This window comes from Mugil cephalus, chromosome 6, assembly GCF_022458985.1.
Source record: "Mugil cephalus isolate CIBA_MC_2020 chromosome 6, CIBA_Mcephalus_1.1, whole genome shotgun sequence".
Taxonomy (NCBI): domain Eukaryota; kingdom Metazoa; phylum Chordata; class Actinopteri; order Mugiliformes; family Mugilidae; genus Mugil; species Mugil cephalus.
Window position 1 is genome coordinate 12,802,242 of NC_061775.1, and position 144,179 is coordinate 12,946,420.

The following is a 144,179-nucleotide window of genomic DNA, read 5'->3' on the forward strand; positions in this document are numbered from 1 at the left end:
TGGAGCTCATGAAGGCTTTTATTTTTTTTTAAATAAACGCATTGTTGCAACAAACCACCACGAACACTCACTGCTAGGAAATGACTAACAGATTCTGGAATTTCCCCACACATCTTTCTGCATTTTGTCTGAGAACAAACCTCAATGGAAAGTTCCCCAGAAACAGCAGCAGCATTTATTTGTCCCTTCATAAGCTCAGCTTATGTCTTTAGATCTCCTACAACTGTTTTTCGTCATAGAGCTAGGGCCAACCACTATGCCACCAAACGCTACTATGATTTTTTTGCATCACACAGTGACTCCTTTCAAGGGAAACTTAAGATAATTTCTCTATTTTTTTTTTTGTAATTCTGATAATCCACTAGAGTAGCTTTGCATGAATCACAGCTGAAAGGCTGAAAACATTGCACCCTAATAGCCCACTGTCTTCTGGCTGCCAGGTCTGTGGAAGGCTTGTGACTCGTGAGCCTCATGGCCTCATGATTTTGGAGAGTGGAGTTTCCAAATGCAGAGAGTATATCTACTAAATACATGGCAACTTTTCAATTCCATCCAAATATCCAGTCCAGCATATATTTGCGGCCAGCACAAGTGACATAATGGCGGCTACTAGTTAAACAGTCAGTGTTGGAGAAGATGGTAAATTGTCTTATTTTTATATAGTGTTTTTGTACCTATTGGGATACTGTATTGGGAACATTTGCAGCATTATTCTAACCTCAGTACAGATGGTCAGTGCCTTGTCCTTCCATTGGTCCTATGGTACCAATGGAACTATGGGGTCCAACCATAACACTTGACAGTCCATGTCAGCCTCCTGTTAAAAAGGCACATGTCCACTGAACTCCCTCAGTCCATCGAGACCCCCTAACAGCTTTGCTGGCAGAAACCATGGACAGCATGTAGAGCTAGATATCTAGGGAACCCAACATTAGCTTTCTACAATACACTGTAACATGAGATATTTCATGGACATGTTTCAAGTTACACCACATTAAAACCAATGACTGGAGAAATAAAAAGCATTCACAATCTTGTGAGAATGTTCTTCTGGGAAACCTTTGGACCTCTTATTTGTGTGGATGCTACTTAGGCTTGTATCGCCCACCTAGACCAGACCAGGCACCTCCACCCCACATCAATGACACTCCTTGATGGCAGCAGCCATCCCCACCAGGATGCAGACTGACACAGGCACAAAAACTTTTTAGGAACAACTCAGAAAACATGAACAACAGCACAAGGTGTTGACCTGGATCACTAGATCCCAAACTGATCAAATATCTGTGGGATGAAGCGGAACAAGCCTGATCCACATCAACCCCTCCCACACCACAGGGCACCCTCAGAAGACCCATGTCCCTCCTCTGGTGAGTCACAACTATTTCGGAGGCACAAAGGAGACCTGCATAGTAGTAGGCAGGTGGTCATAATGTTATGCCTGATCGGTGTATAGTTAACATGCCCAGGTATACAAGTGAGTTACATGAGATTGAGACTTGTGCAGAACTGGCAAAATCAGTGTATTGCAGATACTATGTCAGAGAACTATCACGTTTGCACTATCATTACTTTGTTTGGGGAAGTTGTACTTCCTCAAACATTTGAACCATAACAGCAATCTTCCTGGGAGAACTAATGAAATTGCTAAATTTCTGACAAGCACAATTTGCTTTGGCTGCAATTTTATTGCAACATACTGTATCAATTACGTAGTCATTGCACCCGTCAAGCTGGTCTGCGAAGAAGTAACTCTACTGACTTAAACAACACAGTGGTTCTCTTTTTAGGGTCGAGCGGTGTCTGTTCTTAAATTACTGCAATACGTTTGGGCTTTTCTTGTGTGACATGATCGGTTGTTCGTGTGTTATCAGTGTCATGCAGTTTATAAGTGTCATGCCGAGAAAATGTTTCCCTCACTATCGTTGTTTATGTCAGTTATATTGCACAGGCCCTCTTAAAACCACAAGCTCACGCCATTTATTTCTTTATACAGAAATATGACAAATCCCATACCTAACAAAGCACTCAGCTTCAAATAAAAAAATTTGAAAAAAAAAAAAAAAAGAAAACGTGCAGAAGTTGTGGGGATGGGATAGGTCTACACTCTGCCTAATTAAATGGCACATCTCCTACTATTCATGAAGAGCACTTATTAAAACAAGCATTCACATCCAATCCACTAGATAAATGACTTTACACCAAGTGCCATGAAGCCCATTAAATTGCTTCTTTAGAGATGGATCGGGTCCAAACACACAATCAAAGGATTTGACTAGGATTATCTCAGATTAGAAACACTCAGGGACAAATGAGGAGATGACAGGATATCATACATTGAAAGGATAAATTAGCAGTCACATACCAGACCAAATTTGTGATGGGTGTTAGGGAATAAAGAGCGGGGGAAAAGATTGAGTGCTAAAAAGCAAGGAACAGCTCTTTAGTTTTTAGTAAGCCCAATGATACATGGCCAATGTAAACCACAGTAAAAGCTTTTCCCTCTCCCGCTAAAACCTCCTGCCATGTAAATAAAGTCCACATCAGGGAAAGAACCAACCACCAAATACTAAGAAATGACTACAAGTTTCTTTTCGAGAAATTCTGCTTACGAGAATACCTGCCTGTGGTTCTTCTTGCGCACTACAATACCAGGTTTTCCAAAATGACTCTCAAGTCTAACAAACATTTTTCAAGTGGATGAGAAGTCATCGCTCAAAGTGGAACAACGTTTATGAAACAGTCTGCAAGAGAACAACGATTATTAAAGTTTTTTTTTTGTCTCCTTCAGTCAAAACCAAAAGTTTCCTTCGACTGGATTGAAGCCACAGAGGAAAATGTATTGATTATAGTGGGTAGCCTTTGGCAATTCCTTTGAAAGTTGCAACTCCACAGAATTTGCAATAAACCAAACCACATTTAGCGAAATATATGAGAATTGTGAGCTTAATTTTCAAATCAAATGTTAAAGAGCCCTGCTTTCTTGCACACTTGATATTTCAGTTCCGCTCTAATTTGAATATCTTAAAGTAAAGTGAAGCAGGCCTAGTGCTGATAAAACACTTTTCAGGAGGATAAATAATGTAGGCAGTGGTTAATGTTAGCATGTACTGCTTTGCATATTTTAAAACCAATGAGGACCTCAGTTCTATCGCATTAAAGCTCGGCTTTCGCTTTCTCCCAGACAGCAATAAAAAGAGTGTGGAGGGTGGTTTCCACATGAAAGAAATGTGACCTGTGAACTCGACATAATCTTCTCTGTCTTACGCTCTCTTGTCAAGCTCTTTTCCCTTTGTGCTTTGAGGAGATGACACCGGCAGTGGGAAGCAATACTGTACCTGTGCTGCCCGTTGAAATGTTGAAAAGCAGCATTCATCTGCTCTTCGATCTGTGTCGTCGTCTTTAATGATTGATGAAGTGGCTAACAGGTTGTCTTTGTGTGGGATTCCATTCGCGTTTCACCGCTGTGGACTGAAAGTTCACAGGTTCACACCATTAAACTGGATCTCTGTATCTGGATACCGCACCCTCCGTAAATTTAGATAAGACACCAGGGGATGATTGTTGCTTCAAATTTAGACCTAGCCTGGGTCTAAGCCTCAGGCCTCTGGTTGGACGTTCCCTTAGCAGAAACCAGGGCTGGGTGATAAATTGGTTTAATTGACTAATTCAAATTTGTGGTATAGGGACTACTTGAAATGAAAATAAAATTTCCTTTCACTTCCACAACCTTCTCTCTTCTCAGGCACTTCATAGTAGCCACCGTGGTTAGTTGCTAAGAGATGATGCACAAGACCGCGCCAGTATACAAACACCCGTTAAAAAGCAGTCAACATTAGTGGAATTTCAATTACCCGGGGTGAAAAGCCATTATGGATGCAGTTGTGAGGCACATGGCCCGATAAGACAGTAGAGAAGTAGAGAACATCCCAGGTAATGGCTACTCAGTGGGCGCCAGTGTTTTGCCAAAGTCGGCTTGCCTCGTCCACATATCTGAACACATTTGCAGCGAAATTTCTTTTGAATAATTTCTTTGTTCCCGCAGCCCTAGCAGCAGCTGGCTCATTCAACACTGATGCAACCCTTTTTCAACAAGGCCATGTGACTTTGGTTATCAAGAGATTTATTTGAGCTCTCTGACCTTAACAACATTCAGTATTTGACGAGATTCATCCTGCTATTATGTCGGTGCAATATAAGGCAATTGGAAGCTAGCAATAAAAGGCCACTTGTAAACCAAATGTAGCATGCCTAGCATACTTACCTAGCTTCTATATAGTCAACAGAGAAAACACTCCACAAGGAAATTGGAGGCCAGCGAGCTAAGTCAATTATTGCTTGACCAAAGAGTAGAAGCTAAGTAGTTGACTCTGGGTAAGCTTGACACAAAATATTTTTCACAGGTTCAGATAGGACATAACATAAAGTGACAAAGCAACGTTCTGACTTTGCATAACTTAGAATAGCTTGGCTGACTATTAGTCCACCTTCTCTTATCAGCAGCTTCACTGTCATTTGGGGATTGCAGGTGTTTTAACAGTGATAAATGGCTTACATCCAGATACCCAGAATAAATACTACCAAAACTTTTTTCCTTCTTCTTCTTTTTTTTTTTTTGGTCAGAAAAAAAGCTTCTTAGCTAGCATCAAGTGTGTGCATTTGCTTTACTCTAATTCAGTGGTTCCCAACGTTTGTTCCTTGGAGCACCCCCTAATTGTTGAATAAAGGCAACTGGACTTGTAGAAACAAGTCTATACAAGTCCAGTTGCCTTTATTCAACGCCTTTTGGATTGTCTTGAATGCAGCATCAACTGCAGCTGGATCTCAACCAAGCTTTCCACCCATGCCCACCCTACTTCTGATTTGCTTGCGATATTGGAGAGGGAAAGCTCTCATTCAATCAGTCAACTCAATTGACTGTTCGAACCTGACAAACAGGTGAAAAGTGATGCTGGCCATAGGTGTTGGCGCCCCCCATATAAGGGGGCTGCTTCAAAGGGCAGTTTGAGTCATCTCGAGTGGCTAACACACTCATATTTTGGTTGTTTGGCAGTGTGGTTGTTAGCTGCAGCTGCTTTCTTGTGTTTTACCTAGAAAGCGGCAGTTGTGTGTTCCTGGTCTTGTACGAGTGTACTAGCCTGGAAGTCAGATGAACTTCCCTGTCTGCAAATCTGTTTGAAGAAAGTTGGTCTGGGACCACTCTGCTGAGAACTGGTTATGCCCTGGGTCATTTGAGAGCCGTTGGATTGTATTTGTTGACAACAAAACAGCACTCATCACAGAAGTAAGTAGTTTAGAGTCCATTACTGCGTCAGCTGTAAGATACACCGACAGCAAAATTACTCTCAAGTGGAACAATTGAGTGATTAAGACATTTGTCGAGATCTCCTAATCACTTAATATCACACTGGTTGTTGGACTATCCAATTGCCCAATTTCCTCCAAACTCGTATTCTGATAAGAGTCTGGTTACGTCTGGCTATGAGGATTCTACGATTTCTTACTGTACAGGTCTGGTTAATTCAGAAACAAGCAGTCTGATTAATTGTCCATCTGTTCAAGCAGTTGTCAGTGGTGATTGGCTGCGGGTCAACGTCCAACGAATTGAAATTTTCGTCAGACCATGAACACACGGGCAAAGAACACGACTATGCTTTTACTCAAATCGATACACTGAGTAACACCGTTCTCAAATCACAGATGGGACTAAGCAGCTGCTAACAACATCACCACCACCACCACCCCCCACCTCCCCCCCAGCTGATTAACAGCCTGTGTGCTCTTGAAATTGCTGTCATATCACAAACTATTTTTAGTGCGTGCCCACAAAGATATTGCGTCAATAAAATTACAGTACCAACATTGTCATTCAGGGCTCAGAATTGAGCCGCCGTCACGGCAGATGAGTAAATACGTTTAAAATTCCACTTCATGGTAGTTGCAGTTTTGAGCAGATAAGCGCACAAGTCCAAACAAACGTGGAGGGTATGTATAAAATGAATTCAAATTCCAGTTTGACTTTAAATAAACCTCCTGACGCTCTCACCCTTACCGCGCACACACAAATACCGGCACCTCTAAATGGAGTACTGAATGCATTTGATCATTCTGCTTGATCACAGCTTTAAGATGTCAGCTGTGTTTGAGATAGGGAGAATTTGTCATCGGCTGCTGCCAGCTTTCTCTCCGTCATCCAATTTTACTGCCTTGATTTACAGCAGAAGCTGACAATTTGAGTGTGAATGAGGGTGTTTTGCAGACACATAACTCCGTTTCTAACACCTTCTCATAAACAATAAATTGCTGAAGTTATTTCGCTCTTGTCTCGTTCTCTTCCATCAACGACGCTTTATTAACAAGCGCTAAGCAGAGGAACTAATTCTGATCACTCACAGAAACTTTGCATGCAGCTTAAAAAAAACAAAAAAAAAAAACAAAGATTTATTGCCACAAAGTTCTAAGGAAAGGTCACATATTCAAGGTTGCAGCGTGGTTTAAACATTCAGGCTTGACCGTGTAAAGCTTCGGGAGGTAGAGCATTTTCACTCCATTAGAGAAGGGACAAGCATAATTATGAAAATGAGATAAGGGAGAATCAAAATGACCTGATTGAAAAAAAAAAAAAAAAGAGGGAGAGAAAAAGTCCTCCAGTGCAGAACTTAGTTTGATTGATTCAGAGCAGATGAGCCCAGGGCTCCACTGTTGGCAGCCCAGGGTTCATGCCGTAATGATAGCTTTATAATTAAGATTAAAGACTACGGAGCACAGACAAGACACTCGAGTGGTGTTGGGGGCTTCTCCGATGATACTGGGAATAATTGGCGAGAAGTATCTACAATCCCCACGTCCCTAAAGAGCAGGGGAATGTGGGTATCACTATATGCAAACACCGGGTGTGAGTGACAATCGGAATGAGGGTGAAATATCACTGAAATCTGTCAGACTGCAGAATAACGCTCAGTCCAAGTGTTGCTTCAGGATTTAAACTACAAGAGTTTTGTTTTACTGTTAACGTGTAAAAACTGTAAAGCCGAAGCAAAAAGGCATGTGTTAAACAGCGAATGATGTATTATTATGAAGATTCGCTCTTTCCGAGGGGCAGATTGGGGAGCCATCTGGGCAGCAGTTATGACTGAGACAGACTGACTTCTGTTAGCGGCAGAGTTGGACGGCATGAAAAGAACAACGGCATTCTCAACAACTTTCTTTTAGGATTTTTTCGAGTGGGCGGCGATACGTTCTGTTCGACGCTCTAAACATTTCACGGGGAGAATCGCGTGTGGCAGGGTTGGTTTAAAAAAAAAAAAAATAAATAAATAAATCTCCCCGCGCAGACGTCCTTTGTTAGGCAACATTTTTATTCAGTCGTCTGCTTTTCAGCTCCTCGCCGCAAGATTGTCAAGGTTCGTGTTCAAAGTGGCCATCATTTCTCACCTTCGCTGACATCCCCTATCTGATGAGGGTGAAGTCAAGTCGCTTAGATGACTAATAATCATATCAAAGGTGCCATGTCATGCAGCAGATTTAAATAAGAGGGTTTGGGGGAACATTTGCATGCATCTGTACGCCTGGGCTAAGAGGCTAATGTCATAAAGTACGGAGCAGACGTGATTTAATGTAATCTGTCATGTCATATGCTAATCTGCGGTCCTCTCGGTAACATACAGCATGTTAGCATGAGGAGATTTCAAGGAGCAGCACAGTAAGTCAGAGGTGTGGTATAAGACAGCCTACAGTATGTGTTTGTGCCAAGCCTATCATTGAGTTGATACGGTCAAGGACATACTAGCACAGCATTTGTGTTTATATATATTAGTCATTACAATTTCTCCAAAAACAGATAAAGACAGACTACAGCAGTTACACTTTGACTGGGTAAGGCCTTATAGTTGTCAAAGCTTTCAAGAAAGAGCTGCTCCCAGTCAAAAGCTTCCTTTTAGCCCTGCTGCCAGAGAGAAGACTATAATATATAACACTCCCCGACTCCAAAGCAGTCAAAAAAAAATAAATAAATAAATAAATGTTCCTCTGAAAATGGTTTATTATAATTTGACACATGGTATTATTTTCTTTTGTAGGAATAGTCGCAGTAAATACTCAGAGTTTTAACAATAATTGAGAAGATTAAAATATAATCACAATATGATTATGTGGCTGTAGAGCATTTCTTAAAAATAAAAAAAAAAGCCACAGATGATGAGCCGTGATGGTTGGAAACAGGCAGTAAGCAACATTGTGTTCATGGAGGGCAGTCAGTCTACACCCTAACCAGGGGTACCATTAGAGTCTACACAAAAAATAAACACTAAATCAGGGGTCTTTTTATTGACCCTTAGAAATTAAGCAGAGACCCCCTACCTACTATTAAACTAGTGTTATTATTATTATTATTATCATTATTTTGCATTCAATATTAAGCTAGTCAAATAATACACAGCTTCAAATATTCATTTTTTTGTAAAATTAATTGATTGACTGATAGATTCAAGTTTCAAGTTAAAACATAGCTAAATGTATTAGTGGAACTAAGCCATTTAAGCCTCAGTAGTTGGCTAATGGGGGTGGATTGCTGCATTGTTAGCTTCTCTCTGCTAACATTGCAGCATGCATCGGGTATTTTACCTGGGGGCTGAATAGGCTATCGGAAACCCGTCAGAGTCAGCGTGTAATATGGGGCCTTGTGATTGGCTCAACAGCGATAGGGGCGGGGCTTGCCGTGTACAGGAGGCTTAGATTGACAGGTCTAGTGCGGCGTTCTGTGTGAAAAGGCAAAAAGATCACGTCTTCTGCCTCCATTTATCCCTTTACTAAAACATGTTGGATTCATGTTAATGTATTTAAAGAAATTGAAATTTTGGGGTGGGGGGATTAAAAAATATAAATAAAAAATGTCCATTCAACCAAAGAACTAAATTATTAGAGTAGACTTTTTTTTTTTAAAGGATAGTTTCTATGAGTTTCAGTACAACATATCCAGTACACAAAAACTAGCAACATATATTGATCAGCCATAAGATTAAAACTACTGACAGGTTTAGTTGGAAAACCTCAGACCTTGGCGTTCATTTGGATGTAATAGGGATATAACAGAGCATTGGCCAGACCTCCAAACCCGAATCCTATGCAGCCTCGGTGGGATGCTCCAAAACCTTACGTGCAATCAACAGAGGTCCCTCCACAATCCAAAAGACCACCATTGAGTAATTCACAATACCATCGTCACTGCATTGGTTTTTACACTTGTATTTGATCACACAGAATGTACAGATGTTACAACAGACAGCAGGGCCTCAGCCTGACTGTGAAACATGCCAGAAACTCCAGTACGTCGTGCTATTTTTTCTCCAGACATTTATTTATTTATTTATTTTTAGGTCTTCGCTCTTGTTGAAACATTTTTAATTAGTTCGTTTTTTTGTTTTTTTTTTCCCCATCGACTTTGTTTGCATCTTTGCTACCAAATCCCAGAAGCGTGACATTGAAAAATGTGCCCTTGCCATGTTAAGGCCTGTATTAGTAACTCATAATTGGTACGAGCGATGCTGTGAGGTTTACAAAACAATGAAATTGGACTGAAGATATGTAAGATTTATATAACAGGGCTCTTTATTGTTCCAAAAATACAATCCCAATTTCATGCCAGGGAAGCTTGTTTACTGCAAACTGAACAGGCGTCTTTATGCAAAAGAAATCATTTATGAGTAGTGATCAGTTTAAACCTGTACAATTATCTGATAATTTCCTTTTCAGTGTTGTGTGAATCGGAAGAAAGCTTCATCGTTTAATAATTAATGGTTAAAACCATTTCCTTTCATTACCTGATTACGTCACATAGGTCATGTAATATTTTATGCGCCGTTGGACTTTTCGCTGTAAAATTTACTCTGTAGTTTTCCACACTCGTGTGCAGGTTTCACGCGCTCGGATCACTGGCTGGCAGAACAAATAGTGGGAGACTAGAGCCAAATTTGGCCACAAGTGGCACAACAACCAAAATACCAAAGAATGAAAAATAAATTCATTGGAGGAAAATGTCAGGTGCGAAGCTGTGAGAGCGACTTCGGAGGTCTGACTAGACACAATTACAGACCGGCCCCCCGCCGAGAACTGGGATGTGGTATTTTCATGTTGGTAGTCTCTCAAGTAAGCCCACAGCGGCGTGACACACCCCTCTTTGATCTGTGCGGAAGGGGCGTCTGCTGCCTCCCAGTTTTGCTGCTGATATAGTGTGGGAATGAATGTCAGGACAAAGTCAGCAAAGGGCCTGCCCCTTGCAAACACACTCGCAATGCACACGAGCATTAAAATGTGTAACCCCCCCCCCCCCCACACACACACACGATGATCCCCGTGAACGAGGACAGGCTCTGTGAATAACTGCGGAACGGTTCAATCTGACACGTGTCATCGCGAAGCCATAAACTACAACCTGATCAGCTATAATGTATATCATATTAAATCTTCATAGGCTACATTTCCTTAAAACATACCCTGCACTCCTACACATACGCGGTACAAGCTGACATATACAGAAGATCCTCTCATCTAATAATATTTCCAATTATTCATACCCTGAAGACAGCCTGATAAATTGCCTGTGGTAATTAAAATGATTAAGTGAGAAGTGCAAAATGGTAATTTATCCTTGCATGACAGAGTTAAGTAAACCTGGTTATAAAACCAGCCTAATTAGCTGTCGTGAAAGAGAGCAGAATGGTAAACCAGTGAGCAGGTACTTCCACAGAATGAAGTATTTTATTCCTGACTTGCCAGATGGTCTCCTTGCATATCTTTTTTTAACCTTTGTTCACCAAAATCCTTTGTGTTACTGTTGTTTAATACAACATTTTGCAGTGCTCCAAAGAGTTTTTCTTTTCTGTTCTACAGCCTGCGCTAAAGAGCTATGTAATCTTTTTTTTTTGAGTTTTTTTGAGTTTTTTTGAGTCACTACTAGCTGAAGTTTTAAAATTAATTGTACATTTGAACTCGTGCTGATATTGAGAGAAAGGAGCCAGGGTTGATGTATTGGAAAAGTATATTCGTTCCATTAAATGTATCCGGGCTATCAAAGATAAGCACACCCCCAACATATCCCATTACAGTTTATTAGTCACATGAGCCAAGTCTGATGTCTGATACGACTTTAAAAATATATATGAAAAGGGAAGCATTCAAGTGTGTCTGTCAGTTCCGAAAGCTACAATAAAAAAAAGACAAAAAAACAAACAAATAAACACATTTTCCAAGTCCTAATCACATTTCTACTTTTGCTGAGCAACGCCCACGTTTTTGAAATTCAAAACAAACAAAATTCGACGTTTGCTGAAGTGGAAGATGGACACATTCACATGAATAAAATTTTGGGGTGAAACCTCCAGAAATCTCAGACGTTTAAACCGACCGTCATGACGGATCTGGATTTTTCAGTGACTGGAACCACACCTTTTTGAATCCATGTCCCAGTGTGAAAAAGAAAAATACAGAGCCTGTGAAGTTCCTTTTTTTCCATTCGCCTCACCCCTCGCCTCTCTAGCCTCCCGACGTCTCATAACAACAACATCATCAGTGGTGGACTACAGGCTTGTGACGGTGCTGCGTTTCACTGAAATGGGTATCCAGTGGTTCCAATGGTTCCAATTTGTCCAATGGTTTTTCCTCATATTTATTTTATTGTATATACCTTGTATATTAAGAATATATCCAAACTTTTAAACAAACTTTAGCATTCTCTCAATCAGCTTCACAAGGTAGTCACTAGGAATGGCTTTCAGTTATCAGATGTGACCTCAAAGAGTGAATTTGTGGAATTTCTTGCCTTCTTAATGCGTCTGACATCATCATTTGTATTGTGCAGATGTAGCATTGGTCCCTGTTCGACTGTTGTTCCGATCAATATTATAGCAGGAACCACTCAAGTTAGCAAAGACGAGCGGCACTCCATTGTTACTTCATGTCATGAAGGTCAGTCAATCAAGATCCAGAACTTTGAATGTATGTTCAAGAGAGGGCACAAAAAGCCCAAGGAAACTGGTTCCCATGAGGGCGGCCCCTTGAAAGGAAGCCCAAGAGTTACCTCCACAGCCGAGGATAAGTTGAAAGCTGCAAAGAAGTCACTACTGATGAGGAACAAGAAGAGAACTGTCTGAGCTACAAAAAAAAAAAAAAAAAAAAAAAGTTTAACACTTTTCTGTTTAGTACATAATTGAATGTGTAGAAAGAAAAATCATGAAATAAAAATGTGTTTAAACCTTTGACTGGTACTGTAGCTATACCCTGAACCTAAACATTGTTCTAGAGAAAGAAATGATTAGTGGATAATAAACTGGCAGAAACACTCGTGTCCATTGGCGTCGTTATTTTAAGCAACAAAATTAATTGCAATCAAATTCTCAAATATGAATCTTGTGTCTTATTTTTAATGACAGTGAACATGTTTGGTTTGGTTGTTACTTTTACACACATACAAATGACCCCAATATACTGTATACTAAAACAGTTTGCGCTTAATCCAGATTTGGATTTGATTGTATTGAGTTTGTCAATAAGAGCACGGTCAAAAAACAGAGGCTTGAGAACCACTGTTGACGGAAAAAATCTACAAGCTGATTCCATCCAGTCCATTTCATGGAAATTAAGCAACCAATATTCATTTCAAGTGACCCTATTTATTGAGCAACTTGTGTACTATGTTTTGAAACAATTTTTTTGATTTTTAAGATAGCAAAGGCATATCATTTGCACTTTCCATTTGCAAGCATAACTATTGTTGCGTTTCCATTAGCCCTAGAAACGTGCAAAACCTAAATAACACGATGAAAAACTGGTAATGGAAACGCCAACATTTCGGAAAACCTCTCGAAAACAGTTTTACGCCCTCATGAGGTGGTTCTTTGACGTATCAATATGACGGTTTAGCAGAAAAGTGCAATGGAAACACTAGTTTCATATTTCCCTGTCACCAGTGTCACTGGAGGAGACGCAGGGAGTCATGTGACCAGTTCATCTGGTCCATCTTGCTCAAAGTGAAGTGTCACATGATGAGAATTTAAGAGATTTATGGGATGACACAAGACGAGACTTCGCAATACACCTTTTAATGGAATTTTTATGAAAAACAATAATGGAAACACAGCTTATGTGAAACTTTTACATGAGTAAAAGCAATAAGGATGAGAACAGTTGAGCCGAGTACAAGCAGAAGACTTAGTTTTGCTGTGTTGCTAGAATCAAACCTAAATCTGTACCGTCTTTATTTGCTGCAATGTGAACTCAAGTGGTGCTAACATTTTTTATATTCAGTCTATTTTGTTGATTAGATGATTGTTTAATACATCCAGTCATTCTTTATGCAAATCTAATAAAGCAATTTGTTCCGAGATTGTAAGGGGAGGGATCAGAGTTTCAGCAGTCCGGGGCCATTTCTCTTCTCATTTATGTCCTTCAGTATCTTCGGTCTCAATTTGGCAGGCCTGTCCTCAGTTAAGGTAACCTCTCTTGTCCTGTACTGCCTTTGATATGAAGTAATGTCAGAACTCCGACAAACAAAATGTCGCAGCCAATGCACAGCTCGCAGAGACGTGCACAATAACCTTTCCCAACACCGCCCATCTCAGCACGAGTCTGTCACATGCTCAACAGCATTGCATGTGACACTACACTCGGGGGCAGATTTCTCCCAAATATGATTTGAGATGATTGAAAGCTTTTTGATTTAGAAGTGTATTCTCTTAAGCTAAGTGCTCTCAGAGACCATCAAGGAAATTTAATTGCCTCACTTAGAGAAAAAAGCAGGTTTTCTGACCCAAATGATATCAGATCTTAACATCTCAATAGAAACACATGGAATTGGATGGTCAACTGGGCGCCTAATGTCATTGGGAAATGCAATTTTCTGATGGCATTTCCTAAGTCTGTCTCACCGAGAGCACAAGATTGATCAAAATCTTAATGAGCCATTTTCAGAAGTGGACTTTGGCTTTGGCTTTATGGTAGATTATGGAGCCAAACAACCATGAATGTTGACCTTATAAAAGGAAAGTTTCTGAATTTGAAAAAAACAGCCAGCCTGACATGACTACCCGGTAACAGACCACAAGTCTAAAGGCAAAGGATTAAAATACAGTTTCATAAGGAATGACTGGAACATACTAACTATACAGACCCCTTCATGGCCTACGTCACTGTGACGTCATGATGTTAGCAGGAGACAAAACAGAGGGAAGCTTGAGGCGAATACTGTCACTTTTAATCATGAAAATGTCGTCTTGCTGTATTTTTTTGGGGGGCCAAAACCGAAAAATCAAAAACACTCACTTGAAGTTTTATCACATACCAGCCACTGCCAGTCATAGACAACTTTAGTTTTGTGATTAAAAGGGAAGGATTGGAGTGAGACAATCAACAACACTTCATATCAGGTCAGATAAATACGTAATGCATCATCAGTTTCAACCTGGACAACGTTACCGATTAGACAAAATTGTGACTGAAATTATGTTAAGTTAATGCTTATTTAGGGGATTCTTATTATGTGTTAATGCTAACCGCTAGGTAATGCAACATTAGCTGTGTGTTTCAGGGGTGTCCAAGCAGAAGTTGCATTGGCTGAGTTACCCTCCACAGTGGTTCCACTTACTTCTCTTCATATCTTTGTAGGAGAGGCTTCACTTGATAAAGACAGACCAGACTTTGTCCCCTCTTGTGTCCTTCTTTGATCCTTCCTTGATTGTCCATCCAGTGAGTGAGAGTGTAGGGGTTGATGAATAAAGTCCCATCAGTCAGAGGCAACCTTTTAAAATAACACTCTATAAGGGGTTTATAAATTGTCCACTATCCAGGCACACGGTGTACAGACAAAACACAGTGGGAACAGCATGCCGGGATTTTGTTTTATATTTCAGGATCTTTGATGCTGATCTGAGGTGATTTGTGTTATTCTTCCATCCGAGTTGTCTCTCACCATAATGCTTTATTACATCTCTCTGGACAGAACACACACATTACCCAGCATGATGTCAGCTGCCCAGAGGCCTGTTGCTGGAAGTCCTGGTCACAGGTAATGCTAAGCTGAAGTGGATCCTCCCAGGCTCTTCAAACAAGATGGAGATAATGTCTAATTTGAGAGCAAGGCACATCACTGGAATAAACCAGAGAGCCCAAGTGAAAGTGAGGACCATGAAAGATACTTCTACAAACAAGGAAAAGAGATGTTTGAGCAGATTTGGATTATTATGCCCAGTGCGGATCAAGAGCACAGCTGTGCATTGGGCTATACATTCAGGTTGTTGATATGCAACTAAAAGCAAAGAAAGGCCATTACACGAAACCACTCAACAAATGCAGCGCCATTACACTATAATCAACTTGGCTTGGCTCCAGGGAACAAGGAATAATAGCAGTATGACAACATCAGCTAATGCCGTCATCATAGATGTGCTCCAGCACATTACAAAGGCTATGTCGCATTCATTCTTATTCTCGTTCATTTAGCATTTTCTGCCTGTCACTCACTATCGTTTTAAGGTCAGCTGACGTTGGAAAGGTGAGCTGGGGCTAATTGTTTGGCCGTCTCCTCGTGGTTCCCCCTCATCCTGGCATTGTTGGTGGTGAAGTTTAAACTTAGAACCACTTCCCCTTTGATGGCTGAACACCTACATGTAAAACGTGAATCAGTGTTTGGCTTGGCACATAAACATGCACATTATGAGTGGGATTATTATCGCTAATTGTGCAGCCACTAGTAAAGACTGGCAGTGGGGTGAGGAAGAACCAGGCTTTTAGCTACACATTATGAGAATCTGTAGGAGTGCTCAGCCACTCTGCTCTCTGAGTCGAGTGCCTTTCTGCACCATGCTTGGCACTGACCGAACATTTTTGTAGAGGACAATGAGACTGACCAACGCAAACAGCGCTTTGTTGATCGCGAGCCTGGTAGATGAGGGTCAGAGGTACCACGCTGCTATGCATGTGGTTCACTTTGGCTCTGATGTCTGGCGTGCTGGCACATACAACATACTCTACAAACCAAAGTAAAATACAGCCTCATTGTCAGCTCACAATAAAAAACATGTGTATTATGTCACATAATGTAATCTCACATTACATTAACGTTTAATCAAGGTTAGATTTGTGCGCATTTTGGACCTTTGGACCTATGATTCAGTATTTTGATTTATTTGCTACAAGGGAACCAGTCACTGCTTTGCTCTTAAGCCAAATTCAGACAGAACCGTGTTTTTCAAGGGTGGCTGATATTAATATTATCTGCCCCGTACAGTGATTTTAATCCAGCTCGCGGTTTGTATGTGAATCATTTTCACCCCCCCACCCCCAGTAATAATTACAACAAAATTGGCTACTGATCTTCAGCGAACAGCATGCTTCCCCTTTCACTAAATACTTTGTGGATTCACATATTTGTATTTACATCTTCCCTCCCCTTTGTGATGAGAAGGCTAACCTGCAACGCCAACATGGCCGCTGACCAACGCAACGAAAGAAAGAAATTAAAGCCATCAGGAGCCACACCCCAACAGCTCATGGGGTGCGGACAGTGGTAATGTCAGCGGCCGGTAGATACTGCTGTTCTCCTGTGAGCTCGATTGAGCTCATATTTGGTCACGTTATGTCAATTTGTTGCACTTAAATTAGCTATTAGAACTTTCAATTTACACACTGTTGTGATGTTCAGACAACCATCACTGCACTGAAGAATACTTAAAAATGTGGCAAGTATTTTTTTGTCATCTCTCTAGACCAACTCTGAAATAAAGGTTTTAATTATGAGGACCACAGGGAATTGTTTATACCCCACCCACCCTATAATGATAATCCCATCTGACTAAGGCTGTATTTAGTTTCCTATTTGTGAACCAATATGTGTTTAAAGTGATTATTTCTTAAATATTCCGTCCTCTGACAATCATCCCTTAAAGCGCTGATGTCACTGTGAACCCCTTCACCCAATCTTATTCCATTAAATCACAGCATTAATCAATGCTAGCAGGAGCTAAACTCTGAATGCTTGTTCTTTGTTCAGGACAGCATATGTAATTGTGTTCAAAGATTGTCGGTGACGAAATACCATTCCAAAGTTTTCTGCGCCAACTGGTTGGAACCTAATTATACGTGGCGAATGATAGCAGACTGCAAACAATAATCTGAAGAGTTGTTAGACTGGAATGTCAACAGGAACAGGTTGGATACATTTGTCTGTCACTTGACATTAGACAGTGACACTTGCCAGGTGTGGTCCTTTTTTGTCTCCCTGTTTTGTGTCTGCTGAGACACCATTTGGATTTCATTATGGGGCGTGTTTCAACTGATGAAAAGAAAAGAAATACCTCTGCACGCAATTGGATAGTCTGACGACGAATTACGGGAATCTTGTCGTGAACATACTTCAGCTCCTTTGCTAGACCACATGTATGACATGTATGACACTTCTTAAACCAGTCTGAGCCGGTGGATTGTTGCTGGAGCATAATCCGTTCCCAATGAAGTGACTCAAAATATGCCTGGTTGCAGGGAAGTTGGTCTGGCTTCCAGGCTAGGGTAAGATGGGGATGGACTGTCAAAAGATTGACAAAAGAAAGTCCTGTCCCATCACACTCACAGAAGAATGGCTCCTGCCCTATCTTATACTTGTATTGTGGGTTTATTCCAGGGGCACTGACTGGTCAGTGATTTGATCTGATTACTTTAAACATTGTACACAGAGCATGCCAAGTTTGAGCTTGACCAAATCTTACTTTCCCAAATATGAATCAGCTCCATTGTTGGCGTTTGAATATATCGGGGCAGACCATGTGTAATCGATGCCTAGCACATGTTAGGTGGCTTCCGGCAACCAGCCACCAAACAAAGGATTTAAAAAAAAAAAAATAACAACAGGTAAGTCCAAAATAAAGAATTCTTTTAATTCATATGCATGTTTTTGTAAAAACTGTAAAAAACTGACTTATTGTCATTATGACTACCAGTCTATCTCACTTTCGTTGCCTTCCTGTCCCATCCCAGTCATGTGATGAATAGTGAAATCCAATCCCATCCCATGGGAATCCCACCGGATTCCTGTGACCATCAGGAATCCAGAAATATGGTCAGCCTCGTTGAAATTAAACACTTGCCGGCCATGTGTGTTTAAGGAATGTCATTATTCCCATACGTGGACGACTACATTAAATATAATATGTTATATGTTTGTTTTTTTTTCGTGTGAACAATTGTGGACGTACTTAAAAACAGTGCAACGCAACATTATTTTGTGCATTGTGATGTTTACAGACTTCCCTGTAGATTGAGATAAGCAATGTGAAGTGCAATCTAGTAAAGCTCATCACAGACTGTCCTTGAGGCTTTGAAAGAAGATCCATTTAGATTGTATGCAGAGTAAAGGAATATGGCCTATAATATCTACACCGGCTTTGTAGATAATGATCAAATGAAGAGGTCTTAGGAAAATAGCTTCAACCCCAATTGTGATTAGGATCCAATTATAGAGTGAGGAAAAAAGATGAAAATTAATTTTAGGATGGCTGGTACTTTACTATTTGTTTGTAATTTGGGGGAAAAAAACAATGTTTTAGTAGTTACCATTTTGACAGCTATATACAGCTGTAGTGCATCATTTCAGGTTAAATACACTTTTGAGATGGCTGCCTTGCCACCACGCAATACACACCTGAATGGAGTCGGCAATGTGGCACAATATGGGAACGTAAATAGCGGAAATGTTTGAAGAGAAATTTACAGATCAGGTCCACAATCAGCTGCTCCTGTACAATATGGCAGTGACATTATTTGCTTGTTAAAATAGCTTGCAAAAGATCAGTGCCATTTAAGGAGTCCACATTTACTGCTGTGCCAACATGTAGGAAAAACACAGAAGGAAAGCACCAGTACCCTGTTTGATGTACCAGCAGTCTTGCAAGATCTGGTGGCCCTTGTGGGCAGTTTTGAATATTATTTTGGGGGTAAAAATAGAGTTTGGCTGGTTAACAAATATCTGCTGGTTGGGGGTAATTTTGGCATTTGTTCGAATTACTTTTTAACGCTGATTTGAAGCAAAACCAAAGTGCATATTCTCCATCCAAGACAGTGTGTGTGCGCGTGAATGTGGGCTGCTTATGTTGCCTTTTAAGGAGCAGGTTGTCAAATGGCTTCGCAGCAGCTAGATGTGAGTAGCTGTGCTGCTTGTTGGTGGATGATTTCTAGGCTTCAGCTGCATTGCCTTTTATGAGACTAAAATAGCTGGTACTTTGTGGTTAAAGTAATAAACAAAGTCATTATCTAATATTTGGGGTGTTATTTTTTTTGTTCTGAATATTTTTGTTCTGAACTGTCTACCAATTATCAGTTGCTTGAGCTGGCAGTTCGGTCAATGACGTTTGTCTTTTGCCCCATTGGGAGCAAATATTTCACAAAAGTATTATGGTATACCAATAAATGGACTTATCTAAATCTCTGGTGCGCTCTCTAGTGGACTCCAGTAACATGCTAAGACAAGTTCATCGATCAGCCACTACATTAAAACCACTGAGAGGAGAAGTAAATAATATTGATCATCTTGTGACAACACAATGTTCTGCTGGGAAACTTTTGGACCTGGTATTCGTGTGGATGCTACTTAGACATGTACCAACCACCTAGACGAGACCAGGCACCCCCACCCCATAGCCATGACACTCCTTGATGGCAGCAGTCATCCGAAGGAGGATGCAGCCTGACACAGGCACACACATCCAAATATCCTTGGGATGATCCACAAAGGCCCATACCCTAAACCCACAGGACCGAAAGGTCCCCACAGGACACCTTCAGAAGGCCCATGTCCAATCTCTGATGATTCACAGCTGTTTCAGACACAGTATCAGGAAGGTGGTCATGATGTTATGCCTAATCGATGTATATAAGTAACTGCATTCATAATGCAAGCAGCTGTTGTCACAAAGACTTGGTGCAAAGCAAGTGTATCTCCAGCCTCCATTCAGTGATCAAGGCATGTGATCAAATGGCAGGATTACTTAATACACCAGTCACTAGGTCAGACCCAAATGATAAAGAATTGATAATTTATAAAGAATTGATATCTTATATGTTCCCCTCAACATTGCTGAATAATAACCTGAAACAGCTCTGGAACACAGCCCAAGCGGCTCAACGCACTCAGCACCAACAGCAGAATCACACAAAAACAGATTCTACACAGATAATATCATATCGAGGTGTAACAAATAGGACAGCGTGTGCCTTTAGAGTCATCCCAGAACTGTACGACCTACTATGGCGTTTGTTTGCCGTGTAGTAATGAACTTGCTTGATTCACTAAAACCGAGCCGCCACCGTCACACTGTGCCAACGGAGCTCACAGCTGCCTGGGAAATAAGATAAACTATTAGCAGATGAAACAGAGCTATCGGTTCCATCTCGCTAGAATCAGGAACTTGTTTGCCTCTGCACAACCTTCCGGAAATACGCAGGGCCACGGCTGGTGCCACGAAATGACGACCAGACACCGAGCGCAATTAAGCTCCGCGTGGCATGGGCAGCCATTATGTATGAAATCAAATTACCTTCATTAACCTGCCAAGTTGGCTGAAGGCGTCACTACCCACTGGTTCTTTCTCCGCCCTCGCGGAGGAAGATGAATGACAAACCAAAAGAGGTGTAGCATGCTGATATCCCTGTGGAGTTCTAATACAACATACCCTCCCAAAATTTTCTAATGCATTCATGCTCATGGAAACCATTTCTGCTGCCTCCGCCACGTATGTTTTAATGTTGCAAAATGAAATGCATGGCTTGAAAACAATATCTCACCCTACGAGATAATTAACTCTCCTGGCTTGACAAATGGGCCAATACCTATGTGCATACATGCTTTTGAGCACGGCATATGTAGCCTTCATGAATAGGCATTGTGCCGCATCCCCGGTCATAATACGTACTGTATATTTATTGCCTTAACGTTTAATGCTGGAACAATGGCGGCGCAGACAAAAATAAAATAAAAAACACGGCTAAATTGCACTATACTGGCAAATAAGGTCCAATGAATAAAGATATGGGATCACAGACGGAGCTTTTGGCCACATTGCTGTCATAGTAACACAGGGAGAAGGAGGAATTTTTCCTCCACTGCTTTTAAATAGGATCCCGACTTTCTACCACTGACCTCATTTTCCACCATGGAGGATGTCAAACAGTGTTGAATTTACTCTCATAAAGGGGAAAATCTCCCCCACAAATGGTTATTTCTCATAGGAAAACAGGAATCAAGTTAACAACAAAATGCAATCCTGTCTGGTTGCGCGCATAATCATTCGGCCTTATGTAAAATTGCCAGCAGAGGCACCGGGGGAACTGATATTTGTGGTGACTGGCTATCAGAGCCAGCATCAGAGGTAAGTGATTCTATTTAGATAGATAATAAATATGCGGTCATGGGGAACCTATATCCAAAAGCCACATAATGACTTTCTGCTGTGCCTGGAAGAGGAGGTAGCCGATCAGTCTTTACAATATTTACAGCAATTTGCTCCCCTCCATCCTTCTCAGTGCTAATTCTATTTCCTCTTCATTACGAACACCATATTTTTAATGAGAGAGGCCTTTTCCCAGTCGAAATGTCTCCTCAATTCTCCTATTTATCAATCACACAGAAGCTTTTAGGCTGGAGGCACGCGAGTATCACACGGTGAAATCAGTCTTGAATTCCACTTAGCCGGTGCTCTGACTGATTGGGGAATTAGTTTGAATGCTGGTTTGAATGATGGTAGCATTACAGCTCGGAGACAGCGGCGTGAGAAAAGCAATAAATGTCCTAAAACATAAAAGAGTGCGCAACAAATACATATATATACTGTACGACTGTCAATTACAGAACGACAGAGTCAACTTGCGCACTGAATAATGGAAATTTCCACAAACATCAGGATCCCTCCATATCTGATAAATTACGTACAAAAACCACTGATGCTTTGTCTGTATTGAGCTACTGCTATTACGAGCAACTTTTGTGCTTGTGCCACCTGGAGCTGGGCATTGAAGCAATATAATATCCTCAAATGAGAGTACATATTATCTGGGATTTTGGCTGTTGTAATATTGAGAAGTAGCCTGAATGTCGTCTTTTCCTGAACCTAAAGGCTGCATTACAATTAATGGAACAATTTTCCTTATTAGACTCCGGCAGCTGAGTGAAATGAAACATGAATCCCTCTACCTGCTCAGCCATCATTTCAATTTCCATTTTTTCCTAATCATCTCTAAATCCTTTAGTATCTTTTGAAAGCAATAACATCAGGCCTCAAAACATGGTCGCATTAATGTTATCAAGGTGGCGATACGTCTGATTTTGTCAGTACGGCCCGTGCAGGTAAAATAGTTACTCTTGTTTCAATATTTCTATGGGACAATAACAGAATTCTACAAGAATAAACGCAGAAACCTGCCAGTGATGATTTTGTAGAAGCTTTCGTGGAAAAAACATTATACATTATTGTGATATTATGATATTGCAATATTCCACGTTCACTGAGAAATTTTAAACGCAGCTTAAAATACACATTGTATTTATGCTCATCAGATGACAGGGATAATTCATTGGACAAACTGAGTCAAAATAACAATATTAATCCAAACGATCCATTTCCAATTTATTGTGCTTATACAGAAAAGTGTTGGTGAAAGCTTGAAGTTGTTCACGATCGGACCAAAACATGACATTTTCTTTTAAAATCGATATCATAGTCATTCAAAATCGATGTTGCATCGGAAGAAAAAGTATCGCGACATACTGCCATATCGATATTTTTTCTCACCCCTACTCGTTACATCAGTTATGTTTTACCAATCAGAATTTTAAAATGCGCAAGTTGAAAACTGAAAAAAAAGTATATAGCAAATTGATCCGGCAACAGATGAAGTACAATTGATTTATTTCTTAACAAAATTAAGATCATATCAAAAAACAAACAGATCAAACAGAGGTGAGTTTTCCAATAAAGTGGAAAATCCAAAAAACATTGTACATGCATTTAATGGATGCTATGTGTGCTTTCCAGAACCAGAAATCATTTTCTGCTGAAAAGAATTTAAGCAAACAGTTGCTGATTACATTCATTCAAACTACAGTTTGTATCCTCATCCCACCCTACCCTTCCTGTGGAGAGAGGTAGCTTGGACACCCGACCAACACATTTGAGTACTCCGGTGGATAGCGGCAAAAAGGGCTAAGCTAAAATAAGCTAATCTCTCTCCCCTTCTTGAGGTGTCGTGGGCCTAACTTAACAAAACATCTGTGAAAGCAGGTGCCCGCTTGAAAACCCCAGTGATGTGCCGTGTACTGCTTACTGCTGTTGGCTAGGCTAGTTAGCTGGTGTCTTCTTGTTGGTTGCTAGCTGGTAGCTGACTACCAGCCTGCTGGTCGTTTTTTCAGTTGGAGTAGACTAAATGTGTTTTGTCTTGGATCTTGGCACAAGGGATTATAACTTTTTATTCTGTGTAATAATGCAGCAGTAAGGAATAGGGAATATGAGGTACTCGGCTGACTCTCCATTAGCTCTGTTTTGGTCTCCACCAACTCTTGAGGGAAATATCCTTTAGCTGTTTAGCAGCTAAATGCCTCTCAGGCAAGCAGTCTGCTTGCAGAGGGCTTTAAATTCAAAGCTGAAAGCACAGACTCTATAAATACAAACTGCTCCTCGGAAGCGAAGCAAAAGCAAGTAGAGCTCCCCCTGGTGACTGGCTGCAGTATAGGTCATAAGCTCCACCTCCTCCATGTTAGCGGATGGGACTTGGGCTGAACTAAAACACTAAAATACACGTCAAATAATGTTCTTTCAAAGATGGTTTCTGTCATTTTACATATAATAGTGATGCATGTTCGGGTGTTCATTTTTTGGATAGGTTTAGTTTTGCTTCGCTTTTTGATGCTATATAACCAGGATGTGACATAATGACGACCACCGGTTGCCAAGCCAACTGCTCCATAAAACGGTTCTACAAGAGCTGTAAAAAATAATAAATAAATAAATAAAAATAAATACAGTGTCACAATACAATCCAACACTTCCTTGTAACTGGTGGAGGCAGAGCAGAGCGTTGTATTAATTAAACAAAAACACGTCTATGTTGAAAGACACTTTGAAGACCTGGAAGAACTTTTACATATTTATGTATTATTATATTATTATAACAGAAAATAAGGAAGTTCTACCATTAAGTAGAAATTCTAGATTCATCCCTGCTTTTCAAGAGTTAAATCCAACATTGACCAAAATATTGTGTATTTTAATGCCCACAGCTTTCTATCGATTTTTAACCATTTGAACTACAGATTAAACTTCTTTTGTTCAATATTTTTCAATTGAAAATAATAATAATAATTCTGTGGCTGCTATTTGACAGACTTAGAGTAGGTGTAAATGTACACAGACATTTCTCAATTATGTTAATCTTCGGTGTCTCAGACTGCACGAGCTTTGGAGTCAGTGGGTGGGTTTCATCCGTGGAAAAATAAAATCATACAGCACTTTTACCTTCTCATCACATCCCATTTCACTCCTCAAGTGAACATCTTCAGAATTTCCGCAGACACGCAGCATTAGGGTAACTAAAGGAATCCTCTGCAGTATGTCATTGATTGACTCTAATGGGTTACGGTGAATCACATTTTTTTCCTCCCTCATCAATTACTCTCATTTATTTAGTGGACCATAACTCTATTTGTGAATGGAAATCTTATTCAAAAGACAAGAAAAATTAGCTCGTGGGTGCTGGATTGTTGGAAAAGGAAGAAAATGAGGTGTCTAACCCAAAGTGACATTTACAAATTACCTGTTAATTTCAACTGGGTTGAGGGATGATAGGAGTGAATTACACTGACAGGGGGGTAACCGGGTAATGAAAGTCGAGTCTGTAGTGGCCAAATAAGTAACCTGCACTTAGAGAGAAAGTGGGTTTATTCCATGTGAGCACCTGAAGTATTTCCAGCTCTTATCTGAACCGTATTCTGTCCACACCCACCTGAGAGGGCTCGTGCCGCCCTGCGTGCAATCTACTTTTGGTCCAATTAAGCAGAGGCTGGATGATGAATAGTTACAATCAGCCTTGTTTTAGGCCTGTGCTCAGGAGGATACTAACCAGCGCCAGAGAACGTCCAGGTGTCAGGAGTGCAAGGTGAAGTGGCGAGACTTACAACGGTGTCACCTTGCATCTGCAGCTAGCGTCTGCTGAAAAGCCCTTCCCAGTGCTGAGACAACAAGACGCAGAAACCGGCGTCCCCCCCCCCCCCCCCCCCCCCCCCCCGCCTCCCCTCCTTCCCGAATGCCCCGAGCAAACATTAGGGAAGAGAAAACAGTGCCAAGTGGAAACGGGTGACATTTGAATTGAATACCTCAATAATGGATGCCATCTCCCTGCAACCTCCATTTAGCTGGCAGAGCCGTGGCTGCACAAAATCAAGACAGGATCCCTCAGGTCAATGGAAACAGAGGACGATGGTTAATGATGCCTGTACTGGTTTGAAAGCATCATGCTTGACGCAGCAAGGAAGATAAAAGCCCCTGCACCTATTAGCAGTGGAGAGAATGCACATTTCCTGGAATCCAGATTTAAACATAGCCGTAATATCTCTAGTCGTGTGCTGTCTTGTTTGTCAGGTTTTCTCTCGTAGGTCAGCAGTTTCACACATTTTTACATGTGAGGGAAAGGATGAAAGACAGAGAGGGAAGGAAATGGAGACCGGACTTTGTGTTTGATTGGCCTTAAAAAAAAAAAAAAAAAAAGGTCAACGAAGTCCTCACAGTAATCCTCCTCTTGTAGCATACTGGCTGGAAACTCCTTAACAATCTCTGGCTGTGGCTGCACAGAGCGCTAGACTCCACCCTGACCTCTTTAGAGAGGCAGGCCCAGCTTCTCCCTCACTCTCGTCTGACCGGAGAGAACTAATGAGTGCGAGGCTGTGGGTAAAACCTAATGGGGCTCAGTAGTTTTTTTGCTCGGGGCTGACTGCTGAAAATGAACATTTAACCACAGCTCGAGTAATTGAAAAAATGACAAGCGGTACATACAGGCCATCGGCCCACACAAACACACACACAGAGACAGGGATAGAGAGAGAGAGAGCCCAAATTATTCTGATTATTTGCCACCTCCGGATTAGAAGCGCCTCTCCACACTGTCACTTAAAGCACCAACCAGCAATAGCGTCAGAATACACAGGAAGGAGCAGAGACGCGGAAGTAACGTCAATTAAAACGAGACAGTTAGCCTCTAGTTATGCCAAACGTGGAGTAAGTACAGGGAGGCAAGGTTACACAGACTTGGCTGCGTGGAAGGAGGCCGCGCAGTGGTGACCCATCCGCGAGGAACCTTCCCAGGGACGAAGGCTTCGACACATGTCTCTCTCTTCAGGAAAAAAGATGAAATGAAAATGTTACTGGGTGGTTTTTTTTCTGAGCTTTACTTTGCTCACAGCTCCACCTGCTTGTCATCCGCTGACACTGACGTCTCCTGAAAGCCAAAACGAAACGGTGCGCGCACACACGACGTAACCTCTGACCCGCACTTCACAGGTCTCGTGGCGTCGCAGGTCCTCCACTCGTCCCCCCCCAACGTGACAATCAGGGGGAAACCGCACCTACGGGATGAATGATAGATTTAGTCGGAGCTTTGATGCCTCAGAGGAGCGCGTGTTCCATTAATTCACTTTGATATTTCACACATAAATCAAACACTAGAGAAAAGATTGCGGAGGTCACGGCTCCATCAAACACACACCGAATCAATTACTAAACTAACAGTTTTTTCTTTTTTTACTTTCTAAAAGACTATTCAGATGCTTTATGTGAATACAAGGAGTAAAATTAGCCCTGCGTCAGTCAAAAACATGCCGCTGCTTTACTTTGGTAACGCTTCATGGCCAAAGATGTTATGAGATGTTTTATGTACGAACAAAAACTAAATGTTAAAGATGAGCGAACGGACAAATGAGCTAATTAGTGTCTATAATAAAAACAATAAAATAAAAAAGAAACCTTCACTGCATCATATATTTTGTTCAGGCTCAGAGACTGAAGCTATTGACAACCATTAACAGGAAGCAATCTATATCCGTCTGCGGATGTTACCTGAAGTTACCGCTTCCTGGAATTTATTTATGCATCCACAAATTAGACGAAACGCCCGAGACAAACTACCAGCACGCGTGCAGCAGGCGGCATAAATAAAAAGCCGAGCTAATGAGTCATTATCAAGTGATGAGGGTGTGAAGTTACTGCGGATCTTTCGTGTCGATGTCAGGAGGAATGTGTCGGTTTCTCGATTTCTCCGCATCCAAATTTTCCTCTAGGAGCCCCCATCAGTGCTCCCCGTGTCGAGCCGGAGACTAAACAGCATTTCGCTGAACAAGTAAATGACTCATGGCTTCAATGAATTGCCCCCGTCGAGCGGAGGGAAAACGAAGCTGCGTTAATGCTAGAGATGATTCCAGCTGAGTAGGACGGTTGAGCAGAGAGCGGCCGGAGTTTGGAAACGACAACGGTAACTGGATTTAACCGAGGAGGGTCCGCGTGTTGAGTCAGTACGGGGTGGAGGGACGCGGCCATCGAGCTTTTTCTTTTCACTGTGACAGCTGCAGCCTCCTTAGAGCATATGAAAAACAAAAATGCAAAACCCAAGAAGAAACTGAATAAAATTGTTTTTCACTTTAGTCAGTAGTTGTTGCCACCTACAGCTGAACTAAAGTAAAATGCGACCAAAACTAAAAACATTTTCGTCAAACTGCGAACAACACTGGCTGGTGCTCACTTTAAAACTCACTCAAACATATGCGAGTACCATCACAATTTTGTGATTTGCGATCAGCGCGATGTGTAAGACTACAGCTCCCAGCACACAAACACTGAGAAGTGAAGAAGACATCTGTTTACTGTGGAACAGTATCAGACAATATCAAACACAAATGATTGTCTTAAACATATCTGAAGGTTTTTGTATTATTATTTATGTACTATTGTTATTTTAGATGCAGTAAGGGCATGTAGCATTTGACTGTGTGTGACTGTGGTGGAGCAAATGTTCTGATAGTGCTGGTATATAATAACCTAAAAAACGATATATATATATTGTATGCGCAAACAAACACAACGTGTACAAGTAGTTTTATTATATGTGCTTTAAACTGCGTTATTAGTTGAGGACAAGAGCCACCGAGCGCCTCGGGAGGCAGCGATGATCAAATGTACAAAAAAAGTCTGCTTAAAGCTAAATTATTATCTCAGACATTAACCAGATTGAACATGGGCACAGAAACCGTGATCCATCATAATAGTTTAGCATTATCTTAAATGTCCAATGGCTATTCCATTTATGAATGTTATGCTTGATGGATGATTGCAATTAACAAAATTTAATCTCCAAAGAGCCCCCACCCCTCCCACATACACACACACACATTTAAACACATGCTGGTGGGAAAGGTAATACCTTGTTTGGTGCGCTGTCCTTCAGTGCAGATCATTCCACTGATGCTGCGATAGTCAAAAAAGGGGCTTTTTAAATATTATCTTTACCCTGTTTGTTTAAGTTACATATCAGTCAGTCTGAGGGTTGTTTCAAAGATGTTTGCACAGGCCGACGTCGGCAATTAACTGCACTTAATGAAGCGGCCTCATATTTTACAACTTGTTCCTGTGGAAACAGCTTTTCTTCGCTTTCCGTCTAAGACTAAAGGTCTTTGTTCTTCTTCTTGTACAGTGAATGTGTGTCTTTAACCCACGCTCACCTGACACAAGGAGGAGAGCATGCCTCACGCTAAAGGTCCTGATCCGTAACATGAAGCCATATTTAAATTAAATATCAGCTAAAGATGAACAACTTACATAAGATAATTACTTTAGCCACGAAGCAGCAGTGAAAAATTAACCATTTATTCCCCTATGGTTTCAATTTCCACTATAGAAACCATCAACTACTGGATGTTTTGGATGGGGATGTCCTCTTCCTACACAGCCGGGCGCATTCATGAAAAATAGCAACAACAAATGAAGGTCAAAACAGTGGATTAGATCAAAGCAGCAGTAACTTGACTTATAAGGATTATACCTCAGCATTTTTCTGACGTAAATGTTAACGTTAACTACTCCTGGCAACCACTCCACCGCTTCCATTCTGAAAAATAACATCGCCGGGATAAATATATTACTCATTTGAGCAATTATGGCTTCGGATGGAGCAAAATAACCCAAACGACTCCCCTCTTCAGAAACAGAAGTTGTCTGTCATGAACACAACAATGTGTTTAATGATTTAAGTGAAATGGAACCACGGGCTGTATATAAAGATTGACAATAACTGATAGTGTTGGACTCCACCCAACTCCTGGCTTTTCCAACAACAACAACAAAATAAATAAATAAAAAAAAGGGCAAAGAGACGGAGCCTGAGTGGAGCTAAGGTGGGAGGGTGATGCCTTGGCAGATAGCTAGCAGACTGAGTGGGAACCCGCCTGTCACTCAAAGCAGCCGAGCCCTTAATTGAGCCTAATTTCAAGCCTTGATACAATTTAAACTAATTAGTCATATAAAAATCCAATAGGGACCATAAACAGTCTTTATAGCCGGCTGTAAAGATGCATTATTTCTGCTGGGAAGTTGGACATTTTTATGGAGGTCTGTAGTGTTTGACTCACTTTTTAAAAAAGCCTCAAGTGGCCACTGAAGGAACTGCAGCCTTTGGCCTTTCACCCTCCAGGTTACAGCTAGAGTACGAAGGCATTGTAGTCCCGCTCCAAGCGGCACCCACAGAACTGTCAGATGGTTATATGTCGAGAATCATTTTCACTCTTAGGTAAGAACACAACACTACGAATTTGTGGGTTTTCTACATTTTACAGGCAATGGACAGCCGGGACGACGTCCGAATTCACGCGGCAGAAAGTTGGTCTGGGGTCACTCCGTTGGGAACTGATTGGGCTCAGAGACTGGGCTTGAGATTTTAGTCAAGCTTTACTGGTTTTATTCTTTATTTATAGAATCAGTCGAATAAATATCCTTGTTTATTCATTTTATCTGCTGAGTTAACATGAACTGCTGCTAAATACTGTGATCTTGCATTGGGTTGCAGAACAGTTCAGGATCCCAAGAGGAGTTGGTTAGTCCTTGTCATAGACAACACGTTTGGAAAATTACTCTCAGCTCTAATGATACTAGAATTATACAAACATTTGTGTTGCCACACACACAGGTGGGTAACAGAGCTTGCAATCTAGAGACAAGCTTTTACAGATGAGTTAAAATGGAATAAAGTGTATAGTATGGTGCATTATTCGCTTATAGTCAACAACTGAAGTAAATTTTAAAGTGACAGAACATTGGACCAAAATATACAGAAAATTATTATTAACTGTCTTATACAAGTGGTCCACACTTATTTAGTGATAATAATGGTAAAATATGAAGAATCTCATTTGACTAAAAGTGATCAAAGTGTTCGTATATTCTTGACACTAAATAATTTACAGCAAATGTGTAAGACACCAGAATATTAATGTGGTCTCTGTCTGTAATGCTAATTAATGGCGTCTGACCCAAAAACAAGCTATTGGTTGATATTGACGCAGACTCGTCTATGAAGCTCTTTTTTTCCCACTCTTTAACCCAACAGCTGGATTGTTTAAATCTGGTTAAAGTAGAAAGCAAATAAGGCTCGAATGAATTCTAATTAGTGAAAACAAAGCCGCTTTAAAGAAAAAATGTGTTTGCCAGCTCTTCAGAGGTGGACCAGTTAATAAGCTGATATTTAGAGAAACAATTAACCAGTGGGAGAAAATGCAAAATATCCTCCAGTAGCTCTCTTTTAACGACACTTTTCCCTGAAAAACAAAACTAGTTATTTGGATAAAATAATAGACAAATGATAAAAAATAAAAAAAGTTTATTTCAGCCCTTCTTCACGAAAAATATGAGAAATGAGAACATCATATGTATTACACATGGTGGAGCTAAAAGTCTCCTCTAAAAGGAGTCTCATCTGGCTGGGAAAGTTTCCCTTGTTTGGCCGGCTGCATTACAAGGGGTTAAAAACTAATTAGCTGCATTCAGTAGTGTAAAGCTACAACATTATCACCTGCCAGCAAGTCATCCTGCACCTAATGCTAACAAATGCCGTTCAAGCATACCTTTCACATTAGTCTTATTTTGAGAAAATCCAAATGGTGGCCGGGCATTAATTAGTGTTCAGACACCACACGCAGACAGAAGGAAGCATGCTAACATTATTTTTCAAACAAGCTGGTTTGTGAAATGGGGAATTTGTGCATTTGAAACCGTTCTGCTGACATATTGTCATTTAATGACCCTGACTTCTTTTCATTAGACCACTTCAAGTACTGACCTTCTTTTCCTTCTTTTTTTTTTATTTGCCCCTTTTCCTCCTGCTCCATTGTTGCCTTTTCCCCTGGCCTCTGTTTGGTCTTCATTAAGTCAGCATATAGATGCTGCTGCCCTGGCCGCCTGCTGCAATGGAGGGAGTAGGGGGGGGGCTCCACTTACAGACACCAGCCCAGTGTACACTTAGAGCCACTGGAAATGTTTTAACATGTGTTAAAGGGGCGCTCGCACTGCAACCGACGAAGGTAACGTCGGGTCAAGAGGCCGGCTGTTGGGCTCCCACCACAGCTGATAACGATTCATTCCAACGCTCTACGAAACCTGCACTCGCTCCTCCTTCTGTCATTGCCTTAATGCAGGACGGTCCTCATTCATAACTGTCAAGAAGCTACTCATCTGTACCCCCGGCTTATTTGGGAGAAAATCACACATAAAATGCACTTTCCACGGCAGAGATGAAAGAAGTGGGAACTAATCTAATTTCTTTTGACACTTCCATATAATGATTCTTTTTTTTTTTTTTTAAGGAAGGGAGACAGTGGAGGATAATCCTTGGATGGATATGATCCTATCCCGTGTCTGCAAGTCTGGGAAAAGCAGGAGATGCAAGCTGACTTTCAGATGTACCCTCCAGTTTCTGCAGCCGTTGAGGGTGAGGGTAGGCGGGGGGTGCGGAGGGGTAAAGTCGAGGTAGAAGACACTAACAAGATCATGCAATATTAATGAGGCGTTGAGATGTAGGACAAGCAAGGCAAATTGGCCACTGCATATGCAGCAAAATAATATCTTATATAAGAATTAGGATTTCACATTTGTAAAAGTGAGCAATTACCAAGTGATTACGAAGAAGAAAAAAAAAAGGCAGAGACGCTGTGTAAGTCTATACAAAGGGAAGATAAGCTCTTTTTCGCAACAAAAATATCCGAGATGCTTACGTCTCTCGATTCTACCTGACTGGTTAAAAGAAGGAAAAAAATAGTGAGACATCTTGGACCTGCAATAACTGCGAAAGGAAATGCAAAGCACGCACAAACAAAATGTAAGTTATAGGCTAGGACTGCCCAGAGCAGAAACCTGCCTTCACAATTTCATGATATGCAGTCTTTTTCATTCAAATAAAACCAAAAGCAGCCTCTTAATTCCATTAATACATTTGGTCACAACATTCAGATGTGTCTATCGACCAATGTTTTCAAGAACTGTGTCTACACACTCACTGTGCTGCTTACTGTACATTTTATCAATGACAACACATATTGCCAATGGATGAAAATCCCTAATGGAGTGAGCAAAAAGACAGATTTCATTTAGACATTAAAATATTTGAAATGATTCATGTGAAAATGCAGTTATTTGTAAAGTTGTAGGGAGTTTGCACGTTGTTTCATACAATTCTGCGGTTCCCCGAATACCAAGAAGGGGGTGGATATTACAATAGCACAATACCAGGAAATAGAGAGAGAAAAGAGAGAGAGAAACCATAATTATCAATTTTAAAAAAATACTGCAGGACCTTAACACCCGTAGCTAAAGTCGGTGCTAACCATTTATACTCGTGCGTTCACCAGTCTGGACAAACGCTAGTTGGCGCCGTGTCTTTTTTGCCAGTCAGGTTCAATTTGTTTCTACTTCCTGTTTCACTTTCAGCAATGGTGACTGAAACTTTCATGATTCCTGCTCGACACATACAAACGTCTGTATCTCCAAACCTCCTCACTTAGCCTCATGGATTCGTTATTGATCCAAAACAATAAACTCGAATTTGGAGAAGAGGCCAGGAACACTAAAGCAGAAACACGCCATTATCGAGAGGACCAATCACAGCTGTTGCATTTCGCGTCGCAGCGGAGTGTAGCTACGTTTCTGGGGAGGTGCACATCAGCCACGGCTAGGTGTTAGGTGTTAGCATTGTCGCAGTAGCCTGTGAGTCAACACAGATATCTTCAACTGGTTTGATAAGCCAGTGATTCCTCAGACACTACTGATCATTTAGTTCATGTAATCTTTCACACAACTACAATTATATAATATACAGTCCATCATTTAAAATAGTCAGCTTGTTACATGCTAACTAACCTATTTGATGCTAAACTGTGTGCAATTTATTGAACCTCTTTGACGCTGTGAAGAAGATGTTGTTGGATCATAAAAACTTTCCCAAACAGGTGAAGTTCACACGAAAGTGAAGCGCATGTCATGAGCTTCTTTGCTGCTGGAAAACACACACACACACACACACACACACACACACACACACACACACACACACACACACACACACACACACACACACACACACACACAGAGGTGCATACAGAGGTGACCCAGGAAGCAGGTAAACATAACAGCAGCTTGTGCCGCTGTTGGTACGTATCTACATTAGCCGACTTGACCAACAACCCACTTTTCATACGCTCGCCAATGTAGGTCAGCATTTGCACTAATTGCTCCGAGTCTTGGTCCATTTTCACTTGGAATGAATAGATGATGCACTATAGACGGCACCCGCACAAACAGCATTAAAAATTGTTAGTAAAATTAATTCCACGAGGAGCATTAGTGACACCGTTATTACTCCTAGAGAAGCTGTTCCAAAAGAAAGCACTGCAACGCTGCTGCACGTGAGAGAGGCCGTCCCAGTGGGAGAAATGAGACCATCTGGCCCTCTGCAGGTGACTGTCCCCGGATAGAGGATGGAGTTAAGCTGAGACAGCGAAAGAGAACTACAGGGTAAACTGCCCTGCTACAAAGCTGCTGTAGCAGGCAAAGGACTGTAATCTACCCACTATTAGCCACCTTCCAGCTGGCACTGCGCTCCTCAGATCTACTGTTGTTTCTGGGCTGTTGTGATTCATTTCACAAGTGACAGTGTGCTTATCCACAGGGGCAGTGCTTTCAGAGCTGAATGACACCCCCCCGGGTGCCTCACCGGGGGTGACACAGTGGCCACGGATTTATCACTGACTTAGAAAGGCCAGGAGAGCCACACGCTGGGTTCCGTTGCATCAAAAGAGCATCATTTTCCCGGATGAAAGTGGTTAAAGTGATTAAAAATGTCAAACTCTAAACCCTGAGAAAAAGGAAGCGATACGAGCTTATTTATATATTTTAGATGTCATTTACAACTGTAACACTTTCATATAATTGCTATGAGGTCTTCTGTAGTGACTGCATAGACCGTGGCGGTACGAGCCGCGTGTGCGTGTGTCCTTTGATGGTCTTATCGAGGCAAATGTTTGGGAACTCAGCTGATTTAGCCTCTTAAAAATCAACCGGCTCAAATACAGGGAAATTCTGCCATTGTGAAATTTTCCATCTTCATTTCACACGCTGAGAAATAAAAGAAATAAATCAGTCAAATAACATAACCAACAGTCAAATAACTCAACAGAAACACTTCAGTAATCAGCTTATTTTATCTTGAACTATTTCTGACAATGTAAAGGTCGAATGCTTCATCCATTAACGGCTGTCATAACTGACAGATTATTTAATAATTTAAGGCAGAGGTCTTTAATGTTTTTCAAGCCAAGGACACCCAAACTGATGAAGTGACCCCCTACTAGTGTTATTTATGAATATACATTATTATCATTTTGCATTCAATATTAAACTATTCCTTAGCCCTTTACTAAAATATGTTGGATTCATGTTAAATTTGTGGGGGAAATTAAAAAAAAAATATATATATATATATACAAAAAATGTCTGATCAACCAGCGATTTTGTTTGTTGAAGACCTATGATTTAAGTTGACAAAATACAGAAATGATTAACTAGAGGACAAAAAAACAACAGTAATCAGACTATTTGGAGAAGCAGCGTCACAAATTGGAAGCAATAAAAGTTCAAAAAGCATATTAACAATTTTCCTCCCAGTGCTATAAGTTCAGGCCTTTTAGAGTTTTAGTTTCTATCGGGCTTTTCTCACTGAAGGACATTTTAAAAACCCATTTCAAGAAGCCACCTCAGCCTCACCTCCGTGCACCGGGATCAACAATACAGGGCTCTGACTCCAAACGCTCATTATGCAAATACTTAGCCTAAGGTAACGCGAAGCCAAACAGCCACAGCAAATTAGACGATACAATTCTGTGGAGAAACTACAATTAACATCTCTACTTAAAGATGTTACTGGATTTTGGATCAAAGGAGTGAGAGCTGAGATAACCTTGCTTTGCTTTCATGTTTAGATACGCTGCTTGGACACACAATATGTAATTTGCCCGGAGGGAAATAACTTACCTAGCATCAGTGTCTCAGCAAACGTCGCAGATAAGAAGATTTATAGCAATTTGGCATGCTTGTGTTGGAGCCGTAGAAGAGTTTATCATAAACTAGGACAAACCTGTGCTACTTTATCAAGCTAAAAATATGTAAGTTCCAAGTAGCTGGTTTAAATACAACAAGAAAGCAACAACCAGAATTAATCAGGATTATCTCATTATCGGGATTCATTTATGGAAGATAATTAAAGTTACCCTGTGGAGTTTTCATTGTAAACAAACACTGCTTTGTTTACATTCAGTGTGTTGCTCAGCAAACGGTAGGTTGTTTATCCTTAAGGCTCGCCGAGTTCACTTCATTGCCAAGGAAATATTTGCATATTTCCAACAATGTGCTTTTTGCAACCAAGTCTTTTTGCAGCGGAGCGTAACATTAACTGTCCGTGTGCGCCGTCACCCTCTGCAGTCGGGAGAAGTGTTTATCGCCTCGTTCTCATGGCTGCGGCATGCTTGTGCAACCTTTCACACTTCCTGGCGAGACACGTGAAAACGACGCACGGCGCAAAGTGCAAATTGCTGTTTTCTATGCGTGGCATGAATTGCTGCACGCGCGAGATCTGCGTTTGCACGTGGGTATCTGCTGTTCGTGTCACCGTGACACGTTTGGAGTCTATTATCCGAATGTACATGTGAATGTAGCCATTTTTGTAGTCTATTGTGAGCATCATAATAGACTACAATGAGCATCAGCGCAACTCACAGTCTTGTTAATTGTGATAGATTCTTGTGACAGAATGATTTCATTTTATATGGAAACAACATGAAAAGGTAAAAAAAAAAAAAAAAGTCATCACACATCAAGGATCCAGTTTAGTTTTCTGCAGCATGCAAAGCCAACTAGGAATTAACGATGCGGCAACATGATCGATGGAACATACTGACATGACCGGCCAATACCATCAGCTAGCAAACTCCTACTAAACAATAGTTATGACTGCAATGTGTTTGGGCTGAGTATTAAAGTACACAGAACTTTGTTTCGTAATTGTTTTTTTTTAAGGGGGAAAAAAGCATGTTTTTTTTTTCAAGCTCCCAGCTGCACACACAATTCAAATGGGGGAGGGGCAATGTATGGGCTGCACGGTCTGCAGCATCTCCAGCACTAGTTGTGTAAATGCACTTAGTTGCACGCTTTGTAAAACATCTATAGATCTCCACAGCAGCACAAACTATGTACAAGCATCTCAACAGATGAAGATCCTTGCACCCCCCATAACAATTAGACAGAAGCACCAGTATTTGAGTTTTTTTTCTGACCCGTCTTGCTCGGTGGCCAGTGCCTGGGAGTAGTCGTTTCCTCATCTTTTCCAAATGATAACTCCACAAAGACTCTCAATGCTGCAGATTTACGGGGATGTTAAGCTCTAAAGTAGAGCAGAAAATAGGGGTCCACTTCCAGTTACATTTCAGCATATGACACTGAGGCATTGTTCCCACACTGTGTGTAAAACTTAACTTTTGTTGATTTAATAGAACCATCGGGTAATAAGTTTGGAATGGGTTTCTAATTCATAGATTTCGTTTTTATTATATGTTTTAAGCAAGAAGACCAAAAAGATTAGTTGACCACTCAGAAAATAATGGATAAACTGATCAAGACAAGAAAATCAAGAAAAAAATCATTTAGTTAAAAAAAACTGTCTGTTGCAGCCATAGAGTGAGTTTGGGTAGCGCAAACTTCTATAGAGGGTTTACCTCCGAGAGCAGTGAGTGCAGGCTCACATTTTGGTTCAGCATCACTCACTGTACTAATGTACTTCAGTAAGTTTGCAAAAAGTTTTGCCGACTAATATGTTATTATGCTTGAAATTACTATTGGCAAATTGTGGATTTGATAACAGCCTTTCTCTTCATAGCCCACTCTCCCCCTTTTGCTCTCAATACCATACCTCTATTAGAAGACTAACTCCATTAGCTAAAAGCACGCTTTTCTGCACCGTTCTAAATTACCGTTACCCTGTTTGACTATTATTAGCTCCAATCCATCAACGGTAATATTATTCTAATATGATAGCTTTTAAAGATGTCATCCCTGACATTTTTGATGACAAGTGATGCATTTTATTCCAGAGAGAAATCATTAAATAATGCCTTGATTGCATTATAATGCTATAAGGACATTAGCGTGTATTTGGTAAAAGGAACATGAATCCACAAAATAACAAACCAAATGCATATCATCCATTGATGGAAACATCTGTGAATCATTATGCAAACTTAGGCTAATTCTTTTGAGTTCGATTCATTAAGGACTATTGTTAGTTGCAGTGGCTGAGCTCTTATTATCATGCATTTAGGAAATGAGGCAAATAGAAAAGGCATAAGAGCCCAATCAATAGCTCTTTTCATTTTGCCTTAATGGCCCTGTCTTTTTTCCCTTGTGGACAAAAAATAACACAAGGGAGGTTGGTGTTACTACCATAAATGTAATTTCTCTCTAGGAGAAAACATAATAACGCCTTCCATACGCTTTCTGCATATTCCTATAACATTCTGCAAAATTGAGTATGGATTTAACATCAAAAGGTTACATGAATTTTTCAAATGAGATATTAAAGTCAATATTTCAAGCAGAGGATATTTCAATTCAGGGGCTTACATGATAGGGAGTGTGCTAAGAGGAGCTGGCTCGCAGGCACAGCTACAGTTGTGCCACAAAATTAACTCGCCAAGGAAAGTCAAACCCAGGGATTCTGATGTCAAACATGGCAGAAAATTCAGAGATGCTCAGAATCACTCATCTTTAAAAGGGCAGCCAGCTTCGCAGAAACAAATCAGCCTGTTAAGACGCTAGAGCTCAGCCTCTAAAGCTCAGTTTACATTCTTTTTTTCTTGTTTAATTAAAATATGTGAAGTATTCAGTACGCAAACAATAAGGTGGCTGGACAGCATGACATTACACAGGACTGCAAATGATAATGAGCCTTCTGGCTGTACTAATAAGGTTTACTTGTGGCTCCACTAATTGCGGTCACTGAGGTTCTCTAAGGGAGTGATTCCTAGTCAGGGGTGCGTGCATCCCAATGGGTTCATTGGCATTTTGTCCGAGTGAAAAGCCGAAAAAGATTAGATTAAGACCAATAAACTATGAGGTACAGTAAGCTGAACAACACCTCGGTAAATCTGTCATCTGTGGTGACATCACCACTCTGGCTGTGTTGCAGGTTAACAAGTAAGCATCAGTGGAGACTAACAACAACATCTACTGCGACTAGGTGTTTGGAGTAGTTCATTATAGGTATACGAGCGTTGGGGATGTAAAATAGGTTCTATGAATTTGTTGTCTGAGAAGAAATAGAAATAGAAGCAAAAAGCGTCCAGGAAAGGTGTCGGATGCTGCAGATGAGACCATAGAATACAATAAAGTCAGCATTCAGAGGAAACACTATGGTCAAGGATCGGGGCGAAACCGTGTTCTGAGAATTGTACGCACACGTCAGAAAATGACAAACCTTCATTTAAATAAGATAAATATCATAAGGCTATTTAGCTAGTTTAATAAAAAAAAAAAAAACAATGTATAGATCTATTCTATAGGAAAAACAGGTGTTATATAGAAAATACAATAACATTTAGTTTCAGGACAAACGCAGATTATCGCTGATGTTGCGTTTCCTAATTTGACAGCGCTGTCTGCATTCGCTGCATGTATGTCAATAGTGTTTGTGTAATTACTCTCTCTGCCAGAGGGGGAGACAAAGGCCAGACACAGCTACTTTAAGGTAGTGATGTTCGATTTCCTTTCCGATCTGATACTGAGTAAAATTCAGGTTGGTATCGGCGGAAAAGATAAGATTTACATTTTTCAATATACACCTAATGTGTTTGGTAAATCTAAAAAAAGGTAGTCCATTTCAATATTTTCAACCATAGCTTCGTAAAGAATACAAGACACCAGAGGAATTTATCTGTTTAAAACTCGGAAATATGTAGAGTATATAGAATAGAACAGAACACAATAGAAAAACTGACTAACTAGTGAATATATAGAGGTTTTACTATATATACACTATATAGACACTATTTTGAATTCTGAATAGTACACTAGAGGTGGAAATATTGCCACATTTGGACAAACAAGTACTCACGGGCATATGATTGACGTGTACAGTTGGAAAGGCTGAATTAGGGTTAAAGTTGAGACAACAGCACATATGGAGCTACAAACTGAACCAAAAAGAAAGAAAATGGGGTTCTAAAAATGAACTCCTTGTTTGGTTGTGAACTGAACATGAAATGTAAGGATAACCATGACCTGAGAGGGTAACTTTTAAAAACGACTAATAAAACTGGTTATAATAACACACAAAGCGTTCTTGTAATACGAGGCACTCTTATGACATGAACTCGCTTTTTACAATACGGACGCATTCAACAAAATGCTCCGAGTTCTCCGCTCGAGTTAGCCATATGCTTTAAAATCTGGCCTCGGTTCTCCCCCCGTGTCTGGAGGGCTTAATTTCTGGTGGCATTTTTAAATCAAACTCTACCCTCTGAACATGAACGATGGAGGAAGCGATCTGTAGTGTTGATCTATATGTGCGTAACCACGGTAACCCATATTAGCACATTATATGCATTAGCGCACGCTGTAACAACCGGAGTGAAAGGCAGTTCCAACAGCAATTTGCCGTGTTTGTGTCAGTCCTTCTATTGAAGCAGCTTCTCTTTAGCAGTGAGTGAAATGTGAGCACACAGCCATCATCTCTTATGGAATATAACAACAAACCTTTTGTCTCCATCTGTCGTTACAACATGAGGTCCGGTATACATCGTATTTTTTTCCTGAGTTTGAACCAGACTATTTTCTCTTTTCAACATTACATACAACAATACCATGCTATACTATTTATTATTTTTTTTGTGCCTCCCAGAATAATAGCAATGTATCTAGAAAGAAATCACAAGCTATCTCATAATTATGTTTTCATGTAACGTTAATTAAGTCTTGAAACATATAGAACAAACAGCAGACCAAAGACCACAATTTTATCCCTATAATCACGAAACAAATACATAATTGACAGCAAAGTAAATGGTCGAGTTATAGTCTAAACATCTTCCCTAGGACTAGCATGTGCTCGTGTTCTTGGCCTCACCCCAGTCCAGATCTGGGCTTTCGTATGTGGGATGAGATCACAGTGAGATTTAACAGAATAAATTTACCTCCAACTTCTGTCACGTAGGCTGCTATTACTGTGTGTATGTGTCACCCCTTTGAAACGTGCATTTGCTGGAAAGCATGCGCCTGATCTTTTTTTATTGTGGACCACTCCAACATGGGAATTAAGTGTGGCGTAGTTACAGCCAGTTTCAACTAAACCACTCATGTCTGCGGAGCAAGCTTTGTAAACCGCTGCTAATAATAGGAATGACACTCATAAAACCCCCTAATACATCCGCTTTTATGCCAGTGCTGCTCACTATTAATATGACTACAACCGAAGCCGACTGATTTAATGGACTTGTTATAGATCAGACCACTACTGTCTGAGGAGGCATGAATTAATCTTGTTGAGCAAAGCAGAATCACTCCTCTAGTCACCCAGATTAACAGCTGGATTTCCAATATGGCTCCCACCGGCTAATTAAGAAATAGGAGCTGATTCTAGCAAGAAGTGATTCAAAAGAAAGTTTTACCTCCTCTCCGTCAGCGGGGGTATTCTTGAGGGAGCAGGTCGTGGGGTGCCCCTCTTCCCAAAAATCCTCCACGCCTCATCCTTCATCTGCGGGCTGCTCGTCATGTCCCATCACCGGCACAGTTACACCTGAACACTCTGCTGCTGCCAAACACCTGGCTCCATCTCCCACTGTCCAAATGAAAAATAAGCATAATCTGCCTTTTTGAGTATCCAGCAAATGAGGGATTTCATGACAAATTGGGTGGAGGTTTATTATGCAAAGGGGAAGGCAGAACAGAGGCAGCGAGGAGCTAAAATAAAAGGGGGGGTAGTAGTAGTTAGGAATGGCAGAAAATGCGGTAATGACTTGTAAAACGTTTGCTTGGTTGCCAACTACTGCGGCTATATTTAAGACCCGTGTTGTTTTGCAGGGGGGCTGAAGGAGAGTCAGTCTATGAATTTTAACTGCACACGTATAAAGATTTTGTGAGTCAAATTAACAAGAAAAAAAAAATATCAGCACACAATATAATGTGCATTTATTTAAAATATTTAAGCATTACTTGCACATCTACAACACAGTCGGACAATAAAATCGAATATTTTTCCGCAGAATCTTCACTCCAGTCTGTGTAAGACCCGCACAATGTGCTGTGAAATATGTGCATCAGATTCACACTGCAAGAGTAAATTAACTGCCTGAATAGGTTGATGGATGTGTTTCTTAAAACTTAATTAGTGTGAAGTTCACTCGAGATAAGTGGGCGTTCAATAAATGTCTGGCAGTTGAATACATGTGGCATTGAAAAACATTTCAAATCACATAAAACTGGGAGAAAACACCAGAGGAAAAAAAATCACGAAAGAAGCAAGAGGAATGAATACAAGGGACGGCTAGACCGCCATGGTTTATAGTATGTATAATAGAGCTGCATAAAATAGCCTAGGACCATGGTTGCAAAAAGCATTGTAACTTAAATGACTGCAGATTAACATTCATGCCAATCCCTAGGAAGCTCCGGGAACAAAAGGAACCAAGAATGATGCTGTATAGGTGCATTTGGATATTCATAGTTCCTATAACACCTCCTTGTCTGTGACATGAAGTATACGGGGACTATTCCTCATATACATAAATGTACTTTTAAACACAATAGCTGTCAACATCAGCCTTACAAGTGAAACGCAATACGGCTCTATAGGCTCCTTCAGGGCCTACAACACAGTGACGTCACAACGTTGGCTGGAGGCAAAACAGATGGACGTTGCTGTATTTTTGCAACACAAAAACACCAACTTGAAATTTTATCACATATCAGCCACTGCCAGTTGTCGACCACTTTGGCTGAACATGTTTAAATCAAAAGATTTAAGTGAGACAATCATCATCATCATCATCATCAGTTTCAACCTGAACAACGTTTTGGCTTAGACTAAAAGGTGCCGGAAATTACGTTAAGTTAATCATTATTTGGGAGACTTTTGTGACATGTTAATGCCAACCGCAAGCTAACGCAACATTAGTTGTTAAGTTTCAGGGGGGTCCAAGCAGAAGTTGGTTATGAGAGTCTAACAATTTGTATTGCTTCAGTTTTTCTTTCATGCAGACACTCGGTTTCTCAATTAGGTATGTGCAAATGTCTGGTCAGAGTCAACTTTTTAAAATAAACGTGAGTGAGTGTATTAGGCTAGTATATTCTCTAAAATATGCGTTTTCCTCATCACTTCCTGCCAAATCCTCGCCCGTTGAAATATGCTAACCGGCATTTACAAGCTACCGTGTTTGAGATGTTTTGCCTCCAGCTAAACTCCGCCCCTCAAAATACATCACACTGTTTACAAGCTGTGAAGGGCTCTGTTGGACACTGCTATACTCTACAGAGCTGAACTAATCCAGAGATCATAGCAACAGATTTGCAATGAATGCTTTTCATACTCAGGGAATTCAAGGGAATTCACAACTCAATTTTACTTTTAATTTCTCTGTAATTTCAAATTTCTCCTCAAAGTCACATCTAATTAGAGCACTTGCTAAACCACATTATTCAACGTAGATCCACACTGTACATACTGTGGAAATATAATTCCTTCTTATGATAAATACTTGTCAGTAATGACAATACAGTTGTGTGATAATATGTTTGTATCTGTAACACGTATGCAAACGGAAGGTGGAATACAGAGCTCACACGATAAAATCACTCGCAACAATTGGACAAGGCTGTCATGCTTTGGCAAGTACTTGCACATTTCTGTTGAATAACATCACTTCCTGTGTCTCTGGGGTCTTATCAGTCCTCTATAATCGTGAACGTGTTTACTTGATACTTACAGTATCTGTAACGGATACACCTGTAGATAGTGACTGACTCAGTTTTAAATAGGTGAAGTTTACTGAGCTCAGCACACTTGATCCCAGGAATATGTATGTAGTTGTTTTGAAAAAACAACCTATTTTAATTTTTTGTGCTTGTAACTTTTTAAAATATAAGGTATAATAACAACGTATTGGTGTCTTCACTAGGGGTCTGTTCAGACCTTGCATTAGGATCCGATCTGGTAAAAACCAGGTGTGAACACCCCCAGGATGAGCTAAGGTTGCATTTGAGAAATTAGAGGTGGTCTAGGTCGTACGTGTCCGCATGTGTCGGCGTTCCTTTAGCAACATGAACATAATGCGTCCTGAGTGGCACTAAAGACCGCCTATACTCAACAGCTCCTGCGTCAGTGAAGTTTTGCCTCATTAATTCCGGGCGGAAAAAAAAAACACAACCCCTACCACAAATGGAAAAAAGCACCGTAAGTGATGTCTGTTTATTAGTAATGAGAGCCTTTTTAGTTAGTTGTTAGCTCACTAGAAAGCACATACATCAAAGTGAGAATTTGAGAATGCGATTCTGTGTTAATTATTGATGCAGTGATGCTGATGTATAAAGAGCTGTGCTCAGTTTAGTTATGCATTTCCCATATTACTGATTTCTTAAATTATTTACGGTGCGTGTACAAACTTCCAGGGTTGGAGTTATAGTGTGAGTTTTGAGCAGGTCTAACTTACATCAGGGTGGAGATCAATAAATAACTTAACGTGTGTGCCCTGTCATGGCGAACAAACACAAACCAGTGATGGTTTCGGTCCTGGAGAAGGGCTGATACCGATTTTTTTTTACATCAGCACTGGCCAATGGCTGATATATGCTGCCGACGACTAACGACTGTAATGTGATGGTGCTGAGGGGATTTAGTAAATAGGTTTTTGTTTTGTAACCATTTTTTAAAGAAAAAAAAGGAGTACAAGCATTTTCCAGCTTCCAGCAGTAAGTACTCTGCTAGTGGGGGAGGGACAATATATGGGCTGCACGGTCTGCGGAGTATCGGCCCGATACCAATAATATTGGTCAAACTCTAGAGATCTATTAGAGATGGTACAATATTCTACTGCGACCTTATGATGTTGTGGTTCATTTGCATCCAGGGCTCTGAGATCGAATCTGGAGACGCATATTTAATGTCATTACAGACACATCTAAAGCTGGCCACTTGTGCTCAGATTGCCCAGATTGGATCTTAATGTGCACACTGAACAAGCCCTAAAAAATACAACCTGACTTTCAATTGTAAAGAAATTAGTACTATAGTAGTCCACTTAACTTGAAAAAGTTCAACTTTTGATAAAACAAGGTCTCTTCTGCACCACAGAAATCCAGTGTTAAGATTTAACAGCACACTCTTGAACACTTGCTCTTGCTTTCTACATTGGCAAACATGTATAAAAACGTCTAACTTCAGAAATCAGCTATTATCACAAACCAGGGTTTATAGGTTGCAAAACAACGAGGACTAATAGAAAAAAAAAGGTTACTTCATAGAGTATGCAAAGCACCCTTTCATGTAGGTGACCAAAGCACATTACTGAGACAGCACTAATGAGGTCAAAGAAAACAGCGGTATTGAAGCCTGACGTAGAACGTAACTTGTGTTGAAAACCCAAACGCGACCGGTGATCAGAGATGAATAAATATAAACTTAAAGAGGACTGAGGGACGGACAAACAAACAGCGAGGGGAAAATGGCTTCACTCGCAAAGTGGGACATTTAAAAAACCGCTGACATCCAAAAGGCAATTGAATTTGCATACCACAAACTTTCATCTGGGGGATGTGGAAAAAGACTCCACCACAGGAATCATTTAATATTTAATAAATTAGAAACAGTAGCTATGGCTAATTAGAATTTGCACATTTACAAATCAGCCCTGATAGCAAAACAAATTATGAAATATAACGGTGCTCTGTGGATTACCAAGGGAAAATCAGATGATAGACAAAGCAAATGGAGTATCACTAACAACATACTGTCAGGACACATCACACCGCTAATCCAGTTAGAGGGGGATGCCATAGAGGCTTTGCTTTAAAATATTGATAGGCTATTCCGTAAAAGCTTTTTTTTTTTTTTTCTTTTACCAAGAGTACATTCAGTCTAACACTTGCTTATTGCTCATGGGTCATTAGCCTCTCATCCTCTGCTGCTTGGCCAGTTTGCTTTGAAAGAAAGGCTTGTGATTAAATGAATGTATTTGCTCTGGTACTCCATTAGAGGAGGTCTGGATGCTTGCAGTTCCATTGTTTATATTACGGGTACAAAGGCGGGCAGTGTGTAAACTGTTGTTGTGTTCATTATTAGATTACTTCCTGGTGCAATGGCTTTTGGTAAAAGCCGTGGAATTCTTGTAAGGGGACTCGACGTGCACTCAGAGGAAAAGCATTTATCAAATGATAAAGGCCAAGGCCGAGGCACATTCCAACTTAAGTAGTTATAGAGTAGATGCCATACAAAATCTACATCAATAAAAGTCAAATGAAGAAATGTGGCTTAGCAAAGAGTGGATTACAGCTATTCTGCATGTCGGGGCCGAAGCTTTTAACGTGGCATAGGGAGAGCATATTTATCATAATGCATCAAACACATAATGCAACACTTTAACTCCATTTTGCTCTAATCTGAAGATTTTTGTCAAGTTTTCAGTGAGGCTTCCATGTAGTCTCCACACATACATTACGGTATCTATCACGCAGAGTATTGTAATGCTTCTAAATTAAACCAGGGGACTAAATATAAACACTGGTGATGATGTGACCCTGAAGAAAATACATACTGAATACAATGAACAGGACTGAATGTCCTGCATTTAAATATTATAAAAGTCACATGGTGATATTTTACAGATAGTTATTTGTGCATCTGTTGGAGCAATGGTTTCCACATACAACATTCACAAGGGCTGACGTTAGCTTGTTTAGGCTAAGCAGCAATAGCTTTTAATGTTTTTTTTTTTCTTAAAGTAGGGTTTCACCATGACTATACAGTCTGTCAAATTTTTTCAAAATTTTATTCTGAAATAGAGTTATTTCATTCATTTATTTTTTAGATCCTATGTGCCAAACTGGACAAATCCAATCATACAAACCATCAGATCTTAACATCCTTACTCCGTATCAATCTTCCTCCCCCTTTGTTGTTCCCTCACATGCAGCAGAAACAAGCCTGAGCTGCCCAGGTACGAACCAGACAAGGCCTCTGGATGTCTACTCTGATATCTGGCACCGAGATGTTAGCAGCAGAACCTTCAGGGGCTGCGAGTTGCAAATTGAAGCTGCCATGGAACAGTGATCATCACAGCACATCAACACCCTGCTAACCCTTTGGACCACTGTCAGTAGGTACTCACCACAGCTACTGGGAAATGCTCCAACTCAGCAATCTGGCCTTAACAGTTTGGCCCCTCGTGCCCTTGGCGTTGACTGTTAATTTTAAATAATATAACATACAATTATTACAGTATGAGTGTGGGATATAGTAAACATCTTCATTTTATCTATGACTGGACATAATGCTCTAACTCAGATCAAGGTCCCTCAACTGAAGGAGGGATTAAGTAGGGAACCCCCTACCTCCTATATGTGTTCTATATTAAACTTGGCCTAACATCGCAATGTTGGCAATTTAACACTGGACACAGCATAAACTTTCCCCATGTCCAGATCCCGACAAACATCGTCATATTGTCGTCGACCTTCCCCGTAGTTAACACATCCAAACTCCTTGTTCTCCTTTACAACACGGGCAGTGTATTGTCCTGGGTTTGTGAGATGATGCATTTCTTACAACGTTGACAGTGATGAACTTGATCCCCCTCTCATTGTGTCGTCCTATCATACAAGTTAGACTTCAAAATCTCTGCCAATGCTAAAAAATTAAAATAAAAAAGTGAATAAACTTAATAATTGAATCATGTTCCAAGTGACTACAAATTACCATTGCTTAATAACAACCTTATGTTTTCACTTTGTAATATATCGGAGAGGGAAATTACAGATTAAGGTACAGACGGGGAAAAGACAATGTTTCATTTTCTCACCGAAGGTTACTGTGAAAACCTTTGCACTCCTTGACAACAGGGGGTCACATAATGCCCTTTGAAAGAAAAATGCGTTGTGACATTGTCAGCCTCAATCTGCAGCTCCACAAAGACACGATGTTACAGTATGATAGGTTAGAAAAGGGCTATGTGAAGCAGAGCTGGGGTAGAGGTAGAGTATTAGGGTTGGGGATGGACGGCCTCGCACCAAATCCACGATCAAATCCGTTTATCATATCCAAATGAATCAAATCCCTTAATGAATCTCATTAAGTTTGGATTTCAACATGTTCATGTAACTCAACTTTGAAATAACTGCAACTCAAAGATTCTCTTAGATCCGTTATCACTTTTGTAGTTCTTACTAAATTAATCAGCGTTTACATTAATTAAGCTAGGCTGGTGGAATTTCACAGCCTGTACCCAGAACTTGAAAAGGAGCTGAGCAGTAGACACGAAATGTTGACTGATATCGATGATAAAACAGCTTCTTTAATTCAAATAACGATCTGCTGGGAAACCTTTGGACCCGATATTCGTGTGGATGATCTCTGATGAGTCACAAGTGTTTCAGAGGCACAACGGAGACCTACACAATATTAGGAAGGTGGTCATAATGTTATGCCTGAAGGGTGTATATAGACCTATTGTAACATACAACATGCTAATTTTCCACACTCACCCCCAGACACTAAAATAAATCTTGATCATGTAGATATAAAATAATAAAATTAGGGATGAACCGATACATCGGCTGAACATCGGTATCGGCCGATATCCGCCTCATTAATTAACATCGGCCAAAATCTTGTCACTGTTCTATATCAGGCTAAAACCAGTGAAATGATTTTATTGTAATACTGACAATTTCATTGAGAATCAGCTGGGGAATCTTTATTAGTTAGTTATTTTTTGAGAAAAGAACTTCATGTGAATTAAAGGTTATATTAAATGTCAAATTGACATTAACGGTTGTTTTAGCTTCATACAATTGACTGATTGTATTTGTGCTCATTGAGAGGACGGGATGAAGAGAAGAAAGACTTGAAAACAGTTCAGTAATGTGTAAATGACAAAGAAAAAAAATCAGCACCGGCAAAATGTTATTTTAAACTTCGGTATCAGTGCATCCCTAAATAAAACATAAAATAATAACATAATTGTCTTTCATTTAAAACGTACTCGCTCCAAATCCAGGAGTTCACGAGCTTTGGTCCTGAAAAAGCCTTTCAGCTGTTGCAGACATATTTTGAAAAACAGTTCTAGTGATTCTGTGTAGAATTAAAAAAGAAAGTGTTGAAACTATTTTGCAACCCCCCCATATATACACAGTATAATACTGCATTATTCTACGGAAGCCCTAAGCGGCCATGCATTCGAACATATTATTTCCTCCATTTTTCCGTGATAACGATTTACTTTCCAATGTTTTGTCGAGATCTCGAGTTATGAGAGAGTTCCGTCATACTTAGGCTCTTAACACTAATGTAAGTAATAATGTAGCAATAACAACAATAATAGCCCAATGTACTAGGCCTAGCCTCAGTTATCACGGGAAAACTGACAAAATGACATGTATGAATGCATGGCCGCTTAGGGCTTCCGTATTATGCATTTCACAGTTATTTTTTGCATCGATGTTTCATACCGCTTTGTTCGTCTTCAAATATGCGTCTCTCATGTGTTTTACCATGCGTCCAGTTGTGTGCTGTACTGTGGTGGACTTAAACTCTAAAGTCTATCCTTTTAAGTTAGATTTTTAATCACCAACCATTTTTTAGGCATGACATTTAAAATACAAATCCGTACTTCAATTTCATTTTTACATATATGGAAAGACTAGTGTAGCGTTTTGTTTTCATTAAAGCTGTAGACAATTCCTTTTGGTGTCCGCCAACAATTTGTACAATTTGTATTGTAGACAAAGTCTGCTATTGTGTGGAGCGCTTTGCCTTAGACATTGAGCAGTAATAGCAATGAAAAATGTATTTAATTCTTAATCAATCAAAAAAGTTGCGGAGTGCAAATAAGACGAACAGGCGCAGACTTCAGTGTCAGTAAGTAGCCCTGACCCACTCTAGCTATGACAACCTAACCAGCACTAAGTATAAGTTGAAGTCTAATCATTGTAAAGGAGGATGACTTTATTTATTCATATTTGAATATTCGCCACTTTAAGACTGGGTCTTCAGATATGGCAGTCTCTGGATCAGAAAGGGGACTCTTAATTTATTAATCCATGCCTGCTGTCTGCACCGAATCTAAGCGGAATTTTAAATCAAGGAATATCAAAAGGAGCCTAGTTTGACGAGGAGGAAAAGGAAAACAAAATAACATTTCACAAAGGCACGACATACAAAAGAATTTAGAAAAATAAAAAATAAATAGGAACGCGTGATGAATTATAAATGCGTCGCCTGCTGTGTGAGTAAGAATGTCGCACCAGGAAGGTAGGTTAGAAAATCTCGTCACTTTCTTAAGAGTCTAATAGTTGCCTCATGGCTGAAATCAAAATCAAAATCTTTACTTACTAAACTAGTACGTGCCAGTGTGAACCAACAGTCCACATAACACTGACACGATGGCAGCATTTAGACCAAAGATGGATCAGACTTAGGAGACGATGGATGTGTAAACCAAGAGGTCGCATGTTTCCATCTTCTGCACTTTAAGCCGTTATGGATTTTAGGAGTTGTGCAATTGGCGGTAATTTTCTAGTCAAGCACCAATTAACCAGTGCAATTTCTCCAAGATGCTGATCAAACGAGCTCCAGACAAGCCTCAAATTATCTTCCATCCTTCCGGTGGAAGCACAAGACATTTACGTGCTGTTTTTAAAAAAAATTTATTTGTGTGTGTTTTTCAATTTTTTACTTTTTGCTTCTTTTGATACACAATATTTAGCACCTCGGCAAAACATAGCAATCATTTCAAATGAGCCACATGACGATAAAAAAACTAAAAACAACATAGATGCTGCCTTAGTCTTTGTTTTTAAATGATGGCTCTAATTACTCGTCCTAACAGGCTATAAGAAACGTGAAAATTCTTTCTTTTTGTTTTTTTTTTGTTTTTTTTTTAATCACCCCACTTTGGACTCACTTTTCCGAACAAGACGATGAGTTGGCATATTGTGTCTCCAGGACCCAGGAAATAAACAGTCCCTTCACAGTAAGCGATATACAGTACGACCTGCAATGAAACAAACTAGATCCCCCGCACGCTCCTTCAGTGACCTGCCTGGAATCTTATCAGGTCCACTTACTTTTCGTGAAGCGAGACTACTAAAAGCCTGATTCATTTGATCTCTGCTGCACAGATAATTCTGTTTAAGGGGCTGAGGAGGCAGTAAATGGATAGGACCGAGGTATCAGTCCATGCTTTGGCAAATAATTTTTTCCCGGGATATCAGTGACATTTTAGCCATTCCAGGAATTAGAATGATTTTTTTTTTCATTAGTTGGTATTTCCTTTGTTACTGAGATTTGTCCGTTTTTTTCCCCCCCTTTTTTTTGCAGACTTTCTTTTCCTTTCTATCGGTGGCTTATGTACCGAGAGTGTTTTTCTGTCATGTGGGAACAGTCAGTTAAAGCCAAGCAAGCAATGATCCTTCGTTCATCAACGGGTCATTAAGTGACCAGTCATGTGCTGCTTTTCACACATCCGTTGTTGGACTCGGAAGAACTATTTGGACTGGGCTGCAGGCATTTACGGACAATAGAGCAAAATTGGGGAGGCATGGTTGTACTAGCAGAGGACTTCCACATTTGAGAAGGTCATTCACAACATACTTCAGTTCATACTTTAGTTTATATATCTACTGAATATCAAGGTAATGATATTGGCATTTTTGTGTGAAACCGTTGAAACCCCTTGAGATGGGCCCAGATATTGAAAATAACACTCATCCAAAGATCATCTCAAACATAGGTCTTCAACAGGGGGTCCGCAACCCAAAGGAGGTCCACAGGGGTATTGCGGGGGGTCTCAAAATCTCTGGAGGCAGAAGACTCATTCCTTCAATGATACAGGAGCTGTCTCAACAGCGCAACATTTTACACAGAGCGCCACTGAGACCTGTCAATCTAAGCCTCCTGTACACAGCAGGCCCCGCCCCTATCGCTGCCGAGCCAATCACAAGGCCGCATATTACACACCGACTCATGTCACGTTTCCTGCAATTGGCCGAGAGCATATTTAGTCCCCAGGTGAAATCCTATACGCAAAATTAGCAGGAGTTAAGCTAACAGTGCAGCTAGTTCCCATCGACATCCATTCAACTAAGGCTAGAAGTCGTGTGTTTCTCATCAGTGTCAGACATCTTGCTAATTTGGGGGTATGTGTGCCATCAAATGGCTTGGTAATTCACTGTCCCTACTACGTTTAGCTATGTTTAAAGTTTTTGTAAAAGTTTAAAGTGTAAAAGTTTGTAAAGTTTTTGCTACTTGTATGTGACGCTTTAATATCTGAGGCAGGACAGTACATCTTCACCGTTCCCAAGTCCTCAGCCACTTCTTAGTAGTGTACACATCATGTAAAAAGTTATATATAAAAAAAGAGATTCTGACTGGAGCCATTTGGGCAAATATGATCAGAGATTCTCGTCCCACTTGGCAGTTTGTTGCGTTCTGCAAAGAATCAAATATTCTCTCGCCACAAGTGGCACCCAAGTGGCTTAAATTGAGGGAATTAAATAAAATATCAATTTTGAAATTTGCAGATTAAACAACCACAGACCGAACTCTGCAATTTCAGAGACAAGGGGGCAGTCAGTCAGTGGGAACTCACAATGAATCTCTTTAAAATGGAGGCCGAGGGAGCGTCATTTGGAAACTCGTACAGCATCCCATTTAAAAAGGGCACGCTTATTTGATCTGCAGCCACGATGGGAAATCCCAGCGCGGGCGAAGCATCCGTGATCAAAAGGGGGGAAACTGGCTGAAATGACGATAAGTAGCAACGCTTCTTGCTGATGCCGCTGTGTACAGTAGGCAAGTAAATAAAAGGAGCGGTGAAGCCCATGATCAAATAAAAAAATAAATAAAAACAGAAGACTACTATATTTTCCACCACATCTAAATCGGCATGTACAACCAGGATCCGTGTGACCGCTCTTATTTCTGTTGACGGACGACTGCAGGTCTCACATTTGATGCCGGTGACACGGATACTGTTGTTAAGATACTGTATGCGATGTCGAGAAAATGATTTTGCCCTTCATGCGAAAGCTCCTCCACAGGCACAAGCTGCGGGCTCCACCCCTCCGTCCCCATGTGCCAACCCGTCAATCAGCTGTAATTGCCATCCTGGAGGAACAATATCAGGCCGCGGAGCTCTAACCACACAGATTCATTGCAACACCTAATCTGCTAATGAGCTCAGCATGGCTATTTTCAGCATTGCCGCAGACATCATAGCCATTGCTGAGGAGGCCTGGCGCGGCTGCCAGTGACAGCAGAGGACAGTTGGCCTATTGGAGGAGGTTCAAAGCAGACCTCAGTCTGCACGCTTCAGGACAACACAGTCACTCCAGATCCTGTTCGGAGGGACGTCTGTGACCCCGACACATCACACGAGTCGCTCAATATTCCGACTTACGCAGCCACTTCTTCATTCGTTCTTCCTTGTAAAATATCTCCGTGTAATCTAGGGCATAACTGCCAGCTAGTTTGCGTTTCGACAAGCGCCCAAAAATCGGCAGTGATCTCATAATCAAACCGGATGAATAATACATTAAAGAATGGGCCAAAAAGACACTGTTTGTTTTCCCGCGGCTCTCTGGAGCTCTAAGTTTTGCTGTTTAGGAACAAGAGGACAAAGAAAAAAAAAAAAGCAACACAAACAATCCTTAATGGAACTGATACAAGAGGCTTTTTAATTATCTAACTCAATCAGCTAAAGACCAGTGGATCAATGAATCCCCATTACACTCCCCAGCTCTGTGCCCAGACGGCAGCAGTTTACATCAGTTCAAACAGCAAGGCATGCTGCAACTAAGTGACAGATTACAGGTTGTGGCTAATCTAATGCAGCCACAGCATTTGTACAGAGTACATCTTTAATTCAGACTGCGAGCTTCTCTCATTGTGACCATGTCACTTAACTGATACAACCTCTCTGAAATATTTATTGTCCCCTACAGAAGATGTGACTTTTATGTTTGAGGGCTTGCTAGAACAAACTATAGCCTGGGCGAAATAAATTAATGGGAACCACATTGAGAGCAGCTGATTTCTCACATTTCTGACTGCATTCAGAGATGATAAAAATGCTATAAAAAGAAAATAAGAAAAAGATGTTCAAGAAGGTACTAAACTGCAAGTCAAATGCAAAGGGAGTCGAATTACTAACGAAGCATAACAACGGCAAACGGAACAGAAACCCACCTCCTGACCTGCTGTTAAATCGCAGAACCTCATGTACTGAAAGCAGAGGAAACCTAGTGTTTGTGTAATTTCGATGCTTCAAAACATCAAGTATTTAAAATACATGTCACTCATATCAAAGCTTGGAGTCACTACATGTAGGAACATCATAGGGACGACAACAGCAATTCTGGCAAATGTTTTCTAAAGTAAAAGTTAGAGTTTACATGTTAGCTGGCAGCATAACTTTCCAAAATGCCTGTTAGGTAAGGCCGGGTGTATCGATCTAAATCATAGGTCTTCAACATGGGGTTTGTGAACCCCTAGGGGGTCCGCGTGGTACAGCAGGGTGGTCACAAAATCTTTGGTTGATTAGACTTTTTTTATGTATATATATTTTAATTTTCCTCCACAAATTTAAATTACGTTAAATACACATTAACATGAATCCAACAAATTTTAGTAAAGGGATCAATGGAGGCAAGTTAGGTTTGAAATGAATGAAAAAAAAGGAATATTAGAACCTTAGTATTATTTGCATCTGTCAAATGGGCAAAATGACGAGCGCAGTCCATTTAGCGTGTTTGGCTTAATGAATATATATATAATGTCATTTCTGACAGAAGATGCCAAGCCACGTCTTAACTGGCACAGCAGTGCGCATAAATGGCTGCGGTTGTTGACAGAATTAATCTTTTCTGCTCGTGTTAACATTTCTGGAATGACAGAATCAAAAATAATTGAGAGACACCGCACATGCAACAATGCCATTTTGAAGTCACTTGTTTTATTTGCTGAGGTTTAATTAGGAGACATTTTTCCATTTTTTTTTTGTCTTGCCATCTTTTCTTAAGTTCATCCGGTGTTCTTCTTGTTTTCCCCACAGCACTGACCTTGTCACAGATAGCCTCCCACATTGTGTTTCTCCTGGTTATGTTAATGTTTCTTTTGCTGCGATATTCTCTCTGGGGGAAAGTGGTAGCAGGCGTAAAATCCTAATTTAAATAGGGCGGTCTCGACTACTTCTGCACCTGTTGTCAATTGCACATAAAATCTTAGTAGATCACCCGCAACACAACAACCAGCGCAAGCTATAATCTTGCACACACAATTTAGATCCCCTTATTTGGGAACTTAATAAATCAAGCCTTTAGAGGTTACACGTTGGCCGTTACCGTCTTAACTAACTGCTGGTGTTTGTACTTCAGCGGAGACTGTCAATTGTTCCGCTTTTAGCGTGATCTTAAACTGCCTTTTCCTACACACAGCATAAACCCCGAACATAATTTTCCACATCGTAGCACCAACGTTGGTACATAAATATTACATGGAGAGCAAAAGACCTTTAGCTGCCATGTTTTGCAAAGACGGATAACAAAAGGTTGCGCACACCGACTCTCACACACTCCCACAATGACATAAGCGCTTTTATGTAGGTCAAGTTTTGAACTTCCTCAACACCAAAAAGCACTTGATTATTAGATTGAGGGAAAAGGTTAATTAACAGCGGCAAAGCGAATCACTGAACCTTAAACAAATGGCAGATGTTCAATTATCGATGGCAGCAGCAAATGATCATGAACCAGTTTCTTCATTTCGTATTGATGTTGTTTCTCTCATTTTCCGGCAGTAAATACAGGCCTACCACTGAAATATGGCTTCTCAGCTGAACATAATCTGTGATGTTTATAAGTTAGGTTGCATGCAAATGTTCAAAGTTCATTTTAATTTCAATGGATTGAGTCAGTATCCAAACTTGAACCCTGTTCTATCACACACACCAGTAGTTTCTACCAATTCTTTTTTGTTTCCACTTTGGGCATCCTGACAGGATTAGACAGCAAACTATCTGACTGTGAGTCAAGTTTACTTACTTTATGAAAAGGTTCCACTCATGTGCACAGAGAGGTGATGTTGGATTACTTCCTTTTATTTGAAAGCATCCGGAGCCCAGTCACCCCCCCCGTCCACTTCAAAGTTATCTCTATAGACGTGTGTAAATGAAGTGTTGGGCATACACCCACTAGATATTAGGCTTGAATTTCAGCATGTCGATTCTGAGCATTTTCATCTGTGGATTGTTGAGCACCAACACGTCGATCATGTTTGGATTGCTTTAGAATTCAATATTTCTGCAGGAAATCATCGTGGTCCTGACACATTTCTAACATCACAGGCCAAAGTATTTTCTCAAAGCCAACACTGCGCGCTGTGTGCACGTCTTCAACGTGGTTATCCTCAACTTGGTAGATAGTGGACTGCAACAAATAAATAACGTAAGTAAATGCGAGATTAAATCAAATTAAAGCCAAATGGTCCGAATCACTTTATTGAGATGACAAAGCCGCGTGCGACACTGAATGGGCAGCGTCGGCCGCTCGTCTTGCCTCCGCGGAACTTGCCTCTCATTTGTAGGCATCCACATAATCAGTTTGGGTAGTGCCAATTGAATATCTGATTGGGTTTATGAATTCAGGGGATTAATTTCACTGCAACAATGCATCAATTGTTTCCAGTAAGAGACGCAGAGACAGGCGGTGTTATTCAGTAAAATGATCATACACAGAGTGTACTAATGCTTCTGTGGCGGAATCCATTGATCTGCTGTCCCCCAGCATCGTACTTTCCTAATGATATCCGAGATGCCACTGTTACAGAAACGGAGAGCAGCATTTCCCCAGCCCTCTAGAGCGATTTATTGTGGCAAGGTAATAATAAGTCTATATTTGAAAAAATGGACTGGATGAGCTCCTGTCTGAATGTGGGCTCGGAGCCTGGAACCACAGCAGCTCTCGGTGGCACTGGGAGTCATTTCCAATCTCTCTTCAGAGAGACACATTAGTGACTGTAAGAGAGGAGTTTGAAACCGAAGCAATGCTCTGTTCGAATTCGCATTGACACAGTTCTTAAATCATTCTCATTCACTCTGTTGAGAAGGTTACAAAAGTTATTGGGGAAGAAAGAGAATTTTAATGTTTTATATCAGTTTTGTCAAGAGAGAGAAACTCACGCGCGATCTCTCCGAAAAGGAAATGGTGAATATTCCGGATATGTAGACATAAGCCACAAGAGGAGTCAAACAAGCACATAATGATAATACTGTATAAACCAATTAAATCAGGAGATGTTACAGTCTGATATACATGAGCTCAGATGTCTGACTGTCCCCCGAATCAATGAGATCGTTGCAGAACTGGCTGAGTTGGGACGTCTGACTTCCAAACATCTCAGTCAAAGACACGGTATCGAACAAGGGGGTGAAAGGTATTGCTGTGACTTGCCTTCCTGACTGTTTTTGTAGAGCACCTTACTGAAAATGTAACCAGTTTAAAGAAGCTGTGGAACACACTTTTCACCTTAATGTGACTGAAATATTTGTGTATGCTTTTGATGATGCCACTTCGGGGTAGTGGCCAAATCTTACGAGGACTACAAAGCAGTGTCAAGTCAGTGCTGGGGAATTTTCTTTGGTATCCATACAGCTAATAGACCGCGTCGTTTCACTAACGCAATAAGGGATTTGTCATGTAGCTGAAAATCTAATAAGCAACTAAAAACACTATCAGCAAATGTATTTCAGGAAGCCTGTTTTTTTCTCCCTGGGGTGAAGAGTGTCAGTGGTGCAGCCATCAGCCACAGTATGGTAAACATAGCACTGAAACAAACCACAGTCAAGTTTCTGGCCATCGATCTTCAGTCATTAGCCATGAGCTCATGGCGCCACTCAATGACCAGCAGGACTCTCACGGTAATATAAGCACGCAACCCCACTGCTGATCCTCGTACAACCCTTTGTGTGTCAAACACTCTTTACATTGGGTGTCAAAAAGTGCTAAGGCCAAACCAGGAAGAGTGGTTCAACCGAAGAGACCACTGCTTGTTGTGAGACTGAATGTCAATCCAGTTTATGCAGTGAGTCCTTTCTTGGCGTGTACATTGTACACTGTGGTGCATCACTTCAATTGATTTTTTTATTTTTAGTCTTTATCTTCTGACAAAAATGCACGGTGATTAAATTTAGTCTTAATTGACAACATTAAAAACTACGTGAAGCCTTAACATTATACAGTATATGCTTCTCTTATTTGTTCTACTTTCTTTTTGTTCTTTAACTTCTAATCACTAAGGACAGGTTAAGCAAGTGCGTTCCTCTAACTTCTGATCCTGTTTGAGTTGTGCCATGTGCCACAAAGTTAGTAATGTAAAAATTTTAGTTTTGTTTGAAACCTCATAATATACGTCCCCAACATCACCGTGGCATATTTCACCTAGTTCATCTCCTTGTGGAGAGAAAACCTAACAATAACGTCACACACCGTATGTGACTTTTGGAGGTCTAATTATATTTTTCCCTGTTTTGGGTGAAATTGACCATCATCATCATACAATTGCATGGCACAAGTTAAACAGGATGAAAACGTTATTTGCCTCTCTCTCTGCTCTAAATGGCGTACATAAAATAAGATCCCATGGTGGTCCAGTGGACAGGGCAGGACTTTTCGCCCGTACTACAAAATGAGTTCAACTCAGCTCTCCGATCAGTTCACAGAGTTTACTTGTAATTTTCCAAAGCTGAAACTGATGTCAATATTTATGAGAGATTCATGAGGACCGACACGACCGCAAGTACAGCAGACATCCGATGAAATAAGACACTGTTTGGTACAATCTTAGAACTAGCTAAGCCAGCTCTGAGGCTCTGGAAGCTCATTTATAAATATGAATTTATATCCAGTGTTCAATTTTATTTCTAAAACTGGCCGTTTTTTTTGGAATAATTGATTGCTATCAAATCTCACTTGATAATGACTAAATATCTTGTCCCCCTTTTGCTGCCAAAACAGGCCTGACCCGTCGAGGCTTGGAAACGCTTGAAGGTATCCGGCACCAAGATGTTAGCAGGCCATGCATTAAATCCTGTAAGTTGCGAGATGGTTAGCGGATTCCTCAATGATTTCTCATAGCAAGAAGGTTCTGGGTTCAAATCCAAAGACCGTCTGGAGCTGTTCTGTTTGGAGTTTGCATGTTCCCCCTCGTCTGTGTGGGGGGGAACATGCACCCACCGTTCTAAATTGATTTTAAATTGGCTGTAGGTATTAGTGTGAACGGCTGTCTCTCTGCGCTAGTCATGTGATAGATTGGCGACCTGTCTAGGAAGTACCCCACCTCTCGCCCAGTGACAGATCTAACTCCAACGCGAACCTCCAGAGGACAAACGGTCACAGAAAATGAATGAATGAAGTTGCGAGGCAGGGCCTCTATAGTTTGTCCAGCACATCCCACAGATGCTCGACTGGATTGAGATCCGGGGAATTTGGAAGCCAAGTGAACAAAAACTCCAAACTCGTTGTTGCGCTCCTCAAACCATTCATTCTGCTCTGTGGCAAGGAGCATTATTGTGCTGAAAGAAGCCATAGTCATCAGGGAATACCATTTCTATGAAAGGGAGTACATGCCACAATGTTTAGACAGGTGGTACATGTCAACGTAAGATCCACATGGATGGCAGGACCCAAGGTTTCCTAGCACAACATTTCCAAAAGCATCACACTACCTCCACCGACTTGCCTTCTTCGCATAGTGCAGCCTGGTGCCATGTGTTCCTCAGGTGAGCAACACACACGTGCTCATTGTCTGTGCTTTTGGCAGTGGACAGGGAACAGCATAGACCCCATAAGCCACCAGCAACCAACTTCTGTTGCTTCAAACAATCTGAGCTAAGGTAGCTTGGATCAGACCACACAGGCCAGCATCAATGAGTCTTGGCCGCCCATGATTCTGTCGCCGGTTCACCACTGTTCCTTCCCTGAACCACTTTTGAAAGACACTGACCACTGCAGACCGGGAACACAACACAAGGGCTGAAGTTTTGGAGATGACGCGACTAATTTTTCCTGCTTCTAACACATCAACTTGGAGGACGAAATGTTCACCTACTTCCCATCATAACCGACCTACCGTGATGAAGAGATAATTAGTGTTATTCACTTCACCTGTCAGTGGTCATAATGTTATGCCTAATTGGTCTACATTACCATGATGAGTTGTCCAAGTTTTGTTTTTCAAATGTGTCTTTTCCTTTAGTTTGCCTTTAGTTTTAGTCTTGTTGCGTCTGTGGAGAAAAAGCTGCCGACGAATATTTTTATGTCACGGTTTCATAAAATGAAGACAACCACACACAGACAGACTAATAGTCAGAGTCAGACAGACTCCAAAAACCCAGAATGATTACCATAAGCAATATGATAATCCAAGCGAAATTTAATGTTAAAAGAACTGCCGATCCGAATTCATGCAATAAACATCAAGAAAAACCATCATAAGCATCAGCATTTCTAATAAAAATTTCTTTCAGCAAAAAAAAAAAAGATAATTGGATGATTTCCTGAGATCTATAATAGAAAAACACTCACTTTCATTACACCAGACATTGACATCATTTAAAGCTCTCGTTTCACAAAAAAAAAGACGTGAGACTCGAATGAAGCACAGTGCAACCCCTGGGCTAATCGTGGGGCCTTTTATCTGAAGCAAAAAAAGTCTCTTTTGTCAGAAACAGCACCCAGAGTCTGGAGTGAAGAGGAGGTGGAGGAGGAGGAGGAGGGAGAGTTCTGGGCATTGTCTCTCTGGAGGACACTAATGGGTTTTGGTGTCATGTGTTTTTCACTCAGCACTTGACACATGGAGCCGTTCTCCTTCAATCACTCCACTTTAATGTCCATTACGATGAGGTATGCCAAAGTAACGGCCTGACTTTTGGTCAGTTAAATTGTCCAAAATAGGGGTCTATTTTAAAGTCTTCCCTCCTTTTAAAATACCAGCCTTTCTTTGCATCTTTGCACGTTAAGTTGTCTTGGCAACATACAGCATCAGCGCATCTGGTGCGTATGTGATACTATTCTGCAGCGCACAAGGTGTACAAGCCCATGTCTGACTTTCTGAACAGCTTTGTGTCTGGCCAAGTGTGCAAATAGCAAAAAAAAAAAAAGCTATTGGTTGTAATCCTTTTTTCAAGGCACTAGAGTGTCTAATGAACCCCTGAATGCCAATGAGTGTGGGGGAGGAGGCTTCACAGTATTTGGGGCAATAAAAGATGTATTCTATCCAAAGGAAAAAAAAAAATCCTGAAATACAACTTCTCCTTGTCCTCACCTGGCATAATTTAAATTATTGCTCCATCCCAGTAAAGTAGGACACTCCATACCTCCTAATCCATTAGGCAATTAATTTGAGAACTTAAAACACCGCTGCAGACTTCTGCCGAGCCGTCGTTGTAGTTCCACTAGACGAAGAGCACTCGGGGGCAGTCCCTGAAACTTGAGTAGATGATTAAGTGCATTTCTCCTCCTGAGGAGAGATTATGTCTTGTGCCAGTGCCCGAGTCAGAGGATGGAGCATGGCTGTGGAACTTGGCAATGGTCGAGGTACATTGAGATAATGATGTACCTGTCCTCAACAATAACGCTAATCATATCTCACCTCTAGGGTTTCGCTTTAAGGTCAGAACAAATTCGCTACCATACATTAAGTCCTTGTATTGTTTTAATGAAGGTGCATGGCTTCCTGACGCTGCGGACTGCACTTACACCTCAAATGTCCCGTGTGTATAAATGTCTCCAAATCCTAATTCTCCTCTTACTTAGCAGGGAGGGGAGGAAAAAAAATACACTAGAATACGGGAGCAGCTTGAAACGCTAAACATTATGAGGAAGGAGATTGTGACATGTAAGACCACAGGCCCTTTTTTAATAAATGGGAAACTCAAGCGCAGTCTAGTGCCCTAGAATTATAGCCATGCAACACCTTTCCTGCAGCAGCAGCTCTCCAAATGTATGGGGCCATTGAAACGAGCTTCTGTGTCAATGCCGGGCCTTGATGGGAGTTTTTCATAGAGGGAGCCATAGAGATATATTTATGTTTCTCCCCCCATTACCAGAGCTTTAAATAATAAAGCAAAATAAATAGCATCCATTAAACTGATCACATTGTGCTAACTCAAATTGTGTTTATTATGCTAATGGTACATGAAATTAAGAAAAAGACCTTGATGCCAGTGGATTTAATTAATGGGCTTTGGGAAAGGCACTGAGACATAATTCATTTCTGAGTAAGTAAGTCTCATTTGCAGTTCCATGGGTCCTCATGCCGCTGATTGCCTGAGTTATTCTTGCAGATGTGCTGCTCACAGCATGTCCCTCCATTAGAAATGAACACCTCATTATATAAACTACCTAATTAAACATAATACAGCTCCGCATTGACTCATTAATGCATAGCCTTCTTTTCTCTGAAGGAAAGAATGTGAGGGGGGAGAACGGGGGAGCGAGGCAGAGATAAAGCAAATGAGAGATAGAGGATGGAAAAAAAAAAAAAAAAGGTGCCGTGAACGGTACAGGCGAGTCCGCTGTGGCCTCATCATAGAAAACAGGATCTACACCTTTCTGACAAATTCAAGTCTTTGTTACAAACACAATAAAAAAGTGATGAAAATACTGGTTAAACAGGGGATGTGACAAAACTGCAGAACAGTCTTTTTTGCTTCGTACCAATGGCTTTTATATCAAAACCACATGCTCGAGTCTTAGCTGAAAGATTAAAAAAGTGAACAAACGCTTGTTGACCATCAAAATCGAGGTTGTGCCCGCCTGTGACTCAATCACACTCAGGACCGAAAGCAAACACTGCTCGTGTAATTAAAAAGACGCTGCATTTTGCTGCATGTCTCGTCGTTGATGCTGCAGCATTGTGCTTTACTAACACATCACTCACCTGGAAGCCAGACCGACTTCCACGCCCGCCTACAAATCTTTGTGGTAGAAAGTTGGTCTGGAACCTCTCCACTCATGCTGTGGCAAATGATCAGCCAATCACACGGCAAAGCAGGCGAGGAGAGTTAACAACGTACATACACGTCACCTGAGAACCGAATGTGTTTACAATAAAACGACTGCTGTCAGAGAAGCGAGCTAGCATGTCACAATTACCAGCGATTAAGCATTTGTCACATATGCCCTAATCACATAATATCGCATAGTTTATTGCTCTGGTTGGTTGTAAGACTCTCCAATTGCATGCAGTTTTTTTTATTTTCGCTGTGTCGCAGAAGCATGCCCCCAATATTTAAATCCCAAAGGAGTCTTATCAGACTCACATTTTGCATGATACTGAGTCTGCTATGCAAGACTTGCGTATCTATGTACACATGATGTGGAAAAAGAAAATTAAGATGAAAAAAAAAAAAACAACCTATATCCTCTTGTGTGGTTTTATAGACGTACAACACTTGTGCTCATCACTAAAATGAACAGTCAGGCTCACGGATCAAGTGTTTTATCGTATAAACAGTGTCATGCTACATTACAAAAATATTTGCAGATGAACGGCTGAATTGTTGTTTTTTTTCAGCTGAGTAAATGAGAATAATGTTTTTACAGTCACGCTTCTTTAATGTAATTCAGACATTTCCTTACAATGGTGTCCTATGGTGCAATGACGCGTTCCCATTGCAGTGCATTGGCTAAACTGACGGATGGGCGGCGCCATCTTACGAGTTTGGAGGCGGAGTCTGAGCAGTGCGGTCCGAGAGTTGAGCCACGATACCGATGATTTGACCACACTTCTGCCAGACTCACTCACGTTTTTGTCCCCCTGGACCAGTTGGCATGGCAACTGATAGTCATCGTGCCGTCACATCCTGTTTCTGTAGCGTCGCATAACTAACTAAAATGAAACCCAGCGGAAATATGGACACGAGGACACATCAATATTATCGACCTAAGGTGACAGAGACCATCGTTGAAAAAAAAATTATTTGACATGTATTTTAGTGTTGGTCCATGTCCCATCAGCTAACATGGAGGAGGTAGAGTCCTATTACGACCTATACTGCAGTCCGTCATCAGGGGGAGCTCTACTTGTTTTGGCTTCACTTATTGGTATCTGTTGGTCGGTGTCCATCTTTATACAGTCTGTGTGTAATACAAAGTGACACTGGAAAACTGGAGCCGCTTAAGTTTTAATGTTCTGTAGTTGTGGTTTTAGAGACGAGTTGGAAGCTAGCATCAGAATCTCATAGAGAAAAATTTATCCCGTTACTGTACGTTACTACTGTTTTGTTTCAGGTGCTGCCACAGGTTTGTCGTGTTGCTACAATCAGTTAGTATGCTAGCTGCTGTTATCCTCAAATGCTGGAAAACCACAGCAAAACTGTCAGCTGCTCTGTGTTTACGTAGACTTGAGTCTCCCTGTGGCTGCTGTGAAACTGCTAACGTCCAGATTTTATGATGAATCTTTGGGCCGTCCAGACCGAATCTGTAAACCTTTCATACTACCGGATAACCTGGGCCGAACCTCGGTACCAAGCAAGGTCTACCCAAGGAAGTCGGGGAGATAAATAAGCCCAAAACTCCTTTAACCTGAGCCCAGTTTTAGCAATGAGAAGGCCGTTTACTGGCATGTGCTAACTATGCGACATTAACTGGACTGGGAAATAAGACGAACTTGTCTTTTTTTCTACTAGACCCAAACATGTTAACATCATATTTCCATTGCGTTTCTCCCCCAACTCCAATGAAGAGTCTTCTTTTTCACAAACTCAAATCTGGTCAAGTTTTGGACCGTAGACCAAGGACTTATTTATGACACATTTGTACAAATAAGTCCTTCATAGACTAGCTTTGACTGTGTTCAATGTGTTTAAAACTCATAAAGTCGCCGTGAATACGAGTGTTTCATAGAAATATTCGAATAGGCAGACTTTACACATTAAAATGAGACATCAAGGATGCCTACGCAAATTACATCCTACATTTCTATTTCTACTGCTCTCTTGAACTGCCTCCCAGATGGTGTGTGTATGTCACAACTGTACCATTCAAATTAAGACTGGCTGAACAATAACCTTCTGCAGCCTGATCAAACTAGCACTCCGACAGTGAGACGAGTGTTTCGTTTGAATATCTAGTAGATGAGGGAACGCGGAACCTTGTAACCGGAGGATGTCGTTGTTGACATTAGCAAATAAGAGGTGGCCCATTCTCCTTAGTCTGAAAGGAAATATGGAGTCGAGTGTCACGGTTATTAATCTTTCCTCACAATCAGATCTGCTTTTCCTCTCAGGAAACGGGCCCTGTGTTGGAACTTCTGGCTCCCGCAACCTTCACTACATACAGCAACCGTGCACCGTCACAGAGATTCACGCGTGAATTTTCCTCCCCATCTCTCCTCACGACGACGATACAATAATCTTTATGCTTTGACTTCAAATCGGATTATTGTAATTGCAGCTCTCAGCCCATATAATTTACCCCCCATTTTCTTTCCTTCCTCTGACCTTTCTTACACATTATCATGAACATGTGCATTTTAAAGGAAATGTCAGTCACATTATTCACAATGTGACACCTAATAACTTCAGTGAAAGACTGCGACTGGGTCACCATTACATGCGGATTCTTAGTTTTGCTAATTACCACCCGGCTATCAAACAGAAAATACTGACAAAAGAAGAATCACTAATTAACAAAAGCCACGTGATGTAACTGGTAACATATACAGGCAATTAATTGAAGCACAACAGGTTTTAGATTTCCATTTGGTTTCCATGATGCTAAAGTAGCTGTCTTCATTAATTAAGGAAAATGAAATGAAAGCAAAAAAAAAAAAAAAAAAAATATGTCAAAACATGGGCTGGCTAATATTAGAGCTTACCAATTTTAAATATTGTCTCCAGAAGGTAACAGGGCATGCTAGGGACGACAAATTACAAAATGTGTATTAATGTCGTTGTCCATGTCTGTGAGATGTAATAAGCAGTAATGCAGTAAGTAATTTAAAATGAACTAATCAGGATTCTTATTGTGTTTTGGGAATGTAATATGCCCCCTGTTGAACATGGATAATTGTGATGCTGGTTCCGTCAAACAGTCTTTTTTTCCCCCTTTCTGTTTCATCCATATAACAAAACTCCTGATGCTATACTGACACACAGTGGATTTAAACACTGTGGATTTTAGCATGTTATGAAACCGGCCTCTATTAAGGATTTACCTTCTTAATTATGCTGCGGTTATGTCACGGCTTTATGGGGCACTTATGCCATACAGAGTATTTTTGAGAAACAAAGCCCAACAACTCAGCCCTGGTCTATAAAATCTATATTAGAAGTTGCCACATGTTCACAGAGAGAAATCACAACAATTGCAATTGCATATGCAGATAACCAGTCTGCGATTGTTGGAAATTAGGCCATTATGAAAACGGCAGCCACCCCCGCTGACAACTTCCCTCCCTGATTAACTCTTAATAATGTTGCCTCCCTGTGCTGCATCCAGACCCAGCTCAAAAAAACAAAAAAAAAACAGAACAAACTGACAAAACCAGCCGCTAGGGGCTTGATAATACATTCACTGTACTACATCTCTTCCTATTTACTCGCTACCACACTTTGGATTTGTCATCCCAGATGAACAGATCAAACGGTCGTGTGGTGGCTGCATGGAGGGGGGTGAATGCTGAGTAGACTTCTCGAGGTGTCGTGGGCCCAACTTAACGAAACATTGGTGAAGTGAAGTGAAAACCCCAATTATTTGCCGCATACTGCCTACTGCTGTTGGCTAGGCTAGTTAGCTGGTGTCTCCTTGTTGGTTGCTAGTGGTAGCTGACGGCTAGCCTGCTGGTCGTTTATTTATTTATTTATTTTTTTCCTTCAGTTGCACTGGCTTTGTAAGTGTGTTATCCCTCATGGTTTGCAGAGGGCAGAAGTGTTGGTTGACATGTGGTCGCATATCCCATCACTTCTTACCTACTGCAGTCGGCTAGGCTAGTTAGCTGGTGTCTCCTTGTTGGTGGCTAGTGGTAGCCGACGGCTAGCCCGCTTGTCGTTTTTTGTTTGTTTTTTTTCCTTCAGTTGCACTGGCTTTGTAAGTGTGTTTTGCCTAAGGTTTTGCAGAGTGGAGAAATGTTGGTTGACATGTGGTCGCATCTCCCATCACTTCTTACCTACTGCTGTTGGCTAGGCTAGTTAGCTGGTGTCTTCTTCTCAGTTGCTAGTTGCTAGGTGCTAGCCTGCTGAGTCGGTTTTTTCAGTTAGACTGGGCTTCTGAATGTGTTGTGCCTCGGATATTGGCACAAGGGATTGTAATATTTCATCCTGTGTAATAATGAACCCAGAGCAGCAGAGGTGATCATCATCAGTGAATCTAAAGCCTGTATATTTGCTCACTACGTGTTCCTAAATCGCTTGTAAAGTTACACTGAAAATGAGCCCAGTGAAGACATTCAAAAGTTCATTAAAATGCTCACGACCCAAACTCGGAGCACAGTTAACTTATCAGCAGTTGATCCATACGCTTAGTATCTATGCACAGACTGATGTTGACCTTTCCACTGACCTTTGGGTAATTCTTAATGAAGTCTTAGTGGCCCAACAGTCCAAGATACACACCAGGTAGCAAGCTTCCAAAAGTATCTTTCTTATTTATTGAGACCACCGGGGTCTTGTCTTGAAAGCCACATTTCCTGCTGTCCAATCCAAACACCACAGCACACACAGTGCATAAAAGAGAATATTAACACTTACCACCATTATATGGAGATGGAGACCTCCCAACCGGGCAAAGCTCACAGTGGAGGCTGGTTGCTCCTATGAAAACAAAACTGTATTAGTGAAAAACGCCTTTATAAACATTCTGTCTGCTGCCACACTTTAATGCTGCCCTCAAATGAAGACGTGTTTATCAAGTGTTGTGGATGTGCTTTCTTGCCATGAGACTTGGCAAAAGAGACACAACATACACCATATGAATTAGGGCGAACACTGTGAGCCAGGCCTTCCCGTCCAACATCACTTGCTGCGTTTCCATTGCCCCTAGAAATGCCCAAAACCCAAATATCGCAATTAAAAAAAAAAAAAATAGTAATGGAAAAACCTCTCAAATATATCGCTATAACATTTTTACACTCTCGTGAGGTGGTTTTTCAGACGTATTGATATAAAAGTTCGCAAAAGTGCAATGGAAACACTCTTTCCGCAATTCCTTTATCGCCGGTGTCACCGGAGATGACGCGGGAGGTCATGTGACCAGTTCATCTGAAGTCCATGTTCCTGAAAGTGAAGTCTCGCACAACGGAAATTTAAGTGCATTATGGGACATGGCGAGACTTTATGAGAGTTACAGCTCATTTGGGAAGCACCTTTCAATGGAAACACGAACAAAGCGTACTTTATCGAAGTTTCAGAAACATCGCTTTTGTTTTGCAAAAAACTAATGGAAACACAGTTAGTGTCTGACCTCAGAAATGGTCAAAAAAATCCCATAAACACACTCCTAAACCTTATGGAAAACCCTATGGATTAAGAATGGGATGTCACTCTTCATATGCTCGTAAAGGCAGGTGAGCAAACACTTTTGGCAACATAGTGTACTGGTTCTGGTCCAGTCACAGCTGCTGTTTCATGACCAAAAATAAAGGTTCCCAAACTAAATTTTATGTCACAGTTGGAATACTTATATGCCTATAATCACCCCATTCAATCAGTCCGAAAAAATGAACACCTGCCTAAAAAGTTTTCTAAGTTGAAGGCCAAAGCTTAGAAAAATATTTGAGGCAGAAGTACATTACAATTCTCAAATCGCACTGCCATTACAAGGGTTACAATTCACTAAAAGTACACTAAATTTTGTGTTAGTTTTAATGGAACCTCTTAAGCCCTCTCTTTGCTTTTTCGCCTTAACAGCAGCCAGAGATCATGGGTATTGTGAGAGCAGAGACCTGGAGTTCGGTTCACGACTCTGTCTCTGCTGGTCAACGTCACATAACATGTGGTGGAAGCTGCCAAATGAGCCGAGGTTTCGTTACAATACCCCGCATGGTGTAAAACAATCCTCCGCCTTACCTGCCACAGTACGACTTCAGGTATTTTGTGTCCCACTATTATCAGGGTGACTGAGCTAATAAGTGCATAAACAGACTGGGATTTACGACTGTTGCAAAACTGATAAATTGTGATGGAAAGGAGAACATAGTATTAAGATGAATTTCACATACTTAAAGGGTCTTTCCCAAAGCATTTAGACTTAGGATGGAAAAATACTAATTTTACTCACTGAACATAATATGTTTATACAGATATTTCCACTTCAATGGGGACTCGTGTATTTCTTGTGAAAATTAAAATGAAAAAAAAAAACAAATACTTCAGATGTAATTATAGCCCAGAACATAAAAGTTACATCTTGTGGGTAATGAGATTAATGCTTGTTCTTTTAATTACAGATGGTGGACTGTAATCTTTTTATGCACTGTTTTATTGAGTGTGTTTATACCCTATACAAGGTGGTTTGTGAATGTAGAAGGCAGAGCCTCTGGTCATTGCATGCCAGCCTTTTCAATGTAATGCAAGACCTTCCTGAAACTCTTGAAAGCTGACAGTGCTTGACGTGAGCTGTGTTAATTACAGTAATGGCACGCATTCTCATTAAGTCGTTGTTTACGTATCCCGGGGCCTCGTGGAGCCTGAGTGGTGCTCTGGTCTGCTCGAGCACTGCCGCCTCACTGGTCTGCGCAGCCATGGCCTCGTTAACACAGACAGCTGTTCCTCCCAGCCACGGCCACGGCCAACATGACGAGTGGCGCCGGACATGCCGCTGAACACACCCACCGAGGGAGCAACTGTCAGGAATAGAAGTATCCCACGAGGCAGGGAAACGTCAATGAATAATCAGCGAGAAAGCGCTCCTCGGGTTATGTTTTTCAGGCCCAGCCCCCAACCCCTCATGAACCAGCCGCTCCCTTTCACAAGACCGTTCATGAGGCCGTCTCATGACCCCATCCTGTCCCTTTAAATTGGTGCAGTCAAAGGTGCAGTTGGTGTGTAATTCCACCAGCAACCTGTGGTGAGGAAAGGCATGCGCACGAGATAGACCGCAGGAATCCTGCACGTACGTTCAGGACATTTTTTTTACCAAACTGGAAAAAATAAGATTATGTACTTAAGTTTAACTGGAGTATACCTACCTCATAATAAACCCTATTTCTGCTAGACTTTAAACAACCTTAAAGTAGGTTGGCTGGAAAAATACTGTCATCAGAATGAAGAAAAACGCTGACGCAGATCTTTTTTTTCGTTCATTATGTTTGTTTTTAATTCCATTTCAACCAATTTCCTAATGTTTCATTTAGAAATGCACCGTACAGATAGATTTTAGTTCATTTTAATTGCAAAACTGCATACATGTCGTCACTTTCCTTTCTCTGCAGCAGCTCCACCAACCTGAAACTCATCAGTTCCCCAGATTGTGTTTACATGTGCACCAGTCTCCTCGTTGGGAGGTTTATCCGGTTTTGATTATATTGGGGACATGGCGTTTACATGAAACACAGAGAAATGTGGTCATTCATATCCCCGCACACATGACAAATACCAGTATCCCGGTCACTGATTACTGCATGCTGTCAGCGCAGGCGTCCCGGTGTTGACAACGCAAACCAGCAACAAATGAATGGCACGGCGGCAGTGTTTCATTAGTTTTCCACTGGGACCTGGCTTGGTTTTACTGTAAATGTTGGGAAACCTTTGTCCCTCTGCCTGAATACTACCCAGTACAGGATTTGTTTTAGTTGATGCTCAAATCTAGGATGAGATGAACGTAGAGGTGATCAGGCGTAACATTGTGGCCACTGACAGCTGAAGTAAATAACATTGACCATTGTGTGACAAAAAAATGTTCTGTTGGTAAACTTTTGGATCTTGCGTTTGTGTAGATCAAAGCTCTTCGACATGGGGAACGTGGAGGTACTTCAGGGGAGTCGCAAAATCTTTGGTTGATTAGACATTTTTTGTACATTTTTTTTTATTTCCCCACCACAAATTTAAATTTCTTTACATACACATTAACATGAATCCAACGTATTTTAGTAAAGGAATAAGCTTAATATAGAATGCAAAATGATGTATATTTAAGAAACGTTTGAAGACCCCTAGGGTAGGTGTTACTTATCAACATGTACCACCCACCTAGACCAGACCAGGCACACACACTTAAAAAGGAACAACTGGAAAAAAAAAACATGAAAATCAGCACAAGGTGAACTAAATGAACTAAACTCTGAATTCCCTAGATCCAAAAATGATCAAGTATCTGTGAGATGAACCACAGAGGCCCCACTCCGCAACTAGAGGTGCGCGATATACATCGTCTACGACAGTATCGTAAACATTGTTTTGACGGTTTTACATTATCGAATACTTATAACATCTCGAAAAGAAAACGAACGGAAGGCGCATAGACTGTAAAGGAGAGGTGCATGAAAGTCTTCATTTGTGCCTCAGAAGCCAATCAGCGGGCAGGATTCAGTCATGTGGCGATAACGTGATCTCTCACAAGTGGTGTCGGCAGCAACAAAACACACCTGGATGGATGGATGGATGTATGGATGTATGGATGTATGGATGGTCTCACAAGAATCTTAGGGGCGACAGTAGCTCAGGAGGTACAGCAGTTGTCCAATAGCCGAATGGTTACTAACCGTAACCCTAACCCTAGGGCAAGACACTTAACCCACCTTGCGTGTACAATGATGATGTTAGGTGGTGGTTCAGCAGATGATTTCTGAGTAACTGTGCATACACTACAGCCACTTAATGATGACGTATGGCATATAACAACGTACGCACTGGGTTCAGGTTAAATGTAAATGTAGTGTTCACCCACAGATGTCCCGGTAAGCCAGAAGAATTTTAAAAGTATTTTCTTGCCTATGTAGCCCATCCCAAGGACAGGAGGCTAAAGAAAGACCTACACATTCTCAAAACCAAGATAGGGTCTTGCTCAGGTTTCTAATGTTTACATGCGCAAACACAACAACAGGGTGCTCCATTTATACTGTCCGTGTAAACACACTCACTCAAACTGGACTGTCCCGCATCACAAGTCAACTAACGTCATGTCTTGACTTGATAAACCTTGAATATCTTCAAATTACCTGATAAATAAATAAAAACAATCTACACTGCTGATAAAAGTGGTTGTGTCCCTGGCACAGCTCAGTGCAGGATGTCTGTAGCAACCAATCAGAAAGCAGCCTCGGGTCATGTGGTTGACAAAAGTTTAACAACATAAACTACACACTCCGTCACACACAGGAAGGAGTAGGTATTCACACAAAAGCTGTCACTGCCGAGCACAGGCCCTTTGCCTAGAATCAAGTGTAATTCTTAAGAGTCTGATAAATTGAGGAGAGAGTCTTCAATTTATAGCTCCAGTAGTGAGAGCAAATTGCAGCTGCAACCAAGGATTATTTTCACTCTCGATAAAACTGCCAATTATTCTGTCAGTTAACTGGGCAAGAGTGTGGCATATAACATCTCTGAGAACGATCAAGTCAAAAATAGCCATCTTTAAATCAGTCGGGAAAGCTGCAGCATACGAGTCAATGGACTAATCTTATAAGATGTAGAAGGTGGAGTTTGTACGGACAGTTTCTTAAGTTCAGCTCAAACTTCTGACTCAGTGGTCCGCGTCTATCAGCAGCACTTCTCTCTCTCTTTTTTTTATATAATTTAAATAGCTCTTTTTTTACGACAGCAAATGATAAAATTCACAAGGATCAATCAGCATGATCGAATCATCATAAGCCAATCTAGGCTACGATCTGAAATAATCGCGCACTATCAAATAGAAGTCGGTAGAAATTGATTAATGCTTTCTAAAAATGAACTGCCAAATCTGAATTTCCAGCTTATCGTGTCAGAGGAAAGATGGCCGCAGTGGCTTCAAGAAACGCAAGTTGAAATGTCTAATAAGAGACCACTGCCTTCCCTCCGAGCGTGTGAACTATAAAAGCTTTAATTTCCCTATCATCGCCGGGATCTAATACCAATCTGTATTCTTTATTCAGGCCGTCTGTGTTGCTGCCAGACAAAGCCTTTGAAAAGCCAATTCCTGGGAATTAAAGAAAAGAGATTAAAATATCATTAGGTGCGACATAATTGAATGTCAGTTTTGAATAAACTCGAATTCAATTCACGGTCATTAGACTGGACGCGCGCTGCCTTTTTCCCAATCACAATTTTGAGGCCGCAGATGAGAGCGAGGTACTAACTTCAAAATCATTAAACGGAGGCGAGTTTGTTTTGGCTCCGGCGCGCCCGGCCCCGCTTTGATTCTGGCACGGAGCGGGAGAGGGATGAGCAGCTGGAGAAGAGAGACGGAATTGAAACAAAGCTTGGGAAAATTGAAGGAAACATGAGCATAATAATATTTAATAATTAAATTCTCACAAACAATGGCGGCCGAATGAAGTAATCTGCAGAAGTGTGCAACATCATTTGCATAATTGACACAGCTCCCCCCCACACACACACACACACACACACACACACACACACACACCAACTCCCCCTCCCCTTTCTGCCTCCTGTAAATGAATGATGAAGACAATAAAAGATGTTGCTAAAATTGGGAACAATAACAGCAAAATTTCATCAAGGCCCCCATGCTCTGATTAATCTGCGCTTGCAAATCAGTGCAGGGGAAAAGAGAGAGCGAAGGAAGCGAAGGGAGGGAGGGGGGCCGAGGGGTGAGATTGGGAAGGAGAGGGAAGGGGGCAGGTGATTAACAACAGCAGGGAATGCCGGCGTGGACCGCGCGCCCACGTTTCGCTCAGCTCGAGGGGGGGGGGGGGGGGGGGGGGGCGCCGCGCGAACACCCCTTTCCGCCCGGGCTGCTGCAGGCACTGGCTTCCCGGGCTCATCCCCCTAAAGTCGGAACGAGACGCAGTCATTTGTATTGTCGTTAACCCCTGGCACGCCGCGTCCACGCCTCGGCAACTAAAGAAAAGTCCCAGACATGAAAGAAAAATGTGGTGCAGACGCAAAAAAAAAAAAAAAAAAAGTTCCACGGCGCGTGGAAACGAAAAAAGCTGCCGATATCTCGGGCGTATCATTTCACGCGACACTCCTAAATGTTTCTAATCCATCTCGGCTAATTATTTGCTATCTGAGGATACTGGCATTTTTTAATTATTGAGCATGGAGGAACTGTGTTAAATGGAACCGCAATACAATGAGAGACCCATTTCATATTCAGGATTTCTAATTAACGGTTTCTCTTTATACACATTTTCTATCGCTCGGATCATTTAGATAACAACTTTCATCATCATCTTTTGATGTTTACAAAATACAAAACCCGGGCTTGCTTGATTTATGCCGCGCGTTCGCCTCCTAATAACATTTGCATTTACTAGTCAATTAACTTGATTAAATTCATATTCCGAGTCTGATTCGACTTTGCTTACACAGACAGTTATTGCTTTGTGAATTAAAAAAAAAAAAAAAGAAGAAGATGAAGAAGCATGGGCAAAGTGACGTAACGGAGGAGAGGAAGGAGGGAGGGAGGGAGGGAGCGGGGGCCTTGTCGGGTTCCATTAAGCTGTAAACAAGTCGGGACAACAGCAGAAATGACACATTACAACAATACAACTCGTGTAAAATACGTCTCGTCCACGAGAAGGGATTTTCTCACGTTCGCTGAATTTCTTTCGTCAGTGCCCCCCCCTCCCCCCAAATATTAATCGACATTCTTCTCCTCTGCATACTTTAACACAGGCTCCACTGAGCGCATTAGTAAAAAAAAACGTCTGATGCTTTCGCTGCACTCCTCCCCGACGTCACCCCTGACTCTGTATTCCCACGAGCGAGCGCCATCTTGCAAACGCCGCGCAATTAGTAGCCTTAACGGACCCACAAACATCCATTTGATTTTAGCCTCCTTTGTCCAATTAAGAAAATGTAGGTTGCAAAATAAATGGCAGACGCCTAAGCAAATTAATTACGTGTCCAGCAAGCTGTTAGCCCGCGCGGAGAGAGAGAGCAGGGGCTGGCAGTAAGAGCCGGGCACACACTGCCATATGGCCTGTGTGAGAGCGGACATCGTTTGGGGGCGGGGGGTATGTGGGGAGGGGGGTGCCGTGGCACACCCCTTAAATTCTCACAGATATTTATGCCTCCGTCACAATGGATATACAACATATGCTGTAAAAAACGCCGCCGAATTAGTCTAATTTATATGTTCGGAGGCTTAGTTCTGATTTTTTTTCTGCTGTGCCGATGTTTGATGCTAAACAAATGCGTAACAATTGCCTTTCTTTCCTTAATTGGAAAATTTTACTTTGTGGCAGCAATAATTATCGACTCCGGCAGCAAGTTTCAGCTTGTGAAAGCAGCCTTTTTTCTTTCTTTTTTTTCACTCCGGAGGATGCAAAAGGGATGTCTTGACAGACAACCCCATGTACTTGGCCTTGTGATTTTCCATTTAAAACACTGAAGGAGCAGAGGAGACTGGCTCATTTGGACAATTACAAGATTCTGATGATAGTCAGTTGACGCCACCGCATCTAAAAAGATGCTACACAGTGGCACTGTGACAAATGTAGGAGCCGGAGTCAAAGTCTGATACTAGATAGCCAAAAGAAAGGTGGATATTTCTGCCTCACTCGTAGTGTTAGAAACAGAAATTTCAAGCAACTCGCCACAGTTGAGGGAAAAACTTCAGCCACATGTGTTTGAGACGCAATTTCGGCACGAGCGAAGTGACTTAATTAAATGACGGGAAATAGCGCGAGGCCGTCCTCTGCACCGGCTCCGTCTGGGCACCGAGTCTGGCCGACCATCTTCAACCTGCATAAAATGACCAACGTGGCCACCTAGAGGCAGCGCAGCACAACACAAACATCTGGTCTCATTTTAATGGCCACACTAACCTAAATCCCCCTCCGTGGCAGGATCGTGACATTAGATTATTGGCACAATCAAAATAATTAACATAAATTACGCCGGCATTACGCCGACAGACGTCTAATCCACGGGGATCTGGAAACTGCACATTAAATATGTCTGATAGCAGCAGACTGCGTGATAATCCTAATCAGATTTTTTTTTTTTTTTTTTAAACTACAGTTGTGTTCCCAGCACCGGTTCTCACACTACGTGACATCTATGTGGTATTAAACATTTATGATTCAGGGTATTTCCCGTGTACGGACGATTCACCCAACGTGGCAGATAATGCATGAGACAAGGCTGGGGAGCTTATGTAAAGGAGAACTGAATAACTCTTAAACTGAAAGCAATACTGAGAAACGGGCAAAATGTTTAATCTGTGTAATGTTTTAATGCTGCACACTCAAGTCACAGTAAAACCTCCTCCTCTAGCCAGTTCAGAATTTCTAGTTCTTTGGTGCCACGGACCCGGGGATCAAATTACTCGATGGGCTAGCTGTTGACATTGTATAAACATGAGGCCGTGGACACAGTAGGGGGACAGAGCAAAGGACTTAGTTGCAGAAATGCGTATGCAAAGGAAACGGAGCCTTTGTCCAAGATGCAGGTGGATTTTTTTTTTGTGCGCGGTCACAAAACCCAGGTTCTGGTTTCCATGACATCATTAGCTTGCATACATTGAAAAGGTTCAACACAGCCATGGCGTGTTGATGTTAATCTAGAACAGAGCACCTTCATCCCCACCAACAGCACAATTTCATGCCAAGTAGCTTGGAACGTTGACTATTAACTCCGAGGCTACAATTCAAAGCATGTCATCAGATAATTCTTCCTCCGCCAAATTAAGCGCAGGCACATCACTGTTGATTATTACAGCTGGAAACAGCTTTAAGTTGGATATTTTACCGAGACGCACTTTCAGGGCACACAGCGACACGCTACGGGCGTGGGATGCCGTCATTTGTCCCGAGAACCACTTGGACAAATTAAAAAGTGCTTCGCCCATTTCTGATTTTCATTTTTATTTCATTTTACTTCTTCTTTTCGAGAATGCTACAATCTTTTAGCCAGGCACGGTCAGACTCAATTCTTATCAGGATACGAGTCTGGTACCCATTTGGATTTCATTGTGGGGCGTGTTTCAACCAGTTCAAACTGATACAGAGAAAAAAAAATAAAAAATACATCTGCACATAATTGAATCATATCAGAGCCACTCAACGCAACAGTGCTCAGTTGCACGACTACGACCCTGTTCCTCTTCTGCCCGTCAAAGCATAAAACCCACCCAAACAGTTTGACTGGCCCAGAAGATCTTTGCTTTATGACATAGAATAGCACCAAAGAGTGAGTTAGCGCATTGTTCTGTGGTATGACCACCTTCCTGATATTGTCAAACTTCTCTCTTTTGCCTCCAAAACACCTGTGACTGATCAGAGAACGGACATGGGCCTTCTGAGGGTGTCCTGTGGTGTCTGGCATTTGATCAGTTTGGGATCTAGTACATTTGGAGGCCAGATCAACACCTTGTGCTGTTTTCTGTTTTTTTTTTTTTTTTTTTTTTTTTAGTTGTTTCTAAACCACTTATGTTTGCGCCTGTGTCTGGCTGCATCCTGCTGGGGAGGGCTGCTGCCATCAGGGAGTGTCGTTGCTATGGGGTGGGGGTGCCTGGTCTGGTCTAGGTGGGTGGTTCATGTCTAACATCTACACAAATGTCAGGTTCAAAGGTTTTCACTGTACTGTCACAAGATGGTCAGTGTTGTAACCCTTTCCTGTCAGTGGTCACAATGTTATGCCTGATCAGCTGATCAGTGTTTCATCGTGGAGTTGATATGGTCTACGCACAAACATCTATTTCATGTACGGAAAGAATATGATTTACAAATAAACAGCTCGTTAAACTATTACTACATGTCACAAGTACAGTTAGGTGTTGATTATTTTTAATATTTTACATGTGTGGCTCACATCAGTGTGTATACATTACAACTATCTCTACAGAGTTTGTGCATCACTTTAAATTTTCTCCCGGCGTTAATGTGACCACAACTATTGCTTCCACATTTCCACAGGAAGATGTCACGTGTGAGAACACTAAATTAAATAAAAATGAAGCACACAATTAACTGGCTAGTGTTTTTTTTCCCATCGCTGCCGTAAAATAGGAAGAAAAATACTGCAGCCATTAATTATCTATAACCGCTTACTCTACCTGGGGTCACGGGGGCAGGAGAATATTCCGGTTTGCATTGGACCAGATGTGGGTCACACCCTGGACGGGCCTCCAGTCCATCACTGTGAGATGACAGTGCTCAGGACTGCACCAATATCCCAACCCCGAAAAGTACCACATACTACATGGAACGTGGACAGTCAGATTTGAGTCTCAGTCTGATGTACTTTGTCTCCCTCAAGTGGCTTAAACCAGCGGCACCAAACCATTTCCCTCTGATGCACTGCTACAGACGAGGCAGATAAAGTCACATTAAACTACACGGTAGAGGCAACTGCCTCTCTGGTTACTCTTAGCTCTCAGCCATTTACCCGATGCTTTTAGCTGTCTATTTGAGCCACTGAATTTAGGTAATTGTCAGCTCATTCACATAATTGTGTTCACATCTTTCCAAGGAATGGCTCACTGAGAGGCTCTGGCCAGTTAAAATGTCTGTTGTGAAAAAGGTCGCTCATAGTGCCTTCCAACTATTTTTCTCCACCAATTTAAAGCATCATCATTTAGATCACCTTCAACTGATAATGTATTTATAATAGCATGCATTATACTGATGAAGCAGAAATAGGGAGGGAGTTAATTAATATAACTGCAGCTATTAAAAAAAGAGGTAGAATGAGCTGATTAACATTAAGAGTTTCTCATTTCGACTGCCACACACTCCACATAAACTGGATTTCCCTTCCGTCTACAAATAAAATACAATATGATGTATGAAAACAGTGGTCTTTTTGGTTCAGTTTGCATGAAATAAGCGACTTGGTCAACTAAAATCCATAAAACAACACAATACGATAACTGCGCTTCAGCTGATGTTGCAGACTGAGACTGAACTGCATCACCCACTCTCATCTAATCAATGGGGTGGACCAAATGTAAGCAACACTTTTCAATATATGTCCAGTACACCACAGACGGCTACTAGCGGCTTCGATAACAAACACAAAATGATACTATCACTTTTCTGACAAAGTCAACAAAAACAGGAAACTTACCATCTTTGTAAACCCAGAATTGAAGGCAGGGCTGTTGCACTACACTGCACAGTAGAGTGTGAAAGAAGCTACATGCTGCATTTAAAGTTTGTCTCAGGCTCAGTTTCTGGCCCTCAAATTGTGCACACATTCTATTTCTTTTTTTAATTAACTCGCAATATTAGGAAACCTGATTTACCACTTCACCGTTTATATTTTACCATTCAGAGATTCATGAGGATCCAGAGATACGTTCAGAATAATAATAATAAATGCTCCGCGATTCCGATGTAGTTTAGCTAGCGTTTATTAATCTCTAAATGGGTGAAAAATAACACTGTTTACCAGTTATGGGACGTTATGGAGCTCGACACAACAAAACAACTACAACTCTGTACAACTTTTAAACCATTAAGTATTTCATAGTCTACCATGCAATGGCTGTTAGCAAACATTAGCACTGGTGACCACTTATTAGCTACCAAAAATACTCTAGCCCAGTTTTTCCCACTAAATTATATGGAACACTGTCGTTTTTTGTTGTGGTTGTTTTAAAAGCCTCTGCATGATATTATTCCTACTTTATACAGTATATGGCAAAAAGCTCATCGGTCCGTTTTTATTTTACCGTAATAACACGGATAGTGGATTTACCACGCTCATGTAGTTCACGCGCAGGAATACTAAACATTACGTCTCTTGATACGTGTTATTCTCGAGACAAATGACTTTAAGGTTACATAAAGTATCAACGAGTACATATAATTTATAGTAAACAGTTGAGTTGCAACCTAACTTTGCTAACCACTGTTTATAAAGTTAAGCGAGTGTTGGAGTCGTTTCCTAGTTTTTAACAACTCTTAAAATATTTGTAAACCTCCATCTCTTAAGAAAAAAACAAGGGCTCAAACAAAAGTGGCGGATTTTCAACTGAAAATCTGACCAAATAAAAATTTGGAAAAATCTCTTTCTAAAAAAGGGGGAGGATGATGTCAAGAAAAGAAAATAGGGAGCATTAGACAAACAACGTGAGCACAAAGTTGCTACAAATGTGCATTTCCGAGTAAAATAGTAAATTAGAGCATGGCGGGCCGCCATAGTTGTAACATTGGATGGGAAACACAGTACCTGCTTTAGTTGGTCGCTTCACGTGTTGATCCAACAAACACTTCTGGACAATCTGAGTACGTCCGCTGATGTGATCTCCACTTTAGTTTATACAACATATAATACAACTTACTGAATACTTGTGTGAGTTCATAAACAAGCTTTGACTTTCTTCCATCCAGCTAACAAACTGTTCAGTGCCAACGTGCCAATGGCGGGAACTCACCTGACCGGAAGTTACGTATGTTATTCGAGTTAGATTTTTTTTTTTTTTTTTTTTAGTTACTTAGAGTTTTTAATATACATTTAAAGCGCTCAACAATGACCAGCTACGTTTAGGACAACCTCATTTAAGTCGTTTTAGAAAGGCTGACAAGATGAAAACATTCTTTGAGTGTCTTCTTTGTCCATGTTGAACCATTTTTCTGCATTGAGCCAAAATTGAGCAGCAGACTTGATGCCTACTCCAGACTGAGGTATAAACTGTACACAAATGTTGTCCATTGGTTTAAGCCAATAGCTGAATAAAACATTATCTCTCTCTCTCTATGTATATATACACATAAAATGAAAAACCTACTCTAACAAAGTGATTTCACAGGTGTATTCAAATCCCCTCTATCATTTATAGGTGTTGGTGATTGTATTGACTCTTGTGGCACAGGCCTCAACACGAACATGCACAGCTACATTTTGTATTTTTTATTATTTATTAATGTATTTAATCATAGTTTTTTTAAAAAAAAAAATAGGTTATCATGTTGAGTGTGGAGAAAAAAACTAAATATAATAACTGCAAAACAACAGAAGGTTTGAAGAAGAGCTTGAAGGTTTATTGGAAAGAAAATGCAGACAAAAAGCACAGCATTGGTTTAGTCAAAGCAGCTCATTGCTAACTGACGAGGTCCTGATTAGTATTAGGCCGACTAAGCCATTTTAAAAATGAACACATCAAACTGAGCACGCAGCCAATCCAATGTGTTCATTTCGTTCCTTTGTTTTACACAAGATCGAGAGCAAAACAAAACAATTGATCATAACATCCTTATTGCTTACATCTCTGCTATGTGTATGCTGCTACAATCCTATGCGAATATCAACTCCAAAATACTAAATGAAACAACACAGAATAGTAACAGGTACCAACGGTTTTATATCAACTCTGGGATGATAAACTGAGTTTTTCATTTCAATCACATTGACTTCAGGGACCTTTATCCTATCATAGGACACAATCTACTAACAATTTAATAATGCATAAGAGTCACCCCACCCCTCGCATCCATGTCTGAGGCACCCTGAGCAAGAATCCAGCCCCTAAACTTCGGAGAGTCCTCACTAGTGTACACACTACTGAGTGAAGCTAATGGATGGCTAAAAAGCAGAGAAAGGAGATCAGTAAAGGAAAAAAAGGTATATTATTAGTGTGCAGTCCACTTTAGCCATCACATCCCATTAAACCTTCTTCCAGTTTTTCAAGATGGCCCCTGCTGCTTCCAGAGTACTATCTTGCTGTTGAGACAAAGATGGTGTGTTTTTCAAGAGAGAAGAAACTGCACCTTAGCAAATATTAATCTTTACCTTTGGTTTGTTACAACTGGACCCTTTTAACTTACCTTAATAAAGCAAAGGCGAATATATTTCTCAAAGTGCTTCTTGGACTCGTCTCCAACAAATGCTGTAACTGGAATAGCTGCCAGTTTCTGTATAAAATATATCCACATATAAAATAAGCATTAAGATATATTGCTACAATTTTTCACAATTAAGAAGCATGTTTACCTTTTCTTTAATCATCCACTTCACAAACTTGTAGTCATAGGCTTCATCGTCACCCATATGTGACAGGTCCTGATCTACAATGAAAACAGAGCAGGGTTGCTATTTTACTAGAAGGGTCACTAGTTACACAATATATTAAACTTGCAGTAAATGTTACAATATTCTTGTCCTGATTGTACAGACATATAATAGTATATAGGATATATGTGTCTAAGTTTAAATTAGCTTAAATTTAGCTCCTTTTGTATAAATTCACCTAACATACCTTTCACATGGACAATAATTCTTCTTTGTTATACTTAAGAAGTATTTTTTTTCTTTCACATTCACCCCTTGGATTGATGAGCCAAATCTCATCCTAAACAAGTTTGGAAGCTGTTTAGTATTAAAGCTAATTAATGATAATGCTAACAGGCCTCGATTTCTGGATATGCTAAAGTGCCACTGCTGTGAGACAAACATTTGGCTGAACACTGGTCAGACTCTTATGGATGGGGGAAATTTGGATGGGTGGTGAGCCTTTGAAGGAACCGGAAAAAGTCTGAGAAGCTTCACCAATTCACCACCCTGGGAGGTTTTAAGCCTAACAGCTTCATGCCTTTCTCTAATGGTGTGGTAGGTGGTAGGTATGGTTGATTAGCACACGGCTATCAACATTTAACACATTTACTTTTCATCTCTGAACTGAACAAAGAACTGCCTTTGCATCACTGACATTACACATAATGTCAAGGAGTGACTAAGTCACTTTGAATTGGTTGAAGCGAAATTGCTTTGATGTTAAATTGATTGAGATCTTTGATTGAACTGAAGCTGAACGGGCTTCAATATTTCAAATATTTTCTGATCTGTATTTATATTCAACGTAATACCGATAACATCTGTTCTGTGTCTTGTGCTTCATTAATCCTCACACAGCTCGGAGAGTCAAACCTTACACAAGCTCTAGCCCTGCGTTATCCAAGTACTTACATGTGTTAGCCTAACCCTTTGGACTAGCCTAGCATATTATTATTACTCATATCTATTGAGCATTATTTATTATGAGTGTTCTAAGTGCTACACTGTGTGCACAACAAGTCAGGGGTTCTATGACGGGACTGATAATTAGAGCATTATATGGAAATGAAAACTGAATGGTGCACGTAAAGTTTGAGTTTCCAACACACACTAGACAACACCATTGTAAGTTTAAGTACTTGTGATATCTGTTAAAAAGTGCAGCAACTCACTGAGAGATGTGACGTCCACAAGCATGAAGTAACCGCCGTCCGGGATGACGGGAGTCATACCAGCCTCCTGCACGATGGCAGCCATGCGGTCCCTCTTTCCCTCAAGTTCCTCCGCCAATGAAGTGAAATAGCACTCAGGCTGGCCCATGATGTCATAGTTTAGAAGTAAACCTTGTGCCACCGCTTCCTGAACACAAAGAAAAGATCAAATTGACTGTAAAGCCAGTTGTCTCTTGCTTTCTCTGGAATTCTAAAGAGCCTACCTCATGAAAGCCTTTCACAAACTTGCCTGTATAGGTGTCGGACAGGTATACACAGTATTCTGCATGACGGTCTGAAGATGTTTTATCAAGTGCTCGGGTCCAATAGACCAGCCGAGCTAGAAAAGACAAATACCAATTGTGCAATGTGATAGCAGTAATTATTCAGTATTGGGAATTATGTCCATCTAAACTGACAAGTTTTTCTTACTTTCCATCCAGTAACACTGAAAGTTTTTCCAGCACTGCCGACAGTAACTGTTCTGTCCCACATCCCAGGCAGAGTGGCTGCAAAGACAGAAAACAAAATTTAAATGTACTTCAGAATATTTCAGGGTCTAATTTTTTTTTTTTTAAATTGCCAAAGGATTTTATGCCAAAGGAAGATTTAGTGTTTTCTGCAGAACTATGCCGGAAACACTTGAAATGTAAATCACACCAACAACGGACTGAGATCAGCTCATTGCAACAGACAAATGATGAAGGCTATCAGATGAGTTGAGCTAACTGAAATAGTGTTGAGGCTCCCGCCCTGGTAACTATGTGTAAAAAAAAAAATGTAAAGAACTTAAACTTTCACTTCCAAATGGGAGATGGATGATGGTGACTCGCTCTTACACCCTACACCACTTGCTAACTGAAAACGTACCAATTTTGATATGTTGGTGTCCCTTGTAGACGAGCCACTCATACACCTCGTCACTGAAGCACAGGGTGTCGTGTTTAATACAGAGGTCTGCGATCATCTGCAGCTCGTCTCTGGTGAAAATCTGCAGGAAGAAGACAGGAACGACTAAAGCACACGAGTGTCTCAAACTCAGAGGGAGATCAGCGGGGTGTGTTACTTACCTTCCCAATAGGATTGTTGGGAGTGTTGATGATGATAGCCTTGGTCTTGGAGTTGAATTTACTGGAAAGCTCATCTGGGTCAAGATACCAGTCAGCACTGGAGATTGTCTTCTTTCCAGACTTCTGGTATTTTACAGAAGATACTTTGTGTTACAACTCCTTACAGCAGTAGGTAACAGCAGTAACAGTAGTAAGGTATTTTAAAAATACCTTACTACTGTTACTGCTGATATAAAATACTATTTTATATATCAGCAGCTCTTGAAAAACTTTGAAAAGAACTGAATAGAACGGAGGGAATTTCAAAAATTGTGCAGTCCAGAGTTCATTGGTGTTCAAATAGTTGTTCTGATTAATTAGTCTGACACGCTGTATATGGTACTTGTACTCATATTGTGTCCCATATAGTTTAGATGAAAGTCAGAATCAGAAGTTAGTTTTGAATTTCCATTAAATTGAACTGAATTTCAGTAACTTCTGATTAATGTCCAGGAAATACACAAAACCTTTACAGGCAAATACAAAACATCATTAAAGTTAGCATGCTCTTTTGTTAAGTATTAATATATGCATCAATGGTATATTTGTTGAAGGACAATACAACATGTCTAAGTCATTATTTCCATAAAAAAAGTGATTTTTTTTTAGTTTACTGTGCGGGATTCTCAATTTACTGTGAAATAAAGCAGAATATCTGAGACATCCTAATTGAAACGTGAGGTTGTTGTGAATGAAATGTTATTATCTGCTATGTTTGATGTCAGTAACTTCAATCATTCAACTGGTGCTGCAAGCCTTTAAGCCCCCATTGGTTTGATCATGAAACAGGTTTTGAGTTGGATACCATGTAGTATTGAAGAAACTTAAACTGACTTACAAGGCGTAGCGGTATCATCACAGGCTTGGCCCCGGCCATTCGCACCATAGGAACGTAGCAATCAAAGTAAGGTTCGATTATGATGACCTGCAGGGAGGAACATTACACAAATAAACGTACTGTGAACACAAGACGCATGTAACAATGTTTATTAACGTAAAATAAAGGAGAGAAAAACCCTCACCTCATCTCCTTCTTCTACTAGTGCTTGCATGGTGCTGAACAAGGAACCGTAACCACCTACGCTGACCAGGATTTCTTTGAAGGGGTCAATCTCACGTCCATAGACCTTTCCATAAACCTGAGAAAGGGCCTTCACCAACGTTGGATGGCCCTTTACAGTCAACAAAAGAAGAACCAGTAACTAGTGAAAGTACGGTTAAAACAATCAAGAATACCTTATCATTACGTACATTTTATTTTGATAGGGTAGGCCACTGCTACTGACAGAAACTTCACTGAGCACTTGCAGATAACAACGGATTTGGTTAAACAGTGAGTTGGGGTAAAAGAGAATCTGAGTGCTGAACTTGATCTGACTGCATCAGAACAGACCCAGGTTCAGACAGAGTGCAGAATACAATTATCCCGGGCCCCGATCACACCTTGCATTAACGTCCGTCCTGGGGGAATCTGATCACAAGTGAAGAGCTTTAAGTACGGGTGCGAAACGTTCTCTGACAACATGTGGAGATGTTACGGGTCACGTTGCTTTGGTAGTGTGAACGCACAATCCTCAGTCACTCTAAAGACCACCTGCTGTGCAGGGGTGCTCTTGTGGCTTTGCCTCATTCACTGACATAAAACACACATGAACACCATAAAAAATGATCATCAGAAAAGGACAAAAATCATCTAAAGTGATGTCTGTTGATTAGTTATGAGAGCACTTGAATATACGTTGGCTTTGTAACTTTTAACTAAACCCGATCTACACAAGTGTGACAGTTAGTGAAGTTTCTCAATCGTCTGTGTCTTTTATTATTACTATTACTATTATTATTACTTTATTTATATATAGATTACGTTAAGTGTGGAATATTCTACTGCGCTACTGTGCTTATGTCAATGCAGAGCGCAACACTGTTATCGGACCTGGAGACCCGACTGCTGACGTAATTTAATTCTAGGTGTGAACACAAGTACCTAAAGGTGGTAACTTGCCATCAGTTTGCACAGGACAGATGTTAGTGCAAGTTCTGAACATGGTCACACAATCACTAAATGTGTGTAATCAGAGTTAAAGAGAAGTTTAAATCAGCGTATTTATGAAATATTATGAATAGTTCAACCAGGTCAGTGGCGCTCCTGAAGACACAGCAATGAGCCAACTAGTAGGGCAGAGAATGTAAACCAGGATACATGGAATATTCAAAATGAAAATGAGTTTTTATCGGTTAACTATTAACATGACTTGTAGGAAACTAGACCAGTATCAAAATCAGTTCTTCAGTTCCTCAGTCCGGCCTCCAATGAGTCTTAGTTAATCAGACTTACAAAGCCTCTGGTGTACTGGTTCATTCGGTCTTCGAACACTGCCTTCGCTAGTGCCTCTTTGACATAAGACGGTGGAGGGATGTCTGGAAAGCCTTGGCCAAGGTTCACTATGGATGGGTCTGCTGACATGGCAGTAAACGCCACCCTGAAGGAATAAAGACAGAGCAGAAGCCAGATTAGCACGCTAAAAAGTAGCTTGTCTTTTAATTGTGAAAGAAGCTCACGAGACATGGTTTCAAAATACATGACAGAATACGTTAAATATGTTGCTGTTGAGCTGTAGCTGTTCTTGTACTACGCTCGCTCACGCTGTTTAAAGTTTCCCAGCTCCTGCTCCTGGCTTTTAATAATTCATCGTTCACTTACCAGACATTCTTGTCCAGGCCCTCAATTCTTTTGGCGTGCGTGTGTCGTGACATTATGTGCTGCAACGCAACAGAAAAAAAATGACGCTTTAATTATTCACGTACGTTACGGGCGACACTTGCAATGACAACTGCTTAACAAGTTTCAGGCGGCCTGCATAAGAGGAACACGAGGTGCAGCTGGAAGCGTGATGGAAGTAAAATAAATTATCATTAACCACCAAAGCCTGCTACTCTACATCAACATGGTGGGACTTTGCCTGGATTTTGAACACATACAACTTATTACATACAAATTCTCCAGCGACATCAATACAGCAGCTCAAATCATGTGCATTCCACCTGTGGTATTTTAAATAGCATCCCGTCCATACTAGGTCCAGCTAATGTAGCTAACTCATATCATGTAAGACAGCTTCACTGAAAGCTTTTCTACGAGGGCCTACCTGTGAAGTACAAAACCTCCTTCTGCAGCTTACGTAAGCTGAACGGCATGTAATTCTGGAACGGATCAGGACCTGTCGCGCAATGTTCATGCTGCACAAAATGAGAACACAGAGAAAAAAAAACACAGTCGTTGAATTTTCTTCTCTCACTCCGGCTTAGCTGCTACGTTTCTGCATACACTTGTTGTGTCACACTGGCTGTTTGCTAAGCTAAGTGTTGCTGAATCCACATGAATCCATCTGGAGTTGCTGCATGCTGTCAGTAACACACATTTCCCCACGATGTGCCTCTTTTGCACGACACAGCAAAACACTAGTCCTATATGTGTAGACACACACTTCAGGATTAAAAGATTTTCTTGGGAGTACTGACTTTACGAGAATTACTTCAATATCAAAGAAAGAAAAAGAGGCGTCTCAGGCAAAAAGCGCTCCTATTCCTGTGCCATTAGTCCACTGTGCATCTGATCTTGTAGCTATGAGAATTTTTTTACAGAATTATTATAATTAAATGTAAGGTCTCCAATAATTTTCTTTAGCGAAGACAATGCCCTTCTGCAGAACATCAGTTCTAAAAATAAAATTCAATTTATCCTCAGTTAGTGGGTAATATACAGTATATACCTTAATGAATGTGTGGGAATATATGCAGTAATATACAGAGGAAAATTAAGTAAGAAAGTTATGATCTCAACGAGCAGAACATTATCTACTTATAACAGAAGAGTTATTCCGCAGTTGGTTAATGATTCAAATCACTGATGATGAAATGCAAACATACAGCTAATTCCAGCTTCACAGATGGCATTACATCAGTTACAGCTGTAAACTGAATATCCCTGGGTTTAGATAGTATTTTTCTCCGAAACTGCAAACTCAAAATAAACTAGCATAGATACACATATAAGACTACAGAGACGACAACATTAAATTTTGAGGATAAGGCAGTTAAATATTTAATGTTGTGTGCAAATTCATAAACAGCAGGCATAAGCACAACAGACAATGATTAATTAGTGATCTTGAAATTGGGCCTTTACTGTTTTTTTGTTTTGTTTTTTTTTGCTACTGATTTTGTCACAGAGCGCTTTCCCAGATTTCCATCATTCAACACCAGGTGGCGCCAATGTCCATCACAACAATCCTGCAGAAGGTGCACAGGCCAACACACTGACCACATGCCAAAATTGACCAAACGCTCTTAAGAGATAAGACAGAAATTTATGGCAGAAAATATCACACTCATTGTGACATTCGCACTTAAAAATACTTTGCTTGTTTGGAGCTAGGCATTCTTGATCGAAATCCATTTCATATTCAAGCGTGTAAATGTATGATTATGTAATACATATAATTAGAGAATAGTTTTCAAAACCCGACATTCCCCTCGCACTTTCCCCCAAGTACTGTTTATTTCTTGTATATTGTTTAAGTTTTTTATTGCAATACTGTATATTTTAGATGTTGTTTTCCTCTTTTGCATAAAGCGCTATTTTAAAGGAAAAAAAATGTGTCCCGGCCAAAGCTAATGTGGTTCAGAAATATCCTATAATCCTATCCTATAATGTCCACATAAACTCCAAGAAAACGTGGCCCCTGGAAGTCGCCCTCGGGTCTCTGTTGCTCTGCTGGATCCCATGAGGAACGAACATTACTCCTGATATGAACCACACGCTATAATCATAACTAGCTAGATGTTAGCTAAAGCTAACGGGTCCCGCTAACATCTAGCTACTGTGTTTAGGCTCCGGATGCGTTGGCAGACTCAGCTTTTCCTCATTACGAAGCTCTGTGATGACAGACATTGTGCTTCTAATGGAAACACGTACCATATAGTCACAGAAGTTTAGCCACCGACTCAGGGACAGCCACTTTCTTTCTTTCTTACTTACTTACTTCCTTTACGTAGTGAATCACACTCAGGAGGAGGAGACGCTGTCACCCTGAGGCCTGCTGCTGCGTTTAGTGATGTCGGAAATGGGAAACTTTTACACACAGACTCGACGACGCAAATTAAATGTTAACTTATTGCAACAGTAAACGTTCACGTCACTGAGCAAAACGCACTGATTAATCTGTCACTTTGCTGGTTTCTTTGAATTGTGTTTTAACACTAGCACGTGGGGAAAGTAAGTTTTGAAAATGCAGTCTTTACCAGAAAACTGTTGCTATTTTTAATATTCTGCCGGCTTTAACTGCACGAGACTAGCTAGTTTAAGTTTTGTGGACAATGCCAGCGGGGGTGACTTGATTGAGTCATGTAACTTGAGAACGGTTCGGGTTACTACAAAAAAAATACTAAATTACTATTAAATATGACTTTCTACATGTCAACCCTGAACGCAGCTTTTCGCCTGTTTATTTATTTTTTATTATTTTATTTATGTTTTCATAGAGATTTTACAATAATGCACAGTTAGTAGCTAAAATAAGTAGCTAGTAGCTAAAATAAAATAGACAATAACTATTTAGTACTTTCTGACCGTGTTTTCATTTACACTCTGAAAGCCAAGTCAACAGTCTTGCCCCCGGGGGCCACGACATCCAATCAAACAGTCCTGGATGCATTGTTGACGTGGCTGGGCCTGAAGCCTGACACCCCAATGACATTTAACAGCACACGTGAGGTTATATTTGGAGAAACCTACATGTATGGAACAGCCCTTCAAAGAACATCTTGAATGTGTGTGTTTATATATGATTCCGGTCACAATTTATTAATCTGCTCTAATACATCAAGTTTTGACAAGTCCCGTCTCTTTCCTATGCCTATCTGGGGCCTGGAAATTTCAAATCGTTGGATCCTGCCAAGAATGCAATATCCACAGCACTCTGTCTTTTCAATGGGTTTTTGATTGGTTTAAAGGGTTTGGCTTGTAGGGGAAGGGTTCACATGGGATCACCCACTTTGGGATCACACACACACACACACACATATATATATATATATATATACATGGCAAAATGTAGTCCAAGCTTTTATCAGAAAAGTTGTATCTAAAACTTCAACGTCAATAATAACACCACCTGCCACTTCTGCACAATACATATTTATATTTTCTACTAACAAGGGAACATAAACTAGAGATTAATAGCTGACAACATTACTTTTGTTTATTTCATTTCAGTTGTGTGTGTGTATATATATATATATATATATATATATATATATATATATATATATATATATATATATATATATATATATATATATATATACACACATACATACCCTGGAAGAGTTATTGATTGTTATTATTAAACATATATATATGTCTTGATTTTTATGTATGCCACATGCCCAACAAGTTATGACACTAACAAGTTTCCCTCTTAAAAGGCTCACCTTAAAGATGTATCAAAAAAATTAAAGACCACAAGACGGAATCAGTCCTGTCAAAGAACGCTGCCTAGCAGAGTCTCATCTCTAAACCACTCCTCAAGAGGGAAAATACGTCCAAACACCTGGACTCGGCTCAACAAAAGCCGAGAGTTCAAGCTCATCCACGGCGGCGCCAAAAGGCTCCCAATGGGACCCCCGCCCCTATGGCTGCTGAGCTAATCACGAGGCCACATAGTGCACGCTGACTCCTTCAGGTTCCTGCAATTGGCCGAGAGCCTATATTCACTCCCCGTGTGAAATCCAGAAGCACGCTGCAATTTTAGCAGAAGAGAGGCTAACAGTGCAGCTCACTTCCACCAGCCACCTTTGTTTTATTTTCTTTATCTTTTAATTTGATATATGCAGATATATGTATGTTTATGTCAGGTAGGTTTATGTTTACGGCAGTTGCCTGGCTACCCTACTGTTGCATGTTTGAAATAATAGAAAAAAATAATATTTACATCTTTTTATTATTTGAATAGTCTAATATTGAATGCAAAATGATGATAATAATGTATATTAATAAACAGCACTAGGCCGAAGTTAATACAGAACACATAAAGCAGGTAGGGGATCTCTACTCCCTACTCATCTGCAACATCACACAGCCCCTCACAAACCAAACTCCGGCTCCTTTAACAGTGGATGGTGGAGAAGAAGAAAAAATAAAAAAACAGACAAAATCCAGATAGACACAGGTGGCAGTTACAGCAGAGTCTTTGAAAGAAGACAAACCCCAAGTTACACATGGGAGGGAATATTCAAGTCCGGTTGAGTTTTGTTACTTTGGATCGAATCAACTCCACTCTGACCAAGAACAAGTGGCACTTCATTCAAGAGAAATACATGTTACACCCCCTAAGCTGAGTCATTGTGCAGAAGGCTTCATACTTCTAGGGAGTCGACCAGGGAGCGCTGACTGACATAGTCCATGTTCCCCACAGCCACTTCACTTCAACACCACTAACATTCATGAAGCACTTACACAGTGAGATAGACAAGCATTCCTGAAATGACTTTTTTGTTTTATTATGTTGGGATAACATTACCTTTAGAGTCCTTGCAGCCCCGGTGCAGCTGCCATCAACTTTTCACTCACCTGATACTAATATATTTGGCAATGGAAACCAATCCAAGCACTCCTTCAGGTTAGAAGACTATTATAACCCTGATATGAGCCTTGCTTTTCTACATGCTGTGCTCATGACAGAGGTGATATATACAGTTTCTTACATGACCAGGAATCATAAAGTTAAAATCATCTATGTTTGAAGGGAATATTGCCATTTTTCTTACATCTGCAGTACCATGACAGTAACCTGCGGTCCATAGTGGCTTGTCCAAGTTTACGTAAGTGCAAAACAATGGTTACTATGGATTCAGTTACGGGAAATGTGCAAACAATGCAAACCTGGAGGGATATAAATGAGACAAAATAATCAGAAGACAATGCATGTCAGTTCAGCGGTGCCACAGTGACGTCATGAGATTGAGTAACCCCCACAGCTGAGGTGGCACTGTAATGGAAAGTAACAGACGGTGTCCCAGTGGCGATCTGACAACGTACATTGCAAACACAAAACAGTGCAGCGACCGACAGAGGAAATCTTCAAATGCCAGCCTGTGGACTCTCCACTGGCACGGTCTGATTGTTCCCGCCGGCCGTAAAAGCGAACAATGTTCAAAAACAAGCTTGAAAGCCTTCCTGTGGAGAGAACAGATGGAGAGGTGAGGAGCATGCACTTCCCAACGCTCTTACAGCCCATAACGGGAGAAGGCAAACAACTGTGAGATATTTCGGCTTTTATTCTTCTCCGTCACATAACATACGTTTATTTAGCACCTGCACTTACTTCCCAGATCAATTCATTCATAAAGCGCATTAGCAAGGGCTCATCCACTTAACTGTCTAATTATCTTCCACTCTGACCAGCTGCAACATATCATGCTGCTCACACGTTGCGTAACTACTAATGATACATTAGAAACTGTACAGCGGTAATTTTCTGGATAATGACAACTGTTCCGGGATTTCTGTTGGAAACATTTTACTTACTAATACATTTTTAATGCGGGACTTTTACTTGTGGCAGAGCACTAACTCTAGTGGTTAGGACAGGATCTCAGTGTGTCTGCCACTGCTGAATGCGTTCCCACTAATCAGCGGCAGATGAGTACTCAGATGTTATGCTCAGATAACAAATCAGTGGAGCAATATGGCAAGTTAGTAAGAGCACTCATCATAAAGAACGGGTCATTTTGAAGACGCAATTCTCATGCAGGAGAAGCACCTAACGTCTGTCTTCCTTTATTATTATTGTCATTATTAGTCTAATTTATTTAAATAAACAATTTACTTTGGCAACTCTCCCGTCTGGTCTCCCCTGTACGTTTCAGTCCTCGGGCCAGGCCGTAACATAAGCAAGGCCTCGTCCATGATCTCCTAGATTTTTGCTTTGGCATTAATGTGTGCACCATCAGATATGTTGCATCTGACTCAGTGTATGCAACGGTGGGTTTCTTGTGAGTTCTGGACCTCCCATCTAGAATAAATATTCTTCCTGTCAGGTTCGTTTTTTTTCACACAGACTGCATGTTGATCCTTCCAACTTCATGTCAAAACAACAAGGTTTTAAGTGCGACTGTAGAGGAGACGTTTACATTCAACTACTGTATCTACCGAAGATCAACTTTAAGGCCAAATTCAGCCAAATTACAATAATAATTTCTCTCATTCTGCTGTAGTTGTGCACAGCCGTGCAGATCATTGTATGTTCCTGGGTTTAGAGATGCAGCGATCAGCCATAACATTATCACCACCAGAGAATGGACATGGGTCTTCTGAGGTTGTCCTGTGGTGTCTGGCAACAGGATGTTGTGGGTCCTGTGGGTTGTTGGATCAGTTTGGGATCTTGTTCTTGAACTGTTTTTGTGTGTGTGCTTTTGTCAGGCTGCATCTTACTGGGATGGCTGCTGCGCTCAAGGAGTGTCATTTCTATGGGGTGGGGGTACATTTGTGCGAAGAAACATTCGCACAAATGCCAGGTTCAAAGGTTTTCCAGCATAACATTGTATTGTCACAAGATGGTCAGTGATGTAACCTCCTCTTGTCAGTGGTCGCAGTGTTGTGCCTGATCAGTGTTTCATCGTGGAATGGATATGGTCTACGCACAAACATCCATTTCAAGAATATGATTTACTAATAAACAACCCATTAAACATTACATGTCCCAGTTTCAACTAATACTGCATGTCACAAGAGTGTAGCTAGGAGTCAAGTATTTTTAATATGTTAAACGTGTGGCTATCTCTGTACAGAGCTTGTGCATCATGCTAAATTCTCTCCCAGTGTTAATGTGACCACGCCTGATGCGTACACATTTCCACAGGAAGATGTCATGTGTGAGAACACTAAATTAAATAAAACTGGGTTGTGTTTGTTTTGTTAAGCTGTTTTTCTTCCATCACTGCTGTAGAATGGGAAGAAAAATACTGCAGCCATCAATTATCTATATTAACGTCCACACGAATGCCAGGTCCAAAGCTTCTCCTTTCAGTGGTTTTCATATTGTGGTTGATGGGTTTATGCAACCTGGCTAGGTCACATTTTACCCCAAGAGAAGCAACTTGACTTAAATTGTCAAATGAATGGACTAAACCATAGGTCTTCAACAGGGGGTCCGGGACCCCTAGGGGGATTACAGAGGTACTGCTCGTTTTTTTTTACCTCCAAAATTCAATTTGTTTAAATGCACATCCATATCAACCCACCACATGTTAGTAAAGGGATAAATCGAGGTTGTCTTTCAGTCAGCACTTCACTCATTCAGCGGTACAGGAGCTGACTCAACAGCGCACCGTTTCACACAGAGCACAACACTAGACCTGTCAATCTAAGCCTCCTGCGCAGAGTAGGACCCGCCCCTATCGCTCCTGAGCCAATCACCGGGCCGCTTATAACACGCTGACTCTGTCCACAGGTAAAATCCCAGACACGCTGCAGAACAGAGGCTAACAGTTCTTCTCTCCTGTATTAACCAACTGAGGCCAAATTGTTTCGGTAATTCACTGTCCCTACTACATTTAGCTATGTTTAAATGTAAAGGTATGTATGTTTATAGCAGTTGCACAGTTACCGTATATTATTTGAATAGCTTAATATTGAATGCAAAATGATAAGTATGATGTATATCTATAAATAGCACTTAGCCGAGCTTCATATATAACACATGTAGTTGGTGGGGGGCTTCTACCTATCTCTCCATCAGGTTGAGAGTCCTTGGCCTGAAAAACGTTGAAGACAACTGGAGTAGCTACACAGTACACTACTATTATTTTCTAAGGTCATCTAGCGGGAAAAAGATGCCTAACATATGAAAACTTGTGTGCGTGACTAGTGGTAATCCAATCACCTGATGTCATTTGCATGGAATTGTTTCTGCGAAACAAGTGGGCTCAGGCTTCAGATAAATTAAGTTGATAACTTTTACTCGGATTCTCAAATTATTTTGTTCACCTTGGGGTGAAAAGCAAATAAAAAACACGAGCCTTAATGTTAATTAGCGCGGGCGGTTTGCACGCACGTCACAAACAACATGCATCACTAACTCGTAAGTGTGTGCTGCTTTTTTATTTTTTTATTTTCCTTCTTCTTCTTCGTCTTCCTCCTAAGTCCCCGCCCCTGTGGCTGACAGCTCCGTCCTGCATGGTCTGGCTGAGGATCCAGAGAGCTTGGCGGATAGAGAAGAGGGGCGGCCGCGCACCAATGATCATGATCCCAGACTTCTTCAGCGCATGAAAGCCGAGCCGATCGCATCCTCGAGTCCAGCTCCCAGCTGAAAGAAGGTAACCCCTCTCACACCACTGATGATCTTGACACTACCGGATAACGCTCTTTACAGGTCCGGCGGGTAGATTACCACAGAGCAGCGTGTCTCATTAACCAGTTTACCCTGATTTACCGTTAGTTTACCTCTCAGACAGAGACGGAGTAGAGAGCCAGCTGAACGCGACCTTCGCAGTCCTCCTTTTGAAATCTCCCATCAATATTTTAACGTCGAACTAAAGCTCCTATAGCCTGATGACCGATTGGGGGTTTTGGATGATATCAGGATGAATCACGGCTTCTTTGAACAGTTTCTGCGCAGCTTCTCCCTCACAGTAAAGTCTGAGAAAAGTGTGTCTCATGTGCTGAAATACAGTCAGTCCTGCAATGCGGTTAGGATTTTTTTTTTCTTTTTTTTTCCCACGTCCTTAACGAGACAGGACTTTTTTTGTGTGTGCCCCGGGCTGGGTGTGTTCCAAACATGTCTGTTTTTGGATATCTGGGATTCAGACAAGTTTCCTGTCAGGAAGGCAACGAGGATATGGCCCTGCTCAGCTGAATTCAATGCCTGACTCATCCAGCAGAAGGACAGTGTTTTTCCTTTACCTAATACAAATTGTGGGCTCACAAAAAGCCCCTAAGCCCGCCTGTTTTCCTCTGCTTTACTTATTCCTTCACGATTTCACCCCATTAATGATTCCTCAAGGGTCCCTTGAGTCTGATCCCTCGGGCCGTGTAAGGGAAAAGCACAAAACTGTGATCTGTCAGATAACTTCGATATTAGTGTGTCTGCTAACTCATTTATCTGTAATTTCCGTGCACTGATCCGCGCGCTCGTAGTTTGGTTTGAGCTTCTTCGGGTTTATTACTCTGTTAGTAGATTTGTTTTTGTTTTGTTTTTTGCTGCATGACCTCATAGGGACAAAAGAGGATCAAGTTTTCTTTCACTTTTAGTATGTAGCTGTGGTTTTCATCTGTCACTTTATTTCACGCTGATTCATCAGCCGGTTGGTTTGTTAAAAATGCCACATACTGTACAGTATATATCAATGATAATCTTCACTGGCATACAGTATATCCAGTATATTAAAATAAATGTTTTTGTACCAATATATATAATTTTAGATATATAACAGCAATATTTATATGATAAGATGTGATATTTAAGATGTAGGACTCAGGTGACTAAATGTAGATCACAGATGTATTGCATAATTACTTCTATTGCGTAATCTTATTTAGACTTCATAATAATAATGATAAAAAGATTTTGGAAGTGTTTGGCGAATTGCACAATTGTATTTATATGTTTTTAAATGTTTTAGAACAAATATGATTATTTTCTATTACTATTTATTACTATACACTCACTTGCCAGTTCATTGGTTACACTAGTGAAAACAAACACATTCTAATATAAAACTCTTGCACTAAATCCTAATTCCTGACAAGTCTAATGTTCAGATGATGATGAAATAGCGTAAAACAGGTGGTAATTCAACCGGATGACCTAGACCAGACCAGACACCCCCACCCCATGGCAATGACACTCCTTGACAGGATGCAGTCTGACACAGGCGCACACACACACAAAAGCGGTTTAGGAACGACTCAAACATGACATGGGTGTTGACCTGGCCTCCAAATTCAGTAGATCATAAACAAGTATCTGTGGGATGCACTGGACCAAGCCTGATCCACAGAGACCCCACCCCTCCACCCATAGGTCCCAAAGGCCCCCGCTAACAACATCCTGTTCCCAGACACCACAGGACACCCTCAGAAGGCCCATGTCCAGGCACAAGGGAGACCTACACAATATTAGGCAGGTGTTCATAATGTAACGTCTGATCAGAGTATAATCTATCTAATCAATCTAAAGCTACAGATTCATTTAGGATTTATATTTTACACACATTAAGTCTACTGTGATGGAGCAACACAAAACCAAACCAACCAAAAACCCAAAACAAAAACCTGCACTATTCCACTATTTAAGGCCGGTACCACATGCCAGCCTTGGAGATACATCCACAAGCTCGCAGTACATATTATATACATCAAATGTATCGGTAGGTTAACTGTTGGAGCTTGACGCGAACAGCCATACAACCTGGAGGTGTGGAGTTTGATAGAAGCGTGCGTGTTTATAGGGAACAGATGAGGTTCTTATGAAAGATACGGAGTACAGCTGCTTTGTGGGAAACGTTGGATCCGGCCAAGTACTAAATCCGAGGATGTCATTAAGTCAGTATTAGGAGCATGCCATGTTCATTTAAGTGCACTGGTTGGAAATGATCCGTTGCTATAAAATAGTGCTCCCACAGTAGCCCAGCAGCACAGCTGATATGCAAAACATTGTGGTAAAAGCTGATCTATCACAATGTACCTGCATGTAAAAGTCCTGCATCAAAATACACTATTTTACACCTAATGTACTAATGTACTTGTATTGTACAGTAAAGATGCACCGTGCTGAAGGGCTTCTTCCAGAGTGTCTGTATAGTGTATATGTTGAATTATTTGCACTGATTTTTAAACACACCAGCAGTATTTTGACACTGTAGCTGGTTAATGTGGAGCTACTAATGCTTTACATACCAAGTTGTCCCATTAAATCTGGGATCTAGAGTTTTCTGACTTCTGGGTTGTTGAGCAGTCGCAGGCCTGTGAACAATAGCCTTCATTGTAGCACGGAAATTATACGATTCTGTTGATAACTGAATAATATCAGTAATTATGGAAAATCACGGGCTGTATTTTCCGAGTACTGTCTTGCAGTATGTGCTGCAAATGTCCTCATCACTGTCCATTATTGCCTTGACAACAATATACAGATGCTTCACTAGCATATGTCTTCAGTCAGTCAACAAATCTGGGTGACGGGTTTTGAAATTACGTGAATCCTTGTTATAAATTGTGTGAAACATCATAAACCAAACTTAAATTGTCAGATGAAGTAAAAAGCCCAGTTTATAGTAGATATAGTACTTTATCTTCAAATACCACAGTACTAAGACATTCTGAGGGACTATTTTATTAAAATGTGATAATCTAGGCTTTCCCTGACATTACTTCAGCATGCTGATCTAGTCACTGGATTTCTTAAGTTCTTAAAATGTCAATGCCATTTACAAAATTCCCCTGCGATGGACACCTCAGAACCTTGGCTCCATGCAACTATCTGCATGCCTGTGCACAGCCAGAGCTAAGGGAGACAAATGATTTTAATCTTTTGGCTAAACTGAGCCCTGAGGTTGACCGTCAGTAGATAGCCCAGTGTAAATGTATCCTGAGTAGCCATTCTAAATCCTCCCCCGTTGTTTTGACACAGAGTTGGAAGAATAAATAGGCAGCCTGTGTGAAAGTCTTTACTGAACTTTGAAAAACATTATCTCTAAAAGGGCCTGGGCTTTCAGCAACCCATTTAAAGTCTGGCACTTTTTTTTACATTGTGCATACACTCACGCCATGGCCTTTACTGAGCTGTTGCAGGCTACTGTATTTACAGTATATTCCTCAGTGCGATGATTTACTACAAAATTCACTACTGAAAGTGTTCGTCCCAGGCCTTTTGAGCCTGAATGACACAGCAGCGAGTCTACTGCCAGACAGATGCTGGAAACGTGATACTTGCAGCTGCAGCACTTTACAGAAGGTGACCACAGAGAGCGTGTGGATGATAGTAGCATCAGGGCTAGACCACTGTTTTTAAGGCTGTGTCTGATTTCTTCACCCATCCAAGAGGAGTGAGGGGGGGACCTCTCTGAACAGCCCTCTCACTCCATCAGAGGGCTGTTTTGTTTCAGGTGTCTCCAGATTTAGAGGCCGTAGAACAAGCTTTTACACACGTTCCGATGCCACAAGATGCAAAGAATTATTTTGCATGTAGACTGTTCCCATGGACGTGCTTATCCAACTCCAGGTCTCCACAGAAGAGACTTAAAGGAGCTTTGGACCATCTGGGATGTTAACACGGATATTATCGAAATGAACCTAACCTGTAGAATATCTCTGTGTGACTGAATGCTCATTCTCCACTGGAACTTGAAACAGTCCAATGTACACTTGTAACCAAAAATCCAATATCGCATTCAACTCATCATCTGCATTACAATAACAAAGTTAACCTTTTTAAAATGTTCTCATACCATGGAACCATACTGCCATCCAGAGGCTAGCTGCGGAAGTACCTCTGGAATCAAATTCTAGTAACATTTGAGTAACACTGTTATAAGGGGTTTAATGTTTTAATACTTTTTTTATTTTTCAAAGCATGACTAGTTATTATCATGTATATATTCGCTGAATATAATCCACTTTTCTTTCTTCTTAGTATTACTAGTTAGCATAGCCTACTATTAGTTATCGTATGAGTGAGTATTAGTATTAAGTATTGTTCTATAAATTATTGAATGTGTTGGATTAAGTGTTTTCATGCTGACATGATGATTTAATTAAAAACTTTAGATTTTTATTTGCCTCATCTTAACTTTTGGTTGACCATAGTGAGAAGCAGACGGGTATGTCGGCCCTATGTAAATCATTCTAAAGGCTCGAAGACCAGTTTGGTAACAAAGAGAAACACCCCTGACCGCGTGGGGCAAGAGAGTCTATTCAAGTTCTTCTTTTGTTATGTTCTAATCTTATCTCTGTCTTCGTTTTGTTTTCCGCGCACTTTCCGTAGTATTCTTAAGCCCCTTTCACATCAGACGAAAAACCCGGCAATCGACCTGGGACTTCATCGGCTCAGCTCTGATGTGAACAGGAATGCTGCGTCAACCCGCTAATTTACACAATGACGTTGATGTACCTGCCTGTGGCGTTCTAATTTTCTCACTGTCAGACTGTGTCGTTGTAGAAACTCCAGGGCTGCGAGCTGCTCAAAAAACAGCTTGCATAAGAGGCCAATCTCTGAAGGGAAATATCTGCCTGCACATTTTTCGCCGCAGCCACGCATCATGGCGGCCAAAGCGGAATTTTCAATACACGGCGAAGTGACGCGTGTAATACAGTCCGTCACCGTGGAAGGCACTGATGCGTGTAATGAACTTATTAACCACTTCGTTATGCAACAGAAGAAGACTATTAGTGACTCAACGGGAGAGGCAGAGAAACTGTCAGCTGTGCACCCACTTCACATCCCTACTCTCACACAAGATTGACACAGAGAATGCGTGGATGGAAACTGCTGTCGCGATGTTGTGTCAAAAAAGACTGGAAAAAATGTGAGGGACAAAATCAGTAGGGCACACGAACAGCAAGGCGGCGCGCCACCGTCTCTCATTTACAAGTCTTATTTACAAGCGCCGATTGACAACAATTGAATTTAATTTATTTATTTGGAACATAACAGAATGCAGCTTTAAATAAATCAAGATGACTCACAATAAAACAATGCAGTCCTCGTCAGTAGATATGTTTTGATATTTTTGAGACTTCACCTCAGAGCTGTTTATAGGGATGATAATATCTCAATAAACGACTCTGTTGTGGTGTGTGAGCGGTGTGTCGCATTTCATTTACGGCCCATGCCTCTTGTGTCCACTGTTTGCACTACGAACGGACACACACTGCATCATTGCATAGCTCCCGTTGACTATTAACTAAACCTTAAGATGATGAGATTGATCTTATATTTATATTCATTCTTATAATAGTTTTTCCTCTAAAAGAGTGAGTTATTTGACTCAAATGTTTTAATAACGTAATCCCCCTGCACACTTAACAAAGTCAGGTTTTTAATAGTCAGTCCGGATGTCCAAACACCTTACACAAGCCCTACGAAGTGAGTCATTTATTTAGTTTTCTGTAGCCGACTACTTTTAAATAATTACATTTGTAATGTGCATTTGTATAATGTCAGTGCTCCTCTGGAGAGGCACTTGTTGGCTTGAGAAAACATTCTGTTCTCACGAGCAACACAAATGAACTGTGGAGGAGAAGGAAGTTTGAAACAACATGATTATCCTATCCTAAATAGCCATCGTGACCCGACTTCAGATTACAAGTTGAAAATGGATGGACGGAAGGATGTTTGCCACCGAGCTAAAGCCAAAGAGGAACAAGGTGAAAGATGTCAGGTTTCAAAGTTCCTGTGAAACGTAGGCAAAACAGAGGCACTTAGGTTTTTGAGTCATGATACACCAAGACTCAGACTGAGTTAGCAAATCTGAAGTTGGGCCAGGAGCGGTTTAGAAATGAAACAGTGCACTTAATAGTAATTTCCTGTATCTGCGTCACGTGGGTTTTGTCCCTGGCGTGCCCCCTTAGTAGACTAGAGACATGACTCCTTTCTCTCTCCGACAGGAGAAGTCGAACGCGAGCACATATTCTGACTAATGGCTAACCCAACAGTGAACCCATTTTTGTCAAGCCACACACCTTCCAAACAGTTTGACATTGCATTTTTCAGACATTTTTCAGTCTGTGTTTCAGCAGCACACTCTGGTGAGATCTGTGACACAGATCTCTTTCTCAAAAGTTATAAAACTGAGCTGCAAAATAAGGCCCAAACTTTGTATTTATATTATATTGACATAGACCGGCAATCCTTCAGTGTGTTTGCATCAAAAAAGGACCAAGCTTTGTGCAGGAACAAGGTTATCTGTATCTTCTTCCAAAGAAACCGGAGAGGAAATAAATTATCCACTAATATGAGCCGCTGTCACATTTAATACCAGCGTCATAGGCCCGAGTCTTCCAGTATACTCTCATGCGTCCAAATAACATTCACAACTCTTCAGATGGCACCCACTCTGGGGATAGGAAGCTTGTACCCTTTCATAATATTAGCGAAGCCTGTAATGTGTCACGTTGGGTAGGAGAGCATCTCTTTCATAGGGTTGCTCTGAGCTAAATGGCTAGCAGCATTAGCACTGAAGCTAAGATGGTGGCATGTGGTATCATGTATCAGAAAAACAAACAAAACAGAGAAACAAAAGCAAATTGACTTCATTACTAAATGTCAAAAATAACCCTTCACAGATGAATGGTGAAACATCTCTGTCAAACCTAATTTCAGCTTATTTTCTTGTTGTGTTTGTTTTTGGATATACCACGATCTAGATTCCTGAGAATGTTAACAGGCATGTAGTATCATGCGGCTGGGAGTTTCAGAGTGCTGTTCCAAGAAATGTTTTTTTGTTTTCTGATGTCATGTAAGTATTCCAAAAAAGTCCTTCTGGTGGCTCTGAACATACAGGCACAGCGGTGATCCGTGCTAAATCAGTTATTACGCCAACTACATAAAGCGTAGCTGATGCTGATTGTAGCATCACCATTTGTGCAGGTATTTGTGAACGAACAAAAAGAAGTGGGTAAACTTTAAAATGCGACCTGATGAAAATTGGATTGTTTGTCAAATGCCATCGTTTCACCGCATTACGGCCAATCCATTATCCTAAGGCACTCAATGAAAGCCATGTGTCCTGATCTTTCCTTTCTTTTCTTTTAACAGGCATCATGATTCCTGTGATGGAATTCCGGCAGTTCTCTGCCACACACCTTCCAAACAGTTTGACATTGCATTTTTCAGACTTTTTCAGTCTGTGTTTCAGCAGCACACTCTGGTGAGATCTGTGACACAGATCTCTTTCTCAAAAGTTATAAAACTGAGCTGCAAAATAAGGCCCAAACTTTGTATTTATATTATATTGACATAGACCAGCAATCCTTCAGTGTGTTTGCATCAAAAAAGGACCAAGCTTTGTGCAGGAACAAGGTTATCTGTATCTTCTTCCAAAGAAACCGGAGAGGAAATAAATTATCCACTAATATGAGCCGCTGTCACATTTAATACCAGCGTCATAGGCCCGAGTCTTCCAGTATACTCTCATGCGTCCAAATAACATTCACAACTCTTCAGATGGCACCCACTCTGGGGATAGGAAGCTTGTACCCTTTCATAATATTAGCGAAGCCTGTAATGTGTCACGTTGGGTAGGAGAGCATCTCTTTCATAGGGTTGCTCTGAGCTAAATGGCTAGCAGCATTAGCACTGAAGCTAAGATGGTGGCATGTGGTATCATGTATCAGAAAAACAAACAAAACAGAGAAACAAAAGCAAATTGACTTCATTACTAAATGTCAAAAATAACCCTTCACAGATGAATGGTGAAACATCTCTGTCAAACCTAATTTCAGCTTATTTTCTTGTTGTGTTTGTTTTTGGATATACCACAATCTAGATTCCTGAGAATGTTAACAGGCATGTAGTATCATGCGGCTGGGAGTTTCAGAGTGCTGTTCCAAGAAATGTTTTTTTGTTTTCTGATGTCATGTAAGTATTCCAAAAAAGTCCTTCTGGTGGCTCTGAACATACAGGCACAGCGGTGATCCGTGCTAAATCAGTTATTACGCCAACTACATAAAGCGTAGCTGATGCTGATTGTAGCATCACCATTTGTGCAGGTATTTGTGAACGAACAAAAAGAAGTGGGCAAACTTTAAAATGCGACCTGATGAAAATTGGATTGTTTGTCAAATGCCATCGTTTCACCGCATTACGGCCAATCCATTATCCTAAGGCACTCAATGAAAGCCATGTGTCCTGATCTTTCCTTTCTTTTCTTTTAACAGGCATCATGATTCCTGTGATGGAATTCCGGCAGTTCTCTGAACAGCAGCCAGCGTTCAGAGTCCTGAAGCCGTGGTGGGATGTGTTCACTGACTATCTGTCTGTAGTCATGCTCATGATTGGTGTCTTTGGATGCACTCTTCAGGTCAGTAACAATGGCTCATCGTGATGCCTCCTTTCAAAGTTAGAAGCTCCAAGAGTATGCTCTGGAGGAGCACAGCTAATGCACACTAATGCGTGTTTGAACTCCGGCATGTTTACGAGATAAAAGCAGTTGCTCTACTATTTTTTTCCCCATTTAATATAGAATAATTAAATTTATCGTACAGTCCATAGGCTCTCTGGTGGAACATTACTGCTCTGCCTTCTGCGCTGGCAGCAGCTCAAAACACTAATTCTGTGCTTTTACAACCGGGCCTGTGTGCAGCAAGGGAACCTTTCAGCCCATCAGGAGATTACCAGTGGAAACATTTCCCCACCCAGCCCCTTTTAGTAAACATAAGATTCCAAACTCCTGTGGCCTGAAGCTTGACTTCCCCTTCTGTCTGGAATAGGGTCATTTTGGTCGCTACAAAGGCTCTGTAGTGTAAATGCTGGAAATTAAACCAAAACATTTGATGAAAAACTGTTAACAGGATATTTATCAGGGCTATTGTTTCCCACTTTTACCAACATGTTTGGACATTATGGAATAGTTTCTAAATTAAGTGGACAATGGAGTTCGTAGCCAAGTTTACTTTAGAAGTCAGAGTATTATCAACATACTGTAATGTGGAATTACTTGTCATTACGCTGACCTTGGAGGGAAAACACAGAGAGGCACAGTTTGTAAAAGGCCGCAGATCAACTCATCAGAGGCACCTGACTTTGCACTGCAATCTCTGACGTGCTGCAGCACAACTGCATCGTCCTGGCTGTAGCAGCGACGTCATTTTGATCCCACTGCTCGCAAATGTGCATTTACACACTGCAATGCTCTCAGATAAGTTACACTAAAGTGGGCAGTGTCTCCCCTCCAGGCCTGCCACAAATGAAATAAAGTGCCCATTTCCTGTTATTAAAGTTGCAGTGTCAAGCAGCTGCGTTTCATTATTTCCATTGCAAGTAAACACCAGAAGCATTTGTTGTTTACTAAGCTCAACTTGAGCCTAGATTCCACTGACATACATGCACGAAGGGAACACCAAGGCAAGAAATGAGAGGACAACTTTCATGCACTGCAAGAAAGTCTTTGTTTAAGCTCAAGTTTACAACCAAAGACGAAGCCCTAATTGATGCAGATTGATATTGGTAGACAGGATGCAGTGGGACTCAGGGTGGGGGCACAACACAGGAAGCTTTGGCTCCTCGTCACCCTGGTTCCTTTAATGGAAGGTGGAAGAAAGGAAAAGGGGGCTGAGAACTGAGATGAACAGATGGGAAGAGAGTTAAGGCACACCGTTGTGATATTGTTCCTCAACTGAAGTTATAATAGCTGCATTACAAGTAACTTCATTTCCAGTGCAGTTGGAATGTTTGCACAGGTATTTCATAAGCGTCTCGCACTGAGTGCCAAAAAAACGTCTGGAGAAAAACAGAGGTAAAAATATACAGCGTCTTGTGGGGTGAACAGTACTTTTACTTTGTATGTGGGTGTGTGTTTGCGTGTACTGCAGGTGCATTCATAGGAGGGACTGTGCGGTGAAAACAAATTTGTCTAACTTTAACAGATTATTTAGCCCATTTAGACTTCCACAAACTACGCTGGCAAATCCAGTATTTGTGGTGATCTCTGTGCTTTCAAGTACAACTTCATAAATAGACCCATTTAGAAATGGTCAGAAATATCAACCTGGAGAAACAGGGCATTCAGACCAATAACAAGTGCTCCGCAGTAGTAATTTCAGGCACTGAAAAGATAAACGAATGATGAATGATGAAGTTCAGCACCCATTAGTTCATACACCAATAAAGGCTACTTAAGGATACTTAATCTGTAAATAAGTAAAGAGTTCCTGAATCACAAGGCCTCAATTCAATTTGGTAAACAATATCATTACATTCAGAGATAGGCTCCAGCAACCTCATAAGGACAAAAGACATAAAGACGTCTTACAGTCTTACAGTAGTCAGTCACGTTCCATCTTGTCATTTAAAAGAATGAGGAGGATGTGTTTTGTCAAGCAGTTCTTCTGCCAGTCTGAACACAGCATTACCACCTACCTCAATTATGTACCATAACAGCTTTGTGTTGAGTAATATTGATAATCTTTTTTTTTTTTTTTTACATTTTGTTTTAGGTAATGCAAGATAAAATCATATGCCTTCCTCAGAGAATATCATCACCCTCAGAGAACAGAAGTGGAGTGGAAGTGAAGTCACTGTTGCCCCTGCAATCCAATGCCTCAGCTGTACCAAGAGAAATGACGGGCCTCAAAACCGACCTGGATCTTCAGCAGTACAGTTTCATCAATCAGATGTGTTATGAGAAGGCTCTGCATTGGTATGCAAAGTATTTTCCCTATTTGGTCCTGATACACACCCTAGTTTTCATGGTGTGCAGCAACTTCTGGTTCAAATTCCCGGGCTCAAGCTCCAAAATAGAGCATTTTATTTCAATGCTTGGCAAGTGCTTCGACTCTCCCTGGACCACAAGGGCCTTGTCTGAGGTGTCGGGAGAAAATCCAGAAGAAAAGGACCAGAAGAAGAGCGGTGCTCCAAGGTCCAACATTGCTGTGTCCCCTGGAGAAGGCAGTCTGGAGAAGACGCAGTCTCTCCGTTCTATCCCAGAAAAGATTGTTATTGACAAGCCGTCGGCAAGTGTTCTTGACAAAAAAGAGGGTGAGCAAGCTAAAGCTCTTTTTGAGAAAGTGAAGAAGTTCCGTTTGCACGTCGAGGAAGGGGATATCCTCTACCTCATGTATGTTCGTCAGACTGTATTCAAGGTGTTTAAATTCCTTCTGATCATTGCCTACAACAGCTCTTTCGTGAATCAAGTGAGGAATAGAGTATCATGCAAAGTTGAGATACAGGACATGACAGGCTACAAAGACTTTGAGTGTAATCACACCATGGCTCACCTGTTTTCTAAGCTTTCTTACTGTTACCTGTGTTTGGTGGCTGTTTATGGATTAACAAGCCTTTACACCTCCTACTGGCTGTTTTATCGCTCGCTGAAAGAGTACTCCTTCGAGTACGTGCGACAGGAGACAGGCATCAACGACATCCCAGACGTCAAAAACGACTTTGCGTTCATGCTGCACATGATCGATCAGTATGACCCGCTGTATTCTAAACGATTTGCTGTGTTTCTGTCCGAGGTCAGTGAGAACAAACTGAAACAGCTCAATCTCAACCACGAATGGACCGCGGAGAAATTGCGCCAGAGGCTCCAGACTAACACGCACAACAGACTTGAACTTCAGCTGTTCATGCTCCCTGGTCTGCCCGACACTGTCTTTGAGCTGACAGAGCTGCAGTCACTCAAGCTAGAGATCATCAACAATGTCACCATTCCTGCCTCGATCTCTCAGCTGGAGGATCTCCAGGAGCTGTCTCTTTACCAGTGCTCTTTAAAGTTGCACACAACTGCTACCTCCTTCCTCAAAGAAAACCTGAAAGTGCTTCGCGTTAAGTTTGACGATAACAGGGAACTTCCCAACTGGATGTACGGATTGCGCAACTTAGAGGAGCTCTATCTCACCGGGTCACTCAGCCCTGATGCCTCCAAGAACATAGTTCTTGAATCTCTGCGGGAGTTGAAGTGTCTGAAAACTCTCTCCCTCAAGAGCAACTTCACAAAGATACCCCAGTCAATTGTGGATGTTTCCAGCCATCTGCAGCGGCTGTACTTACACAACGATGGCACTAAGCTAGTTATGCTCAACAACCTGAAGAAAATGACCAATCTGACTGAGCTGGAGCTGGTGCGTTGTGATCTCGAGCGGATTCCACATGCAATCTTCAGCCTGACGAATCTGCAAGAGCTCGACCTGAAGGAGAATAACCTTCGCTCCATAGAGGAGATCCTTAGCTTTCAGCATCTTCGAAAGCTCATTTGCCTCAAACTCTGGTACAACGGCATCATGTACATCCCGGAGCATATCAAAAAGCTTGGCAGCCTTGAGCGCCTGTATTTCAGCCACAACAAGATTGAGATATTGCCCTCGCACCTGTTCCTGTGCAACAAGCTGCGCTACCTGGACCTGTCCAACAACGACATCCGATTCATCCCTCCGGAAATTGGAGTCCTTCAGAGTCTGCAGTACTTCTCTGTCACTTGTAACAAAATTGAAAATCTACCAGATGAACTGTTCTTTTGCAAAAAGCTAAAAACGCTGAAGCTCGGAAAGAACTCGCTGTCCATACTCTCACCAAAAATTTCCTACCTAGCTCTACTGACCTACCTGGAGCTCAAAGGCAACCACTTTGAGATCCTGCCTCAGGAGCTTGGTTGCTGTCGTGCTTTGAAGCGTAGTGGCCTTATAGTGGAAGAGACACTGTTTGAAACTCTGCCTTCAGATGTCAGGGACCAAATGAAGGCAGAGTAAGGTGCCTTATTGCAGCCACAGTGCCTGCTGCTTGTTCTGTCTACCATTTCAAAGCATTTGCTTTATATGAAGTCATTGTCATACTGTACTACACTACTGTTGCAGTTATTAGGGTTTTGTTAAGTTTTCTTGAAGAAAAAATGACATATTCATGTATTGTCACATTCTGTGTGGCTACAACAGGGACATAATCCATGACCACAGCTCTTCTTAAAGGTATAGTTCAGCATTTTGGGGATGAGAAGAGTTCTGGGAGAAGGTTCTTGTCATTCTCCCTCCTGTACATTGAACACAAACTAGTCGTCACTGGACAACACAGTGTTAATGCTAAGCTAACTGTCTGCTGGCTGTAGCTTCATACACATACATCAATCTTCTCATCTGTCTGTTGAGTTGGATTTTTTGGGATTTTTTTTCAATAATGTCAGACACATTTCCTGTCACAGCTACATTAAATAATTTGATTATTGAATGTAAATATAAACTGTAGACCTCTCTTAAACATAGGCCAGTAGCCTTATGCTGTATTTATATGTTGCTCTTAAGAGACTGTTAGTTCACATGGACAGAAGCAGGGGAAATATAATACAACAACAGACATATCTTACATAAGTACATGTAATTACTTGGCTATACAATTTTGTATCGTAGAATGCTGGCATTTTAAAGTGCATTAAACTTAAAGGACTATGTTACGATGTTGTCTTTATTTAATTCTTAAAATATGTATGTGGACACTGCAGTCCGTGGTATAAAAACACAAATGGAATTTGATTTATTTGCAAATCTGATTTGTGAGATTGGAATTTTAGGAAGTACAAACATTAAGGAGAGCAAAGTGAATTAAACTGAAATTATTTAACCAATGCAAACCACAGTGCTAAAGGGTCAGAAGGTCTCTGAAGAGTCTGAAAGAGGTAACTGGACCATGTCCTATTTCAGTTGTGTTGTGGGATATGGCCTGCTGGCTGGTGAGGATTAATAAGTGCAAAGAAGATTATTCTATTGTGTGACTATGAGGCGTTGGTGATCACATAAAGTTGGTCTGAAGTGCCTACAGTAAAGTAAAAGTTATTTTTTTAACTACCTAACAAAGTGCATTGTATTCTCAAAAGAAAACAACTAATGTCAAGTGTCAGAGGTCAGCTTGTAGCAACTTCATTCACTTCTTCAATAGCAACTAAAGATGAGACACTGAGGTAAATGAATGTGATATTCCCCAGTCACTCCTCCAGTTTACCTAGTAGAAAGTTGTAATTTACAAGCCAAAGCAGATCAGCCAATACATTAAAACCACTAACAGCATAATAAAAATAACATTGACCATCTTGTGACAGTACAGTGTTCTGGGAAACTTCCTGCTGGCATTCCTGTGAATGTTTTTTAGTCATGTAACACCCACCAGGACCAGATCAGGCACCCCCACCCTACAGCAATGACACCCCTTGTCAGCAGCCATCCCCAGCAGGATGCAGCCTGACACACATGCAAAAACAGTTAAGGAACAACTGAGAAAACAGGGAAAAAAAGCACAAGGTGTTGACCTGGCCTCCAAATTCAATACATCCCAAATTGATCAAGTATCTGCAGGATGCACTGTAACAAGCCTGATCCACAGAGGCCCCTCCCCGCAACTCAGGACCCAAAGATACCCACTAATAATAGTCTGGGCCTCAGAAGGCCTCAGAAGGTCCATGTCCCTTCTCTGATGAGTCACATCTGTTTCACAAGGGAGACCTGCACAATATTAGGAAGGTGGTCATAATGTTATGTCTGATCGGTGTATAAAACAATCTAAAGCTACGGATTTATTGAGGATTTATATTTTACACGCATAAAGTCATGCAGGAACAGCTCCCCTCTAATGGAGCAACACCCACTTTACATACTTCACACCAATAATATTTGCAGAGACGATTGATACATAATGTTCAAACGGCGTTTGCACTTTTACGACGGTCCCTAATTTCAGGGGGTAATAGTCTAGTTCACTGTGTATTCGAGCTAGGTTTTCGAAACTATCTGTGCTGAGCATCATATAGGTCCTTGATGTGTAAAAAATAAATAATAAAATAAATACATTTAAAAAAAATTGTGCAGCATCAGGCGAGTTTTCAGCTGCGCCCTGCAACTACATCCGTGTCAGGTGTCGGTCCGGTCCTGATGAACCTTGTGGAGGATCCGTCTCTGTGAATGTGCGTTAACGTCGAGGCGGGTACACCTCCAGCAGCTGGTGCTGCGCCGCCAGTCAGAGGCAGAGGACCCGACCATCTGAAGCGGAGTGGGGGTAGTCAGCTAAGCTGCTTACAGTCCTGCCAGCAGGCCCACGGTTGAACTGGTGAGAAGAATGGACGGCTTCATCACATCAGCGGAACATGGGCTGTAAGAAGGAGCGCTGCTCGGTTCCGCTGGCATCCACATAACTGGATCAGACTCCCTGAAGGTGAGTATCCGGACGCTAGAGTTAAGGTCTTCTGAAGTCTAGAGATAATCACCGCAGTGCTTTGGCCCACTCATGTTAGCGGGCTGCGTAGCGTGGTGAAATGTATTGGCACTGAGCAGTGTGTTGATTAAACCGATACTGGATATTCTGCTTTAATGTGAACGCGTCGGGATTTTCTGCGGCGGGATCTGGACCGTAGTGCTGCGTTTAAAGGCTTCACGGATATCTGCTCCACCTCTTGTTTTGCGTCCATGGATGCGCCTTTGCTGCTGGAGCCGGTCTCAGCCTGATTTGCAGACTCAATGGAAATAGTGACCTTCATGCACACAACGCACACAATAGGCTCCAATCGCACTGACACAGAAATTCATATTTTCTGCTTATTATTTGATAGATAGATAGATAGATAGATAGATAGATAGATAGATAGATAGATAGATAGATTATACACAACAGCACTGGAACAGTTTGATGTGTATACTGACTGAGTCCTCCATATACAAACACTACCAGTATTTACTGTCAACACACCCAGGCTTCACTGAGCAAGTATGTACAGTGAGTATGTGAGCTGTCTGGGTACAGACTGTAAACCGTTCTAGGCTCATGTGGAGTGAGATGAGGAGAAAAGCACACCACACGGCAAAGACACAAGATTGATGAAACAGGCTTTGAGCTGGTCTGGCATACACACATGGTATGTACACACACACACACACACACACACACACACACACTGACAACACATGTCATGTGCGGTGCCCTAGTTCAAGGGCGGCCCTCTTTTTAAATCCATACCAATCTCACAAGGCTTTCCTCTCTGTGCCTTGTCTAAATGATGCCAGAGAAATGTGTCCTTGCTTGAAATCTGAAGCAAGAAAAAAACAACAACAACGTATACACATTTTTTCTGGTCATCAGTATCTCCAAATCCATTGTTCATCACAAAACAGATCAGCTAAAATTGTTTTATCTATTTCAGTTATTCTCTTGATGATGCCGTATTAGGTCCACGTGTAATGCATCATTATGTAATGCGTGCTACAGATTGTAGTTTAAAGAGATGCAATGCAACGTGACTCTAAACAACACAGCAATTACAGTAATTCACACCTCTCTATTTGTCTTTGAGGTTCATTAAAAAAAACAAATGTCACAAAAGGCATGATTTAGGGAAAGGTGTTGTTGTGTTGGATTACAGTGGATTACAATGGACACAGCCCTTCTATCCCTGAGTTCTCTAAACTGGACCAATGAACAAACCCCTGCAGGATGTGAATAATGGATTATGGCCAGACGTAAACAATGTGGCCTGGATATGTTCCTCATCATCACATTAATTAACGCATCATTGAGCTGAGCATTGGATAATGTACATGACATGTAATGTATTCAGAATTCACAGTTCAGTGTAAACTTCCTGTGGTCGTAACTTTTTATTTTGTTTACCACTTTGCCCTTCTTTACAAGTTGGGAGGGGCTACCGCAAAACACCGGGAATAGCTCTAGGGAACAGCTGCTTGGGCCATCGAGTATGTGAGAATGCAAGGGAGCAGTAACAGTCCTTCCTTTTGAGTAGTAGTAAACAGTCTTGTATTTGTGCAGTGCTTTTGTACCTTTTTTTGTACCTCCCACATGGATTCCCTGATCGGTGTAATTTCCCTGACATGATGTAGGGATAATTCACCTATGCGCTTCCATTAACGATCATGTAACAACACATTTGATTTGTTTGATTGAAAAAATGGACAGCAACCTCTGCCCTTCAGAGATCAGTCGCTCTGTTTCTGAGCTGCTCACAGCCCTGGAGCTTCTACAATGACGCAGTCTGTCCGGTGACAAAATTAGAACGTGAAAGGCAGGTACATCAATGTCATAAAATCCTGATGTAAAAGGGGATTTACTGAGCTATAGCTGCCGCCTTATAGGGCGAATTATAAAAAGTAGACATTTTGAGGAAGCACCTTGGTAGGTCCATGTAATCACAAAAAGTACCAGCCAAAACGACTCAGATCAGGTCCTATGCATAATTGCTCACTGATAATTTCAAACATGTTAATTGATATTCTCTTTTGCAGGAATGTTCACCCTCACAGAAGTAGCCTCCCTGAACGACATCCAGCCAACGTACCGCATACTGAAACCATGGTGGGATGTCTTCATGGACTATCTGGGTATTGTCATGCTGATGTTGGCCATCTTTTCTGGAACCATGCAGTTAACCAAGGACCAGGTGGTTTGTCTCCCCATCCTGGAACAAACTCCGGAGGGTGCCGGGGGCTTCTTGGAACCCCAACCCCCAGAACCGACTGATGGTTTATGGAATAAAGAGAGCGCCATTGGGGAGCAAGCTGCTCCGCTAATGGCTAAAAGGCCTCCCGACAACATCGCCCCCACAATACACTTCACACAGTCACCCGCTCTTGGACAGCCCCAGCCTACAGGAGTCAGGACCAAGCTGGATTTTCAGCAATATGTTTTTGTCAACCAGATGTGCTATCATGTTGCACTTCCTTGGTACTCCAAATATTTCCCATACCTTGCTCTAATTCACACTATAGTTCTGATGGTCAGTAGCAACTTCTGGTTCAAATACCCAAAGACGAGTTCAAAAATAGAACATTTTGTTTCCATACTTGGAAAATGTTTCGAATCTCCTTGGACTACGAAGGCACTGTCTGAGACTGCGTGCGAGGACTCGGAGGAGAACAAGCAGAGGCTAGCCGGCGCCTCCTCGCTCCTCAAACATCTGTCCACAAGCAGTGAGGAGGGGAGTCCAAACCAGTCCGCCCCCATACTGACTAAAACTGGGGTCACCTTTTCCGCAGAAAAGCTTGTGAGTGAAGTTCCCTCCATGACCATACTGGACAAGAAAGACGGCGAGCAAGCGAAGGCCTTGTTTGAAAAAGTCCGGAAGTTCCGTGCCCACGTGGAAGACAGTGATTTGATTTACAGACTCTATGCCATTCAGACAGTCATCAAAACAGTGAAGTTCATTTTGATCCTTTGCTACACGATGACATTTGTTGCCTCTATAGATTTTGACCATGTGTGTGAGCCTGAAATAAAGCATTTGACGGGATATGCTAAGTTCCACTGCACACATAACATGGCTTTTATGCTGAAGAAACTCCTTGTCAGTTACATTGCGCTCATATGCGCTTATGGTGTTATCTGTATATACACACTGTTCTGGCTTTTTCGGCGACCACTTAAGGAGTATTCCTTTGAAAAAGTCAGAGAGGAAAGCAGCTTCAGTGACATTCCCGATGTTAAGAATGACTTTGCCTTCCTCCTGCATATGGTTGATCAATATGACCAGCTGTATTCAAAGCGTTTTGGGGTTTTTCTTTCGGAGGTGAGTGAGAACAAGCTCCGGGAGATCAGCCTCAACCACGAGTGGACCTTTGAGAAGTTGAGGCAGCATGTGACACGCAATCCTCAAGAAAAGCTGGAACTTCATCTTTTCATGCTATCTGGAGTGCCAGATGCCGTGTTTGACCTCACTGACTTGGAGATACTGAAACTAGAATTAATCCCAGAGGCCAGGATCACAGCTAAGATCTCACAAATGATAAACCTCCAAGAGCTGCACTTCTACCACTGTCCCGCCAAAGTTGAGCAGACTGCTTTCATTTTCCTTCGCGATCACCTTCGGTGCCTTCATGTCAAATTCACAGATGTCGCTGAGATTCCTAGCTGGGTGTACATGTTGAAAAATTTAAGGGAACTGTACTTGGTGGGTAACCTGAACTCTGAAAACAACAAACTGATCGGACTCGAGTCCCTGCGAGACCTCAGGCACTTAAAGATTCTGCATCTCAAAAGCAACCTCACAAAGGTCCCGACGAACATAACGGATCTGTCGCCACATCTCATCAAGCTGGTCATCCATAACGATGGCACAAAACTCTTAGTGCTGAACAGTCTAAAGAAAATGATGAACCTTGCAGAGCTGGAGCTTCACAACTGTGAGCTGGAGCGCATCCCGCACGCCATCTTTAGTTTGAACAACCTTCAGGAACTTGATCTAAAATCCAACAACATTCGTACCATCGAGGAGATCATCAGCTTCCAGCACCTCAAAAGACTAACGTGCCTCAAACTTTGGCACAATAAGATCATCACCATTCCAGTGTCAATCAGCCACGTCAAAAACCTCGAATCGCTTTATCTCTCGCACAACAAGCTGGAGTCTCTACCCTCATCGTTATTCACTCTTCTCAAGCTGAGGTACCTCGATGTTAGCCATAACTCTATAGTGACAATACCACTGGAGGTGGGCTTTCTGCAGAACCTCCAACATTTTGCTATCACGGGCAACAAAGTGGAAGTAGTCCCCAAGCAACTGTTCAAGTGCACCAAGCTAAGGACACTATGTCTCAACCACAACTGTATCTCCTCCATTCCTGAGAAGATTGGTCACCTCTCGCAGCTCACACATCTGGAACTGAAGGGAAACTGCCTGGATCGTCTCCCAGCTCAGCTCGGCCAGTGCTGCCTCATCCGCAGGAGCTGCCTGATGGTGGAGGATCACCTCTTTGACTCGCTCCCCATTGAGGTCAAAGAGAGCATCAATCAGGAATCAGCCGTGTCTTTTGCAAACGGGTGTAAGTGTCTAAGTGAGGGACGGTTGTAACATTCTATGTCAGGCACATCATCATAGTTTTCTATTTTGTTTTGTTAATTTGTTAGTTTTGTTTTTTTTTGAAAGCAAACCATTATCATTAGAAATAGTAGTTTAAAGTAGAGTACACTTCATGGTCTCGTAGCAACAATACAGTGATCATAGCACAGCACATAAGGTTGGCACCACTCACGTATTTCTTAATGTTTTATATGCACAAATACTGTGGATTTGGGTAAATTTGTATAATTTTTAAACAGTCCCTTTTTATTGTCGGTTTCAATTAACTTCAGACAGTTGACTGCCATGATACAGAAGTATTGGCTTAAATAATGTATTCCTAGATTTGTCAGTTTGGCAATAGGCCCAATTAGTTATTTACACCTGCTAAGAGTTAGATGAAGAGATCGGTACCACTGTTAAATACTCATATCTAACCATCAGATATGAATCTACAACCAGGAGAGCCTTAGCTGAGTATTAAAAGTAAAGACGAGCATCTTGTTTGTACTAAGTTCTGGCTGGTGGGTCTTTGTGCTAAGCTCAGCTAACCAGCTAATTGTAGCTTCATATTTAGCATACTTGAAAGCGGTATTAATCTGTCCATCTAACATGAGATGAAACAACTTCCCAAAATGTTAAACTATCCCTTTAAAGGGTCAGTGGACATCTAACTAAAAGTTTAAAATCGAATACGGTACATGACCAAGCATATTTGTTTTATTGTTAATTTGTGGTGGTTGGTACAATAAGCATGAACGTAAGTCAGCTAAAATATCTAAGAATCAAACAGTATCATGAACCCTCAGTAATTCAGGCCTTGTTGCTTTTTTTTTTATTTTCTAACTGTTTTCTAAGCGAATCAAGGCTAGCAGCTGTTGTTTTTTTGTTTTTTTAAGCGGTGTTGCATGTACCTTTTTTCAACATAAAATAAGTTAGTTTAGAACCAGGATGGAGAAAAATATCTCAGAGACAGATTTCTCAGAATGTCAGGAAATACAATCAAGTGAAGTCGAATTTTTCCTCTCCAGCCATTATCAAGAATGACCTATAATCCTCAACTTTTAAAAGCTGTTATGATATTTGTAAAACCATGATTATATACCACAAATCCATGATATAATATTAATAAACTCATGCATTCCACGTTCAGTATGCTCGTAACATAGTTTCATGTTATATACCAAACTGACATAAAACCATTTCTATTTTTTCTTGTGTCTTCATTCATGCAGTTATTTTTCATACCGTAGATTTTCTCTAGGAAGTGGGGAAATTATGCTTTTAATTAACTGTACTTTTGCTGTTAGGTTTAATTATTTTTCATTCTTGTAAACAATACATATTTACTGTCTTGCGTGCATTTTCCACTTGTCTTTTATGTGTTCTTTCAGCACAGCAGTTTGTAAAGCTGTTTTTAAGCTGTGTTACATGAATAAAGGAATTATTATAGACACAACGCTGAAATTGCATCGCAAACCTATTCATTTGTTCATTTTCTGTAACCGCTTGTTCTGGAGGGTCGTGGAGGGGGTGGGGCTGGAGCTTATCCCAGCTGTCACAAACCTATTTTTGAACTAAAAAAAAAAAAAAAAACATTTTCAATGTGCTTAACATAATTGTGCATTTATGGATGTCTGAAAATAACTGGGTGTTTTAATTCTATAATAACGTCTTTTATTCAATTTATTTGTTTCTTCAAGCAAGAAATTACATTTTTTTTTATTTAGTCTATGCTAAAATGTCGTTTAATGACACAACGTAATGGCACATCTGCACGCCATGTCCTCACCACGTTTTGGAAAATTTAACATCACAATTTTTTTTCCAAATTTCTACTACAGCTTTAATGATATAGTATTCCAATGGCACAGTATTCATGAGTGTCTGCAAATAGTTCATTACATCAAAAATAACTTGCACTGTCTTTACAACCAATTTTCATGTTTTAGACTAATCAGATCATAGTAAACTCACCACCCTGTCTATCCTCTATCTTTTCACAACAGGAAAAGATAAGGGGGACAATTTCATTTTGAATCAACACCAGTTTTTTTTTTTTTTTCTTGAAATCTGTATCGTTGGATTGTTGCAACAGTGGGAGCATCTCCTGACGGACATTCTAATGTTATTTTTGTATTTTAAGTTACACACAAGATACAAAACTCAAGCTTCTCAGAAAGAGTTGATTTGGTGAAAGACTAAAGCTGCGGAGAACTTGTGCCCATTAACAATCCTACAGTGCGCTTCCCTCTTGGTCCCTCTTTGAGTGAAATTGAAGAACTGATCATGTATTATCGCTTGTTATGTTACTGCCTGAATTTGGGATTTATGACTGAAGACCATTGTCATTATTAGCTTCAATATCAAAATTCACCAACATATTACTCAATGAAGAAAATAAAAGTAAACCTAAACCAAACTAAACCCATTTCTTGTGGAGTGTCGTCCTCTGGTGGAAATAAAGTGTTATTACATTCAATCGTGACTCAACATGAACAGAACCACTTACAAAATATAGAAAATATATAATAATTTGTTTTAAGTAAATGGTAGGTAATAATTTAGTAATAAATAATTTTTCTCTATATATAAATGCACCTCCCTCGAGAAACCTTAAGTCAGTAACTGTACTCAAGGATTTAAAATAAATAAATAAAATAAAATAAAAAGCTAGAAATAGACATAAATTTAGGCAAACACATGTTTCAGACAGTGCTACCTGACAGCCTCCAAACTCTGGTCAGCCCTATGAAACTCTGACATACGAAAACTCATCCAGCATCACTCAATCTTCAATATCCCATCTTCAACTACTTTGTTAATATTCATCAACACTTGAGTCGGGGTTAACTGTAGAAGTGAATTTAAAATCACGAGAACTGAAATAAAGTGTGACTATATGTGTGCAAATCCTTCTCTACAGGCTGTCAGACTTTCAGGTGGTCAGTGCCTGGGATGAGATTAAAATCTACCTTTTTAGTCTGGCTTCTGGCTTTATTCAGGGCACAGAGCTTTAGGGCTGCTTTAACATGAAATTACTGTTTCACAAAGTTATCATTTGGTTTAAAAAATAAAGAAAAGAAATTACATTTAAATGAAAAGATGAAGTAGGAACAACAGGTGCAAAACAAACCACATACCTTCATCATCTTGTCATAGAAAAACTTTTTTTCCAATTCTTATTTTTAAGAAATTGTCCAGACACGCCTACGTTTTTTCTTTTTCAAAAGGTTTTGGCCATGACTTAAGTTTATTTAATTTTAATCATGTATTTTGTTGTATTCTTGTTTTAAACTGTTAATAAGTGAGTAACCTCTCATTATTGGCATCATTTACAAAACTCTACAAGGAGCACCTCTACAAGGTAAGAACTGAGTCAATAAAGTCTGAATTCACACAACTTAAAGATACTGATGTTAACTAAAAAGAAAAACTAAAAAGCCAAAGAGCACAAATACATGTGTGCAGCATATCTGCCATACGTGTGGTGTACAAAGAAAGCATTCACTGTTTGCTATTTAGTGTAAATTAGTTTATGAGACTCATCAGTTTGACTTCGGTACATGGTAGTAAAATTCAATTAAAAGATTTGATTCCAAGAAAAGAAACAGGGTAAAAGTCCAGTCAAGAAACTGGGTCTTTCTATGTGGATGTGTGTAGATACGTGACAACAGGTCACCATTATAGACATTACATTACATATTTAACTGACTATTCTTGTCACACACATTCACCATCTGTGATTCTGCACAACAGGCTACATATGGAGGCGTGAAGAGGCCACAAAATAGATTTCAGTGAAGGAAAAACGGGAATGCATCGAGAAGAGTTTATAACATCCATATTGGAATAGAAAGCGTTTAGTTTGTAATGTTCTGCCTTCATTCACACATGCAGTCATACATAGTAAACTGTGCTACCACATTAACTGTTTTTACACCAGTTATACTTAATGTGTGGAGTATAATTTATGATACACTCTACAGACCTGTAGTTGTATGTAAAAACTAAAAAACAATCTAAACTTAAAATGCATTTATTTTATACTTACATAAACAGTACAGTACAGAGTATAATATAGTTTTTTACTATGTGGCATTAGTCTATAATTATTCCAACAGCACACTCCAGTTCCTGTTAAATGATATTTATGTTTTCACTCCAGTTTCATCACGTTTTAATTTTTCCCTCTCCATTTGTTTGTGTATGCCCACGCCTTTCACCACTAGAGGGCGTTTCCGTTTTGTCCCAGCATGCTTTTGGCTCATGTTCTATCAACCGTACACACACGTGCAGACAAGCGCACAGAAGGCGAACAGTATCATCGGAGCCGACTCGATGGTGACCATTGTGCCATTTGGCTGCTGGGCTCTGGGGCTGGGAGGGGTAAATAAATGTCATGGTGACTCCGGGTGCATCCTTAGAAAAGGATGCGTGACTTTAAGCCGGCCTGACACTGGGGTTGTTATAAGTCGGCCATCAGGTGGATGAGGAAAAAACACATGGCCTGCAGTCCAGCCTTCATTACTTCCTTGGGATCAAGCAGTGGCCTTAGCACTCGTCACAAACACTTAGCGTGTACTCCCCCCGCCCCCTCCCTGCTTCCACTTGGAAGTGGTCATCATAAAACATAGGATAGCCATGCGGCTATATACCGCATCCTGAGGACAGAGCTAACGTGATGTCAATTTGAAACGTTGACTGGCTCCTCGGTCCGAGCATCTCAGTCCTGCGCTGAGCGCGCGGTTTGACGGGAGACAAGTTATTGCTGTAACGACCTGCTTTTTTCGTCCTTGGCAGGCAACATATTCTCAACAAATGCAGGTGTTTGTTGAGAATAATAAGCGCTAACGTGCCCGTGTTACGGCGACAGGAATTCATTTGTGTTTGGCCTGTTGCATCCAATCGATTTTTTTTCTCTGGTACCTCTGGTAATAAGACATGAGCGTTTACTGGGTCCAAATGCGGCTGTGCTGTGAATTTTGGATTCGTACGTGGCCCGCTGCTCGCCCGATGCCCCCGAGCGGCAGATCTTCAGCGACAGCACTTTGCGAGCACTTGCACAGCTGATGAGCTGTAATTATGCTTTAATTATTTCTGTGGGGCATTATTCTCTCCCGACGTGAAACCACCACCGCCGCCGCTACCCCCTCCCCCTCCTCCCTCCCTCCCATCCTCCCTCCCCCCCTGCAAATTAAGACATTCGGTATTTTGAAAACATTTGGTGATGAAACTCTCTCCAGTGAAGTCCACTAATTACTGCACAGCCTCGTGTCAGCATCCATAGAAGGCAGCTTTGATGTCTACTGCCCAGGATGATAATCAAGGGCACAGATCGCATGTGATTGGCTGTAATTGGGACAAGTTGTTTTTAAAAAAAAAAAAAGAGAGAGAGAGAGAGGAAAAAAAGGGCACCACATGACTTTGACGGCTGCTTTGCACAGCCACAGCTCCGAGACACTAACCCCCACCTCCCCCACCCCCCCTCCCTCCATCCTGTGCCCACGGGGTGAGGAAGCCTTGTCACTTATTAAGGAGGCTGTTGCCACGAAGTGACAGATGTCCTGATGTGATCTGTCTGCATCTTTGGCCTCCATCTGTCTTGTTAGTACACATAGTTAAGGATGGTGTGAGGGGAGAGAGCGGTTTCGCCTTTCATATATGTTAAATGCATTGGAAGCTCTGTTTTCTGGGAGCTAAAACCAGCTCCCTCAGCAATCCCCAACGACGATCTCTCGGCTCTTCTCTTCCACCTCTCGTTTCCAAGGTTTCCCTGCCTCCTCCGCCGCTTCTGCAGGCCCCGATGTTCAGGGTTCAGTGCCAGTGAACCATCTCCAAATCTCCATTTTTGCTCTGCTTTGCTCCCTGCTTGGCAGAGAAAGATTAGGGGCTCGGGTCCTGGGGTGTGCATCCCACCCTCTCTCTTGTCCTCACACCCTCTCCCCCCCTCCTCACCCATCCTGGGAGATTCAAATCCTTTTAGCTTCTTCCTCAGGTAAAATTGCCAAGGACCTTGTGAGCCCTAGGTTCCCCTGGAGGTAAAATCTATAATGGAGTTTTGATATGAGCAAGAACAGCCTTGAAAATGGACTTCTTTAACTAGCTAGCTGCCTCGCAGAAGGTCAACAGATACTCCAGGTGGACACAACATGCCACACCGTTGTTAGAAAAAGGCAGAACAAAGGAACAGTTTTACTCCAAAGAAAGTGACCTGTAGAACACCGTTGTAAATAAAAAATCAAAGCGAGGCGGCGCTTTTGTTCAATCTTTTTTTTTTTCTTTTTTTTGTCCAAACTGAATCATTCAGCATCAACAACAACATCACCGTGAGCTTGTACATAAATATGCATCCGTGGGCAGAATAATCTTTTATTCAATCTCACGTCCATCACAGATTTATGGCTGTATGTCACAAAAAAAAAAAAAAAAGACGAGAGTTAATCATAAATGAAATTGTCAAGAAATGGCTGATGAGTTAAAACCGAGTCAATAAGGGTTGTGAATTTCTTTGAAAGACAGAGGGCACCAAAGGCTCAGATTTGGAAAGACTGCTGCTGGAAGATCAACACAGAGGATTTGAAATGCTTTGTGTGCTTAGTGGTTAGTGAATATTGTAATTTAATTATAGCCTTGAAGGCTAGCCAGAAGGCTGGGATGATGACGATGATAATAATAATAATAATAATAATAATAATAATTGTTATTATTATTTTGCACAGGGACGGATATGTTACATGAATGCGACCAATCTGCAGCATTTACAGATTGAAATAATTTGTTTTCAGTTCAAATAAAGTGGAACAGATTACAAAAAAAAAAAAAAAAATACACACACAACTAGACACGCAAGTTCTGATGAAACACGTTGGCTACATGACATGACAAACACCGGAGGCAATTAAAAACTGCATTTAAAATCCACACTGTGGATTGGGGATTGGAAATATTCTATTTTGGAAGAGCTAGTTCCACGACATGGGAATGATCCGGCAGCGACTAATAATAACCAGAGGTTAGGGTTAGGGGGTCAGGGTGAGCGTCGGCTCTTGGGTCAGATATCAAAATAACACGACGGAAACGAGGGTAAATATTCTGAATGGGGGATGGAGCAATTATTAATAACAATAAGCAGCCGTGATTAGCTGTAGCTGCAGGTACAGTAGTAATAATAGATGCCGTAAGCCGCTGGGAGAGTGACAGAGTTTGAGAATTAGGAATTTCACACAAATATGCCTCATTACCACTTTATTGATGTACCCTCTGCTGACTTTCAATTATTCATCAGCCACTCAAAAAACTGTTTGCTCTGCCTCAATTTATGCTCCGTATCAAAACAGAAACCACATCCCTGCTGCAGCCATAATCTTAGTTAATCAGCATCATTTAATGCACTTAGCAGCAGTGTTTCAAATTCAAATGAAACACTTGTGCAAAAGCAATCGCTGTCTGCCCTAGTTCTCATCGATGGTGGGTTTGTCAAAATGATGCAATTGGTCATTACCTCACATCAGATGCCTCGGAGACATAATTCTGCCTGACAGTTGGATTCTGGCTTTGACAGCCTCAAACTTGTTGAGTTTTCTCTAAATACTTGCCACTGCAATGAGTTAAACATCCCCTGGAGGCACCGCAGAGTTTTCCTTTTGAACAAACACCCGAGGGACGCCAAGCTGGGACTGCACGAGGAACTGGAGGTCTTACGGAGAGGGCTGTTTGGGTTTATCTAATGCTACAATGGATAATTTCTCCTGCCACTGCAGAGGGAGGGGGGGAAAAGGAGGGATGAAAAGAGAGAGAAGGGAGTATGTTTAAGAGAGAATCTTTATCTGGGCTTAATTTCCCATGCTCAAGCAGAGTGGAGGATTTTTTGCTGTACAGATCTCTTTTGTCAGATCCTACCTACCCATGGAAGACCCAGGGGCACTCTAAGAACATACGCATCACCTAGATTTGCCTTCCAGCCCACTTCTCTCCAGCGATTGCACCCTCTCCCCGCTGGCTTCTTTGTGTAGAAGAGAGGAGCGAGCATTTTGGAAATCAAATCTCAGTTTGTCAGAGTAAAAACTGGAGCACGCTTCAATTTGAATAGATTTATTTCTACATAATTGTTCTGAGCACATGCGTGCGCGCGAGCCCCTCTTTGTCTGCGCTCTGCCGGGGTTGTGATGCAAAGTGAGGCTGATGCGGCGGGCGTCTCTTCGGCTTCGCCGTCGGAGATCCCCCTCCAGGATAGAGGCATCTACTGGGCTTCGAAACTTAAACATCGACCGGAGCCGCAGAAATTACCGCGCGAAGGGCGCGTCGTCCCCCTGCCAGTGTCATTACAGTCTGTTTGTTTCCACGTGGTGAAAGTCTCCCAACGCCCTGAGAGGCCCGAGCCCTCGAAAACAGAGTGTGGCTGGTCTCTGAAGGCCGAGCCACTTTGCAAGGGAGAATTCAGGCAGGTACAATAGTCATCATTGTCAAAAAGGGAGTGCACAACACTGCTGGGACAAAGGAAGGTGCTAGTGAAAACATGAGGTGAGTGAAGCGGGCTGAGGTGGAGATGGGGCGGGGGGGTGGGGTTGGGAGGGGGGCAGAGGGAGGGATTGGGAGGTTCAAGAGAGTCCCAAAGCTCCCTGCCAGTGATGACCAGAGTGTCCATCAGCGAGGTCTCACGGGTGCCCACTGAAACAGCAGCGCTGGCAGAACTAAAAAACACCCACCCTGGGAAAGTGCTTTTTCTCCCGCCAGACGGCGAGTGATGGATTGGGCCGGCCGGTGCACACAATGCATTTGTGAGGAGAAACGGGGGTGGGGGTGCGGTGCGGTGCGGTGGGGTGGAGGGTGGAGGGTGGAGGGTGGTGGGGGGGATGCGGGCAAGGTCTGTCAGAAAAACACTTCCACTTTACTCCTAGAATGCACTAAAATATTTAAGGGTTCGATATTTATTTCATTATTCCACACATCAGATGTGAGAATGGACATACACACAAATGGAAGTGTGCAACAAAAGGCTCAGAGTCACATGCTGCACTGCACGCTCAGGCGGTCCGGGCGAAGACAAAGAGAGGCCCGGGCGAACGGAGGCGAGTGCGGCCGGGCGCCCGCTCCTAAAAGCAAATTCGGAAACGGGCCGCGATTAAACAGTTCGAACGACAACCGAGGGCCTCGGAAAGTTGGGAGTAGATTTCCACAGCGGGCACGTTGAGGTTTTCTTCCTGAATGATGGAAATGCTTCTGCTGAGAGGTACACACCAACCACACCTGCCAACCTCAAGAGTCAACAGTATTGATTAAACCACCGCATCCTCTCAAATCCATCTCCATTTCCTTTGAAGGCAAAAATCATCCTTGATATCTGCCAACAGCTTACTTACTTAGGGATTTCTTCCTCTCCATCTAGGTTGTATTAATTAATGCAAGCTTTTCTTAAATTAGCCCTCCGAGGAGCTATAACTCAAATTCCTGTATTTATGGAAGTAATAGGTTGGAAAAAAAAATGCTAAACTGAAATAATTATGCAGTCCAACACTTTGCTTTGAGAATAAACTGCAAGAAACCTGATGAAATATGAATGTGCATTGGGTGCAAAGATAGTTAAATATTTACAGTCCTGTGTTAGTCCACAACCCCAGTAAAGATGCTAGTCAACTGCAATAATTCCTTTACTGCAAAACTTTGCGCTTGATTCATGGATTCAGAGGGCGTTATACAAGTTCAGAGCGCTTTCCCTTTTTTTAAACGCACGGCCATTAAATATATATATATATATATATATATTTGAAATTGCTGGTACACCCTGTACAATTGTGTGTACGTTCTGTTTCTCTGCTTAATGTAATCGGGCAGGTAGTTGCATCTTAAGCAGGAGCCCATGTTGTTGTTAGGAAAGGGCACCGTGCAGTGAGATGAGGGCGTGATGGGGTGTTGGGGGGAGTGGCCCCCTGAGGGACTGATCTTATATCAGGAGACTGTATATTCCTATGCTAAAGAGGCTATTCAAACCCACAAATTCTTGAATTATTAAAGACACTGTATGTTTTTCAAAGCCTTGATTTAGCTTTTTTTTTTTTTTAAGGGGTGGGATAGGCGCTGTGTTGCTCGTGGTGTGGCCAGGGGTTGGGGATAGTGGGGAGAGTAGGGAGGGAGGGAGGGAGGGAGGGAGGGAGGGAGAGTGGGTAGTTGTGGGCTATCAGAAGCTGGATTGTTTCTGTTTTCACCCCTACCACCGCTGGCCTCGTCCGCTAAAATGGCCTTTTACTTTCTAAGCATGCTTTTACTGCCTTTGAAGAGTTATTTTTGTTGATGAAAAAGATATGCCGCCCCGGTTAAAGCGAACCCCGGCTATTCACAAGGTTGTTTAATACTTTCCCCTCAGTTTGGCTTATAAATTTATCATCAGTAAAGTATACCAGTGGTCTCATGCCGCGGTACAGGCTCCAAGCTAAGTGGCTGCGGTCGAGCGGGCGGACGGAGGACAGAGGTGGAGAGAGGGAGAGGGAGATAGGTGGAGGAGCGGAGCACGGGGGGAAAGAGAGAAAGCGGTTCAGCGGTGGCTGATCCTTTTCTGGAGCGGAGGAGTGTGTGCTCAAGGTTTTAAGACGTTAAAAGTCTTAAATTGGCTTTATCGACGGCTCTCTTGATTCCGAGATACAGTACAGAGGCCTCACTTGTTAACAACTTGTATGTTAATGACTTGTATTAGAACTGATCAATCTACTTTGGATGCGAGCGTTTCCCATCGCTTTGAAGTGAACGCATTGATTGGTGAGAATATAACAGAATTAAACAATTGGTCCTCCTCAGCAGTGCAGAGTGGAGCTGTCTGTTCTAGAAAGCCTGTTTTCCTTTCTATTAATAGATCGCATGGAGAGAAAAAAAAAAAAAACGTAGGACACAGAATACCAGACTGGCATTGAGCTGCAATATACAATTCACTATATAGTAGAAAGTATGTTTGGACAGCCAGACATTACACCATGGGCATTCATTTGCTGCATGAACCTTTCCATTCTGACAGGAGCATTCCCAAATGTTGATACAGGACAATTGTTTAGAGCGATGGATTATTTATATCGTCGTCTTCACAGTATCTGTGTGTGACAACTGCATGGAATGGATAGAAAGTGCTTGTTGTAAAATTAGCCAGCACTAATGTGAGAACCACCTTGGAAACTTTCGGCACAATGACATGAATACATAGAGGCCCTCCTCCAACTGTTACTGTGGAAGTAAGTAACATGGACCATCTCGCGACAATTCAATGTTCTGCTGTGGAACGTTAGGACCTGGCATTCATGTGGATTTTACTTAGGCGTGTGCCACCCACCTAGACCAGACCAGGCACCTCCCAACGTAATAGCAACAACAACTCAAAAAACATTAAAAACAGCACAAGGTGTTGACCTGGCCTCTAAATTCACCAGATCCCAAACTGATCAAGTATCTGCGGGATGATCCACAGAGGCCCCTCCCCTCGACCCATAGCACCTATAGCACCCAGAGGCCCCCACTTACACCCTCAGAAGGCCCATGTCCATTCTCTGATGAGTCCCAAGTGTTTTGGAGGCACAAGGGAGACCTACACAATATTAGGGAGGTGGTCATAATGTTATGCCTGATCAGTATATATATCCTTCCGGAGACCTGGCGTCCTCCTATGGGGACATCATGTTATAGATTTGTTGCAGCTTATTCTGCTTCATTTAGACCTGTTGTCCTCATAAGGAGACATGCTTTTGTGCTGTTAGCAAAGGGTCAATGCACTTGTTTATTTATGTTTATTAACTTTTCTAGTTTGATAAATGACAAATGCTCGTTTGACGACACTGGGATTTCATCATTTCCAGGTTTGTGTTATGGTACACACTGGTGACTTAAGTTGTAATATACACAGAAATAATCCCCGTGTCCACATAATTTCTTTCAAAAAAAAAAAAAAATAAGATAATGCTTATTTCTTTATACTTCTTAGGTCCTACTAATCCCAAATACCTAAAGATCTTAATCTTATTTTAAAGAAATTAAGATGAATTCCAAACAACTGCTTGGGTCTCAGGAGGATATACCTGAAATATACCTGTTTGCTAATATTTTTATAATGACCACAGATCACACGGCTGTGGGAATTCTATGGTGCATTTCAGCATTTTTCAGATAATTGGTACCCGTTTGATAACCATGAATAAACATAACCTGGCCTGTACAATGTCCACGCATTCACATTTGTTTAGCCATACAGAGGTTTCTTTATAATAATCTAATAGACAAATCTATCCCAATATCCCCTAGTTTACAATTTTCTTTTTCTTTTTTTTTTTGGTGTGGACCTGATTAAGCCCTTGGGCCAATCAAAATTATTTTTTTTGGAGTGATGGACAGAAGAGTAACAACGGCATAGTCGTGCGTGTCATCTGAGCACCGTGGAGCTGATTTAGTTTACAAAAAAATTACTAGACCTAACCACCCAACTGCTTACAGAAGTATTTTTGAGTATCTGTATCGGCTGACGCATAATAAAATCCCAGTGGCGCGTTAGCAGACTCATACTCCGATATGAATCCGGTCTGGCTACACGGGGCTACTTCTCAGGTACTAGACTGTTCAAAATCTTGAGGCGAGTTATTTAAAACCTGTCATAAGTGGTGATAAAACTGTCATATCCTGTGCATATATACATATAACCTGCACCATCACCACCACCTCTACACTCCGTCCCCTGTGTTTTAGCACCGGGGGATAAAAAAAAAAAAAAAAAAACAATGAGGGAAGGCTGTTTATGGATGCTATTCCAGGTGGAGTATTGCTGGTGTATTGCCCACCAAACAGATGTCTCCCCTGAATTAGTTACCTCTGGCCCCTCCCTGAATACCAAATCAGGGCAAACACACATGTTGTGCCCAATTCAGATTTATTCATCAGTCTATACCTCATGCCTAGACAACAGCATGCAAATCAATGGCATCTGTTACTCATTCATGGCGTATAGTGTACAGCAGAACACTATATATCTCACTTTGATGCTTCATTGATTTGTCTCCTACAAGGATATCATGGATTAATAAAAGATACAGCCTTGAATTTAAAGGTGGTGCCGCCGTTTCTGACACCACCTCACTGCTGGGATTTAAATGGCTGTGAGGAAATCTTCCGAGCCTCTAAACCAAACACGGGTTGCAGTTGTATTGCAGTGGCATGACGAGGTGGTCTAGGTTAGTCTCTTCGATCACAGTTACATCATTTCCTCTCTTAAAACGGGAGGGCACAAAACAAGTTGAACTCGCGGCATCGCTCCGCTCCTCTAACCCACCGCCAGCCCCACCACCCTCCTCCTGCTCATTTAGCCGACCACGCGGCCCAGCCTTTCTTTATTGATGGCGGAATGCTTGACAAAGCAGGGTAATTAAAGCAATGGTGCCGGTTGGGTTTCATTGATAAAGATTGGAGCCGATGCACCTCTCTGTGGTGTGTCAGCAGCGGAGAGCTCCCGTCCCCTGGATCCCTCGTTCGCCTTTCATCTCCCCCACTCAGCCATGAAAAATTCATCCAAGACCTCCAGAAATATTTATTGTAAAATCTTAGGGAGAAGTGGTAGCACTGAAAAATTCATGGCCTTATTCCCCTCCAACAGCTGTGGACCCCTTAATTAATTTGATTGCTCACATTACACAATAAATTCATTTATACAATATTTATCTGTCCTCTTCCTCAACTTGGTCCAACCAAACAGATATACATAGCTTTTAAAATAAAAAAAAATCTTTGCTTCATATATCCCACTGCATATATTACTATTTTACAGGAGCGTTTCATTTGATTATCCAGACCTTTTTTTTTTTTTCGCACAATGCCACTGTGTTGAGGATCCTATAGTACAACTGTGATCCAGTGTATTAGAGGAGTACATGTTGTTTTAATAAGGTCATACGATGCAGCCTAATTAGAATGAAATAGTTTTCATCATACATTTTATTATTGGAAACTAAATAATAAAATGCTAATGCTATTGTATTGGTATTAAAAGAATATGAATAAATAAATAAAAAATGTTTTAAGCCAGGAACACCCCCACTTTTTTTGTCTCATCTGATTATTCATAATTTAAAGACTTAACAGTCCAGAGCCATGCTGACAATAGTGAGAGGCCTTGGGCTAAATGCTAATGTCAGAATGCTAACGTGATTTCGATGGCAGTGGTAATGTGCTAAACCAAGACAGAGACACAGTCAATCTTATACCTCATAAACATCATTAGTGAGCATGCCAAAAGCCTAAACTAAGATGATGTCTTAAGAAAACAGAATAACGTTAGCATGCTAACTTTTAGCGCTAGGGCCAAGGTGGTGGAAATTGCCAGTTTTTCACAACATATGTTTTGACCTTCTACGGTGGGCAAAGCACATGTGGCCCAGTTCCAAAAATAATCCCTGTGACTTATTATAAATACACAATCAGCCACAACATTAAAACTACAAGTAAATAACATTGGCCACCTTCTGACAACACATTGTTCTGCTTGGAAACTTTTTTTGACCTGGTGTTTTTGACCACATGTTGCATTCATGTGGATGTACCACCCACTTGAACCAGACCAGGTAAACCCAATGGAGACCTACACAATATGAGGAAGATGGTCATAATATTATGTCTGATCTTGATATGACCTGATCATAACGCTTAATGAAGAAAGAAAAGCACTAAATGTATTTTACTCCTTCCTCTTTTACTCCTTATAGGAGATCCATCCAGTATCTGGAGAGGTTTCTCACTCGATATCCCAAATGTCAACCTTATTGTGTAGTTAACAAACAGGGGATGATCAGAATTATTAGGCTTCCTCCAATGGGAACCACCAATGTCAAAACTGAATTGCGATACTTGCAGCAGTTTTGTGTATGTGGTGAAAATGATCTCTAGCAAAGCTAAACAACACCTGCCAGGACGTAACTGGACCATTTCAATAGTTATTTGTGATTTCAATACAATTTAACATTCTTTGACAGATTGGTTGAGGAACTGTCATAATGGCCGTCAGTGCTTTATGCTGCTTTCTTCTGGACAGTCCATTATTTTGCGTTTTTTTTTTGTTTTTTGTTTTTTTACATATGAATCCTGACACAGATCAGTGGGAAGTCGTTATAATGACAACTACTGACAGTCATTTTCCTTTGTTGCCACACAAATATGTCATCACAACTCATTTAATGCATATAATATATATAGCACATACAGCACTTTAGCCCTCCCGCCTCCAAGCGCCTAGAAGAAACACCACAGCCTCGAACAAAAACTTCATCCGAAACCCCTGTAATTCTTTTGCCTCTTCACAATTTGTGGCATTTTGTTTCTGAAACTGGGATGAGGGCGTACGCAGGCAAAAATGATACGCTTCAAGATTAGGTTAGTCATATTTTTCCACGCATTCATTTGAGCAGCAGCCAATCTGCAGGACGCCATGACAGCTAGTAACAGCCCGTAACGGCTCCATGTGACAGGTGTCTCCTTCCAATATGTAATCACAATGTGAGGACCCATGCTGTGCACAACACACAACAACAGCTTTTATAATGATGGGATATCCACAGTATGTGTGTGCCTCGGGTGTATGTTTGAATAACATTCGCAAGTCAATAGCAGCGGCAGGAGAAGAGCAACTTGGTAATAACGCACTGTCTTCTAAAGGTTGAATTTACAGTTAATGAATTGTAGTAGATGAGAGATAATAGGTTCTATCTGACAATTCATTACCTGCGGACCCAAGTATTCAGTCTTGCTGCCCACTGAGACTTGGTACCGGTCCAGTCCTTCACCAGATGTAAGCCTGAAGGGAGTGCTGGGTCAGGGTTAATGGCTATAGCATAGTATCATGTTCTGCTCTGTTGAAGTCCACCCTATCACCCTGCCAACAGGGCTAAGAGGTCAGCGGGGACATTAGTCTCAGCCCGATTCTTCATTAGCCTTGCTAATTACAGGGGCTCCTCTGCAGGGATGGCAGCTCATGCCTGAGACGAAACCGCACTCTTCTGCCTCCTGCCTCTGCCTTACGCCACCACGGGCCCGGCCCTACCTCACACAGCCCCGCCATTTTTCCGTAGTAGAGACACCTATTCTTGACTGAGTTCCTCTCCAGCCAGTTTGGACGCACGGCCTGTCAAATCAACACATGTCCACACCCATGATCACACAACGGATTACGGCCTCTGACATGAAGCCCTGGAATTTTGCTCGCTGACAGGCTCCATTTTCTGCTACGAGAAATCTCTCTTACAGGTCCTTTGCACTGTTATCGATGGAGGTGCGGCCTGTGACATTGCCTTTGGCCTCTGTCACCTGTTGTTGTTATGCGTAAGACGGCTCTCCCAGCTCTGGCGGAGCTCAGAGCAGCACCACCGCTGGGCGAGGTGTCAGGATGATGATTGCTTTCTGACCTTGGCTGGCTCTCCATTACATCCATAATGAAAGCTGCACTTCCTATACAGCTGCCTCTAAATGGTAAAAGGTGCCTCGCTGTCTGTCTTTGCCTTTGATTTCACATGGTTTCTGGCATTTGATCCTTAACGCGTTTCCACTTTTGGTGACCATTCACCTCTGAATGCCCCCATTCATTCATCTGTGGCTTTGTGTGTAGCTCTTTCATTAGACCCAGTGAACAAGTGGAAGGGACCTTTAAGACCGCCTTATCTCTTGGTACTTAGAGAAAGCCTGTGACCCTAACGTTGAACACTAACCTTGCTATAATTTAAAGATTTTCTTCTTTCACTACAAACAGACTTTAGAAATGTCAGCTGGTGCTGGCGGTGTCAGTCCTGGGGAATTAGCTGAAGAAAAACTGTAAAAGCAGTTGTCGTGTACTTACCATAATGGGAAAAAAAAATAACAAATTTAGATTGTAAAAAGCAAATTCTTAGCAAATATTCTCAATGTATGACAGCTGCTTGTTGTTTTTATTTATTTCAGTCAGTTGGGTAATAAGTAAACTAAATGATATAAATGGAACATTTAGTATGACATATTCAAGATAAGATGGCTCAGTGTGTCTTATAGGGATGTAATGTTCATATATTGATTTTATTTCTAAGTCTATTTAATGTGAACAATGCACATTAGTGAAAGTATCCACTGGCTTAATTTTTCCCACGGAGGTTACATACCATTAACACCAATGTGGTACTGTATTTATTGAATATAGCATGCTCATTGGAACGAGTTAAACTCAGCTGGCGTCTTGCAATTATGATGATGAAACACATATCTCCGACTTTAGTTGGTTGAGCTAAAGTTCCTAGATTTTAAAGCTTCATTGAAGAACGTTTGTCTCCCCCTTCTGGCAGTGGGAGTAACTACTGAAAAACTATTTATTATCCGTTATTTTGTAGCGCTAAAATGCTACATAGTCAACTTTTACTATATCTGCCCAGTTCCTTATTCCTACAGCATTATCCAATAACCTTTATTTGTAACCTGCCAACTGTTTTTTTCCCCCCTAATTATTTTAGAGTAATCTTTCCTCTGAATGTGATTTCCCTTTTTACTGGGAGCATCAGAAACTTTTCTTTGACACTTCTCAGATTCTGTTTCATTCATCCTGACCAACGGAGAGGTTGGATTCAAAGAGCTAAAGCTGCATCACATTCAAGTACTTACCAAACAAGTTCACTTATGCAATTAAGATAAAAACAGTATCTCTATTTTCCTGTATATTAGTAATAATTAGTAACAACGCTTGTTTTTTGATGACAGTTCCCAGTCTGGTTTGTTTTTTTTTTTTGTTTTTTTTTGCTGTTCTGTTCAGTTGCTTCCCAGTTAAAAAATGGTGGGTTGTGGTGCTTTTGTGTAAGAAGGTCCTTCCCCAAGGAGGCTGTGTACTGTGTTGACTGACACTGCTTTTTTTCACTTTCATACATTGGATGGGGTTTGGAGTTTATTTCCCTATCCGACATCTCATTTGCTTGTCATAGAGCTCAAGAATTACGTCATTAAAAAAAAAAAGTGCAAAGGGGTACTTTTTTATAAGGTAACGAAAGTCCACATTTTCTACAAATGAAACAGCTCATCAAATCATTTACAATGAACATCCCCGCTGCCTTTGTCGTGCCTCTATGAACCATTGGGCATGTATGATGGAAGGCTTCAGGATCATACTTTTTTAGCTGTCCTCAGCTATCCTTCTTCTGGGATGACGATGAAGATGTTCAACCATGTGTTGGTTTCTGTTTGAATAGGAGACATATGTAAAACAATGCTTCCAGACAGTTTTTGTTTCCTTTTCGTCGCCATTATACTCAGCACAGAAACGTCGTTGCTTCGATTCCACTGCTTACCATGTTGAAGCAATGTGTGAAATCTAACACCAGTATTGTTAGCGTCCAACTTCCTCCAACTTCAACGCATAGTGATTGGATATTTCCTCGTGGAGAGGCATTACCTTGTCTGATTTAGAGGCAGTTTGAAGTGATACATAAAGCGCACTAACTAGTTTCTTCTTAAGCACATATTGAACCATAGCAGCCATAATGAACTATATCTTATACTGAGAAGTCTGTCATCCCTTTAAGCAATGTGTTTCATCTAGCTATGATTGATTTACCAGAACTGAAAGAGGAATCGTAGCTGAGATGAAGTAGGCCACATCTGAAAGTGTTGAAGACCCAATGCCGGAAATACCTAAGAAACCTACAAGAAAAACTTGCAACCATAGCAACGGATACGTAGTAGCTTACAGCATCCTATGGTTAAGAAAGAGTTACTGTACATAGTACAGTAAAGTCCTACATGTCAGCTATAAGGTGCTGCCTCCATTTGTGAATCGTGTCATTTTTCATTCTGAACTTTGAGAGGAATAGGTCACTGACACACTGTGTATCGATCATATGTACAGGGCATAAAATTTTAGTGAAAGATTCAAAGTATAGCCAGTAGTTACTCACAGATATCAGCTAGCTGGAAAACTAGCTTATCTGAAGTGTTTATCCTGACCAGAAAAGTCTGAGTACTCTAGTTGTTTGTTCTGAAAGCTTTTGAAAAGAGTTAACGATGGCTGGTCAAGACTGTCCTTAGCAAGTAATAACCACCAACAACGCTTTAAAAGAAAGATCTTTGCAACACTATTAATGCTTTTTTTCATGCGTTTCAATATAATTAATCAAAGCCTGTTTTTCCCCTTCCACTAAAGCATTTGTTTGTTGTAATTATGGTATCCTTAAAAAAAAAAAAAAGAAAAAAAAAAGAAACACTACCGGACAGCAGATTATTTGTGGTATGTTGTCATCTTCAGCTCTCGAAAGCTGAAGGAAAAGAGAAAAGCGGTTATTAACAAGTGAGAAAGTGGAAAGGGGAGCTTTTGAGCAGCACAGAGGTACCATCCCATAACTTCTCTGCACACAGGCCTGTCTGAAAAGTCCCATTGATCAGCCGAGAGTCTCTTGTTCAGCACTAACCGCTATCCCTCATCCCAAACTGTCACAAAGCCATCAAGATCAAATCCCGCTCCTACATGGCAGGCCTGAGAGTGCGTTTCCCTCTGATACCATACAACCCCAATAGACAGGGGAGCAATAGAAAGAGCCCAGTAGAAAACTAGAACTGCTGCCACATCTTTGGCAACCATTACTGCCTTTTTCTGTGACACGGTTTTTGATATGTCACCTTCTGATCTGATGCGGGTTTCTGCTGGTCTCGCCTCAAGGGGTCGGGGGTAGGCTGCGCTTGCAGAAAAGTCGGTGAGAAAACGAGCACTTTGCATTCAATTGCTCCCCGTTTGGTGCTTCTTTCCCCGCCACATCTGAGGATGAGAGCAGACAAACAGATATCCAGAGGAGCTTTCCCTCCTTTTTCATCGCCATTGTCAAGTTAATTTACAGCGGAATCTTCCCGGATGCAGGATGCCATGTGAGTTATTGATTATTTTCCTCCCGCTCTCAGAGCCATCATCCTGAGCCTTGATGGAACAATGAGGGAGGGTTGGGCCCCAGAGGAGTGGTATGTACAACTCTGTACACGCCACTTTACACTTGTAGTCACTGCCGGGAACATACAACAGAATTCAATTTACACTGCTTTTAGACAAATGTAAACATACCGCATGCAGCTCACAAGTGCAAATCTCAGTAGTCTGGGGTCATCAGACGCAAGCAGGCAGGAATGTGATTTGACTTCCACTAAAGGATGTGTAAATTACAAAGGAAAAGATATGTTTTATGAAAAGTACATTCTCAAAACAACAGCTGTGAAAACACTTTGGGGCTTGACAATTTCTACCGCAAAAAAAAAAAAAAAAATATATGATAACAGCAACGTGACTACAGTAAAACTGGCATGCATTATTAAACCGTCACCGCAGCTCAGTTCTGCCTTTGAATTACTGTTAATTTAACGACACGTGAAGGATTTTTTTTTTTTTTCCCTTTCCCGGAGAATGTCAGGATGTGAGAGTATCTGGGGAAGAAGTGAAGCTGAGTTTTCTGGAGGAAAGCGAGTAGGAGTGACCCGGTGGATCACTGTCAGAAAGTCAAAAAGCCTCCCTGACTCGACTAATCCCTCCGACTATGAAGCTCTCCCTGCTGTGATTAACTGTCTAATGAACATGCACAAAGAGAGACATGAAATAGGTCAGAATAATGCTTCCTAGGCAGTTTGCTGAGACTTTTGTCCTCTGATGTTGTGCAGATTGAAAATTCTCCCTCCACTGCCCCAGAGCCAAACATTTAACCAAAAGATTAGTGCCAATAATCGATCATTAACTTTTTTAATCTGCACATTCTTGTCCTTTTGGTTGAGGTTTTACCTGGAAACAGCGGAAGAGATTTTACTCTTCAGCATCAGATGTTGATTCTATCTATTTGCACGCCCTCGCTTTCACCAGATTAACCAAACGGTTCGTCTGTACACTGCCGTATAGCACTTCTCCTCTCAGTCTGCCGTTTACATCCGTGTTTGCTAACAGTTGGCTCAATCAGATTTATACTGTGTCATCAAAAGAAAATCAAACAGAGGGATTGTTGCTTTTGATGTGAACAGATTAAACCATCAAAGATTTTAATTGTTTCTAAAACGCTTTCAGATCCTCGGTATTCCCTCTGCTGATTCTGTCTTCCATCTGTCTCCCAAGCGCTGCGCCGCGAAGGGGGATGCAGCCACACACTGGCATACACACAGGACAAATGTACTGCTCCGATAATTATGCACAGCTCATTCATTAGAGAGCAAAACTTATGGTGCAAGCATTAATTTTTGAACTATTCATTTATTATATAGCCTGAAGATCAGACGATAAACATTTAATCTTTAATTAATTCTTGTCACATTAGCGCGGTAGTTGATGATGCTCCAGTGAATATGACCACCCTCTTGGTATCTTAAAGTTTAGCTCACAGTTTACGTCAAAGAATCCTAATGCAATACACTTGCAATCAAGCATTCTTGGATGTTTAGGTTTGGGAGCTGCAAAGTTGCACTGGAAGTCTTGATGTGGCATAGATATCCTTTGTGTGTACTACGGATGCATCTTCACACATCCATTCGCATAAATACAGTACATGCAAGTGCAAAAAAGGTGCATTTCAATCCATCTGTGACTTTTCAGTTTGCACGTTAAACATTTTTTTTACTGGAAACATCCCATAAAAAAAAAAAGAGGAAGAAAAAAGCTAGTCTAAATACCCCCACCTTTTTTTTTTTTTACACTTGACTGAAGTGGAAAAGTTGGCACATCCATAAAAGCAAAATGTGACAAAGTGAAATGGAAACAGTGAATAATGACACACTACATGAAGCATGTGACTTCAGCTGGGGAGATGGAGAAAAATAGCAGCAGACAAAAGCAACAAGTCGTTAGGGATGGCATGTTTCCTTATTTCCTCTCCTAATTATTTTTCATTATTAGATTATTTGGATTGACTGTCGCTCTGTCAATTACTATACGTCGTTATGTGTTCCTCTTTTGCTGTGGAATGATGGAATAATTCACGTTAAAAACAGAAACCTGCTTTATTCTGTGGATTATCCACATTATGTGGATTGATTTATCTGATTAACACAAAAAATCTGTAGTGTTTTGACATATAACCTGCAACAAAGAAACAGTTTGGGCAAATTAGTCTATTTTTCGTTCGTTTTATCAATAAAAATCTATATCCCAGTTTATTCAGGCCAATAGGTATTGATTTTACTTTAACCTTTGATTCCTCTTCCAAATAAAAATTGAGGATTTGTTAAGAATCTGTTGCATTTCGTGTATATTTCACAATTAGTAATGATCGTTAAGCACGTTTAAAGAGCGCAGTGTCATCGGCATAACGTAACTGTAAAACCAGTGGTTGGTGCCAAGACCCATTTGCAATATACACATCTGACACTGATTTTGCAAATTTTACTCATGGGAAAAGAGCAAATAAGAGCATTTCCTATAGTCTGGAACCGCCCCCGGTGTATGAAAAAAGACACACCTTGACTGTGTTGTCTGCTGCCCTTTCCCACCTCTAAATATAGGAGCCAAATTGGGGCAATTAGGAATGTAAAAGTTGCTGGAGTGGTAGAAGTGCCAAAACTTTGCGCTGGCAGTAATCTCGCCTTCACAGTGGGTCTTGGCCCCGGCTTCAACCCCTGCCTTTTATCTTGCCTTTGTCGGTGGAGCCGCGTTGAAACAGAGACTCCGCGCACGTCTCCTCCCTCCTCTGGTGTGGCTCCACAAAGATGATTGCCTTCTAGTAACAAGCCTCTGCCCCGCACCACCGCTAACATCACCACTATACCTCGCCCCACATCTTCCCCCCTTTCTCCTTCTTCCTTGTTCCCTAGCTCTATGCTTAGCAAACATCAAAGGGACCTATCATACCCCAATGGTTTAAATCTTTTAACAGGGAATAACAGCCGGAGTACATCCAGACCCCTCGCGTCCCACAGTCATGTCACCATGTGTTCCCGCAATGATCGCCAGGGGAGAGGCTCTGGCCGGGGTGGAGCTCTTTTCTGGTGGTGCATGTTCTCTCTGCAGGACCATGAAGGGGGGCCCCGGTACTGTGATCAGGGGCCAGGCCAAATTCTGTTTGAAATGTGAATGGGCTAATTTTCATCAGCCTCCCTCATGCTAGGGGAGGTCCCAGGTGCCACAGCATGCCAAGGGTCATCATTAGAAGACGGCTGCCTTCAAAAAACAAAATATATATATATATATATATACTTATATATATATATAGGCAGTATCTTGTGGCAGTATCTGTTTTATTCTTTTATTATTTCTCTGTTAAATTCATAAACATTAATTAATAATAAGAAAATTCATAAAGCCCACACGCTTCTGGCTCCCACATCTTCACTTTTTCTTTATCATATTTCTTTCTTTCTTTTCATTTCACCCTCTTTTTTTTTTTTTTTTTTTTTTTACTCCCCTTTGCTGGTGAATAAACAAACAAAACAGTGACTGAAAATGTGGAGACGACCTAGCTCGAGATATTGGGGTGGGGGGTGTGGGGTGTTCATGTCTGATTTGAAATTCAGACGGATTCCATGATCAAAGGGAGCTCAATATCTCTCAGCTGTTCAAAGGGACTCGTATAAAACAAATGTGATGTGACCAAGTGTAGGGGAGCGCTCATTAAGAGCTAAAGCAGATAATGACAGGTAAGATGAGGAGATGGCGCCGTGCTCTAATTCTCTCCCCCCACTGAACAGGCATTTGTTTGCTTTTGCGCGTGTTTTTGTGTGTCTTCCGCGCGCCTGCGTTTTTGTTGCTTTTGATATTGATTAGGGAGGGAATAGGAGAAGAGGTACACGAGGGTTTCAGACACCGCTATCCTGCTCCCTTTTGTCAGAGACAGCCCTTGAGTTCTCGCTGTTGTTCTCTGCCATGCGCCAGCGCGGGGAGTTTGGGTTGCTTTGCACACAAAGTCACAAGGAGCTAAACGCCTCCCTTTAGGGTCTGCAGGGTATAAACCACCCCATTGTTTTCTCTTTTGTGTTGTTAGGAGAAGTGCGCGAATATGAATTGTACACCCACCTTGTCAAGGCTTTCTATAATAAGTGCAACTTTATGCATTTACTACTAGGAGAAAAAAAAACTAAAAAAAAAAATACATCAATCTAATGAACGAGCTCTGTCTACTCAGGAGAGAATGGGCGTCTCGGGTGCTCAAAAATAATAGATGCACTTGATGTTCTCAGCTGTAAATCTGCAACAATAGAGATGCAAAACAAAAGATGGCAATACTGTGCAGCATATACTGTATATATATATATATATATATATATATATGTACTGTATGTCTGTGTCTGATGTTTTGGCTTTTCCTCATAAAAGCCTTTTGCTCCTGCCTTTCTGTTTTCAGGTCTTGACCTTCCACAAGCGCACGGCTCCAAATGAGCTGGGTCAGTTTTGCAGTCTTTTTGTGCTTGGAGGAGCCATGAAATATTCAGGCTTAGTGCTTCCCTGAGACCAGGCTGGTGGCTGTGGCTTTGTTAGCACGCCTCGCCCTGCACTCCTGTCCGGTGTCCACTCCTGCACCTTGAACCGCCGGTCTTTAGGGTGGGGTGGGTGGGTGGCTGAGGGGTAGGGGGGGGTCCATTCGCGAGTCCGCGCCCTCCAAACCTAATGTCCCAATTTCTGCTCATCTTCACCCAAGGGTTTTTTTTATTTATTTATTTATTTATTTTTACCCCCCCTTCCCTGCTCGACGAGAGTTTGCCGTGCCGTCGTACAATTCCTCCCACCTCGTTGCTGAGAAGTAGCGTATCTGCTGTATGGCTATTTCCAGCAGGTAAGGGTGCGGGATATAGCTCTATGTGGACTTTGTCAATTCATGACCAATGGCGAGGTCCTGCATTATACACTAAGCTGAGCAGGAGAGCAGGTTTGTTTTATTCACAACCTTGTGGATTCAAACAGATTGCTCAGACTGGGGAATTGAAGCAGATACTATCATACAGGTCCAAGACATGGAGAGAGAACAGGTAGGAATAAACTATGTATAAAAGCACTGGTAAGCTTCAGCCTCAGGCAAAGCTACATGGGCTACAATGTTACCCTCCCCAAAGCCACAATCAATTCTTGGCTTCACTGTATCCAAATGTTTATTTTTGCTCAGCCGAAATATAATGACAAGTCGTTCTGAGATACAATTGTACCCCTGGCTCACAGCGGTATTACAGGCGCCTTGTAGGTTTACCTTGGTCTGGGATGAGTTCAGAGCTGATCAAATCTAAACAAGTTCTAAACACTGACAGTTACAGCCTTCACTGTCCATTACAAATAGAAAAAGTCAGGGATTCACGTGGTGTCTTTTTCGCCAGCTCCAGAACTGAGCACACGCACTGCATCGCCGGATATCCATCAATTTCAATGATTCAGATCACACCACGCCCTCCAAATCCTGAACTAACAGCTGTAACGTATTACTGCTTGGTCTCCTCCCTCCATAAAATAATGCCCCATCACATCCAAAAATATTATCATCTCATTCAAATTCACAGCGCTGATGGCTCTCGAGCATCATCTATATAATCCTGGAATAATTTCCCCATATTTCCGTCCCACACCCGCAGCCACAAATAACTGTTCCATGACAAAATCCTCCTGTAAAAGGGCAGGATGTATGTGTCGTGCCGCGGCGGTGTGTCCGTCCCGTGTGATGTATAAACCCGGCTATCTGCTCCGTCTAGCCTGACATGCTCTTAATCCAGCCTGACGAAGGGATGCGCTCTGACAGTTAGTGGAGGCTTCACAGAGGCGGGCGAGCAGCACCGCGACCCCAAATCCCACCTCCACCTCAATCTCTCCCTCAGCTTCAGACGCACCACATCCATAAGTATTCCATTAACCCCGGTCTGAAGAGCCGAACATGGACAAATCAATGAGTATGTGTGTCTGTGTGTGTCTTTGTCAATTCATCATACCTGCACAAACGGGAGCATCTGCAGCACCTGCCCGCTCATCATTTCACTTCTTACATTATTGCTGATGGCTCTTTATCGGCACTGAGAGCCGGTCGTAAACAAGGTCCGGGTTGCTCATTAAAGTGTTCATTGGCAATAAATGCACACACACCTATGTCTTCGCTTCTTTACTGCAGGGTCCCGTAGGCCCTTTGCAGACTGCGGCCGCCTGCAAACCAGCATGCGATCTCATCCTTGGGGTGAGGGATGTTTACCTCCGTGGGACCGGCACTTCTTTAGGAGTTTGAGGGTGAAGGAATACATTACAAAAACACAACGGCTCATGCGCACATTTTGTATCTGCGTGATGGCAAACAGAGCACCGTGGTGCAAATTCACAACTTTTATTCCGCGTGCGACCCTAACCATGACCTCACCAGTGAAGACAAAGTGCATCTTTCGCTGAGTTTGACTGCACTGAAAGCAGATTTGGGGAAAACTATTTGTCCTCAGTGAAACCGGCTACTCCCCTCACGAATGATTTGAATCCAAAGAAAACATTGTTAGAATAGATATGTTCAGAAACACACACGAACAAACAAACAAAAAAAAAATGATGCTTGTGAACAATAACACATTTTCCTTAATCTATGCATTGCATTCCTGCCACAATACATCTCGGAAGTGAGGCGGATTCTCCCCCAGGAGCAAACCGCCAGGCAGGGCCTGGGCCCTGATGCGTGGCAATACCCCGCACGCGCACCAGGGGGCAGTATGTGACTTAAAAACATGCACCGATGAGACCAAAGCTTTGACAGGGCCACGTGCCCCGCTACAGAAATTAAATGAAAATTTAAAGTCAAATCGATGTTATCCTCTATGAAAGCAATCCTTACAGCACACATCAGCAACAGTCCTACCAGCCATGCATACTGCGTGCGAATTTAGCCACCTCTGAACAATCGTATGTTTCTCAATGAGGCTCTGCGAATGCACACGCCTCTCAGAGTGAAGCGTGGCACCTTAACGGGATTAGTGACTGTACTCACTTGTTTTCACAGAGCACATCTACAGACACTCACTCACTGTTGTGCGGCGAGATTCATTTCTAAGTAAATAGTCTTCCTACACGCAGTTCTGCCGGATTACGTTTTGGATTCATACAGTGGTACATTTACAGTAATGTCTTTAGATATAGAGTAACGTGCACTTTTATGCTGTTTTTATAAATATAGTTTTAATTAGTCTGGTTGTACCAGACGTCTGGACCTTTCACACAACACTAATGTCGTGCATTTAAGCGTACAGCACATAGCCCAAAGAACTGACTGCAAGAAATTCCCTTTACGTCCCGTTTGTTAGGTAAAGGAGTAATATAAATTACTTCCATTTTGAGGGAATTAACCATTTCTTTACCTTGTCCAGTCATGCAAAGCCTGGCCAACTTCAATCGTGCGGAAGAACCGCAAATGATGAATGGCACGAAACATCCGTTTTACCTCCCCATTTAAAATGCAGGTGGGCACGACCACGGCGCTGACACATGCACCGGCCTATGAACAGAGTCAATTAGGAGCGGCTGCAGATTATTTGTTAATTAAATAGGGGCTACCTTAACCACAAAGGTACAGACGCTCACACCTCACAGTGCAACACTAACAGCTGCCAGGCCTTGTTCTGCCGAGAGAGAGGGGGCTGTTCATTAAGCAGCGCTATCTCTCCTGGGCTTGTCCACCTGCCTTGATCACGTTTGCATTAATAATGCATCGCCGAGTGCAGTAATACAACCATTACATTCGCTGCTCTTCTCAGCCTCTCGCTGGCAGCTCTGCCACCGCAACATGGGGGGAAAATTGTAATCTTTTTTCTCCTTTATCCGGGGCCCTTCTTATATTGCCACCCCAAAGAACACATTTCTGCTGTATACACACACCAAAATGGCTTTACCCTTTCCCTTTTGGGTTCACTACACTTCGAAAACAATACAGTAGACGCGGCTTCCGCCAGATGAAAGTTGACCATTTGGAGGCACAGTCTGAAGAATGTTCATTCCTCCGCAATTTCTTATCCGCCAGCGCCACGCTATAGTGTAGCACCTAAAGAACAAGAGTGTTTGTTTGGCGGAGGGAGAGAGGCGAGCGCCGAGCGGACTCCCAGCCGCTGACGTGCCTTTCAAGGTGACCATGGATTTTAGCTGAATTTTACCACACTCCGCCCGATGGGAATAGATTGGAGAGATTTGCATAGATTTCAAACACCTGTAATTAAATCTAACTGTGGCACGGCCTCTCTCTCAAGCAGCGGGCTTTCCGTGCGAGGCGACCAGAAAATCTCGAGGCGAAAGACGCCATTTCCGTTCTTGTTAAAATTCACAGAATAATTGTCTTTGTATAGGAGAGCAGTACATCCAAACAGTCAATAGGAGAAACTGAAGCGGTCGCGGAGCAGGCGCGGCTG

The 144,179-nt window shown here is 41.4% G+C and overlaps 3 protein-coding genes and 1 long non-coding RNA gene across 8 annotated transcripts; 2 read left to right on the top strand and 2 right to left on the bottom strand.

Moving 5' to 3' along the window:
• Positions 1–28,680: 28,680 nt before the first annotated feature.
• On the bottom strand, positions 28,681–80,364 carry LOC125009611. The gene is made up of 4 exons (XR_007112963.1): positions 80,201–80,364; positions 67,664–67,726; positions 41,321–41,490; positions 28,681–29,175 (listed from the first exon to the last, which is right to left on the bottom strand). It is a non-coding gene; the product is annotated as an uncharacterized LOC125009611 (long non-coding RNA).
• Positions 80,365–80,990: 626 nt separating this feature from the next.
• LOC125009809 (kynurenine--oxoglutarate transaminase 3-like) lies at positions 80,991–90,879 on the bottom strand. 4 transcript variants are annotated; one of them, XM_047588014.1, is made up of 14 exons: positions 90,834–90,879; positions 87,488–87,578; positions 87,043–87,101; positions 86,677–86,821; positions 85,364–85,513; positions 85,180–85,266; positions 84,303–84,425; positions 84,103–84,223; positions 83,665–83,741; positions 83,483–83,572; positions 83,194–83,380; positions 81,962–82,035; positions 81,796–81,882; positions 80,991–81,691 (listed from the first exon to the last, which is right to left on the bottom strand). In XM_047588014.1, the coding sequence occupies exons 2-14, from the start codon at positions 87,575–87,577 to the stop codon at positions 81,635–81,637; spliced, it is 1,347 nt and encodes a 448-aa protein (XP_047443970.1). In that variant the 5' UTR covers position 87,578; positions 90,834–90,879; the 3' UTR covers positions 80,991–81,634. The 4 variants fall into 4 exon arrangements, with proteins under 4 accessions (XP_047443970.1, XP_047443967.1, XP_047443966.1 ...); XM_047588011.1 differs by lacking the exon at positions 90,834–90,879 and adding an exon at positions 89,384–89,517; XM_047588010.1 differs by lacking the exon at positions 90,834–90,879 and adding an exon at positions 89,317–89,459.
• Positions 90,880–92,488: 1,609 nt separating this feature from the next.
• lrrc8c (leucine rich repeat containing 8 VRAC subunit C) lies at positions 92,489–109,499 on the top strand. 2 transcript variants are annotated; one of them, XM_047588099.1, is made up of 4 exons: positions 92,489–92,600; positions 95,545–95,717; positions 104,278–104,420; positions 106,555–109,499. In XM_047588099.1, exons 3-4 carry the CDS (start codon positions 104,283–104,285, stop codon positions 108,802–108,804), a joined length of 2,388 nt encoding a protein of 795 aa, XP_047444055.1. In that variant the 5' UTR covers positions 92,489–92,600; positions 95,545–95,717; positions 104,278–104,282; the 3' UTR covers positions 108,805–109,499. The 2 variants fall into 2 exon arrangements, with proteins under 2 accessions (XP_047444055.1, XP_047444056.1); XM_047588100.1 differs by lacking the exon at positions 92,489–92,600 and having other exon boundaries at positions 95,544–95,717.
• A 929-nt stretch (positions 109,500–110,428) lies between these two features.
• On the top strand, positions 110,429–117,333 carry lrrc8db (leucine rich repeat containing 8 VRAC subunit Db). The gene is made up of 2 exons (XM_047588223.1): positions 110,429–111,247; positions 113,326–117,333. Exon 2 carries the CDS (start codon positions 113,328–113,330, stop codon positions 115,884–115,886), a length of 2,559 nt encoding a protein of 852 aa, XP_047444179.1. The 5' UTR covers positions 110,429–111,247; positions 113,326–113,327; the 3' UTR covers positions 115,887–117,333.
• Positions 117,334–144,179: the final 26,846 nt, after the last annotated feature.

Bases quoted from the DNA above. Each gene is read 5' to 3' on its own strand.
- lrrc8db (XM_047588223.1), top strand. From the start codon at position 113,328: ATGTTCACCCTCACAGAAGTAGCCTCCCTGAACGACATCCAGCCAACG.
- LOC125009809 (XM_047588014.1), bottom strand. From the start codon at position 87,577: ATGAACATTGCGCGACAGGTCCTGATCCGTTCCAGAATTACATGCCGT. The intron at 83,742-84,102 runs GTACGTTTTCAG...CTGTCTTTGCAG, and splicing joins ACACCAACATATCAAAATTG to CCACTCTGCCTGGGATGTGG. The intron at 81,883-81,961 runs GTAAACATGCTT...TATTTTATACAG, and splicing joins AGTGGATGATTAAAGAAAAG to AAACTGGCAGCTATTCCAGT.
- lrrc8c (XM_047588099.1), top strand. From the start codon at position 104,283: ATGATTCCTGTGATGGAATTCCGGCAGTTCTCTGAACAGCAGCCAGCG. The intron at 104,421-106,554 runs GTCAGTAACAAT...ATTTTGTTTTAG, and splicing joins TCTTTGGATGCACTCTTCAG to GTAATGCAAGATAAAATCAT.